Source organism: Colobus angolensis, unplaced genomic scaffold (assembly GCF_000951035.1).
Source record: "Colobus angolensis palliatus isolate OR3802 unplaced genomic scaffold, Cang.pa_1.0 Scaffold130, whole genome shotgun sequence".
Lineage (NCBI taxonomy): Eukaryota > Metazoa > Chordata > Mammalia > Primates > Cercopithecidae > Colobus > Colobus angolensis.
In genome coordinates this window covers 1,998,795-2,107,519 of record NW_012114253.1, presented here as the reverse complement: position 1 = coordinate 2,107,519, position 108,725 = coordinate 1,998,795, and the positions used below count along the sequence as shown (strand labels likewise).

The 108,725-nt window shown below is 50.0% G+C and overlaps 1 protein-coding gene across 2 annotated transcripts; it reads left to right on the top strand.

The window, feature by feature from the left end:
- The first annotated feature begins 17,105 nt into the window (after positions 1-17,105).
- On the top strand, positions 17,106-80,278 carry VWA5B1 (von Willebrand factor A domain containing 5B1). 2 transcript variants are annotated; one of them, XM_011933992.1, is made up of 22 exons: positions 17,106-17,286; positions 36,669-36,833; positions 38,925-39,077; positions 40,465-40,679; positions 43,290-43,435; positions 44,350-44,481; positions 45,116-45,240; positions 49,044-49,220; positions 53,581-53,691; positions 55,875-56,077; positions 56,565-56,679; positions 58,386-58,571; positions 61,882-62,065; positions 63,217-63,407; positions 67,802-67,979; positions 68,449-68,763; positions 70,832-70,969; positions 73,610-73,723; positions 75,535-75,609; positions 76,238-76,307; positions 77,451-77,568; positions 79,157-80,272. In XM_011933992.1, exons 3-22 carry the CDS (start codon positions 39,045-39,047, stop codon positions 79,661-79,663), a joined length of 3,333 nt encoding a protein of 1,110 aa, XP_011789382.1. In that variant the 5' UTR covers positions 17,106-17,286; positions 36,669-36,833; positions 38,925-39,044; the 3' UTR covers positions 79,664-80,272. The 2 variants fall into 2 exon arrangements, with proteins under 2 accessions (XP_011789382.1, XP_011789381.1); XM_011933991.1 differs by having other exon boundaries at positions 17,118-17,286; positions 40,409-40,679; positions 79,157-80,278.
- The last annotated feature ends 28,447 nt before the right edge of the window (positions 80,279-108,725 follow it).

The window sequence follows — 108,725 nt, the reverse complement described above, 5'->3', positions numbered from 1 at the left end:
GGATGAATGGATGGGTAGGCTGATGAATGGATGAATGGATGGGTGGGCCGATGAATGGATGGATGGATGGGTGGATTGGATGGATAGGTGGATGAGTGCACGGGTGGGTGGGTGGATGGATGGATAGATAGATGGATGAATGGATGGGTAGATGAGTGACGTACAATGACTGAAGTAAAAATTGCCTCCTTTCCATAGGGAAATCCAAAAGCATGGGAAGACAGTGGGCTGAGGGAGCAGGTGCTGGAACTCTGGGAAAAGCTCTGAGGATCACAAAAGTGGTTGGGCCCCTATTGGCCTGAAGACCCAGGACAAGTCATTTCTTGTACCCATACAAGATATATTTCATAGAGATGGGGATGGTGGGCTTGGGTCCCAGTGCAGCCTTTTGCATTGTAGATGAGGGCTTGAGCCTCCATTTCCTCTCCATGGCAGGGGCATAATTATGACAACTCCCTTGTGAGGTTCTTGTAAAGTTTTTAGTGAGATAATGCTAGCTGAGCAGTTCACAGAGTCTGACATTTATGCATACTCATGATATAGTCAGAATATATTCATGTTATTTATAACATACAAACATTTATAACATATAAACTATTAATATCATTGTCCAAGGCAGAGGAATCTCTAGAGGGGGCAGCTACAGAGAGAGGGAGAAGTTTGCCTTTATTTAGTTACATTGTTTTCTGATATTTTCCCTCCCTGGATACAACAAACCCTGTAGGAGGCCTAGTGATACCCCTTGCCTTAGCTCAGGAAGAGGCAGCTGCCATGGTTTAAAGGATATGGGTTTTTAGGGTAGATAGACCCCACATCTGCCGCATACTTTGCTGCATGAGTTATTTCTCTTCTCTGAGCCTCAGTTTCCTCATTACAAAAATGTAAATAACAATATCTTCTTTACATGATAATTGTTACTAGGATGAGATGAATTTATGTATTTTTAAGAACCTGGGCCAGGCGCAGTGGCTCACACCTGTAATCCCAGCACTTTGGGAGGCCAAGGCGGGCGAATCATGAGAGCACAAGAGTTCAAGACCAGCCTGGCCAAAATGAAAAAACCCCGTCTCTACTAAAAATACAAAAAAATTACCCGGGTGTGGTGGTGGGTGCCTGTAGTCCCAGCTACTCGGGAAGCTGAGGCAGGAGAATGGTGTGAACCCGGGAGGCGGAGGTTGCAGTGAGCCGAGATCGCGCCACTGCACTCCAATCTGGACAACAGAGTGAGATTCAGTCTCAAAAAAAAAAAAAAAAAAAACTTGATCTGGGTATATATTCCCATCAATTCTCTCCCTCCTCTAAAGAGGCAGGGTGGATATAAATCAGGATTTGGTCCAAGTACAGAAGAGAGATGGTCAACCAGGGGCGGAGCCATCAGGAAAATCTCTGCTCCCAGTCAGCTCTGAAAGGATGAGGCAGAGCATTCCGGGCAGAGAGCAGCACCTGGAAATAAACCCAATGTTCCAGAAGCTGAGGGGAGGAGGGGAAGAGGGGTAGAGGGAAGGAGAGGCAGGCGGGGAAGTTGCAACCTCAATGACAGAGCTCTGCCTTTCAGGCGGAGGGAAGGAAGACACAGAACAGCTTGTAATCGTGGAGGACATGATCAGAGCTGGAGTTTTGAATGGGAAACGGCTGGCCACATGTGAGGCGGCTAACAGATGGAAAACAACAGAGGCCATGCATCCAGTGTGGAGGAGATGAGGGGGCCTGAGCCAAGGCATTGGCAGTGAGGAAGGCAGATTGGGGAATGGACTTCTAAAAATGGATTTGAAAATATCCATTGAGCACTTTCCCCCCACCTCTGACCACTCCATATCCACTCCGATCCCTCCCTCCAAAGCTTCACTCTGCAACCAAGTGATCATTTCAAAGCATATCTCATCACATCTCCCCTGCTTACCAGCTCTCTGAAGGCTTCTGAATTCCTTTGAGATAAAAGTCCACATTCCTTAGCATGGTCTGAAGGCCCCACGGGGTCTGGTCATTGGCCTGTCCCGTGCTGCTCCTTGCTCTTGCTGCTCCAGCCCATGTGTTCCCCCAGCACAGGGCCTTTGCACATGCTGTTCCCTCTCCTGGGAGGCTCTTCCTTCTCCTCCTCCTCCTCTGGTTAACACTCACTCATTGAGATCTCAATTCAAGTAGATGTCCTGACCTCCCTGATTAGCTCAAATTCCCCTAGGGCAGGCAAGCACCCTGTAGCTCTCTTGATGTCATTTGTCATCCCAGTTGTTGTAGTTGTTGTACTAACTGATGGCTCCCTCCTTCACTAAAATGTAAGCTCCATGAGGGTCAGCACTGTGAGTTTCTTGTCTCATTGTATCCCCAGGGCTTGGCATATAGATGTGCTCAATAAACATGGGTTGAATGCTTGAGTGAAAGCATGAGCACGCACTGCATGCCAGGCACTGTGCTAGGCACGGTGGGAGGCATTTATAGGCAGGGACTCGTTCAGGAGCAGAGGACCAGCCCCTAGGAGAGAGCTGTCCTTCTGACCCCCCATTCCCATTTCCCACTGGCTCCTCTCCAGTGTTCACAGGGCCAGAGCATCTCATAGGGCCAGCATCCCCTTGGCAACGTTGCCACCAGTCAGGCATGATTTGATGCTTATCTGGACCATGCTGACTGGGCCCAGCCTTGGAAGAGCTAAGGCGGATGCCATGGCAACGACCTAGCTCCTCAGAGGCCCTGGCTTGCTCCTAGGGATATCAAATCAGACTTCTCCATTCTCTGGGGACTGCACCCAGCATCCAAGTTCACAGCGACAAACATCTGAGGGAGAAAAATCACCTTCAAGCTTACTGGGATACATCACTGCAATCAATTTCCTCTGAGAGCCCAAGGGAACCACAGATCAATTAGCCCAGCCCATAAGTCTGTTGTCCACATGTCCATAGTGACTGTCACCATGGGGACCTGAGGCTCCTCGGTGGAGAGAGAGAAGTCACATCTTAGAGCAGATACTGGAAAGCTCCATGCAGCAAGAGGCAGTATTACGGTACTGAGGAGAGAGGCAGGCATCCCGGGCTCGAATCTTAGCTCTGCCTCCTACTTCCTTTCACCTCTCTGTATCCAGTATCCTCATTTACAAAACAAGGATCATCATGAAGACTTATTTTCCGAGGCTCTTGTAAGGACCAGATCTGCTAATAAGTGTAAATTTCCTGGGGCACCGAGACTGTACAACAAATCACAGCTGCCTTCATTGGTATCACTATTGAGAATCCACAAACAGGGCCCTGTAGAGAGGTGTTGCTAGTTCTTCTGTGTAGATGCTTAAATTGGATCAGCCACCTTTGGAAAGTGATGTGCCAATGTCCTGCTTCTTTTGGTAGGGCTGAGACGAAGGGTTACCTATTTGGATGTTGAAAAGTATGGCTTTCCTGGCCTGAGAGAGGATGGTTTATCTGAAACGAATTAAATTTTTAAAGTCTTGTGCAATGCAGATGGAGGAAGATTTCTGTGTCAACTCTGCGTGGGGTGAGGGAAGAGGCAGTTTGGCCTGTGCCAAGCCCTGTGCTGAGCCGTTGACCTACCTGATCTCTTCTGTCTTCATAACAGCCCCACAAGGCAGGTATCACCATCCCTACTTTATAGAGGAGGATATCGAGTTCCAGTAACTTGCCCATTGTCCCTTAGGTAATGAGTTCATATATTCTCATAAATACAACTGAGAAGACACAGGGTTAGCTGCTAGCTCACATGCCATGAAAATCACCATGGGCCATCTTTGGCCAGGAAGCCACCAGTCCCAGTCTCTCCCTGGACTCTTCCCCACCCCAAATACAAATGCTTTTTGATAAGGAGGAGGATTGCATGATTGCATTTGCTTGGATGATGGTCCTGGCTGGACCCTGGGCTCTTCTGCCAGCATGTACTGGTTTCCTCCAATGCCATAGCCGGGACTAAGGACCCAGAGCAGACAGGTGCTCCCCTGGAGTATGTCTGTGAGTTAAATAGGTGAACAGACATCCCTCAGCTCCTAAGCACTATCAACTCCTTTTTCTCTTTGAAAAAGACTCGGCACAGGCCAGAAGCCACTTTCGTTTTTTTTTTTTTTTTTTTTTTTTTTTAGACCGAGTCTTGCTCTGTCGCCCGGCCTGGAGTGCAGTGGCCGGATCTCAGCTCACTGCAAGCTCCGCCTCCCGGGTTTACGCCATTCTCCTGCCTCAGCCTCCCAAGTAGCTGGGACTACAGGCGCCCACCTCGCCCGGCTAGTTTTTTGTATTTTTTAGTAGAGACGGGGTTTCACCGTGTTAGCCAGGATGGTCTCGATCTCCTGACCTCGTGATCCGCCCGTCTCGGCCTCCCAAAGTGCTGGGATTACAGGCTTGAGCCACCGCGCCCGGCCCAGAAGCCACTTTCATTTATGCTTTTTGCCCATGTTACACAGGCCATGGAATGTCTGCAAAAGGAAGGAGCAAAGAAGCAGTTGTGAGAGATGATTTTATTCACACGTTCTCTCCAGAAACCCTTGTGAGAGATGATTCTGTTCATGTGTTTTATTTGCTTATTCTCCTTTTTTCCTTTTCTTTTTTTTTTTTTTTTTTTGAGATGGAGTTTCACTCTGTCACCCAGGCTGGAGTGCAGTGGCGTGATCTCAGCTCGCTGCAACCTCCGCCTCCCAGGTTCAAGCAATTCTCTGCCTCATGCGTTTTCTCCAGAACTAAGTCATATTGTTGCAGTAAGGCCTTCTGTCTCTATCAGAGCCAACTTTAGAAGCGTGTGCTGATCCTGACTTCCCGTGTGAGGATGCAAGACTGGCAGGAACACAGACGCACTTACTAAATCAAAACTCGACTTTGATTTACTACTGAGAGCAAAGGGCCATAATGAAGGTGTCTTAGTCCATTTTGTGTTGCTATAAAGGAATACCTGAGACTGGGTAACTTAAAAAGAAAAAAGATTTATTTGGCTCATGATTCCGATGGTTGGAAACTTCATGATTGGGCATCTGCCTCTGGTGGGGGCCTCGGGCTGCTTCCACTCATGGCAGAAGGTGAAGGAGTGCTGGTGTGTGCAGAGATCACATCTCAAAAGAGGAAGCATGAGAGAGATGGGGGAGGTCAGCAACCAGCTCTCTTGGGAACTTATAGAACAAGAACTCACTCACCCCTGAGGGAAGGCGTTAATCTATTCATGAGGGATCCACCCCCATGACCCAAACACCTCCCATTAGGCCCCCCCTCCAACACTGGGGATCAAATTTCAACATGAGATTTGAAGGGGACAAATACCCAAACCACAGCAGAAGCTGAGCAACCATTAGCAAGTGTCAGTAACATGAACGCACAAAACCCACAGGCCTGGGGCTGCCGCCAGCTGGGTAGGACCTCAGATGCCTATAAAATCCCTTCCTCTGAGTATTTCTGGAGGTCAGAGAGTGGGGAAGGGGTGGTCCTGCATACACCCTCAAACAAGTCCATGTTAGCTGGACAGCACCGTGCCATTGGGGTTGTCTGTGCAGGGCTGGGTCTAGTTCTTGTGGATGCTCAAACTGCTGTCTAGGATAGGATGCTATAGTTTAGCGTTCTCCAAGATGAAGCCTCAAGATGTCAAAGTGGCCTCTCTTCCCATTCTATCCTCCCCATGTGGGAGCCATACTGGGGTCCATGCAGGTTGGGAAGAATTTGTTCATGCAAATTCTATTTATTGAGCATCCTCTATGTACCAGGCACTGGGATAAAGTGGTCAGGGAGGACCTCTCTGAGGAGGTGACATTTAGTCATTCATGCACAAAGTAATGGGCATAACACCTCTGTCAGAAAGCACAGAGTAGGGGGAGGACCTGAGGGTTGGGCTTGAGGCACTGAGAAGAGGTTGAGTGGCTGGAACACAGGTTAGGGACAGGGAAGTAGGAAGTAAAGTTTATGGGGGAGTCTGGGCCCGGTCATTCAAGACCGTGGTAAGGAGTCAGTTTTATTTTGAGTGTGATGTCATCCCCAAAGTATTTTAAGCAGAGCAGGGATGTCATTTAATTTATAGCTACCAAGCAACAAGTGCACAGTGGGGTGAGGAATGAAGGGCTGCTGAGAGCAGGGAGGAACCGCCATGGGGGCCAGGAAAGGGGCTGGGGCTCGGTCCTGCAGGGAGACAGGTTGGATGATGAGGGGTGTTCGGACCCAAGAGATATTCTGTAGGGAGAATCAACCATGCTTGCTTATGGACTATCCATGGATAACTTTTTTTTTTTTAATTATAAGAATAATATGTGCTCATCATATCAATGCCTTTCTCAGTAGAGCCCAGACTTGGCCCATGTGTCTATGTCAGGACAAGGCACTCCACAAATTTCTCTCTCTCTGGCCCTGGGCATTGGCACCCAAAGCTTCCTCTACACAGTCTTCCTTCCCCAGGCAGAGGTTGTGACTACCTCTGTGGCCTGTACTGGCTTCAGTTCAGTCAGGAGCACCACGCCCCCGACAAATGAGCACGTACAAATGGGTACATGCTATAGACAGCAGGAAACCAAGCTTTGCAGACATTTCTAGGCAATGCCTAGAAGAAATCAAGGCCCAGAGAGCTCAAGAGACTTATTCCACATTCCACAGCTACCATGTAGTGAGTTTTAAAACCACAAATGTAGTTTTTTTGTCACCAGATCATATATAGTAATTCCAAGAAGCATTACCTAAGAGATATTCTTGGAGAATCTGTTTCAATAGCTAGGAATTCACTTATGCAATAAACCCATCAAGTTTCTATTATCTATTATGGGCATGAGTTATCTATTAGCTGCTTGATATCTGGCACCCAGCCAACCCCTGGAGTTATAAAGATAAATCAGATAAGGCCTCCTACCCTTGCAAAGCTCCAAGTTTGGTGGATGAGTGGATACAGGGTGGGTGGGGAGAGGAGGAGTAAGAATGCCTCCAAACCAAAGGGCTACAATACAACCAGACAAGTGCTGTGACAAAGTCATGCTTAATATGCTACAAGAAAGCAAATTAATTGTGCATAAGCCCATCAAACGTTTCTGATATAGAACCTGTAATAGGTACTTCTAATGGCTTGAAAAGAGTTGTTCTCAAGCTCTTTATAAACATTTTCCTCACCAGTGTACTTAACCTATTAATTTGGACCACCCACCACAGCAGGTTCTGTGAGGCTGAGGAAAATGTCAATCATGTTGCATACAAATGGTCCCTGATAGCAAATTGCTCATGTGACTATTTGAGGCTGTGTTTGTTTCTGGGTGGCCTCACCTAGTATAACTTCCTTGGAGGAAGGGATCATGTCTGTGGCTTCCTTTTATGTTCTGCCTTCTGACTTCAATAATGACTCAAGTGCCTACTACGTGCTAGATTGTAGGTGCCAGGCAGAGAGCAATGAACAAGGCAGGCATGGTCCCTGCTATCATGGAACCTGTGTTTGATGCTCACAGAGGATCCTGTTGCTGGGTATTAATTTCCATGTATAGCTTTATGACTCCTGAATTTCATCTCCAGCTCAGTGTCATCTGAACTCCAAACTAATACATTCAACTACAGTCTGTACCTGGATACATGATCTGCTATAAACTCATTGCATCCTAAACAAATTTCTACATTCCCACCAATGCCACCACCCAACTGGTCCTCCTCCTACCTTGTCTATTTCTACAAATGGCACCACCACCCGTGTCATTACACAAACCCATAACTGGGGAGGCACCCTTGATTCTTTCCTTTTCCTTTCACCCACACCCAATCCATCCACTGCTCTCTGTCCCCTACCCCACCCTCGCCACCACCACCATCTTTTATCTATTACCACAGTAGTGTCTCCATGGACCTTCTCCCAGCTTCCCCTACTCTAACCCATTCTCCACCCAGTGGCCAGGATGAGCTCATAAAATGCAACAAAAGCACATTTGCCCTCTTTATATATCCCCCGAGTGACTGTCAATGGTTCTCAGAGTAATATTTCAACTCTTACAGGGACCCATCTCTCCCTCCAACCTCTTACTTGCCCCTCTCCTTGGTGGGGGTCACTCTCACTTTGCTCTGACCCATTTCATCCCCTTACTCTTCCTTGGGTTTACAGAGCCCCTTCCTACCCTTTGCAATCACTGCTCCCACTGTCTCTGAATGCTCCTTCTCTGCCCCACCCTTTGAACAGCTGGGAGCTGGGTTCCTCCTCATCTTGCATTTTTCAGCTTGGCTGGCCACTTTTCAGAGAAGCACCCCCTGACTTCCCAATACGACATAGTAATCTCAGTCCCCCGCCCTAATGACTCTGTAGCAAATGACCCAAGTTATTCCCTTTGCAGCACTTATCAAGACTTTAATGGCCTCATTGCTGTGGAGTGTAGGATCCAGATGGTGAAGATGATGTCTATCAGGTTGACCAATCATGGCCAGTGTCTACACAGAGGAGATGCTCAAATACTGGTTGAATTAAAACAAAACAAACAACACTCAAACCTGTTTCTCAGGGCTGTTTTGAGGATGGCATGAATCAGCATGTGTAAAAACACAGCCCCAGGTACCTGGTAGGTCCTCAATGTACTCACACAATGTCCCAGGGGGCCTGAAGATTTCAGGCACTAGAAATGCACTATTCTTTTCTCCTTGGGGAGGTGGGGGGAACATGAGAGACCAGAAGGCAGGAAACATATGGAAGTGCTCCTCACCACACTTGAAAGAATCTATTCACCTTTGTTTGCCTCCTTTTTCAAAATTGGTTTTTGCCATGTGTCTATTTTTAAAGAGCTGGAAGAGCATAGTACAAGATTGATAGCTTCAGAGATTCAGCCCTTTTTTGTCCCCCTAGCAGCCCTCCCTTGCCTTGATCAGCCACCTGTTCTGAGACGCCTGCATCTGTCCAGCCCCTGGTTCTCCCTGCCATCAGTGAGCTGCCTGGGGCCCCTGGCCAGGCCAGGCTATGTTCTTGCCCCCAGGACAGCTTTGAAACCAGGAGCTGTCGCTGCTTGTTTGTTTGTACCAAGGCACTATGAATGGCAACAGATCATGAATAAGAAACAGGCACCTGATGACAGAGCAGTCATCTCCAGCCAGCACCGACCCCTGCCAGCAGCCATCTGTACACTCCAGGCAGCCTGCCTCCAGGAGAGACAGCAGGGTGCAGGGTACAGGGTGCTGAAGTTGGAGGCAGAACACACATCGACTCAGTAAGCAGGGATCAAGCCCCTCTGTGTGCCAGGAACTATGTCTGGGTTCCAGCCCTGGCTTTGCCACTAAGCCAGGAGACAGGTAATTTCCTTAACTTTTCGGATCTTCAGTATTCTCACCTATTAAGTGGGTATAATAATAATTCCAAATGGGTACCTTTTATTCTTGATAAAGGTCTTTTCCATCAGTGATTTCATTTCATTTTGCTTACTTTAACTATTTTCAAATATTCTCGCTTACTTACAAATATTTTCTGAGTGCCTACCTGGTGCAGGCACCAAGCGAGGCATAGCAGAGGAAGTAACCAAAAGAGCTAAGGTATTGGCCTTCACTGAGCTTGCATTGTAGTAGAAGAGAAAGACATTCATCAAGTTGTTCCATAACAAAAATGCTAAATTGTGGTTGTGATAAGTGCTACGCAATCTACAGAGGGACTGGTACTCAGGGCATGAGAACTGGAGATTGGGGGATTTGACCTTGAAGATCTCCTGGGGAAGTGATGCTTGAGCTGACACCTGAAGAACTAATGGCTTTAAATTGAAGGGAGGAGGGAAGAATGTTCTGGGTAAAAGGAACAGCTTAGACAAAACCCAGATAGCCCAGAGCCGATGAGGGCCTGAAAGGGATCCAGTGTTTCTGGAGGGTGCAGAGTGGATGGAAATGAAATGGGAGCCATCTGCAGGGACCAGACCTGCAGGCTCTTGTCAGCAGAGGTGAAGAGGAATTGTGTTTTCATCCAAGAGCAATGGGAAGACATTGACCACTTTAATCAGGGTGTCTTCAGATTGAATTTGATGCTTTGCAAGGTCCATTCTGGCTGCTGCGTAGAGAGCATTTGCAGGGTGTCTGAGGGGAAGCAGGACACAAGAGGCTGTTGCAGTTGTCCCAGAGGGAAATGAGGGCAGAGCTGGAGAAAGCATCCCGGTGGCCAGGGCTGCCATTCACCAGGGGAGACAGGAACTCCCATCCCCATCCTAAAGATAAGAGAATCAAGCCTCAGAAAGGACAAATGGTCCCCACAAATAGCCAGTGATGAAACAAGGACTGATGTTTGACCCCCAGGGATCCAGGGGTGAGGGTCATTATTTAGGTGAGTGTTGGTTGGCTCTCAGTAAAGACTGATCCCTGCAGCCAGGGAGGACCTCTTTCCTAAGGCTCTTGCCACCAAAGGTGATGAGGGCAGGCTCCAACCTGACTCCTCCCTTCTCAACAAATGCTGAGCCTTCAGCCAAAGCCCAAAGGGGCCGGCAGTGGCCAGAAGGAGACCAAACTCGAGGACCAGCTACAGACAGGACCTGAAAGGTGCATTGTGTGAGCTTTGGTAGCACAGAAACCTGGGCACAAACCCTGCCTCTGCCACCTTCTGGCTCTGTGCCCTGTGAGCTTGCCTGTGGCTGCCTGGCATCCAACCCAAGCTATATAGCATTACACCAAGGGCATAAGCCTTTGTAACCTAGGCTGGATACACTGAGGTTGCTAGGACCCCTTTGACGGATTCTCAGCTGTTCTGTCTCTCCAAGGCTGTCCTCTGGTGAGACAGACTCAACATCAGGGCTAGAAGAGGGTGTATCCTCCCTGTACTGGGGCATTAAGGCATAGGCACTGGCATGGTCAGTAAGGAGGATTATTTTCTCAGTGCTTCATTTTAACATAACACCACAAGGTGATAATAAAATGAAAACTGACTTTTAGTTGAATTATTTTTAAATTCCCTACAGAAAATGCAAGTCTTATTGCCTGGACCCAGAGCAGATGGCTCCCACCAACCAGACCCCTGGCATGCCACGATCTCTCTCCTACCTTCTTCCCACCTATGTCAGGTGCCAAGGCTTCCCCACCCCCTGCCACTGCCACCTTCTCTGGGGAGGAGAGGAGTAGCTTGCCATGACTCTTTGGGGGTACTGAGGTAATAGGGTCATATGTTCTTTCATTTGCTGATTCAACAAATAATTATGAAGCCCCTCTATGTGTCAAGACCAGCAATAGAGATCGTGAATACAAGTGTACATGAGACATGATGCTGCCTCTGAGGTCTCATTCACTTCTTCATCCAGTAGTATATTAATTGAGCACTTTCTGTGTGCGGGGCCCTGTCCTGGGCGTGGGACTCTGTGGTCCCCTAAGTCAGGTAATCTAATAGGATGGTCCTGCTTCCTGGAGGAGATGCTTCAGCTCTCCTTTGCAGGACAGGTAGAAGAGAGCCAGACGGGGAAGGGGCAGGGTGTCTTCTAGAGGGAGGGATTGACATGGGTAAAATCCCAGAGGTATGAGACTCCAAGTCCAGGGAACCACAAGTAGTTCTATGTGGCTGGAGTGAAGAGTCCATAGGAGCAGGGCCAGATGTCAAGACAGATCAAAAAGGGCCTTGAATGTTGTGCTAAAAAGTGGAACTTTTTATGGAAGGTCATGGGAGAGTCAATGAAGGGCTTCGGGCAGGGGGGGTGGCGTTGAGAAAAGGGATTAACAGATACTACAAAGATCTGGCTACAGTGTGGGGAATGGACTGAAATTTATGAGACTAGAGACAGGGAGACCAGGTAAGAAGCTGTTAGTACGCTTGAACTGATGCCAAGGGAATGGAGAGGAGAACCTACCCAAAAGACGTCAGGAAGGTGAAATCTATAAGAGGTGGTTGACATGGTTTGGCTGTGTACCCACCAAAATTTCATTTCAAATTCCCACATGTTGTGGGAGGCACCCAGTGGGAGGTAATTGAATCATGGAGGCAGGTCTTTCCCATGTTGTTCTCATGGAGAGTAAGTCTCATGAGATCTGATGGTTCCTATAAGGGAGAGTTTTCCTGCACACACTCTTTTATGCTTGCCGCCATTCATGTAAGACATGACTTGCTCCTCCTTGCCTTCCTTCATGATCATGAGGCTTTCCTAGCCACGTGGAAGTGTAAGTCCAATTAAACCTCTTTCTTTTGTAAATTTCCCAGTATTGGGTATGTCTTTATCAACAGCATGAAAGCAGATTAATAACCCTAGCTATAGCCAGAAAATGCTGCATACCAAACCACTCCAAACTCAGTGACTTAAAGAAGAAATAAATGATGGTTACATATCTCTAGATTAGCTAAGAATTGGCTGATCTTGGCTGGGCTCTGCTGGATAGCTCTGCTAGGCTGTGCAGGACTTGCTTATGAATCTACAGTTGGCTGATTTCAGTTGGGCTTGATTGGGGTGGTTTAGTCCTGCTCTGTGTATGTCTTATTCTCCTCCCGGAACCAGTGGGCCAATTTTGGCATGTTTTTCTTATGGCAACAGGGGCAGAGTCCCAAGAAACAAACCCAATCAGGCAAGCCCTTTATCAGCCTTTAATTATGCAATTCCCACCAATATTAAATTGGCTACGTCATATGGCTGAGCCCAAGGTGAAGGGATGGGAGCAACGTTCCACCTTTTTAGAGGAAGAACTGCCAAATCACATAGCAAAGGGCATGGACACAGGGACGGATAAAGAACTAGGGCAGTTCATGCAATTTCCTGGACCAGGTAAGAGATTGGAACAGGAAAGTAGAGAGAAAGGGAGTTCATGAGGGTTTGTTTGTTTGCCAAGAATGTGACATCAGCCCAACTGTCCCCAAAACTTGAGCTTGGTCCCTTTCATACCCCAGAGCCATACTTGGCTGGGTCCAGCCCCTTCAGGAATTAAGCCTGAGGCAGGGGTCCTCTCAGATGCAATGCCTATGAAGCCTGGCAACCCTACTTAGGATGTTCTAGGGAAAGGGCCACCCCTAGGCCCCTGTCCCCCATCTAGACTCTCCCTAGTCTCTCTGACAGCCCTGCTCTGGCCCCCCAGCCTGCATCACTGAAGGACTAGCTTTCCTTTCTTATCCAGACTGTGTTGATTACACATTCCAGAGATTTGTTTCCCTCCATGTGGGCAGAAACAGCCACACAATTACTTTCAATCCTGTAAACAGAGGGCTGGGTGGGAAAAGAGGTGTGTGTCTACAGGCAGGAGAAATCTACTGCTTCTGTCCTCTGAATTCCCTCTTCACCTCTGCACCCACCTCTCTTCTCTTGCTGCCGTTCCAGACCATCCACCTTGCATTCTCCAACTGCAGAACAAATAGGAAGGAGATTTAGCCTCTCCAGAGGGCAATCCTGAAGGAAGGAGGCAGAAGTGGCCTGTACTGTGGCTAGCTTGACCAGGTGACCTGGGGGAAGTCATCTCCCCTTTATGGATCTCAGTTTCACCCCTATAACATAGTAATGTTCATCTAGGGAACATTGCATGTTTATTAACATTGCATGTTATTTTAACAGACGCTTGTATGGTGCTTACTAAGCCCTTTGCAAATATTAACTCACTTAATGATCATAACAACACTTCAAGGTACCATCATTTTACAGAGAGGAGACTGAAGCACAGAGAGGTTAAGTAATTTTCCCAAGTGCACACAGCTGGGAAATGATCAAGCCAGGGTTTGAACCCAAGCTATTTGGTGCCAGAGTCCACATTTAATCACCGTATTATGCTGCTGCTTCCTTTCCTGGCCTCTCCAAATTTCTAGAAGTTCAGCAGCCTGGCCTCTTGGAATTATGCTTATCTTGTGTCCTTTATTTCCTCTGAATGGGTATTATGGATTACATTGTGTCCCCCTAGAAGATATGTTCAAGTGTTTTTTTTTTTTCCTCTAAGTTCTGGGATACCTGTGCAACACATCCAGGCTTGTTTCATACTATACACATGCCATGGTGGTTTGCCATACCTATCAACCCCTCATCTAAGTTTTAAGCCCTGCATGCATTAACTGTTTGTCCTGATGCTCTCCCTCCCCTCGTCCACACCTACAGGCCCTGGTGTGTGTTGTTTCCCTCCCTGTGTCCATGTGTTCTCATTGTTCAACTCCCACTTACGAGTGAGAACATGTGGTGTTTGGTTTTCTGTTCCTGTGTTAGTTTGCTGAGGATGATGGCTTCCAGCTTCATCCACGTCCCTGCAAAGGACATGATCTCATTCCTTTTTATGGCTGCATAGTATTCCACGGTGGAAGATATGTTCAAGTCTTAACCCCCAGTACCTGTGAATGTGACCTTACTTGAAAGTAGAGTCTTTGCAGATGTGATCAAGCTGAGATGCAGTCATACTGGGTTAGGGTGGGCCCTAATCCAGTGTCTTTATATGAGAAAGGAAAGGGAGATTTGGAGACAGACATGGAGACACACACAGGGAGGACAGGCATGTGAAAATGTAGGCAGAAGTTGGAGGGACGCAGCTACAATCCACAGGATGACAAGGATTGCCAGCAACTGCCAGAAACTATGAGGAATCAAGGAACAGTTCTTCTGTGAAGACTTCAGAGGGGGTGCGGCCCCACTGGCACCTTGATTCCAAACTTCTAGCCCCCAGAAATATGAGAGAATAAATGCCTGTTGTTTTGATCCACCCAGTTTGTGGTCATTTGTCCTGGGAGCCCCAGGAAACTATACAATGGGGTAAGAAAATCTTGAACCCTTCAAGAAGAGGCAGCTCGCAGCTTTCTCCACTCACACCTTTCACATCTCAGGTCCTCTGTCTCCTGCCACCTCTCATGTCCTCTTCATGCCTTGTATCCACTCAACCAGGCTGATGTTGTTCCCCCAGAGAGTTTTGGCCCTAAAATGTAAACTCCAGGCTTGGGATGGATGAGTCAAAAGGATAACAAGTGGATACAGACTTCTGGTCCCATATTCATTGGGAGACAGGGATCTTGAACTTCGTGGGGGACTGAGAATTGGACTTTGGGAGCCTGGGGGTGTTTGGGGGTGGAGGGGGTTAGAATTCTAAGTGGCTATGTCCCCAAGCCCCTGTCCCCTATCTTCAAGGAACCAGGACTCTCTGAGCCGAAAAGCGACTCATAGCCACTGTAAGAGGCATGAGGTCATGTAGCATTGTTACAAGGGTGCTAGACTTGGGCGTCACGGAGAACTGAGTTTGAATCCCAGCTCTGCCATTTCTTGGCTATAACTACAGGCCAGTCACTGTATACTACACCTCTCAGGTTCAGTCCCCACCCTATATGGAGCAGGGCTGATGATACCTGCTGCACTGGGTGATTATGAGGGTTAAATAAAATAATGCACACAGAAAGACTTCAGGGAACTGTTGAGTGGAACAAAATCTGGTTAGAAAACTCTGTGCCAGGTTCCTGGAAATCTTACTCATCATTACTTTCCCCAAGCACTGGCTCCAAGGCCTGCCTCAAGGTGAACAAGTGTAAGTATCGAACTAAAGGTAAACTTTGTCTCATCCTTGGTTAGTCCTTGTATGACAAAGGCACCTTTCCATTACCCAACCAGTCATTTTCTCCTCAGCCCATGACAGCGATTTTGCTTCTCTCTAGAGGCTGATCCAACACCTCAGCAGGGGTTCAGAGGTAATCCAGGCAAAACAGCCAAGCCTGAGAAGTTCATTTGCCCTTGTCTAGTTCACCTTCCTCTCACCCCCTTCACTCCCTCTGCCCAGCAGTCCCCCCAAATTCCTCCTCCAGAATGTTCTCTAAGGTTCTTTTGCTGGGGCTTCCCTTTCAGCTGTCCAGCACCTTCATAGATGGGGAAGTCCTGGGACTTCAGGTAGCATGTTTCATGAAGTTCTGGGGGGGGACTCGAAACTCTTTTGGAACCCTAAGTTGTCACTCCATAATGGGGAATCAGTGGTTTGTGGACTTCTGGCTAAGGTCACACTTCATCTGTTACCCCAGCAGGGAGTTCTTGCACCCCACATGACATCTGTGCTCCCTTTTCCCATTGCGTCCACCCACTGCCCCTATCCCATCCTCAGGCTCCACTCTCCTTAGGCAGAGAGTCCAGAAGAGGGGCTGACCATCGGTCCCAGATGAAGCCTTATGTGTGGAGAAGGAGGTAGGGTGGAGAGGTAGCATCAGACAGACCTGGGTTCCAACTTTGGCTCTTCCACGTCCTGTGTGGCGTTAGGAAAGTCATGTCACCTCTCTGAGCTCATATTTGAAATGAACATAGCATATCATCCACCTCCCAGGGTTTGGAACAGAACGAGTGAGATGCACTTCTTCCAGGCTGTGTGTGCAGTGCCCAGCACACGGTGACACCTGTAAAAGGCCAATAAGATGCAGTGGAGTTTCCAGTGTTAGGATCACTGTGAATTTGAATCCCTGCTCTGTCATTTCCTGGCTGTGTACCTTCAGCAAGTCACCCTGCCCCTCCGAATCACAATTTCCCTATAAACCTGAAAGAAAGGCCCTCTTCTTGAGGATTTTTATAAGGCTTAAATGAGATGTGTGATCATTTGCTCCATCCTGTACCTCTGAAGCATCTCTCAACTTTGAACTCTGTAACTCTAGGCTCTGAATTTAGATTTTGCAGTCCTAACCCAGCCAGCCACTTGGCTTCCTTGATTATGACAAGCCCCTGGCTCTCTGGGCTACCCAACTTTGTATCTCCAGAGGGCAGAACTCCAGTCTGATGCCTCCAGGAGCTGCACCTAGAATCCTAGCAATTTCCCGTGTGGCTTTGGCATGGCCAGGGGCAGCAAAGGATAGCTTGGGACTCTAAGGGTGAACAGGCATGGCCAAAGGTCCCGGCAGAGGACCTGCCCATGACCACGGTCACCAATGCTGTCTGTTCACTGCACTGTGGCCTTATGGGGGAAAATGGATTGGCAGCCTGTAACACTTGGCTAAAAAACAAACTTGCTGAGGGGCCAGGGAGACATAGAGGGGCCAGCTCCTGCAGAGGCAGAAGGTATCCCTGGCCCATGCAGGCTCTGCACAGTGCTGAAATACCCTGGAGGCAGCCCCACTCCCCAGGAAGGAGCTGCCCGCAGGACTGTTATCACTGGCCAGGCCCTTTCCTTCAGCCCCAGCAGGAATTAGCTGAGGCTGCTAAGTGGCCTCCAGCTTTCTCCTGTGCTCTGGAGAAGGGGGAGGGAAGGGCGAGGGGTGGGGAAACAGCACCAGCGGTGTGTGCGTATGGGGTGATTGTCATGGTTACGCTCTGACAAAACAAATGGCTCAGCTTCCTGCAGGCCACCTAAACAGCTATCGCAATGTGGGCATTGATCAAGCCAGCTGCCAGGGCAGCGGGCGCAGGGCTTGGGCACTGGAGCCCAGCCCCGGGCCGCACCTCCAGCAGCGCTGGGTGCAGAAGGCAACCACTGTGGCCGTGGAGAGAGGGAGTGTGTACCTAGATACGTGTGCTTCCGGGGTAAGGTAAGAGCTGGCCCCACTTGTGTGAGGAGGAGAGGCTAGACAAGGGGGCTGCTCTGGGTGGGCAAGGGCATGCATGAGTGTGTGCGTGTGTGTCTGTGGTAAGCGTGTGTGTCTATGTGCATGTGTGTCAGGGTGGGTACACCATGCAGGCACCATGGGGAGGAGCCCAGGATGCTTCAGCATAAGAAGTGAGGGAGCGTGGCCACATGTTGCTGCTCAGGTCCGGCTCTCTCTCTCTCTCTCTCTTTCTCTCTCTCTCTCTCTCTCTCTCTCTTTCTGTCTGTCTCCTCTCTTTCTCTCCCTCACCACCCCTTCTCCTGCTCCCTCTTCTCTTTCTTGTTTGCTTTCTGTGTCTGTTTCTCTTTTTTCGGTGTGAGTCTCTGCATCTCCTTCTCTCTGTGTCTCTGTCTCTCTCCTCTGTCTCTGCCTCCTTCCTCCCTCTCTCAACCTTCCATCCCTGCCACCTGTTTCCACCACCTCCTGGTCAGTCCCCCATCATCCCTCGTCTGTACTCCAGAGCTCTGGGGCAGTCAGGAGCCCTGCAGGGTGCCCACCCCGGCACCCGGGCTCATGCCTGCTGCCCTTCGGATGCCCGGAAGCTTGTGACCGTCCCCAGAGCCACCGGCCAAACGCACACCCTTTTCTGAGCCCCGCGTCCCTGGGCTCCTGCAAGGTAAGAGGGGAAGGAGAAAAGGTCCTCGGGCAGAGGGAAGTGACTAGGGGAGAGGAACTCAGCAGCGGGTGCAGCGTGGCGTCTGCTAACACATCAAGCCTCCGCTGGAAGTTCCACCATAACATCTGCGGCAGCCCCAACAGTTCCACCCCGTGCTCCTGCCCGCCCGCCCGCCCGCACCGCAGCAGCAGAAGGAGGCCTGCAGGGCGGGAGCCAGAACCATTCCCTCCTCCCTTCTGAAGAGCAACAGGCATCACACACCATCCTGCCTCTCCCACTAACCCTGTTCCTTCTTTTGCCTTTTCTTTCTTTTTCTCTCTTTTTTTTCTTTTTCTTTCCCTCTCTCTCTCTTTCTCTTTTATTCCTTCTCTCTCTCTCTCTCTCTCTCTCTTTCTTTCCTCCCTCCCTCCTGTCCTTCCTTACCTCCTCCTTCCATTTTTTTTTAAGACTTAGGAAGTAAGTCTTCTCTGCTGGGGTGCAGCCCCTTCCCTGGGCTCACCTGTCTAAACCCAGCCAGCTCATGGGGACTGGACAAGGCTCAAAGGGGTCTAGATGAGCTCTGGTCCTTCTGCTCCTGCCAAGAGGCCATAAGGCCACGAGACTCTGTGGTCAGCTGGGTTGGCCAGTGGGGCTGAGTACATGTGCGTGTGTGTGCGTGTGATGCATGCAGGCATATGCTCTTGAAAGGCATATTAGGGCATGTGTGTGTAAGGGGATTCCCTGGAGGGTAGTGACGTGTATCAGGTGAACTACATGAGTTGGTAAGCGGGTCTGTGGTGTGTGTATATAAATGTGTTTACATGTTTGTGGGTGCATGTGTGTTTGCTGCTGCGCAGGGATTTAAGAGTGCAGGGGCATGCGTGTGTGTGTGCACACGTGTGCACATGCAGAGGATTGTGACTTGAACTTGACCCAAAGGTTGCTGGGCAGGGTCCCCAAGGTCTGATGTGTGGCTGCGGGGCCCTCATCACCTCACCCAGCCTTGGCTGGCATCTGTCTTCAGGGATAGTGCTTCGGTTGTCTCCAATCCAGCCCCATCCAGGTGATGGTGCAGGGCTGGTGGTCACCGTGCCTGGGTGGGTGGCCTATAGACCCCACTGCCTTGCTGGTCTGAGATGAGCCAAGGCTCCTGACCTGGAAATGGCTCAGGCTCTGAGCAGCCTCCTTGGCCCTAGCTTCAGGATTAGGAAACTCAGAATCTGTGACCTCACAGAAAAGGAGCTAAAGACCACCCCCAGATCTGGGCCAGACACAGCTCTCAGAAGGTGCTCTAGACATTGGCCATTAGGCTGTTAGTAAAGTTGTCCTGGCTAGAGGGAGGAGGTAGAAGACAGGGAGCCCTACCCAGGGTGATGACACCGGTGTTCTGTTCCAAGGGGCTAGGACACCCACTCAGACATCCCAGCGGCCCCCACTCACCCATCCCCGTGGCCCCCACTCACCTGACAGCCCCTGGGCCCAGAGGGAAGAAGCACCTTCGTGCTTGCTCTATCTCATTCTCTGCGACTTTGCTCCAGACTCTGCTCCCAGCCAGCACCTTCACTGACTGGCTGGCCTCTCGTTACCAGACAATGATGCAAATGCTGGTTATGGCTCTGTGAGAGGCCAGCTCCATGAGGGCAAGGGACAGCCCTGAGGAAGGGAAGGCAGTGGAAGAGGCACCCAGAGGCTCAGGGGCAGCACTCCTCCAGGCCGCTGGCCTGGGTTCCTTTTCAGGTCCTCTCTGCTGAACACCTACCTGGGTTTCTCTCGGTACCCTTGGTGGTTCCCTGTACAACACAACTTCGAGTGACCAATGACCAGGCAATGCAGACATAGGTTTCTCGTAGTCTCACAGGCGTCCTTACTCCAGTCAACCTAGGAAGGGGCTTGAGCAAGGCCAAGAAGAGGGTCACCTAAACAGGAAACTGACAGACATCCCTGGGGGAACTGGCCAACAGCCCAGTGGGGTCACTGGAGTGAGTATGAGTCCAGGTCACCAGGGGTACAAAAGTCCTCTATCCTATGAAACCCTCTGGGTTCCTGGATTCCTTAGGGAGAGGGGATTGGGATCAGGAGTGTTCTGTGTGGGGCTAGGCAGGCTTCCTGAAGGAGGTGATGCTAGAGTGCGGATTTGGAGGAAGCCATGGGTGGATGTGGCTATGTGAGTGGACAGAGAGGAGCAGGGAAGTGTTTCCCGCATGACCAGAGCGTGAGTGCAGGCAGGGCTGGGAGGGCCAGGAGGTCTTGGTCGATCAGTGTCAGTTTGAACCAACAGACAAGAAAGGGTGGAAATAGGGAAAGGAATGAAAACCATTGGATCACTGGGTGCCCACTTCATGCTGGGCTCTGGGCGGCATGTTGAGTCTCTGTCCTCAAGAGGCTTGTAGTCTCGTGGGAAAACCAATGGTCATCAATTACCCAAGCTTATGCAAAATAGCACTCAGGAGAAGAGCTCCTGGATTTGAGACACAGAGGCAAGGGCTGAGTCAGAGGCACATCTTTGTTGAGTCAACTGCCTATGCATTGAAGCAGGGCAGGGCAAGCTCAAACCTGGAGGAATTTTTGTCTTCAGCATCTGGTCACTTGCCTCCCTGTAGTCCTGGCCCCAAGGATGAGCCTGCAAAAATAGCAGAGAAGGAACAGTTAGACATGGGGGTGGGGAAAAGAGGGACAAAGAGTAGTACCTAGTTTCTTCCTTGTCTTGTGTCATTCCCTTATCTGGTGCCTTCCTCATGCGGTTTTATTTATTTTTTATTTATTTTTTATTTTTTTTGAGACGGAGTCTCACTCTTGTTACCCAGGCTGGAGTGCAATGGTGCATTCTCAGCTCACTGCAACCTCTGCCTCCTGGGTTCAAGCAATTAACCTGCCTCAGCCTCCCAAGCAGCTGGGATTACAGGCATGCGCCACCACGCCTGGCTAATTTTGTATTTTTAGTAGAGATGGGGTTTCTCCATGTTGGTCAGGTTGGTCTCCAACTCCCAGCCTCAGATGATCCACCCACCTCAGCCTCCCAAAGTGCTGGGGATTATGGGCATGAGCCACCATGCCCAGCCTCCCATGAGGTTTTACTAATCTCTACTTTACAGATGATAAAACTAAGTCTTGGAGAGCTCAAAGAGCTAGCAATAGCAAACCGCAGCGCCACCCTCTAGAAGAGAACTTAAGACCATTCCATGCATGGAGATTGTTACAGCAGGATTCAGCTGAGCAAAGCTGCATCCTAGGGACCCAGAGGAAGGAGCAGTCACTCCTAGATAAAAGTGTGGGGAAAGGCTTCATGGAGGATGTGGATTTGAAAGGACCCAGCAGGATGAGTAGGTTTCAAAACACAGAGATGGGATCACAGGGCTCTGGGTTGAGGGAGAAACATAAACAAGGGTGCAAAGTTGAGGCTTACAGATGTCTGGGGAAGAGCACATATTCTAGTTTGGAACACAGAGTCAGAGTGCAAGAGAAATATGGAATCAGGCTGCAAAGGGGGATTGTGGGGAGAAGCTGAATTTGACACGAACAAGTCAGGCTTAGTTAACACAATGGACAGTCACAGAGCAGGGAAGCACCGTGGTGAGATCAAGATCTCAGGAAGAGACATTAGCAAAGGCAGACAAATTAACAAACCTGAGAAATTGAAATCTCACCTCTTGAATCCTCACTGGGGTCTGGAGGGATCCTAGTCCCCAGTCTGAAAACCATTTGCTAGATCATGCATTGTGAATCTTCCTAAGGCAAGGGTCCCGGGGTGTCTCAGCACAAAACTCTTCTCCCTATTCCCATGACCCACTGAGGATCAAACTGCTAGGCACAGGACTCTCTGCCAAGAGGTTCCTTCCATGGGTGCCACTGTGGAGACAGAGTCAGGACCCAGGGCTAGGGCAGGAAGCTGGAGTGATGGTCCCAACCCAGCCTAGAATGTGGCCATTGGGGGAGTGGCTGGAGGGCAGGAGATGGATCTACCTGGCTCGCCGTAGTATCCCCACTTCCTTATTCAGGCCCCATGGAGGGGTCTGCTTAATCATTATCTGCAGTCCCATAGATGTAAGGTTGTAGGTTTCTTTGTTTTTGTTTGTTTGTTTGTTTGATGGAGTTTCGCTCTGGTTGCCCAAGTTGGAGTGCAATGGTGCGATCTAGGCTCACGGCAACCTCTGCCTCCTGGGTTCAAGTGATTCTCCTACCTCAGCTTCCTGAGTAGCTGGGATTACAGGTGCACGCCGCCAAGCCTGGCTGATTTTTTGTATTTTTAGTAGAAACAGAGTTTCCCCATGTTAGCCAGGCTGGTCTCGAACTCCTGACCTCAGGTGATCCGCCCACCTCAGCCTCCCAAAGTGTTAGGATTACAGGCGTGAACCACCTTGCCCGGCCAAGGTTGTGGGTTTTTTAAAATGTCATCCTAGTAGAGAACATGAATAGACCGTCCACTTACAAAAGTAGTCCCTGAATAAATGTCTGTTCTTGCTCAGAACCAGCGTTGATCCCTGCCCTTCACACAATATCCGTGTCCATCAGTTTCTCCGTCAGGTGGGGTAAGCCGCTGATCATACAAAGCCGAAGGATTGCATGGTGAAACTGACATCACATGAAAGTTGTGGGAGTTAGTACGGCCAATCAAAGAGGACACTGGAGGACTCCTAGTCCTACACAAGGCCATAGATAAATGAGAATCTGGCAGTTAGGCCAGAGAATGACAGAACAGAATATGGACAACAATGAGTTCATGATAAGAAACTTTAATCATTATGCTGTGACAGTGAAATATGACCTTTTTAAAAATGTCGTATCATACTAGCATATAATTTTGTTCAGGAAAATCATGCCCTGCTAAACCAATCATTATTTGATTTGTCCTTTGAGGACTGAAAGTTTTGGCACATGGTTGTAACTATAATCTTATTTTGGTCCAATGTGAGATTCTATTTTCATATTTTTAGCCTCATTTTTCAAAATGAAATCTCAACTAAAATCTTTTCTTCATTCACCCTTTTGTATGACATGTTGGTCCCTGTTTTAAGTAGATTCACTTACAGTGGGCTTTTTCTGGTCAAATTATTGGGTTAACATGGGGATCTCTCATGATGAGTGTTTAATGCTTGTAGAGTTTATGAATGAATGACTATGGAGTCCTTTCCAGAACCATTCACTTTTGCCTTTCAGGCCTCTTGCCTCTGCATTGCCTGCCTCACCTCAGGTCATTCATTCGTTTATTCAGCATTTAATGAGCACCTGCTGATTGTCAGGTTCTCTTCTAAGGCACTGGGAATACAATTGTTGAGAAAATATACAAAGACCTCTGCCTTCCTAGAGCTTATATTCTAGTGGACCCACTGGCCCATCTCACCTCTTCCACCTCTTACTCCCTTCGGATACCATGGATTCTATTGCTGGGACCATCACCTTTCTCAAAGACCCAAACATTCGTGGCTGTACTAGCCAAGTTAGATTAGTCTACGCTGCAGTAAAAAAACAGCAACGTTTTAATTCCTGCTCCTGCTGCATGTCCAAAGTAGGCCATGCCTTTAACAGAGGCTCCTTGGGGGCACATTCCTCCATGAGCGCTGTGGCAGAGAACATGACACGGGCAAGCACATACTGGCTTTGAAAGCTTCCACCCGGTAGTGACACACGTCACTTCCACATATTTCATTGGCTGAAGCCAGAGGCACATCTAGGCCTTCAAGGAAGCTGGGAGCTGCAGCTTACCATGCACCCAGAGGAAGAGAGGGCAGAAGATCTGTACAACGGCATGAAGATTACATGCAGCCTTATTCAAGAGCGGGGCATTATAGCCTTGATCAGAATACTTACAGGAAATAGGGGAGAAAGGACAGGTCATCTTGGATTGAGTCCCTTCAAGGATCTTAGCCCCCTTCTCTGACCACTAGCACTCCGGGTTGACCAGCAGATCTGAATGCCTGGTGGCCAGCAGGATTGGCCTCTGCCACTCTCAAGCCTCAGCACAGCAAAGCAGCAGGTCCTCTATTCACGGAGGAAGCTCTGCCCTGGGAGCTCCAATCCTCCTGTGTTATTTTCCCTCTGAGCCTCAGTCTCCTGATCCTTAAAATGGGATAATAATCCTTATTTTTGCTCCTATTCATAAATTCCTAATTAATTGATGATGTGAAAGTGCTTTGATTATAAATCACTTTCTATGAGGCATGGAGGCTCATTATGATTACTTTCATGACTCGGTGGTGGATTTTTTTGGGTGCCCAGGGGACAGAACAGGGTCCTGCTCTGTCACCCAGGCTGGAGCACAGTGGTATGATCATATCTCACTGCAGCTTGGAAATCCTGGGCTCAGGCAATTCTTCCACCTCAGCCTCCCAAGAAGCTGGGATTACAGGTGTGCCACCACACCTAGCTAACTTTTGTATATGTGTGTAGAGATGGTCCCCCTATGTTGCCCAGGCTGGTCTCGAACTCCTGGCCTCAAGCAATCCTTCCACTTCAGCTTCCCAAAGTTGTAGGATTACAGGCATAAGCCACCCTGCCCAGTCTCGGTGGTGAATTTGAAAGGGTAAGCTGGTCAGGGGCTACATTCTCTTCACTGCTTACAATACCATCATTTTTAATCCTTTCCTTTGAATTCTTGAAGACTTTTCTAAGGTACCCAATTTCTAAAAGATTCCTTACAAGCCTGTCAGGAAGTCTGGCCTTGATTAGCTTTACCCCCACATCCCACCTTCCCCTACACAGGGCAAAGCCGCCAGCTCACCTTCACAGTCAGCCAGGCACTGTGTCTGGCGCTTTACGCACAGTCTTCTTTCTCATCATCATGAGGCAGTGAGGTGAGCTCTACTTCTGTGCCCTTTTATAGATCAGAAAACTGAGGTCAGGGAGGTGAAGTAGCTTGCCTGTGTCACCCAGTGCTACAAGTCAAAGCCTGACTTTGAGCCTAATTCCTGGAGCCTGATTTGCTCCTGATGCCCAGGCTGGCTGATGAGGGCGATTCTGCAGCTGGCCTCCTCTCTCTGCTTCCTTGTCCCCAGTTGGTTTAGTCTATGTTGCTGACAACCCCATGTTGTCCCTCGTACTCTCAAAGAGAGGGTTTTTCTCTTGCTTCTGTGGATGTGGGATACTGTTACCATGGATTTTGCTATGGCACAGTGGTAAATGCAGAGGCACTGGAATGGAACCAGCCAGGGTTCAGTTCCCAGAGTCAACACTTCCTAGCTTTATGACCATGGGCAGGTTTACTGACCTCTCTTATGTTCACTCAGATCACCTGTAAAAAGAAAGAAAAATTGCACTTAGAGGATTATGCAGGATCCGTGTGATCATCCACATAACTTTCTTAGCACAGTGTCTACGACCCAATGGAGGAGTTTGTGCAAAGTGTGGGGAATCTCTAAACCCTAAAACCCTGCCTCCTTAAACCTGACTGCAGTGGGGAACTTGGTATTCTAAATGCAACCTCTCCAATTGTCTCCCCTTGTCTCTTAACCTTCGGCTGGTTCTACACCAGCTGAAGCCCAAGAAGAGGGTCAATACCAACCTTGCCCGAGGTTTTCCTGCAGTAAGGTGCGCCATGACATCCATTTTGAGGCCTCTGTGTGTGTCCCGTGTGTTCCAGTTTTGGTTTTTTGTTTTGTTTTTGTATGAGACAGGGTCTCACACTGTTGCCCAGCCTGGAGTGCCGATAGTGCAATCTCAGCTCACTGCAAGCTCCTCCTCCCAGGTTCAAGTGATTCTCATGCCTCAGCTTCCCAAGTAGCTGGGACTACAGGCGCCCGACGCCCCACCTGGCTAATTTTTGTATTTTTAGTAAAGACAGGATTTCACCATGCTGGCCAGGCTGGTCTCAAACTCCTGACCTTAAGCGATCCACGCACCTCGGCCTCCCAAAGTGCTGGGATTACAGGCGTGAGCCACCGCGCTCGGCCTCCAGTGGCATCTTGTTGAAATGACTTCAAAGTGGGAGTCGTCTCTAGTGTGTTGACTTGGTAGGAGAGAGAGCCAGGGTACTGATCTACTATCCCCACTCAAAACGTGGGGAGGATGCTGTCTTCTCTCCCTACTCCTACCGCCACCTCCCCACTCCTAGAAAGCACAACAGAAGGGCAGGAGCCAGTGAGAGGTGGAGCCCTGGGGGTTTACGGCAGTCGGTGTGGAGGGGTCAAAGGCCCTGTGTAAGAGCAGCTGGCTGGCAGGTGCACTAACTCAGCCTGGGCACCTGGACCTGGCTGGAAAGGAGCAGGCAGCAAGGAAGGTGCCATTAACAACCCAGGATCTGGGGCCAGATGCTTGGATTCAAATCCTGGCTCTACCACCCACGCACTGTGTAACCCTGAGGTTTTCTTCACCTCTTTAGGTCTTGGTTTCCTCTGCTGCAAAGTGAGGATGAGCTGCCTCACAGGGTCTTTCTGGGGTTTCAGTGTGAAAATCCCCCTGGCACTCAGGAAACAGTGCCACCTCTGAGAAGAGACTAAGTAGTCAGACACCTAGATACCTTCAACTGGGCGGGGCACAGGAGCAACGGGTATACATCCTCAGTTCTGATGTGGATTGTCTCTCAGAGCAGCTGAGACCCTGGACTGTCAATCTGAAGAGATGGGTGAGATGAATTCTCCAGGTGCACGTCCGCTTGTTGTTAGATAAAGATGCCGGGACCCAGAGGCCAGAGGGACCTCGTGGGAAGGACCTTCTCCAGGTCATTCATGTATTCATTCAGCAAATAAGTATTGAGGGGTGATGAAGCTTTGGGGTTAGGAGTTTGATCTCTAAAGGTGGAATCCAAATCCCAGCTCCACCACTTACGAGTGTATTACATTGACCAAGAAATGTAACCACGCTGGGCCTCAGCTTCCTCTTCCGCAAAATGGGAGTAATAGCCACGCCTTCTTGATAGGATTGTCCCAAGGGTTACCAGAACGAATTCATGAAAAGCACTTAGAACACCACCTGGCATCTACTCATTGCTCAATATGTGTTAGCTGGGATTTTTCAGAAAGTGTTTTAGGCACTCTTCCATGTGCTAAGAACCATAACAAGGAAGAAGTATAGCTTGGACCCCTACCCCAGGGTCTTAAGATCCCACCAGTCTTTATGTCTCACCAGCTGTGCTCCTTGCAGGCCCAAGAGGTGTGGCCAGGACATACGTGTGACGGCAGGGTCCCAGTCTAGGGTTCACATGCAGTTGGTGGCAGAACTGGTCGTCAGGCCAGGGGGAGGCGCTTTGACTCCCAATCCAGCACCCTCTGCCACCCCACAAAGCATCTCTGTGGGGGGAGGGGGGCAGTGTGTGCGGGGAAGCAGTCTCATAGATTGGCCCAAACTGCTCTGGGACCTCAGAGAGAAGGGAAGGCAATGAATGTATTCTTTAGCCAACACCTAGGCAGGGGGCCCTGGGATGGCTGGGTGGCAGGTCTGAGAGCTGTAGGGGGCCAGAGCCACCAGGGAAAATGCCAAAAGCTCAGGTGCCCAGATGCAGTCATAGTGGGTGGGAGAGTGAAACCAGGAGGACAACCCAAAAAGAAAAGGGAATTAAAACAATAGCCAACATTTACTGTGGACCAGAAACTGGGATAAGCATTTTATAGGGCAGTGTGTCCCTTGCAAGCCTCTCAATAACCCTAAGAAAGAGATGACATTTTTACCTGCCCACTACACAGAGGGTGAAACTGAATTTGAAAGAAGCATCCAATGAGAGAGCACTGGAGAAGGAAGAGGAAAGATAGATTCCAGGGGCAGGAATTCACTTCCTAGCCTGTCATTTTACTACAAGGTTGTGCGGGAAGGCACTGTACAAGGATTTAGTCTTCAACTCCCTAGGAGCCCCACTGCAACAGAGTAGCTCTAGAGGGGCAGTGGCTGGATTCGAAAACAGCTCTCCCTCTGTGCCAGCAGCCGGTGAGCCCCTCCGCACGCGGAGAGCGGCGTGCTGGAGATAGGAACAAGGCTTGAAGCCACACAGAGAATTTCCTTAGTGCTTTTCAGTGGAGCCACAGGGATGCTGGCAGCTGGGCTGGGTGAGCTCGCCTTGCAAATATGCCCCAGGAAAGGTGGGTGTAAACTGAATTTGTGTAATAAAGCCCAATTTTCCCAGCCATGTGTGGGTGCATTTCTGAGTGACCCTCAGAGAGCAGAGGCTCCAATGTAGGAGCCTTACTGGTCCCCCCGGGGGACAGGCATGGCACAATTTCCGTATATGTAAACGACTTCCTCCTTGATCTAATCCGACAAGCATCTTTTCAGATGCTTAGCCCAGATAAATGGCCCTCATTTATCTTTGCAAATGTGGATGCACTTATTTCTCCCTTCTTCAACCGGCCCAAACACAGTCTCCTAGCTGGAAGCCCCAGACATCGTGGGTGGCTTGGCCCCAGCCTTCTGTCCAGACTGACTGTCCAGGATGTCTCAACTGGCTGGACTCCAGGTCTCTCAGTCAGTGTGAGGACACAAAGCACTGAGAAGCCTGAGCATTCTGTGCCGTTACTACTCCCCCAACCCCCAATTCTCACCAAAGGAGACTATAACTATCTCCAGGATAGAATCTCATGGGCTCTGGGCTGAAATAAATTTCTTCCATTATATAGCCAAGGCCTATATCCACCCCATGACACATTTCATTCTATTTATTTGGCCACTGACTCATTCATTCAACCAATAGAGTACATGCCATCCATTCATTGTTGAGCACCAACTACTGACCAGACACTGGGGAGAGACAGAGTATCCTGCCTCAAGTTCTGGGGGCTAACTGCTCCTGGTTGGGGTGGGTGGGGGACAGGACATAAGGCCTGAGGGCAGGGGCCCTGTACTTCTTGGTCATTGCGGTAGCCCAGCCTAGCACAGTGTCTGGCACAGAGTAGGTCCTCCATATAGGTCTGTTAAATGAACACATGGCACACGGATGATGAGACAGATAACATGAGTGGTGCTGACTGTGCTGGTGGCAGGGGGCAATCTTAGGCAATGCAGGACCCTGAGAAGGCTCCATGGAGGTGATAACATTGAAGCTGACCTTGAAGGATGACTAAGGATGGAGAGGTGGAGACAGCATTCCCGGCAAAGCCCTCAGTGCCAGAAGAGATAGCGGTAGCAGAAGTCAGCCTTGTTTGGAGGCATAGCAAGAGTTCTTGACTGGCTGGAGCACGGGGTAAACGGGGTGAGGGTGGGCCTCACAATCATGAATTTGTTACCCACGTTGGCTGGATGTAGGCCTACGTGGGGAGGTTTAGAGGAAGGAGACCAGAATATGAGAAGCCCAGAATTCTAGAAGGTTAGAACAATCAGACCAGATCCAGAGAACCTACAGACTTGGCCCCACTTTGGTAAGAGTGTTGATGCTGTCTGTGATTGGGTGGCTTTGGAGCACAGGCTTCTAAAGGGATCGTGAAAGCAGGACTTCCTAGAGGGGCTGGAGATGAGAAAAGGAGCAAAGGCCTCTAACCCCAGGTAAAAGGGCAGGTGGCAAGCCCAGAATTGCTTCTGGGCTCACAGTCTTCGTCTAGCCCAGGCCTGGCTGAGCCCACACAGGTGGGGGACCCCAACTTTGAGGAGCAGGATCTGGGAGGGATCAGACCAGGGTGAGGGTGAGATGCTTCCAGAATGGCTTTGCAGGTGGCAGGAACATGTTGTTTCTGGGACAACAATGTGCTGTGGATACAAGGGGAAAGGGTAGATTTCAGCAATAAGATCAGAGTCAGGGTCAGGGGTTACTAGGGCAAGTGCTAGGCAGAGGCCCATGGGACCTTCCCAGCTTAGACCTGGAGGAAGCTAAGGCACAAGGAGGTTAAGTAACTTCCTCAAGACCACGCAGAATGTGAGTGGCAGAGCCCAGCAGTGTGACTGGGCCAATTACTCTGGAAGTGGCCATCACAGGGACTCTAACCTCAGGCAGTTCCCCAGAGACTGGGACCTAGGCACCCCTAACCACTACCCCACGGGCAAGTTTCTGCCTTCCCAATCTCTTTCTGAAAAGCAAATATCCCCCAGCAAGGTGGGCATGAGGGCCTTCTCCTTGACCCCAGGAGCCCTGACACAGCCCCCTCCCACCTCCACCTCCCTTGTGATGGCTGAAGCCAGCAGAGCCCCAACACTCTCTTCTCCCCTGTGCTCAACATGAACTGGGAAGCAGCCTGAGCAGGGGAAAGAGCAGACTTTGGAGTCCAGGCTGGTTTCCGTTCAGCTTGGCCACTCTAGCTGTGTGATGGCTTTTGGACCTCCCTCTGAACCTGGAAATTGGGAGTAGGTGTGAGTACTAGCGATGCCTGTGAAGTACTAGAACCTGGTAGGTGCCCCCATTCAGAGTTCCTCATCCAAACCAAGCACAGTCCAGGGAGCTGGAACAAGGCAAAGGAGGAGGTGCAGCCATTGCTGTTTCAGAACTCAGAGCCCCACGGAAAGATAAAGCCATTGCATGTGAATGGCTCTAGTGCCGCAGGATGTGGGGTGTTATAGGCAAGGGCTCAAAGGCTATGGAAGCCCCAAGAAAAGCGTGTCTGTTGGACTGGAGTGTCAGAGAAAGGGAAGGCTTCCTGGAGGAGGTGCATCTAAGCCTTGAATGATGAACAAGACTTTGAAGGCAGAGGAGGCAAAGGGTGGCAAAGAACCTGACGTGTTCAGGGCATGGTGAGAGGGTCAGTGTGTTTGGAGGAAGGCCAGCATGTAGAACATGGTGGGCGGTGGCACTGGAGAAAGACGGTGACCCACTGGGGAGAGTCTTGAATGCCACACTGGACATTTGACTTACTCTTTTGGACAAAATCAATGGGAAGCCATTATGCTCAAAAGGAAAAATAGAGGGGTGTGTGTGTGTGTGTGTGCGCGCACGTGCACACTTGTGTGCGTGTGAGGGAACCAGAAGGGAAACAGCCTGGAGGTTGAAGGACCAGGTAGGAGATGATAGAGACAGTCTAGGGAAGATCAATGAAGCAGCAGCAATGGGAAGAGAGAAGAGAGAATTGTAAGACTCGCTCAGGAAGAGGTGACAAGGCTTGGGAGAAACTCAGCGCAGGAAATAAAGTATCCTCATGTTTAAGCACATGGTCCTTCTGCTTGGGTTTACTCTTAACCTCATTGTTTACTGACTGTGTGGCCATGGGCAAGTTGCCTCACCTCTTTGAACCTTGGTATTTTCATTCATCAAATAGGGATACTAAGAGTACCTACCTCCGAGAGATGCTGAAAATTATATATGTAAAGCACTCAGAGTGGTATTTCATCCATTCAGCAAATACTTATTGAGCATCTACTAGGTGCCTGGCACTACTCTATGGGCAGCAGATACAGCAGTGAGCAAACTAAAACAAAATTCTGGCCCTCACAGGGATTACACCTTGGAGGGTTGGGATACACATTAAACAAGATAAATAAGCAAGATATACATTATATCAGATGGTGATAAGTGCTAAGGAAAAAAACAAAGAAAGGAACCTGGAAAGTATTGGGAGGTTGCAATTTTAGGAATGAGTGAGTGGTCTTGAAGATGGAGCCATCACAGATGGTGTGTGAAGTTCAAGGCACGGGAATGGAAATGCAGGCTGAGCTGGGAAGGAAACAAAGGTTGCTGACATGCGGGGTCAAGGGGTAAATGCCCAGGGTGTTGATGCACTGTCAAGTCACCTGATGCTCAAGTCACCTGAGATGATGGCAGGGCTTGGGAAACAGAGGAAGTCATGAGCCAAGCACCAAGTGTTGACTAAAGGAGTATGACTGAGACCTTAGAGAAGGCAAGTCACAAGGATGGGATAGCCAAAAGGCATCAGTCCCCCAAGGAGAAGGGTTTTGACTGGAGGACAGAAGAGTGACAGTCTTGACGCAGGCAGCAATTGGGACCCGGGACACAGAGAGTCTCAGGAGAGGCACAGGATCTGGGGTATTTTGCTGGCCATGCAGGGGCAGCTGCAGAGGACACAGGGGAAGGTTTGGAGAGGTGGGCGGTAGGCAGTGGTGAGGAACTGGCTCAGGGGCACAGAATTACAGAGCTTCCTCAGTGAGTTGATGGCCTGTTACAAGACGGGTGGCACCTATGGCGGGCAGGGAAGGTGGATTTGGACCATGGTACATAAAGACTGGAATGAGAACCTAACAGATTGAACGTCTGTAGCTTCTCCGTGGAGCTGCCCCTGACCCAGTGGCTAGAGGATATCTCTCCCTGAGCTGAACCCATGCAAAACCCAGAAACGACCAGCCTGACATTGTGATAACATATGGATCCATGCATTCATTGAACAAATATTTTTCATCCCTTTCTATGAGGGCAAGCAGAGCTCAAGGTACTTAGGATGCATCAATGAGAAAAACAGGTTCCAATCACCACCCTTGTGGAAGGAAGCAGATGAAAAGCAATAAATGCAATAAAAGTTTTCTACGTAACATGTTGGAGAGACATGCTATGGAAAATATCCAAACAGAGCAGGATGAGGGATCTGAAGGAAAGGAGGCGAGGGGTGCAAGTTTAAAGCAAGTTTTCAGGGCCCTTCCTGAGAAGGTGCCATCTGAGCAGACGTGAAGGGGTGAGGAAGTGAGCCACGAGCACGTGCGTGTCTAGAGGCTGGAGTGAATCCATTAAGGGGGTAGTCAGAAGGGAAAACAGCAGGGGCTTAGATCGATGGGGGCTTGAGGGACATGGGAGCCATCAGAAAGTTTGAGTCATGGAGTCACACAACTTTGTCTTCAAAGGACGACTGACTGCTCCACTGGGAATACACAGTAAGGGGATGATGTGGCTGCTGCAGTGGGGATGACAAGAACAGGCTGGATTGTGAACGTCCAGCTTTATTGACTATCTGTCTCTTCCATTAGTATCTCCACTCATGCCTGCCTGTTCCCACTGTATCCCCAGCACCTAGTGTCCTTCAGTGTCCTTGGGAGGCTGCTGGCACTCATTCATTCATTTCACTTTAGAAATATTTATTGAGCACCTATTATGTGCCAGGCATAAATATGAATAATATTCTGCCCAGAAGGACAGCAACTATTTGGGATTTATCATCTCTAGGCCATCACAAAAGTGTTGGCATTTAATGGGCACACCAAGAACCTCCTCTAAGCCATATAGAACTCTTAGTGTCCAGGTTCGGCCCAATGTTTCATCAGGAAAACACTGTCCAGAGCCTCAAATCATTCCAATCTTTCTATGTGCCTCTTAGAGAATATGAGAGGGGATCCAATTTATAACTCTGGGCACTCATTCTTAAAAATCCTTTTTTGCTGCCTTCCCCCGTCCTCCCTTCCTTGTTCTTTAAGCCCTCCCTCCCTCTTCTCCCTTGGCCCTTTCTGCCAGCTCCACTCAATCCCTTTCTGGTGTCTCTCACCTCACCAGCTCTCTTCCAGACGCAGCATCCCAAAAGTGAAGGAACTGGGCAAAGACATGTTGTGTGGCACACTGAGGAAGGAGGTGGGGAAGGTAAACACAGTGTTGATCCTCACACACTTGACAAGCCCCACTCACACCAGACACCATTCCTAAGGCTGAACCCTGGCTTCCCACACTCTGACCCGGAGATGCCATGGCCTTGTCCCTGTCCCTGGGTGCTTCCTGTGGCCCACGCCCATCTGAGGCCCGGGTTGGGACAGAGCTGGAAGCGAAGACACCCAACATAATCTATTCTGGTCCTTATGGTCCCCATCTCTCATGGGGGTGGCCCTGGGCCCCTCCCAGGAGACAGTCCTACACGTGTACCCATTTATGTGTGTGCCCTTGAGGTACCCCAAACCCACATCCAAAGCCAGCACACTCCCTTGAGGCCTCACCGTCCTCATCTGCAGAAGAATAATACCTTAGAAGGTTTTATGAGGATTAAATGAGATAATATATGTGCCTGGCACATTTTCAATGTTTAATAAATTCCAGCTGTCATTGCTATGACCTTTCCCCACTCCCACATTTCCTCTGCTGCCACATTATAAGCTCCTTGCCATTTGGGTTGGGTCTCATCCTTATATAGACAGTGGCTAATTCAGAGCCTGGAATACAGTAGGTGCTTATCAATGCTGGATGAATTGATAAAAAATATGCATTAACCAGGCCCCCACAGGATTTAAAGTTTATTCTTTCCAAGGGGTTCTGACATTCTTTTTTTCCATAATATAGATTTTGGTTTTTTATTTGCATGTGTGTGTGTGTGTGTGTGTATGGTTTTTAAAAATAATTTCAACTTTTATTTTAGATTTAGGGGCTACATAAACAGGTTTGTTACATGGATATATTGCATGATGGTGAGTTTTGGGATATGACTGATCCCATCACCCAGGTAGTTAGCACAGTACCCAACAGTTAGTTTTTCAACCCTTTCCCCACTCCTTCCCTCCCCTACCAGTAGTCCCGAGTGTCTATTATTGTCATCTTTATGTCCACGAGTATACAATGTTAAGCTCCCACTTTCAAGTGAGAACATGGGGTTTTTGGTTTCCTGTTCCTGCATTATTCGCTTAGGCTAATGGCCTCCAGCTGCATCGGTGTTGCTGCAAATGACATGGTTTTATTCTTTTTTATGGCTGCATGACATTCCTAAAGGGTCAATGCTGAGGGAGTCTGCCGTCTGTTATCAGATGTCCCTCATCTAAGCCCCGCTCCCTGGGCCAGGGACAGTGTGGGTAGACTGGGTTGGATAAGATGCCTTTGGCAGAACCTCACCCCAAGGTGGACTGGAGCTGAGGTCTGGGTTCAATGCATGTCTGGGTGCTGGCTCCCTAAGGCTGCATTCCCCAATCAGTATTCCAGACAGGAGCGAACCAGGATGCGGGCGGGGGCAGTGGGGGAGAGAGAACATTGGGAGGGGTAGACGTGGCTCTGTCAGGAAATGAAGGCTGCCTCCCCACCCCTTTGCCCCCTGCCTCCCCACCCCCTTGAAGCTGCCAGGCTTTGCCAGGCTTTGCTCTGGCCACCAGGAGAGAGATCTCCTGAGAGAAGGCCACTTGGGGAGACAGCAGCTCCCTCCCGGCTCTTTATCTGCCTGCTGCTGTCAGTCAGCCTGACAGGAGATAAGCCCAGAGCTGTCTGGGCCTGAGCCCAGAGGGAGAACATAATTAAAAAGCCACTGTTGGCCTGGCGGGGTGCTGGGGTGTGGGGGAGCACCTGAGGATCTCAGCTGGGGACATGGAGAGGACCCAGGAGAAACAGTCCCTTCTTTGAGAAAGAGCAGGGTACTCAGTATTCATTGAACAGCCTTGCAAATAACGGGCAGCAGGCCACCAGCCCAGGGAAGCTTTGCCTGGCACCTACCCCGCAGACAGGAAAACCCAGAGGGAATCTGACCTCAAACTTCTATTCCACACCCTTCATTTGACTTTGCTTCCCATTCCCACCCCACTTCTTCAAGGCATGTGATTACTTGGGCGGGGGTCTTGGGAGACCCTAGATCATTGAGACCCGGTCCTGAGAAATGCTATGGAGGTCTCCGTGCTGCAAGGATGAAAGCCATGCATTCTCTTCTTCATTCAATCAACACAAAGGGGGTTGTGAAGCCAAAGTCGATGTGGCCCATGCCCACGTATATAGCGCCTACGCTCAAAAGGGAAACAGAGAGTAACAGACGTCACTCAGAAACAGAACGCAGCACAACAAATAGTTAGAGATGCTCTTGGGGAGAGAAACTCAGCTCTGTGCAGGGATGACAGAGGATGCTGGGCACACTGGTCTGGCCTCCCTGCAGAGGGGACCCGAGTTGACCATGAAAGATGAGTAGGGGATTACTAGTTTAAAAATGGGTGTGGGGTGGGCCTTCCGGGAGGAGCAGCAAGCACAGGGATGGAAGGAGCAGGACATGTGTCCGGAGTGGAAACTGCTGAGACCCCCAGGGTGTGTTTGGGGACCGTGGGGATGCTGGGCTGGGAGGCCAGCAGGGGCCCGACCCCATAGAGCCCCAGGCCACCTTAAACTTTGGTTCTCTGTCCAAGGAGCAAGGGAACCCATTGGTGAGTAGAAGAGGGAAGTGCGGTAGCAGAGACCTGTCCTGTTTATGTATCCAGAATGTTTGTTCTGACCAGTGGGTGGAAAATGGATTCTTGGGCAAGAGTAGATTCAAGAGGTAGATCAGGAGCTGCAGTCCACGTGGAGGTGGTGGTGGCCTGGGACAAGGTGCTGGTGGCCGCAAAGGGAGGATGTGGATAGATACAAGGGTTTTTCCAGAGATGACACACGGGTCTTGGCAAAGGATTGGCTGTGTGTGTGTGTTGGGGCGAGGGGTAGGAAGGAGGTGCAGGAATGACTCCCAGGTTTTGGCCTCTACACCTGGAAGAATGTGGCTCCCCTTACTTTGGTGACTATTGGGGGTGGCCCTCACCTACCAAGTGTTCACTGCAGTGAGCAGGCTCGCTGAAGTCAGAGAAGGAAGGATGTGGTGAGCTATTCCAATGCCCTCATTCTGCAGAGGCAACATCTGAGGCTTAGGGATTACAGGACACACAGAGGATGGGGTCAGAGCCTGAGCCCCTCGACTCCCTTCCCCACATGGTCTGTTGGGAGAATTCTAGGCTGAACGTGAGGCTACCTGGACTCTAGCCCTGACTGTGCTCCAACCCTTTGAGTGAATCCCAACAGGTCACATGCTTTCAAGCCTCAGTTTCTCTACCTGTGAAATGAAAGGAAGAGAATGGCCACTTCTCTTCTCAGGGAAGAATGGTAGTTATCCTGCGGTCACTTCCTTCCCAGGAACTAGGAAGTTCTTGGGGAAAATGAAAACAATGCTGCTTTGATTGCTTGGGGTTGTCTGAAATGGGAAAACTAGGTTTGGGGGACCTGGAGGAGCCTCACCCCACTTCCTGCCCTTCCTGTGTCTTGCAGGTTCTGAAGGTTGAGTAGCCAGCGGGATGCCTGGCTTGCTTAATTGGATCACGGGGGCAGCCCTGCCCCTCACCGCGTCTGACATTACCTCCTGTGTCAGTGGTTATGCCCTGGGCCTAACTGCCTCCCTCACCTATGGCAACTTGGAAGCCCAGCCCTTCCAGGGTAAGGACACCTGCTGGGGCCTCCCCGGAACCACCCCCTCCTCCACGTTGAATCCCCGTCTTGACATTTACTCGCTGACTGACCTTAGGCGAGTCATGCCACCCCTCCGAATCTGTTTCCCCATCTGTAAAATGGTGAGACTATTTCTGCTTTGCAGGCCCCAAAGCCAATAGCAAGGAGGGTCAGGATTTGAGCTGAAGAGGTTTGGGTTCAGCCCCAGCCAACTATCCCCACACTTTTCTTTTTCTTTGTGACAGGGTCTCATTCTGTTGCCCAGGCTTGAATGCAGTGGTGCGATCACGGCTCACTGCAGACTCCACCTCCCGGGATCAAGAGATCCTCCCACCTCAGCCTCCCAAGTAGCTGAGACTACAGGCATGTGCCACCTCACCCAACTAATTTTTGTATTTTTTGTGGAGACTGGGTTTTGCCATGTTGCCCAGTCTGCTCTCGAACTTCTGAGCTCAAACAATCCACCCACCTCGGCCTCCCAAAGTGCTGGGATTACAGGCTTGAGCCACAGTGCCGGACTGTCCCTGCACTTTACAGCCCATAAGGCACACTGTCCACTGGTCAGTCCCACAGGGACTCCCACTGGGACTTTCTCCAGGGAGCCTCACAAGAGGAGAGGCATCAAGACTCAGTCAAAGCAAGGAGGCTCCACTCCTTGCCATGGTTCTTGCTCCTGTGACCCTGGGGAAGCTGCCACCCCCTCAAAATCAGGATGCTCCTCTCTGCTGTCCAGATGCCCTGGCTTGTGGTGGAGCCGATGAGATAAGAGAGCAGGCAGGACTTTGTGGACTGAGAAACCATCTGTGAATATGAACCACGGTCAAGGGTGTGGAGGCACACTGGCCTGCCAGAGTCATTTGTAAATCAAACTCCTTTCACTTCAGGAGGGGAGTTGTGGGAAGGCCAGGAGGGCACCAGCCAGGATTCCCTTCCCGTCTGCAGTGATGGGGCCTCCTAGCCACCAAACTTCATGTCTTTGGTCACCAACCTTTGGTGACAAAACCTCAACCCCACCTGAGATTCTGAAACCCCTGCAGGGCTGCCCTGGGGACCAACACTACCAAAGGGTGCCGCAGGGAAACTTTCTTCCCCTTAGAAATTTCCCGGGCAGGGCAAATGGCCCTGTTCCTGTGTTCAAGGAAACCTACAGAGGGCGACTTAAATTAGGATCCACCCGCAGACTCAGGGAGCTAAATACCCAAACTACTTCCAACAGCCCTTTGGCTTTCCACAGAAGGAACAAGTCCCCCACTTTACAGATGAGGAAACTGAGCCCCAGAGGGAGTGGAGGTCGGGGTTTGTGGGGGGCTTACCCTGGACCCAGCATTGTGCTGTCCCGATATTAAGAGGGTAGATAAAACAAGACCTTAACACTGTCAGTGTGATCCCCAGCCGCCAGCATTACTCAGAAGCTGCTTCAGAATGGCAGGATTTCTGGCCCCACCCCAGAGCGACTGAATCCAAATCTGGATTTTAACAAGACCCCCAGATCACTCGTGAGCTTCTAAAGTTCGAGAAGCACTAAGATATAATAACGTGTGGCACGTGGCTTCATAAATGATGCCTATTTTTTTCAATTCTCACTACGACCCTGGGAATAGGCTTCATCATCGCCATCTTACAGGTGGTGCTAGGAGGCCTAGAGAAGCTAAGTGTCTTATCCAGGGTTGCCTGGCTGGGAAACATGACGGGGCCTGGATTAGAACCCTAGTCTTCCTCCAAAGCCCCAATCTTCCATGCCACAGGTGGCAAACTTGTGGTCCATGGACAAAACTGACCATACAGATGTGCTTTATGAGGCGCACACAATAAGTCCCATAAAAACCCATGTTTTCGCTCTCTTGGAAAATCAGAAGTTCTGGCCACATCAGGCTCACATACCTGCAAAATAAGAGCTGGCCCTGCTGCTGCACTTACCCACCTGGTCCCAGAGCTGGCTCGCTGCCGAGGCCTCTGGGCATCCGCTGAGTGGCAGTGGGCACCACCCAACTGGCAGGCCAAGGATTCAGGTTCCTTCCAGGCAAGGGGTGTGCAGGGTGGGCCTGGGGCACCTCGCGATGCTGGGCCCTGCTCTGACAGGTCTCTTCGTGTACCCCCTGGATGAGTGCACCACGGTGATCGGCTTTGAGGCAGTCATTGCCGACCGTGTCGTGACGGTACAGATCAAGGACAAAGCCAAGCTGGAGAGCGGCCACTTTGATGCCTCCCGTGTTCGATCCCCAACAGTCACAGGTAAGGAGACTAGAAGGGTTGCAGTGGGACCTGGGTTTGGCCAGCCGGAGGCTGCCTGGGTTGGAGCCTCAGGCCGACTGCAAGGATAGCAGTGGGATTTGAGGGAGAAAGAGCGCTGAACTAGTCAGGAATCCTGGACGGAATCTTGTGCCACTTTGGGCCAATAATTAACTTCTCTGAACCTCAGCTTCACTGTCTGTAAGACAGAGGTAACTGACTTTCTGTTGTCACTCGAAAGTGTGAGGATCAAAGGAAGGGAGGCAACAAAAGGATTTTAAAGGTCTCTCTAGAGAACAGAATTACATATCTTTTAAGTTCAGAGGCTGTGGGACAAGTCACACCAGGATTTGACTCTCTTTCCTGTGGCTTACAAATGGTGTGAGCTCAGAGAAAAAATCAACCCCCTCTGTAAAACGGAATAAATAGCTGTCCTCACCTGATGCTCAACCAGGATAATGCGGGCAGAGGACTCACATCACAGTAAATACTCAAAGCATGGCTACTAATGCCTGCTATTGAGGAAACTGAGGCTCAGAGAGGGAGAGCAACTGGCTCAAGGTCAGTAAAAGGCAGCTGTTAGTGCCTTTTAGGCAGCACGTCACACAGCATGTTAGTGGAAGAGCCAGGGCTAGAACGTAGACTAGGTAAAATACAATGTAAGAGATTCTTACTGTTGGATCTACGATCAAGGTGAAGTTTGTTCAAGTGGTTATTAAAATGTTCAATGAACACTCATCCTGTGTAAGGTGCAAAGTTGTCCCTGAGTTGTTACGATTTATCACAGTCCAAAAGATTAGTTAGGATCTGTCTAGGAGTAACCATGATGGGAGCAGGGGGTGGAAAGTGACTGTGTCAAAAGAGGTTGTGATGATGTTAGAGGAAAAGACCAGCCCAGATCAGGGACCAGGGAGGTGTTCATGGAGGGGTTGGGTGGGTGGGTAGACTGGGTAAGCAGGGATGAAGAAATGGGTGTTTTGACAAAAAGAAAGAGCATGAGCAAAAGTATGGATCCCTGAGGGTGGGGGGGTGCTTTTATTTGGTTCTCGGGGTGGGAAGTAGAATTTGGGGGATGAAGATGTGTCCCTCTGTTGGGGTTTTGAGTCCAGGTTTTCCACCCCCAGCAAGGTAGAGTGGAAAGTTCACAGGCCTAGAGTCAGACACATGGGGGTTCAGATCCTGGTTCAACGGGTTACTTATTCACAAGACACACACTCAAGCTGAGCCTTGATTTTCCCATCAGCAAAATGGGGCCACTCACTTACCACAAGAGCAATCTTAGAGGGGATCAGAGATAATCTATGTACAGCCCCTGACGCCAGCCTGGCACTTAGGGAGCATTCTGCAAGAGGGGGTTTCCATTGCCCCTCATTCCTGCACACCGGGAAAGCTGACCTTGGATGAGGATTTGGAGCGGATCCTGTTTGTGGCCAACCTGGGGACCATTGCCCCCATGGAGAACGTCGCCATCTTCATCAGCACCTCCTCGGAGCTCCCAACGCTGCCCAGCGGGGCTGTGAGGGTCCTTCTGCCTGCTGTCTGTGCCCCAACCGTGCCCCAGTTCTGCACCAAGAGCACTGGCACCTCCAACCAACAGGCCCAGGGGTAAGGAAGCCCTGCTCAGACCAATCAGAGTCCCAGGTGGGCAGCAGAGAGCGCATCAGGTGACATTAGTAGGGGATGGAGTGGGGGAGACAGGGAGGAGATGGGGAGGCTCTGCTGTACCGTTGCCACCCTCTGAGCCATTTGCTTCTCCCCTGCTCACTTTTAGAGCACTTAAAAGCATCCCTGAAATGCCCTGTAATGGTACTGGCCAGAAGTTGTGAAATTTGGAGAGCTTGGAATCAGCATTTCCAAGCTGTCCAAATTTCATAACTTTCCTCAAGAGGTACTTTCTGAGCACCTATGATGTGCCAGACGCTGGGCTGGTTGTTAGGCATAGAGAAGGAGAAAAACCAACATGTTTCCTGACATTTTGGAACTCATTGTGTACTGGAATGCATTATTGACTGAAAAGTACAAGGAAGGAGAAGTTCATTGGGCTAAGAGTACAAAAGAGGGACCCAACCTGGGGGGCCAGGGGCCAGGCCAGGTTTCTCCGAGGAGTGATGTTTCAGCTGAGAACTGAACGATAAGGAGGATGTAGGCGCAGAGAGGAGCATTCCCGTAGGTGAGAGCAGCAGGGACAAAGACCCTGGGGTAGCAAGGACAGGGCCCTGGAGAAGAACAGAAGCACAGGTGGCACACAATGAGGCTGCGGAGGCATCGGACGCCCTTTGGCCCTGGCTAAGACTGTTTCTCCAAAAGCAACAAGGAGCCATTAAGAGGGTTTTCAACAGGATGGGGAGAGGAACATGACAAGCCTGGTACCTGGACAGTTTCAGTTTCTCTGTCCTCCCCTCGTGGTATGGAGGGAAAATGAGGTGGGTCACAGTCTAAGGCACTTACAGCTGAGATCATTTTCTATGAAAATAAGTGCTGTAGGGGACAGAAGGGGACAGAGTGGGACAAGTGCTATTTTAGCTCCAACGAACAAGAACTAGGCATCATTTGTGGCCTGACCTGAATGAAGGGGACAAGCCATGGACATATACTAGAGGGAATATTTTGCGCAGGGAGAGTCACAAGTGCAGAGGCCCAGAGGCAGCAACAGGTGCCATGTGTCATGGCAGCAGCAGAAATGCTAGTGTGGCTATCACAGAGTGAGACAGGAAAGGAGAGAGGTCAGATCAGTGGTGATGAGTGGGATCGTGCATGGTCTTGAAGGACAACACTTGGCACAACAGAGAAGCTGGTGGCATGAGCCAGTCTTAGACCAAAGAGCACCAGCCTGTGTGTTGTCTTTGTAAGTGTTGCCAGTGACGATGAGCCTTGTGCATCTGAGAGGCAGGGCCTAGCTGGGACATTCGGGACCTCAGTGGATCAGGGAACAAGAGGCCAGGAGGCCCTGATGCCACTGAGCGGGTGCTAATATGCTTATTTCTGCCCATTCTAGCAGGCAGAGTTAAGAGTGACACTCTTGGAAAAAGACTGCCTCAAACCCCTGTGATCTCAAAGGAGCTCAGATAGAGTGACACAAGACAAAATCCAAAAACCAGGTGACACCAAGTGTTAGTGAGGAGAAGGGGAAGGCTTGTTCACTGCTAATGGAATTAGGAACGGGGACAGCCACCCTGGAAAGCAATCTGGCAATCCTTGGTGTGCCCTTTCCCCCGGGGGTCATGAAGAAATTATTTCACAAGTCCAAAGGGAACACAGACAGGGATATTCATGGTGGCATTATTTGTGGATGCCGGGAGGCCGAGCTGGGAACAGCAAGTACAATGTAACGGATGCCCCCAAGTGATGTCAAGTTAGCAGCAAGGACTTGGGTTTGCAGCCTCCTGGGCAGAGTTTTAAAACATAACATTGTGCCAAAAAAAAAAAAAAGTAAGAGATCGAATGAGATTCATAATATAAGGCAATCTTGTCAGCTTAAAGCACAATCACACCCAAATGCTGCCCCGTATTTTACAAGGATGTGCGCATGTGGAAGGACATAGATTAAAAGCCTTAAGGGGTGTGCCTGTGGAGACAGTGCAGGATGGGAGATGGGGTGGAGATCACAAAGAAAGAGGGCCCCGAAACGTGAGCATTCAGCAGGTGACAGACACTTGGCTAAGCAGTTGCTCCTGAAGTCCTCAAAGCAACTGCAAAGTATTGTCCCCATTTAAAGGATGGGAAAACAAACACTTAGAGGAGAAATGACTCGCAAGGCTTGCAGCTCACAGAGACAGAGATTCAAGACAGGGTGTGACACAGCACACACCGTTTCACCATGGAGCCAGACAGACCTAGGCTAGGAGGTCTGGGCCAGGACTCTGCCAGTTCTTAATAGTGGGAACTTGGGCCAGTCACCTCATCACACTGAGCTTCAGTTTCCCTGCAGAGACTCTGACATCTTCTTCCCAGAGCTGCGGTGAGAGCGATGTGAGCTACCCCTTGGGAGCACTGTGCCTGATGCCTGGTCCAGCATGGGTGCTCCTTGGAGGTGGCTGTGCCTTATGTCAGAATCCAGGCTTTCCCTGGGGTCAGGTTGAGTGGGAGAGTACGGGTCTGAGGGCCCCCTTGGTGGTCTGGGCTGCCTGGAACTCATCGTCCTCTCCTTGTCTTCTCACGCTGGTCCACTGCTTCCACCCTGGCTGGTCTCCTTTCCTTCTCCTGGCGCTTCTCCAGCAAAGACAGGCACTGCTTCGGTGCCTGGGCCTCGGGCTCCTGGAATAAGTTGTGTCTGGCCACTCTCCTGAACACCGATGTGTCCAACCCCATGGAGTATGAGTTCAACTTCCAGCTGGAGATCCGTGGGCCATGTCTGCTCGCAGGTGAGAGGGAGATGTCCAGACGGGATTGGAGGGCTTCAGGCCAAAAGTCAAAGGCTGCCAGGGATGGGACAGGGGTGGACAGGGAAGCCAACTGGCCCAGATGGCAGATCAACTAAAGTACACAAAGCCTGTGGACCCCCATTTCCCATGGCCCCAACAAGCAGCCCAAAGATAAGTCCCTTCCCAGGACGGATTTCAAGGTCACCGACTTCCACCCCAATAGCTTCCTCGGGAGAATGTCCATGGGGAATGGTGGACCTTGGTCCTCTCCTAGAGGCCGCAGCTGTAAAGCTGCTTCCTGCTTCTCACCTTGTCTGCATGTCAGAAGCACCCAGAGATACCCAAACACCCTGCAGCCTAGATCCCACCTCCCAGAGATTCTGGGGTATGTTCTGGGCAGGGAAACGTTTAAAAGCTCCCCAGAAGGTTCTAACATGCAACCAGGATTAAGAACTATTGCTCTGAAGGTTCTCCCCACAACCACTCAGAGCCTTAAAAGGACACTAGGATATGGTTTCTTGTCAGTGCATGCTCTCCTAGAGCAACATTGCATTCCAGTGTGAGGTGCGTTTATGGAGCACCCATCAAAAAAGCGCCCTTCGATGGAGCGCTGAGAGTCATCTGCTTGGCAGCATGCTGGGGGCTGTGCGTGCCCTATAAGAATGTGACTCCTCCGACCCCCACTAGATCCTGAGTTCAGAGCAGGAAAAGCCATCAGACACCATCTATCTAAGCCTGCATTTTATAGGTGGGGAAATTGAGGCAGCCTGGCCATGGTCACACTGCAGGTCAGGAGCCACTAATGGGGCTGGCATGTCACTCATCTCTGGCCTGGGTCTTGGTGTGCCCCAGCGAACTCCTCTCTCTCCTGACCTCATGAGCCTATATCCCCTTTGTCTTTCTGTGCCACTCAGGGGTGGAGAGTCCCACGCACGAGATTCGTGCCGATGCCGCCCCATCTGCCTGCTCGGCCAAGAGCATCATCATCACCTTGGCCAACAAGCACACCTTTGACCGGCCCGTGGAGATCCTCATCCACCCCAGCGGTACGGTGCCCCACAACGGGCCCCTGGGTTGCCTGTGGGAGGGAGGAGGTGCTGATCCTGTGGGGACAGAACACGTGGCCCCCTGCCCAGCAGCTAGCTAGCCAGGGAAAGGGTCGGGGGTGTGTGGCCAAGGAGAGGAGACCCACTACTTTCCTCCCAGGAAAGTTGGCTCTAGCTGGTGGAATAAAAGTCTCCTGCCCTGATTCAAGCTTCAGAGGCCTAGGGTCTCATCCACCCATCAGGGCACTTTACCCCAGGCCAGCTGAGCAGAGGGTCTTTGAAAACCAAAGCTCAGTGAGACCCTGGAAATTCTGTAGCCTCAAGGAGAAATTCTTGTCTGTTCAAGAATTCACAGAATGTCAGGACCTGAAAACATCAGAGAGGCATTTAACCCCATCCCACTACCATTTTACAGATGGCTCAGCTGAGGCCCAGAGAGGGGCAGTGAGTCACCCATGGCCACTAGGCTCCCCTACCTCCCAGCTAAGGAGTCTTCCCAAGCCCTGCAGGGCTTCCACCCCACTTCCAACTGGGAGTCCCACCCCTGTGAGAATCTTGCACCTAAACCAAAGCCCCAAGCATCCTTCTCCTATGATACCTGGCCAAGTGCTGAGAGTCGATCTCATCTCTGCAGAGCCCCATATGCCCCATGTCCTGATAGAGAAAGGGGACATGACGCTGGGAGAGTTTGACCAGCACTTGAAGGGAAGAACAGATTTCATTAAAGGGATGAAGAAGAACAGCAGTGCAGAGCGGAAGGTGAGGGCAACTGAGGCGGGGAGCGGCTGGTGGCAGAGTTGGGGTGGCGCTGAGGCCTGGTCTCCACTGAACCGGTGAGGTGGGGAGGTAACCTGCCCGAGGTCATGCAGCAAGCTGGAGGCAGACACCAGGCAAGAAGTGCTTCCTTCCGTGGGCCCTGGGGCACTGCAGGGCACTTTCAGATGCCCCGTTATCCCGGCTCTGTTCCCGCCTCCTGCTAGGTCACCTTTCTCCAGGACCTCGCAGGTGCCTAAGCCAGGAAAATTCACATATGGTGGCAGAAATTGCCTTGGCCTCCTCTGGGCCTCTGCATCCCCAGGGGTGCCCAGGGCCCTTCAGCTCCTTACCTCCTGGACCTCCCCTACCCACCAGCTGAGTAGCCTCTTGCTCTTCCTCCCTCTGGGGCCCTTGCTTGCTATGACATAAAGGACAAAAGCAGAGTGGGGAAAGTTGTCCCCCACCCCATGAAGCTGCAGGACAAGGAGGCCTGGCCAGGGGGCGGGGATGGGAAGGGAAGGTTGGAGGCTGAGCATCAGCCACAGGTCACACCCCGTGCTCTGCCTCCCACTCATGGTCCTGCACACTGAGCCGGGTCCTGAATGCCAAGATAGGTTTCGGAATGATGGCTCATCTCTTTCCATTAGCCCCTTTTTTAGATGAGAAAACTGAGATCTAGCACCCAAAGATCACCAGTGAGCTGGAGGAAGGGAAAGACTGTTATCTCAGAAGTTAGATTTGGTGACCAGGAGGCTAAGGGATGAGAATGGATTCTGTGGGGGCAGTTGAGCTGGATTTCACAACACCACCCATGCTTTACCCGCCTAGCTAGCACAGGGCAGTGGCAAGGTGGGGAAGTGGACAGAGACCCCACTGGGAGCACCTGCTCTCCCAGAGGTGCTCCTCAGTCAGATGAGTCAGTTGGGAGAAGAAGCTGGAGCCAGGTTCTCAGAGTAGGGGGTGGCAATGCCAGAGCTCTGAGAACTGCTGCCTGTATGCCAGAGGGTCCCAGTGGGCCTCCCAGGCCTGGGGCTGCCTGCCCTGCCTGCCAAGCCTTAAATCAATTAGCTCGGGGATGGTGGAAGCAAATGAGAATTAACTTGCCACCTTGGGTTCGTTATGCAAATAGCCTGTATTCTCACAAACTCCAGGGATGACAGCGATCAACCCAGAGCTGCTAAGAAATGATGAGTTTATTGTAATTGGATAATGGCAGCTTGAGGAGACATTAGAGAATCCTGAGCCAGGGTACCCACCCCATCCCTCTGAGAGGAGGATAAGGTTTCTGGAGGTGGCTTCTCTCACTGGCAGATGTGGTTGCTGCTGCCTTGGGCTCTGTCATCAAAAGAGCCAGTCTGGGCTGTGGCCTCTGGTGGCAGGGCTTCACGTGGGAGACAGCGAGCAAGATCCCGTGGCAGGGAGAAGAGTGGGTTGCGGGTATCCACAGGGTGAACATCAATCAGGAAGAGTGGGTGGGACAAGCTGTCAGAAACCCCGGTTTAGCAAGGAGAGGACAAATCACATAGAAGGGCACACCATGCGCAAGAGACAGAGATGCCAAGAGAAACAGAGGCTGAAGGAAAAAAAAAAAAAAAGAAAAGATGCACACCCAGGTCAGTGGCAGACAAAAAGGCCCACACAGATTAATTCCCTCACTTACTCATTCAACAGATAAATCTTAGGGGGCAATACTGAGAATGACACAGTCTTTATCTTCATGGAGCTTATATTCTGGGATGGAAAGACCGAGGAAAAAAAACAAATCAGTCCAGGCACGGTGGCTTATCCCTATAATCGCCGCATTCTGGGAGGCCGAGGCAGGCGGGCCACGAGGTCAGGAGATCAAGACCATCCTGACCAACATGGTGAAACCCCGTCTCTATAAAAATTAACTAGGCGTGGTGGTGCATGCCTGTCATCCCAGCTACTCGGGAGGCTGAGGCAGGAGAATTGCTTGAACCAGGGAGTCGGAGGTTGCAGTGAGCCGAGATAGCACCACTGCACTCCAGCCGGGTGGCAGAAAGAGACTCTGTCTCAAAAAATAAAAATGAAAAATCAAATCAATGAGCCAGATCTGTTTGGAGAGGGATGATATGACCACAAGTCGTAGGTGCTGGGTGTTCTTTAGCTGGGTATCAGCAAAAGCCTGTCTGAGGATGAGACCTGGCAGATGACCAAGAGCCCACCGTGGGAGGAATGGATGGAGAGAGCACAAGGGATGAAACGGCAGGAAGCAGAACAATGGTGACCTGTTTGGAAAACAGGAAGAAGGTCAGTGCGGCTGAAATGTAGGGAGCAGAGTGGGTAGAGAGGAGGTGGATAGCTAGGCAGGGGTCAGGCCACAGGGTGCTTCTTAAACCATGGTTCAGAGTATTCAGGGAGGGCACTGCTTGAGCAAGAGAATGACAAGAACAGTCGCTCTGGCTGCTCTCTGCAGAATGGACCACAGGGAGATAAAAGCTGGACAAAGAGAGCAGGAGACTATTGCAAAGGTCCAGAGACAGAGACAGTCCTCTCCTGAACATGGGCAGTAGCAGTGGAGACAGAGAGACATGGACGCTTTCAGGCTGCATCTTAGCAGCAGGACTGGCAATGCTTTGCTGCAGGATGGAATGTGTGGAGTGAGGAAAAGAGGGGAACCGAGGACAACTGTTAGGCGTTTGGTTTGAACAACTGGGTGGGTGGTGATGTCATCTATTGAGATGGGGAAGGAACCCAAATAGACAGAAACTGAGAAACAGACACAGAGACACGTGTACACACAGAGACAGCCAGATAAGGAGACAGAGAGAGAAAGTCGGGGTGGAGAGTGAAAGCAGTGTGAGAACAAAGGAAATGAGATTCTGTGGGAAGGGGAGGGGGAGAAGCAAGGGGAAGGGTCCTGGCCTCAGGGCCAGCTAGGAGGCCACATAAAAGGATAAACACCAAGGCGCTGTCCTTCCCTTAATCTTTACTGATCCATCTCTGGACCAAGCCCTATGTTAAATTTTGGAGATGTAAAAGAAGCTAAGAGATGACCTGCCTTCAAGTATAATAGCAAACAAGTTGGCGGGAGGCAGAGATCGGAGCAAAAAGTTGTATTCAACATGAGAAGTGCCTGGGCCTCCAGGACCAACAACAGCAGCACCAGCAGTGGCAATGATGGCTGCTGTTTAGAGACCATTGCTCTCTGCCAGGCAGCCAGCTTCCCAAGTGCACTGAACCCATGCAACAACTCAGTGAGGTATGTCTTCTTGTCCTCATTTCATGGATGAGGAAACTAAGTAATTAGTCCACCTGGAAATTGGGGAAGACTTTCCAAATGGGTACAATTTGAGAGTGAGTAGGAATTTAACAATGGGAGAGAATCGGTAAACCAGGGAAACCCAGTTCACAACCAAGAGGAGCCAGAGAGCAGTTTACACACTGAGTGTAAAAGCGAGAGACCATTACTCAACCAAGGGGCTTCTCGCGTCTGTGCTGACTCAGTTCATCCTCACAATCACCCTGAGAAGCGGACATTATCCGCCCCATTTGACAAATGGGTAAATAGACCCAGAGGAGGGACTCGCCCCGATGTCACACAGTTGGATGGTGACAGAGCAGGGATTCAAACCCAAGTCTTTCTGTCTGCAAAGTCCATGCTTGCTGTTGCAACCCGTGAAGCTCTAGCAAACAGAGAAGCTGAGCACAGTCAGCCCAGAAGTCTTCCGTGCAGAGCCTGAGCAGGATGTGGGTGCACGGTGAGTGATGGGGACCAGGATGAGTCCCCAGGAGTACCTCTTGACCCCCTGATTGCCCAATCAGAGTGTTCCTTTCTTCTCCAGACAGAAATCATTCGAAAACGCCTCCACAAAGACATTCCCCACCACTCCGTCATCATGCTCAACTTCTGTCCCGACCTCCAGTCAGTCCAGCCATGCCTAAGAAAGGCCCACGGGGAGTTCATCTTCCTCATTGACAGGAGCAGCAGCATGAGCGGGATCAGCATGCATCGAGTCAAGGTACCTGCTGAGAGGACCCCTCCTCAGGGCCCAGGGCTCCAGGGGAAATCAACTGTGCGCCCCCAACCCAGCTTCCTCAGCACTTTCTGTTCCAAGAAACAACTTTCAAAAATCAGTTTAAACGGAGACACCCAAACTCCATTTGCATCCCCATAAAAACGTGAAGTAGTGTGAGCAAAGGCAGAGCTGGCATTCATTTACAAGGAATGAAGTCATCCATAGCTGTCCTTTACATTCTACAAACTTTAGCTAAAACACCCTGGCAGGTACTGAGTGGAGCAGGATACAGAGAAGAGAGGAAGGGAAGTAACATTGGCTGAGGGTCTGCTATGTGTTGCATACGGTGCTAGCCACTTAATGCGAAGCTTAATATCTAATCCAGACAATAACCCTATTTTTGCCATTTTCCATATAGGAAAGCTGATCTTGAGAGTTTCAGTCACCTGCCCAAGGTCACACGGCCAGTGTTGTCTAAAATTAAACCCCCGTCCACCTGACTGTTCCCACCACCTGACTGTTCCCACCACCTGACATCAGAGCTTCAGTGGACATGGCCCCTGCCATCAAGGAATGTATAGAATTTGGTAGAAAAGACTTGGTTTCTCTTTTTTTCAAATGCCTAATAGGTGCCAAGCCTTGCCCTTGGCCATCTGGAAAAACAGCAGAATGTAAACACATTTGCTGTCCTCAAGGAGCTGACAGTCAAGAGAGAGGCACAGGCCTGCTAGCCAATCAGAATACATGGGAACTTTGTCTCCCTGCTAAGGAGAGCTCCTCAGGAGAGTGGAAGCAATGGTGATAGAACCCTCCCCCCGACAATCCAGACGCATTTCACCTGCCCCCTGCCCTACCCCCAGGAGATTACTGGTCTAGACTGTGGCATTTTCCAACACTCCCTTGTATTTTTGATTGTGCAGATGTCTGTCTCTCTGAAGTTGTGAACTCATTTAGAAAAGGGTCATCTACCCTCTCACCTCTCTTTTTCCTTGGCGCCTAGCTCTGTGTTTATGCATGAAAAGCCTTCCATCTCTTCATTGATCCGGGTAAAGGATAACAGAGGTCAGGAAAACAAGGAAGGAGGGGGCAAGAACAGAATGGGGTTCTGCTGTCACCTGAAATTTCATCTTTCCCCCTAGTTTGTTCCCAGAGCAAGCTCTTGTTTCCAGGACAGCAAGCTCAGCAAGGAGAGGAGGGTTGGGTAGGATCTGGGATGCCAGGTATCCCCGCGGGTTTGCTACAGTTGTCTTGAAGTATGACAGAGGAGTCATACACAGGACCCAAGTTCCTGTTTGAGGTCTCATGACACAGGGGTGTAGGGCTGATTGGCACCTTCTTCCCCAACCTGCCCACCATCAAAGGCAAACATTGGAATGAGAAGCTGTCCTCGGTGCTGGAGTGCTGAAGCACGCTCCAGGCCTTTGTGGCCATCTGTAGCCCCTTCTGCATCTACATCAATTCATAAGATGTCTCAGTTACCCTAGAGCATCACAGAAGCATAAACCTAAAACATGCCTTAGGGAGCATTTAATCCACTTTCCCTCCACTTTCCAGGTAAAGAAACTGAGTCAAGAGGCTAAGTGCTTTTCCCAGCATCACAGGGCTAATGAGAGAGGCTGGGCCTTCTATATCTTGCTTCAGAGCTCATTTTCCTTACATTGCTTATGGAGAATTATGCATACTCTTCCACTAAAAAATTCTCTTCTCTGATGATGTCATCTCTGTTGCATGGCATTCATGGCATTGTGCCAAAAGCAACACCTGGGTTCCAGGGTCAATTCTGCCACTGATTTGCTCCATGGCTGTGGACAAGTTGATTCTCAACTCTGGGCTTCATTCGTCCTTTCTGTAGAGTGAGAAGGATCAATTCAGGCAGAGTGAACGTATGTCACATGTCCCTTGGCTCCCCTCTCCCCATCAATTCAATAATTGGTCATGACAATTTTTTCCTGCTGAGCCTGGACTCAGTCTATATCCTTGTCATCCCAGTGTTCCAGGCAGTTACTACCAGTTAAATGGAATTAGTTCATAAATGGAAATCCACTTCCTGGACTGAAAGCCTGTCCAATCTTTGCATTCCGGAATTCTCTGACAATAACTTTCTCTGGCCCTCCTTTCAGTCCTCTTTCTCCTTGGAATCTCTCCTGCCCTTCTCCAGTTCAGCTCACTGAGCTCAAGGTCATGCCTTCACAAATGGCTTTGCATTGGTGCCATCCATTCTGCTAAACAAGACCCTTTTAGAGAAAGTCACAGAAATTACTCAGGCTACTCACCCCTTTCCCCACTGACAATAAGGCCACTGGAAGGTTGCTTGGGTCCTTAATTGTGACCCATCGGGTTGAAGTTTTAGGAAAATCTAGGCTCAGGGGGGAGGGAGAAAACAGAAATCCAAACAGCCTATGCCAAAGGGGAAAGTCCAGCCAATTTAATTTCCTGCAGCTGGTCTCATTCTTCAACTGCCGCTTGCTGCCAAAAACATGGCTTTAAAAATTCTAATAGGTGTGAGCAGAGACAATCTGTATGGATCAGCAGAATCTCCTCCTAGCAGGAATATGCATTAGTGACTAATGAAAAAATAAGCAGACATTGACTTCTTTTGTAGAGAAACCAAATGTATTGAGGCAAGCAATGAAGAGAGATCGAGAGAATGTTAATGTTAATGTTTAATGTTAATGTTTACAGGGTGGGGGATGGGACTGGGGTGCGAGTATGTGGAGCCTGGAAAACTACGTGGTGTAAAATTTGCCAGAATCCACTTGCAGCTGTTTTCTTCTAGGTCCTGAAGGATGATGGCTTCCCTGAAGCCATGCTGAGATCCCTGGGGTACTGTCAATAAACAAGATGGGGGACATGGGGGTGAGGGGGAGACAGACCTTCATTCCTCTGCCAAGGCAGAGCTGACATGAATAAAAATCTCAAAGCTGTGTGTTTTTTTTGTTTTTGTTTTTGTTTTTTTGAGACGAGTCTCGCTCTATTGCCCAGGCTGGAGCACAGTGGCATGATCTCGGCTCACTGCAGCCTCCGCCTCCCGGGTTCAAGCGATTCTCCTGTTTTAGCCTCCTGAGTAGCTGGGATTACACGTGCGTACCACCACACCTGGCTAATTTTTGTGTTTTTAGTAGAGACAGCGTTTCACCATATTGGTCAGGCTGGTCTCAAACTCCTGACCTCATGATCTGCCTGCCTCCACCTCCCAAAGTGCTGGGATTACAGGCGTCAGCCACTGTGCCCAGCCAGAGCTGTGTTTTTAAAGTCTCAGTCATTAGTCTTAGGTTTTGCAACCCAGTGCAATTCTTTAGTTCTCCTGAGCCTCAGTTTCCTCATCTGTAAAATAGGGTTATTAATATTAATATAGATCTCATTGGGTTGATAATGATAACCATTTACTGAATGTTTACTATGCACCAGGCTGAGGCTGAGGGGGGTGACATAACTTAGAATGTTTAGCACGTAGTAATTGCTTGATATTTGTGATTGCATTGTATCATAACCATCATCACCATCATGATCATCATCATCATCATCATCATCAATTTTGCTTCTACCATCACCTCCACCTCCTTCATTGTCACTATTTTTTTCAATCTACCTTTATCAAGGTCTCCTGATGGGGCATAGTTACATGGGTTATGTTTAGTGTCCATAGACTTTGGAGGCAACGTGACATAGCTTTGAGTCCTGACTCCATTATTTACCCACTGGATGCTCACTAACATGTTATTTCACCTCTCTGTGCCTCAATCTTCTCTTCTATAAAATGGGGATAATAGCGTACCTGCCTCGAAGGGTTATGGTGAAGATCAGTGAGGTGATGCATGTAAAGTACATCCTGTGTACCTGACAAATATGAGCTGAAGAGACTGCCCCTGAGGATTTGTCCTTAGTTAGTGATGGTTAGGTTGAGTCTGATGCAGAAGGTCCCACAGGAGGGCCAGAAGCCATTCCATCAACAGTGTGACCTGGACCAGGCCACTTTCCTCCCTTAGACATCAATTCTGCTTTGGCAGCAGGGAGAGGGTGCTCCCTGCTCTCCCCACCTCTCAGGATCACCAAGAGTTTAAATGGAACTGGAAAGCCATAATAGAAAGGCTTTAAGAAGTCAGACCTGCTACATGGATAAATTTGATGATGATGATGATGATGACGATGATGATGATGGTGGTGGTAGTGGCTTTGGTCCAGCCTCTGGTCAGTGTCAGCAAATTTCTTGATGTGAGGGAAAAAGAGTTGCTGGGTGCAGACAGAGGAGGGTAAATGCCTGTTTGGAGGCCGCTCCTGTGCTGGGAGAGAGAATATTGGAGTTTGGTGGTTGAATGACAAGAACTCCTTCCTGAATCCTGAAAACCACTTTCTCTCCTACCAGGATGCCATGTTGGTGGCCCTTAAGAGCCTCATGCCAGCCTGCCTCTTCAATATCATTGGGTTTGGATCTACATTTAAGAGCCTTTTTCCTTCCAGCCAGACCTACAGTGAGGTAATGAGGGGGCAAGGCTGGGACCAGGAGGGTGGTGCATGGTGGGGACCAGAGGAAAGGAATGAAAGGGGAAAAAAATCGTTAAAATCCTAGTGCTGGCCTCAGAAGCTGCCTACCCACAGAGAACCCAGATCATAGCCGGGGGCAGAGAACTAAAGAGAAGCTATCTCTGTTTGGACATTTTTCTGACATCTCAGACTTCTGACATCCCCCCTTCTTTAGAATCAAACAATATTTTGGGCAAAGTGTGTGTGTGTGCAGAGATGAGGTACAGAAAGTGGGTAGAGAGAGGACATAGCCCAGGCCTGCCACTCACTGAAGCCTCCGTTTCACAAGGATGATGGACGCATGCAAGGTTGAGCTAAGGAAGCAGATGATAAGGAGTAGGGGAGTGAATAGGTGGATGAGTGGGCGTGGCAGTGGGCTAAGAATGGAACTCACAAGGCTCAAGATACTGTGTGAAACAGGAAGGCTGTGGCCCCAGCAGCATGTTCAAAATTGGAGCATCCTACCCAGATCTAAGAAGAGGAAGAGAGGGAGGGAGGAAGGAAGGAAAGGAGGGAGGAAGGACAGACAAATGGGACACTTTTCAACTAAAAATAATGTTATGAGTTTTAAAAATACAAGAATAATATATGTTGCATGCGCTTGTAATCTCAGCTACTTGGGAGGTTGAGGTGGGAAGGTCGCTTGAACCTAAGAGCTTTGAGTCCAGCCTGGGCAGCACAGTGAGACCCCATTTCTACAATGATAACAACAAAAGAATAATATGTATTGATCACTCCACACTTTTTAAATGTAGACATCAAAAACAAAATGTGTTTAAAAATCTCCTGTGATTATGTCAGTCAGGAAAAAAGGAAGAAAAGACACTGCTAAGAGCTTAGTATAAATCCTTCCAGCCCTTGTTCTATGCATTTACACACATTTTCAATAAAGATAGGATTAGGCCTTCCATACTGCTCTGTAACCTACTTTTCTAATGCAGCAGTCTATCATGAATGTATTTCCATGCCAGTAAGTATTAATCTGTAATGTAACTGTAATGGCTTCCTAGTATTTCACTACACAGATAGATTGGGACTTATTTAACAAAACCCCTGTAGTCAAACATTAAAGTTCTTCCCATTTTATTTAGTCATCTTTGTATCACAGATTTTGCATGCATCTTTAATTATTCCCTTTGAATTAATTCCTAGCCTTGCGGGCTCAAAAGCTACACATACGTCTTAAGACTTTTGATACATGCCGTTACTGCTTTTCTTTTTTCTTCTCTCTCTCTCTTTTTTTTTTTTTTTTTGAAATGGAGTCTCTCATCTCTCTTACTCTGTCACCCAGGCTGGAGTGCAGTGGTAAGATCTAGATCTTGGCTCACTGCAACCTCTGCCTCTCAGGTTCAAGCAATTCTCCTGCCTCAGCCTCCCAAGTAGCTAAGATTACAGGCATGCACCCCCACACCTAGCTAATTTTTGTATTTTTAATAGAGATGGGGTTTCACCATTTGGGGTAGGCTGGTCTTGAATTCCTGACCTCAAGTGATCCACCCGCCTTGGCTTCCCAAACATGCTGTTATTTCTAAGGCCCGTCCAAGAGTGGATGTTGAAACGGCATTCCCCTGAGCCAGGAGGAGGAGGTCACTGTATCCAGTGGGAATCTACTCTTGTTGCAAATGACATCCATCTTTGGCCAGTTGGGACCCACACAGTTGGTCCAGAGCAAGGAAATTTGAAGCCTGGATTAGAGAAATGATTTTCTCCAAATGTCACTGGGGGCTGGTGCTGGTGCCAGAGTCAGTCTCTGGACTCAGATCTTAAGATTCCTAGTCCAGTGTTCTTTCCATCACACAACCTGCCTCCCTCATCAGAAAAAGAAACCTCATGTATGACAAGGAATCAAGGGTTTAATGTGCTACCTCTTCCAGGAGTGCTTCTACTTTTAAAGGAGAACCCAGAAAGGACAACTGGTTGGTGTTTCAGGCATTGGTAGGGGGTGCTGTTGAGCACAATGACACCAAATGAGGGGTCACCCATTCTTCCTGTGAGTGTGGGCAGGGATGAAATTGGGAGCATGGGTCAACTCTGGTGAGCCTAAAAGAAGATCTAGGGAAACAAAGGCCTCTTCCTTAGGTGGTCTAGAGTCTCTGTGCCATATGGTGACCCTGGGGACTGCCTGCTTCTCTGCAGGAGAGCTTGGCCATGGCCTGTGATGACATCCAGAGAATGAGGGCCGACATGGGTGGGACAAACGTCCTTTCCCCTCTCAAGTGGATCATCAGGCAGCCAGTGCACCGAGGCCACCCGCGACTCCTCTTCCTGATCACAGATGGTGCTGTCAACAACACGGGGAAGGTGCTGGAGCTGCTGCGAAATCATGCCTTCTCCACCAGGTCGGCCTTGGCTGAGGGTCTAGGCTCAGTGACTCCAAGCTGCCAGGGCTGGGGCACCACAGCCCAAGGGCAATGTGGAAAATGCCACAGAGAGAGGACAGGACCCACAATTTCCACAGGGCTTTGCTTCCAAGATAGTGTGGGCTGATTTCAAAGTTCATCTTTTTCCCTCTCAAGTTCAGAATGGGTGAGCTACCCATGCTTCTGCACATAACTCATAAAAGCAGCCCAGGGAGAGATCCCACAGCCAAGGGAGAGGCTGCTCCCGCTCTGTGCTGGGTGGAAATTGATGGACTGTCTGTGGGTGAATTGATGGATGTGTATGTGGGTACTCCCTGATGGGCCCTCTTCTTTCTCCCTCTCCCTCTACCTGAAGATAGGGCCAGCTCCGAGATCCTGCTGGGCCATGCTCTGTCCCTTTCCACATCAGGAGGCAAAGATGTAGAGAGGATAGGACATAGCAGCCTCTCTTCTCCCCTTCCCCCAGGTGCTATAGCTTTGGAATTGGACCCAATGTCTGCCACAGACTGGTGAAAGGGCTGGCATCTGTGTCCAAGGGCAGTGCCGAGTTCCTGATGGAGGGGGAGCGGCTGCAACCCAAGGTAGGCAGCAGAACCCACGCAGTCCCTTCTGGTGCTGGAACCTCAGAGGCCCAGACCAGTCACATGGCAACTCAGTGGTGGAGCTAGAATGTCACCCCAAATCTGAGCTCTTCACTAGGCCACACTGCACCCCAATGAGAACCAGAGACTTGCAAGTCACAGAGCAGGCAACTCTTGAAGCAATGCTGGGACGCTAGATCCTCTGGTCTCCAGCCACTGAACACACACTCCATCCACTGCTAGACAGGATGAGGCTCCTGAAAAAGCTACCTATATGGGTTGGAGTTGTGTTTGAGGTCCATATCTGGACACATTCCTGATGATGACAAATGGTGGCTCAGAAGAATCTAAAGAACCCAGAAATAAAGGAGGCTATAGTCTTCTTTCCATGTCCTGCACATTTGACACAAATAAACTAACCCTTAGAAAATCCCCTTATCAGTCCAGTAAACAAAGACAGGGCTGGGATTAAGAGTGAAGACATTTATTGGGGATAGTGTCTACGAAAGGTAGAAGAGAAGGAAACTGGAAGAAAAACTCTTCAGTCCAAGAGTCCAATCCAACAGCTGTGAAAGGAAAGTGGGAGCAGAATTGGGCAAGAAAGCCTCAGACTCTGATGCCCTGGCAAGGTCTCAGCCATCCAGCAGGGAGCTCTGGAGCAAAGGCTGCCCATCAAACTCTGTGATGTGCTGAAATGACCAGGCTCTACTATCCCTGCCATACTGAATCATTGACTTGGGGCTTCCAGGGAGAGATATGGTCTTGGCTCAAAAGCTGGGGTGCTGCATCTGGAAGCTGTCACCTAACTGCACTTCTTGCAGCAAGAAGGCATGGTCTTTCTTGAAGGGAGATTTGAAAGCTCACCTCTATACTTGCCACAACCCCCAAGTCATTTTCTCCAGGTTTGCAGTACAGAACATCCAAGGAAATCAGTCTAGGTGATGACCACAGCCGTCATTTACTGAACACCTACCACATGGTAGACACTTCAAATTCAATATTGCAAATAATCCTTCAACTACACCCTCCTACTTTAACAGAAGGGAAAACTGAGGCCCAGAGAAGTAAATGAACTTGCTCAAGATCATTATCCAGTCTATGGTTTGATACAAACCTGTGTGCCCTTGGGCTACTCACAGCCCTACTTTGAGCCTCGGATTTTCTCATTTATAAAATGCTAAACTGGCCAGGTGTGCAGTGGCTCACACCTGTAATCCGAGTACTTTGGGAGGCATAAGCAAGTGGATCACTTGAGCCCAGGAGTTTGAGACCAGCCTGGCCAATTTGATGAAACCTCATCTCTACTAAAAATACAAAAATTAGCCAGGCATAGTGGCAGGTGCCTGTAATCCCAGCTACTCAGGAGGCTGAGGCAGGAGAATCACTTGAACCCAAGAGGTGGAGGTTGCAGTAAGCCAAATCATGCCACTGCATTCCAGCCTGGGCGACAGAGTCAGACTCTGTTTCAAAATAAAATAAAATAAAAATGCTAAGCTTAGAAAAGATGACTGCAAAGATGCTCTCCAACTCTGACATTCTAGGAATCTAAGAAGCTCAGAGGTGTGCTCACTGCTGGGCAAGTCACCCCAAGGCCTGCTGTCCCCTCTTCCCTGCTTCCACTCCCCACTAAGCTCATACTTACATGATCTTCTGTACACATCTCTTCTCACACATCCCTCAATCTTCATTCTGACCCTGCCCTACAGATGGTTAAATCCTTGAAGAAGGCCATGGCCCCAGTCCTGAGTGATGTGACTGTGGAGTGGATCTTCCCTGAGACCACTGAGGTCCTGGTCTCACCCATCAACGCCAGCTCCCTCTTCCCTGGAGAACGGCTGGTGGGGTATGGCATTGTCTGTGATGCTTCCTTGCACATCTCCAATCCCAGATCTGTAAGTATCCTAGAAACTCCAGGGGTCCATGGGGGCCCAGAACCCATGCCTACAAATCATCCTTAGCTTGTGGGTTTACAGTTTTCCCAGTTGTGGGTTTACAGTTGCCAGGCCACAGGCATTCAATCACAGTGGCATGGCTAAGGTAGATGCCACCATCTCAAAAATGTAGTTCTTAAAAGCCCCTGCAGTAGAACCACTTAAAGAACTTGTTTAAAATGCAGAGCTTTGGGAGGCTGAGGCAGGAAGGTCACTTGAGGTCAGGAACTTGAGACCAGCCTGGCCAACAGGGTGAAATCCCGTTCTCTGCTAAAAATATAACAAAATTGGCCAGGCATGGTGGCAGGCACCTGTAATCCCAGCTACTCAAGAGGCTGAGGCATGAGAATCACTTGAACTCAGGAGGCAGAGTTTGCAGTGAGCCAAGATCGTGCCATTGCACTCCAGCCTGGACGACAGAGTGAGACTCCATCCTAAAACAAAACAAAACAAAATGCAGAGCCCTAACTTCCATCCAAGTCTGTTGAATAAGAATCCCCTAGGATAAAGCCCAGAAAATTGCATTTTACATCATCTCCCCTAAGTGATATGGTGCACACTTCAGTTCAAGAACAAAATGCACTCAGATTTCATTCTCCACACACTCCAGTAAGCTCATACCTCCTTAGATAAGTTTGTGTTTTATTTCTTTACATGGATGATTCCCTTGTCTGTGGTGGCAGAAGTGGGGTGAAAGCCAAGAACTTCTGAAAGGGAGGTGAAATTCATGCTAAAATGTGAGAGATTGCCAAAGAAGCTGTTTCCTCACCTATCTTTCCTCTTTCATGAGTCTGTCCACTCTCTCCAAAGGATTTCTCATCTTGTTTTGTTTTTCAAAAAAGAAGTCACAAACTCAATGCCTAGAGAAATTGGGCAAGTATGGAATGAATTAAATGGACTTGGTGTAAAAATAAAAGGGGCCAATGCTGTGATGGATAGCAGCTACCACTGAACTCACAGTTGGAAAGGCAATAAGGAGTGGTGAGGAATATGGCAAAGTGGATGGCACACACCCTATCTAAACTGGGCAGCCCCTATGCAGCCCTAACAAAGTGTCATCATGCAGAAATGTGAGTCCTATGTTAAATGTGTGTCTAATTTTTCAGGAGAAATTGGAACTTTATGTGAAAAGCTCCAGGTTTTTTAATGTTATGAAATGTTTTCAGAATTGTGATCAGGGTAATGGTTAATGTATTGTGGAGAATGGAGTGTTCAGCCACAGGGAGAAAATGCTAAACAAAATGCTGGCCAAGTCCTTGCATAGTCCAGACCTTCCTGGGAGGTCTAGAAGACACCAGTTCATCAACAGACCCTCCCACAAGAAGGGCCTGGACACAGTCATCAAATCCATTCTCCTTTGCTTACTCAATACTGGCAATATTTGCCCTGCTACTGGTAGGGATAAAGAGGACCTTCACATATTGTTGGTGTAAATATAACTCCACAGCCCTCCTGGAAAGCAACCTAGAAATAACTAATAAAATGAGAGAGAGGCCGGGCATGGTGGCTCGTGCCTGTAATTCCAGCACTTTGGGAAGCCAAAGCAGGTGGATCACCTGAGGTCAGGAGTTCGAAACCAGCCTGGCCAATATGGTGAAACCCTGTCTCTACTAAAAATACAAAAATTAGCCGGGTGCAGCACCAGGCACCTGTAACCCCAGCTACTCGGGAGGCTGAGGCATGAGAATCACTTGAACCCAGGAGGCGGAGGTTGCCGTGAGCCAAGATTGCGCCACTGCACTCCAGCCTGGGGGATAGGACGAGACACTGTCTCCAAGAAAAAAAAATTAGAGATATATAAACCTTTCAACACAGAAATCCTACTCCTAGGAGTCTATCCCATAAAAATAAAAGTGATGTAATAGATTTATTTCCAAGGATTTACTGTAGTATTTTTTATGGTGACAAAAATAAATGGCCACAAACTGAATGCTTAACAATAAGGCATGGTAAAATATTGTGCAGTCAAATGCTAAAAAGAATGGTTGAAGCCAGGCACAATGGCTCACGCCTGTAATCCCAGCACTTTGGGAGCTGGGATTACCAAGGAAGGAGCCTGGCTTGAGGCCAGGAGTTCAAGACTAGCCTGGGCAACCTAGTGAGACCACTTCTCTACAAAATATAAAAATTAAAAAATTAGCCAGACGTAGTGACATATGCTTGTAGTCCCAACTACTCTGGAAGCTGAGGCAGGAGGATTGCTCGAGCCCAAGAGTTGGAGGCTGCAGTGAGCTGATTGTGTCACTGCACTCCAGCCTACATGCAGTGTGGAGACCCTATCTCTAAACAAACAAACAAAATAATAGTTGAAATGCAAAATTTCCAAAATGTTTTAAGTGCAAAATTCAAGATATTGATAAGTGTGAGCAGTATGGCAAAGTTTTTATAATACAAAAAATGACCCCCAAAGGCTGATGTGTTATTTATATATAGAGGTGACCCTTGAACAATGTGGAGGTTAGGGATACCGGCCCCCCATGCAGTCAAAATTTCACATATGACATTTGACTCTCTAAAAACTTAAATACTAATAGCCTACTGTTGACTGGAGGCTTTACTGATAACATAAACGGTCAATTAACACATATTTTGTGGGTTATATGTATTATATTCTGTGTTCTTACAAAAAAAAGTATGCTAGAGAAAATAAAATGTCTTTGAGAAAATCAAAAGGAAGAGAAAATACATTTACTATTCATTAAGCGGAAGTAGATCGTCATAAAGGTCTTCATCATCATCGTCTTGACTTTGAGTGGCGGAGGTGGAGGGTTTGGTCTTGCTGTCTCAGAGGTGACAGAAGGGAAGAAGTGGAGGAGGTGGAAGGAGAGGCAAGAGAAGCCGATGCTCAGTGTAACTTTTATTGAAAAAAATCCACATATAAATGGACCCACGCCGTTAAAACTTGTGTTGATCAAGGGTGAACTGTATGTTTATATCAGGGAGAATGGAATGGAAGGAACAGATGGTTTATTTTGTTAATTTCGGTTACCTATTTGGAGACAGGAGTGGCATTTAGAATTACATTTAAAAAATTTAATGAAGTCAATGATTAAAAACATAAACAACCCAAGTGTTTTGAAAGATAATTCCATTCACCGTCTCTTGAACAGAAGTTTGTCTCAATTCCCTAAGCAAACACAAAGCTTTCTTATTGAGCTGTTTCTTCAGAAATGAAAACCCCACCACCGCTGCTCACACCCCTTGCTCCCCGCAGAAGTCCTTCCTGACACCTAGCCTCACTCCTAGCCCTCTTTTCTGTTCCTCCCTCCAGGACAAGAGGCGTCGGTACAGCATGCTGCACTCTCAGGAGTCTAGCAGCTCCGTCTTCTACCACTCTCAGGATGACGGACCCGGACAGGAAGGTGGAGACTGTGCCAAGAACTCGGGAGCACCCTTCCTCCTAGGGCAGGCCAAAGATGCCCGGCTAGGCAGCAGAAACTCCACCACCAAGCACGGTCGGTCTGCGGTTCTAATGATTGCTACCTTACGTTGAGCGTTTACTATGTGCTAAGCACTTGGTAAAAACCACCTCATTGAATAGTTAGCAGCTGCAGAGGTCGGTACTGTTATACCCAGTTTACAGATGAGGAAATTGAGACTTGGAGAATTTGAGCAACTTGGCTAAGCTCATAGAGCAATAGCTAGAGTACAGACAAAGAGTCTGGATCTCTCTGACTCCAAAGCCTCATTATGGTGTTAGTTTCCATTCAAAGGGTACTTACTGATTCCCTACTAAGGTTAGGGGCTGAGAGCAACGTGGGAAGCAAAGACGACTCAGACATGTCCCCTGCCCTTCCGGAGCTTTCCATGTAGTGAGAGATACATCTGGCACTAACTCTGAAAGAAAGCAGAGTGACAGGGTGCCAGGGACCCCTAGAAAATTTAGCAAGCTATAGGAATCCCAGGAGAAATGAGCACATCTGCTAGAGGATATCAACAAAGACTTCACAGGCGGACTGCTTCTTAGAGGTGGGAAGGGAGAGGACGTTCCAGGCAGAAACTGCCTGAGCAGCAATGTGGAGAGTGTGACACTTAGAAAGCACACACACAATTGGCTTCTGATGTAGTGTGCTTGACCCACTTTGTACCTTTTTTTTTTTTTTCTGAGGCAGCGTCTCGCTCTGTCACCCAGGCTGGAGTGCAGTGGCACGATCTTGGTTCACTACAACCTCCACCTTCTGGATTCAAGCAGTTCTCATGCCTCAGCCTCCCGAATAGCTGAGACTACAGGCACACACCATCACACCTGGCTAATTTTTGTATTTTTTGTAGAGACAGGCTTTTGCCATGTTGCCCAGGCTGGTCTGGAACTCCTGGCCTCAGGTGATCTGCCCACCTCGGCTTCCCACAGAGCTGGGATTACAGGTGTGAGCCACCACACCCAGCCACTTTGTACCTTTTAAAAGAAGCAGCAGGGAGAGCAGCTGGGAAGCTAGACTAGGGCCAGATCCGGAGAGGCTCTGGATGCCAGGGGAGGCACCTGCACATATTTCAGTAAGCAAGAGGTGGAGAACGTGAGATGCTTCCAAACAGGAAAAGGGGACGCAAGCCCCACTCTTTCCCTGCCGTCCCACTCTGATGGTTCCCCATCACTATCCCTGTCCAGATCCGAACGTCTCCCAGCGACGGAGGGCATATAGCACCAACCAGATCACCAATCACAAGCCCTACCCAAGGGCTACCATGGCGAGTGACCCCATGCCAGCTGCCAAGAGATACCCACTGCGGAAAGCCAGGCTGCAGGACCTCACCAACCAGACCAGCCTGGATGTCCAGTGGTGGCAGATTGATTTGCAGGTACCCAAGCAGGACAGGTTAGGGAGGAGCTGGGGAAGGCGACAGGCAGGGGAGAGCTGTGTCCCCTGCTTCAACCATGGGACAGGGCCATCCACAACTTACACTGTCAAGTGAGTCCCTCCCTCTTTACTTTCCTAGGCCTTTATCTGCCTTACCTCCGAGCACACATTTCAAATCAGGACACCTACCAGTCAATAAGCTCACTCATTCCCTGCACACACACACTGCCCAGTTGGCAAGGAACATTTGCATGTTGTCTTTCATTTGACTTTATAGCACCTCTAGGGAAGGAGAGAGTTTAGGGGCCCACCTTGGCCCAGTACAGATGTGGATATTGAGAGCCAGAGAGGTAGGGCATCTATCCAGGGTCACACAGTCAGTCAGAGGATTACAACCTGTCTGACCTTTGAAGGACCCCCTGCCTTCAAAGCCTTTTATTCCCCCTCTATTAGACTGCACCTTCTACAAATTCCAGGGCATATACATTTACCCAGGGCAGAGAGGATTTTTTGTTTATTTGTTTGATTGTTTGTCTGTTGAGACAGAGTCGCACTCTGTTGCCCAGGCTGGAGTGCAGTAGTGCCATGTCTACTCATTGCAACTTCCACCTCCTGGATTCAAGCAATTCTCATGCCTCAGCCTCCCAAGTAGCTGGGATTACAGGCATGTGCCACCACACCTGGCAATTTTTTTTTTTCTTTTGTGAAATGGAGTTTCGCTCTTGTTGCCCAGGCTGGAGTGCAATGGCACAATCTCGGCTCACTGCAACATCTGCCTCCAGGGTTCAAGCGATTCTCCTGCCTCAGCCTCCTGAGTAACTGAGATTACAGGCACGTACTGCCGTGCCCAGCTAATTTTTGTATTTTTAGTAGAGACGGGGTTTCACCATGTTGGCCAGGCTGATCTCGAACTCCTGGCCTCAGGTGATCCACCTGCCTCGGCCTCCCAAAGTTCTGGGATTACAGGTGTGGGCCACCTGTGCACTTTTGTGGCAATTCTGTGGCAATTCTGGGGGCAATTCTGTGCACTGTAGAATGTTTGGCAGCATCCCTTGGCCTCTGCTCATTAGAGGCCAGGAACAGCACCATCCCCAATTGTGACATCCAAAAATGTGTGCGGACACTGCCAAATGTTCCCTGGGGAGCTAAATCACCTGGTTGAGCACCATTGTCCTAAACCAAATTGTGGTTTAATCCATTTATTAAGAATGGGCTTGGCCGGGCGCAGTGCCTCATGCCTGTAACCTCAGCACTTTAGTGGGCCAAGGCAGGCAGATCGCTTGAGCCCAGGAGTTACAGACCAGCCTGGGCAACATGGCAAAATCCTGTCTCTACAAAAAATACAAATATTAGCCAGGCATGGTGGCACATGCCTATAATTCCAGCTACTCGGGAGGCTGAGGGAGGAGGATCACTTGAGCCCAGGAGGCAGAGGTTGCAGTGAGCTGGGATGATGCCATTGCACTCCAGCCTGGGAGACAGAGAGAGATCCCATCTCAAACAAAACAAAAAACAAACAAACAAAGAATGGGCTTTATGTAGATTTATCCTTGTAAGGCTGTGGTTCCATAAAAGCAGCCTTTTCACTTTCCCTATATGCCCCCTCCCACTTCCAACCACCATCCCCATCCCTCCCTACCTCCCCTTACACATAAGCCCACTCTCTAAGGGTAGGGACACTGCCATCTTATCCCTGGAGGCCCTTCTCCGTGCTTATTGAGGGACCACTTGATGCAATCAGAAGGCAACTGGCCTTGTAGTCTGTCTGACTCTGCTCCTCAAACATGTCACTCAACTCTCTGAGCCCCAGCTGCCTCATCTACAAAATGGGGAGAATAGCTTAGAATAGCTTAGGCACATGATTGAGCTGCCATCCATCAAAAGACATTTACTGAGAGCCAACTCTAAGTGGAGGACTCTTCCAGGCATTGGCTGATAAAAGATGCAGTGCCCAGTCCAGCACCTGGCACACAGCAGGCATCCTCTGCTGGCAGCTTTATTTGGTGAGAGCTCTGAACAGGCTGGTTCCCCTTTACTTCTTTCCTGCACGCTCCCTAGCTCTTCAGACCTATCTCAGCTCATCTCTCTCACTCCCTCCTGCCTGGCTTCTTCCCCAACCCGATTCTCCCTTATGCATGCACATACAACACACTTATATGTGCGCGCGCGCACACACACACACTCCATGCACCCTCTAGATGGATGTAGGGCTGGATCTTAGACTCATCTGTTGCCATGGAAATCTTACCAGCTTCAGTTGCTCTCTGTGACCCAGTGTGGTGTTGATGGCTGGGGAAATCCTAGTGTTTGATTGGGCAAGGAGTGGAGGGTAGGGATCCCCTGGGACTTAGCAGCCCTGGCTGGGGTCTTCCAGGGAGTTACCAGTCCCCTCCTTCTCCCACATCCTTGTACCATTCCTAGGACCTCTGGCTTAGAAAGACAGAAAGGCAGCCCCTATTTAATGGGGAGGCACAGTCCCCCTCCTAATAAATACTTGATAGGGATGGAAAACCCCCCATGGCTAACTGTTAGCCCAAAAAAGTGTTACACCTGATAAGTGCCTTTTCGTCCTCATCCCCTCCCCCCTACCAGGGGATGTATATGGTCCCAGAGGCTTGAAATCCATTTCTAATTAATTTCATATTCTTCAATTACAAAAGTAATACAGTGTTTGCAATAAAAACCCTCAATTACAAAAGTAATACATACTCAATGTTTGCAATAAAAACCCTCAAACAATTCAGTCAGGTATAAAGTACAAATAAAAGGCCCCCTGCCCTATTCCCAGACCCACTTGGTTTTGAGTGTTTCCTTCTAGAAATATTAATACTACACACACAAACACATACATACACAGTACATGCATGTATTTTAATAATCACATGTGCAAACTGCTCTCCAACTTACTTTTCTAATGTCTCTTCAATTCACTTTTTAAATAAATAACAGTGCACTGTATTTATTTAAAAGTGAATTTAATTACCCTTTTTGGTGAACAGTTCTATGAGATTTGACAAACGTATATGGTCACGTAATCATCGCCACAGTGAGGATACAGGACAATCACAATTTACTTTTTTAAAGTAAGTTTTGTCTTGGACATCTTTTCACTTTGGCATGAAGAAAGCTACTTCTTTATTTTCAATGTTGTGTGGCATTCCATTGCATGGAATATACCAGAACTTATTTGCCAACCCCGACTGACGCCAACCCCGACTGATTTTGGTAGTTTCCAGATTTTTATATTTACAAGCAATACTGCAACAAATATACAGTACTCGCACATCGATATTTGTACTCTGGTGTATTTCCACAAGATTGAGTTCCTGAAAGAGGAATTGCCAGATCAAAGGGGCTTATGCATTTTAATTGATAGCACATTGCTAGATTGTTCTCCCACAACTGTGCACCCATTTACATCAGCACTGACAGTCCATGAGAGACCCTGTCTTTCCATTGACCGCAGGGGTGCCATCAAACATTTGAATATTTGCCAAACTGCAAGATGGAAAAAAATTATAAACTTTTGTTATAAATGGCCTGCAAATGCCTTTAACACATTATTCTATTAAGTTTGTATTTTACCCCCAGTGATTTATAAAAGCTTCTTGAAAATGATCTTTGTCAAGACTATTGCAAATGTATTCCTCCATTTATCCCTTGCCTTTTGATGTCTGTTTGTACCAGCACAAGAATAGATAGATTAAATCAACAAAACAGAACAGAAAGTCCATAAATAAAACCAAATGTGCATGAAAGCTTTGTTGCGATAGAGGTGGGAAACGGATTAAGCTGCAGGGATTCAAATGGAAAAACTGCATGCAATAAATTGTGAGATTCTTACCATTTGGAAAATCAAGAAAAATCTGATTCCTTTCTCCTTACTCCAAAATAAATTTCATGTAAATCAAAGATTTAAACACACAAACAAACAAAAATGAAATCCCAAAAATTCTAGAATATTTTTTGAGTGAGAAAGACCTTTTAAGTATGACATATGGGAAGACATAAGGAAAAAAGGTTGATAATTTTAGCCATACACACAAAAAAGTTTAAACTTCGTGGCAAAAAAAAAAAAAAAAGTGGGTTTAGAATTATCCATGGTGTATTATTTTCCATGGCTTTCCATGGTTTGGAGTTTCTCCATGGTTTCGGATTATTATTGTTGATGTTTCTCATGGATAATGGAGACTGGGTCATGCATCCCTGAGTACTGGAGGGGCAATGCCCAGGAGGAGCTGCTGTGCCCCAGGAAAGAGCTGGTGGGGTGGGGGTGGGGAGCAGAAGGAAGGAGAGTCCAGCCACCAGGAGCTCTTCCTCCTCCTCCTCCGCCTCCTCCTCCTCCTCTTCCTCCTCCTCCTCCTCCTCTTTCTCTTTCTTCTCTTCCATCCCTAGCCCTTGCTGAACAGTGGTCAGGACCTGGACCAGGGCCCCAAACTCCGTGGCCCAGGGGCCCGAAGGCCCTCTCTGCTGCCCCAAGGCTGCCAGCCCTTCCTGCCCTGGGGCCAGGAGACCCAGGCCTGGAGCCCCGTGAGAGAGCGGACTTCTGACAGCCAAAGTCCCGGAGATCTAGGTAAGTGACCACAGGATCCAGGACCTGACTGGGGACAGGGAGGAATCCTTGACTGTGGTTCAACTTCAGATGACAGGCCCAGAGGGCAGATGCCTGGGTCTGTCCCCTTGGGGTCTGCTGCGGCTCACCTTTTTCTGAGGACCTCACCAATCCCACGCTTCCCAGTCACCCTGGTTCTTGGGTGACCTGTGAGGCTGCAGCTCCATTCTCTGTGCCCCTGTCCCACCCCATCCTATCTGGCCCCCTTAGGCACTAGCTTCCTGGGAGGCGGATCTGTCCTCCCTTGGGGACAAGCCCATGCCCCCGCAGCTGTCCTAGGAAAGCAGTTGGAGTTGTCTGTTCCCTGGGGAGATGGAGGGAGTTGTACTTGCTTAGAAGTGTCTGCTCCCTGGGGAGGGACGTTGCCCCCTGGGAGTTAGCCGTCTGTCCCCCATGTCAGCGCTTGGCCCACTTGTCCCTTTGCCCGCAGAGCCGTCCCACCACTCCCCTGCCTTCGAGACAGAGGCATCCTCGGACTGGGAGGCCCCAGCCGAGTCCCAGGAGCGAGCCAGTCCCAGCAGGCCCGCCACCCCTGGCCGGGTGCTGGGCAAGGCCCTGGTCAAAGGCCTGCGCGACAGCCAACGCCTGCAGTGGGAGGTGAGCTTCGAGCTGCAGCCCCCAGGACCGGAGCGGCGCGGCGCGCGGGATGCCGACCTATGGAGCGAGACCTTCCACCACCTGGCGGCCCGCGCCATCATCCGCGACTTCGAGCAGCTGGCGGAGCGCGGGGGCGAGATCGAGCAGGGTGAGCGCCGCGGACCTGCGCCCCTCCGGCGGACGGCCTCCGGAGGACCGCCCCCCTCCACACCCGCGCCCCCTTTCCCACCTGCCCCCGGTGATCCAGCCCCGCGTGGTCCGCCCACCTCCTTCCCGGGTCCTGCCCCACCCCCTCCTCACAGCCCCGCCCAGTTCCCCGCCCACTCTCCCTATGACCCGCCCACCTCCTTCCCCGCTCCATGCCCCACTCTCGCCCCATCCCCTCATTACAGCCGTGCCTAGTGCCCCGCACAACCCCCCATGGCCCGCCCACGCCGCTACTCCCCGCCATAGCCAGTCCCCACCCCCACAGTCAGCACACCTCCTTCCCTGACCCGGCCCCCACCCTGTGCCTGTCCACTTCCCCCAGGACCCGCCCTGCTCTCTCCCGTCGGCCTCCAGGACCCGCCCCCTCCTCACAGCCCCGCCCACTGCCCGCCCACCCAGGCTCCGGCCTCCAGGCTCCGCCGCCTCCCCATTCTGCTCAGTGCCTGGGCTCATTCCCTACCCCCGCTCCAGGATCAGCCCTTCATCTCTGGCTTCAACCCCCTTCATCTGCCCACAGCCCCGCCACGGCTCACTGTTCCCCCACTCCACCTCACACCGCAGCCTGCAGGTGCCTCCCCTCACTCCCAATCGCCCGTCCCCTCATACCCGCTCACCCACCCACACACGCACAGCCCAGGGCCCCATTCCATTCCCTCCAAGATCCACCCTCTTCCCCCTGCCTCCGAGTAAGTTGCCTTCTCCCCCAGGACTGGGTTCTTCCACCCCATCCAGTGATCCGTCCTCTTCTCTCCCCGCCTCATTCCTCTCTCCTATGGGCGCCCCATTTCCCAGTGATCCCCTGCAGCAGCCCCAGTAGGGCTCCAGAGACAGAACGATGGCGACAGCTCACAACTTCCTCCAAGTCCCGCAGTCCAGTCCGGGGGCTCCACGCACTCATTCATCATGCCTTTATTTACTGTGCATCGGCTGGGGGCCAGGCTCCCATTGGGCCGGGTAAACGCAGTTGAACAGCCCAGTGAAAAAGCAATCTCCATCCCTTCCTTATCCATGAGTGCTTGACAAACTAGCAGGGAAGCCAGCATTAATCACATCATTACACAAATAATTAATTGAGTGCATTTGTCCTAAGTGCTATTAAGAAAAAAGACAGGGATCCAAGAGATTGTATAACAGGGACGGTGGGGGAGCTAATTTAGTCCAGGAATTGGGGCAGACTTTACTGAGAAAGGGACTGGTGGGATCTTGATGGAACACACTTGGAGAATAGAAATATAAATAGAGAATGGTTATATCATTTCTTTGTTATGAGTTTATGCTTTATTTCTATAATAATATTATTTTGTTTATATTTTACTTGTATTTTTGTATTGTACATGTTACTTTTTTTCTTCCCATGAGTTCCTCACCTTACAGTTTACGGAGAAGCACTTCTCTACCCTTCCTCTCTTTGGCTCCTCACACAGCCTTCTGGAGGCTGCAAGTCACGGAGACTGCTCACCTCTTCAAAGGAAAACGACTGGGCTTTGGGGTCAGGCCATCCTGATCTCAGATCCATTCCTAACTTGCTGTGTGACCTGAAACTCACCACTCTCCTCTGATTTGCAATGTCCTCAGCAGTTAAATGGGTCAGATCAGTGGTCCCCACCCACCAGCCAGGGGACCTGTTAAGTTTTACGGCAACGTTCCCATTAGACATCTGCAAAATTAAAGTACAAAATGCAGACAACATAGCGGGTTGGGTGTTTTTAAAAATAAAACTACAGTTATTTAAAGGAAGTAGCTGTCTTTTATTCTGAGACAATGTCTTACATTTTTACATTAAAATATCCTTTATTTTATGAAATGATGACGTGAAATGATGGTGTTTTTTTTAAAAAATGTCCTTAGTTAGCAAGTTGGCAAGTCCTTGATTTTAAAGGCTTATTTAATCCCAAAGATGGGGACCACTGGTAGAGCCCCCCCTTTAGTTTCCAGCTAAAGGTATGTGAGGGAAGTGTGAGGGAAGACTTTCTGAGTCTGAACAGTGACCCCAGTTTCTCCCTCCACAGGGTCCAACCGCCGCTACCAGGCAAGCGCCTTGCACACCAGCAAGGCCTGCAATGTCATTAGCAAATACACAGCCTTCGTGCCTGTGGACGTGAGCAAGAGCCGGTACCTGCCCACCGTGGTGGAGTACCCCAACTGTGGTAAGGCAGGCAAGTGGCGGGGGCCCTCCTGGGGGCCAAGCAGCCCCTGTGGACTGGGGAAGGGAGCTGAGATACAAAGGACCACAGACCAGCAGTGAGGGGTGTGAGACAGGGCCTAGAAGCAGAAAGGCCCCCAGTGGATGATTTGGCTACCAGGGGGGTGGGAGCCCCTGGGGCCTCATCCCACTGCTCTGCAGAGGCTGTGAAATCACCCTAGTCCTTTTTCTCCACCAAATGAAAATGATTTTATTGTGTTTCTTCAAATGGGACAATATGTGCTCATTATAGAAAATTCTAAACTATAGAAAGATATAAAATATAAAAAATAACTGAGACCAACAGTCATCCAGGAGTGTATATTAGTCACCTGCTTGGTGTGACCATCCTTCCAGACTTCTCTCTGTGGATATCAACATGTAGAGAAATCAAAAGACAGATCATTTTACATGAATTGGATTATCCTAATATGTGCTATATATTTTACAAAATATGGGCGTGGAAAGTGTCACTCCATGAAATGAATCTATATCATTTTAATAGCATATTCCCCTGCAGGTAGATGTCATCCTCAGAATAGCCAATTAGTGTTCCAAAGCACTTTGTATATATTTTCAATCCTTTAATCCTCAAAACAGTTCCACAAAGTAGACACTATTATTATCCCCATTTTATAGATGGAAAACAGAGGCAGAAGGAGCTAAGTTACTTTCCTGAGGTCACACAGCCATGATGGGCTGGAGCCAGGCTTTACATTTATTGTACTGGCTCTGGATTATGCATTTTCTTCCACTCCTTTCTACTGCCTCTGAAAATTTATTGCAACCTTTTAAAACCTGTTTAGACCTTTCATTTATTCCCCATTTGGTTATTGTAAATTATACTGCAAAGAACATCTTTGTGCATCTGTCTGGTTATTGCCTCATTGTTAATTAATTCTTAGAAGTAGGACTGCAATGTCAAGGGGATGCCTGTTTAAAACTGTGATGTATGTTACCAAACTGCCCCCTTACCGTCCCACAGGTTATTCAAATGTCCATCCTCTCCAACACTGAATATTGTTTATCTTTCTAAACTCTGCCAGTCTGATAGGTGAGAAGAGAATCTCTCTTTTGTCATTTTTTTAATTGTGAGATGCTTTTCATGTTTATGAACTATTGGTGCTTTTTTTGTTTCAAATTACATTTTCCTGTCCTTTATGGTCACCCCTCCCCTGCTTTGTATTAGCAGACTTCCAGAAAAAATTGTGTTTGGAAATAAAATATGCCCTTCCTAATTCCACCTGTCCCCCTTTTCTTATCTGTGGTATCAAAATGATCAACCCTCCTCAACTGCTGTCATTTCAGGCAGTGGAGTGGCCATTCAATCAGGCTGTTGCCTTATTCATGTTGCGAGGATGACCATCCCTCCCACCCATCTCTGACCAACCTGCTAGCATCTGTAGCCACAGCCTGGGAAGTTATGGACCTGGCCCATATCTTAACCAAAGTCCCAAAGCCCCCTAAGATCTGGATCAGCACTTCCCCAAGTGTGTTTCAAGAAACTAGACCTAGGTAATTTCATGTCCTATGAATAGCCATCCAGCATAAAAATAGAAAATACCAGATTAGGAAATACATTTAAGAACCGCTGGATTAGCTAAAGTTCAAACGCTTTCTTTACTGCAGAACTTCTCAGAGCCTTTAGTATGTTAATATACATCAAGAGGCTCAGAGATGGGCTATGGAATGCAGCTTCTCCAAAACTTGTTTCCCAACACAACTCCAATTTTTAAGGAAAAACTTACAGACTAGTGTTCTCGGAGAGTGGGGTTCCCTAAAGCATACTTCAGGATGCTGTAATGTCTTTCTTCTTCTTCTTCTTCTTTTTTTTCTTTGAGAGAGTCTTGCTCTGTTGCTCAGGTTAGAGTGCAGTGGCACAATCACAGCTCACTGCAATCTCTAACTTTTGGGCTCAAGTGATCCTCCCACCTCAGCCTTCCAAGTAGCTGGGACTACAGGCAGGCACTACCACATTCAGCTAATTTTTTTGTTTTGTTTTGTTTTGTAGAGATAGGGTCTCGCTATGTTACCCAGGCTAGTCTCGAAGTCCTGAGCTCAAGTGATCCTCCCATCTCAGCCTCCTGAAGTGCTAACATTACAGACATGAACCACCCTCCCCAGCCCAGGGTGCTGTAACTTCATCTCTTTTCCATCCACCCCCTCTTAGTAACGCCCTGGGATTTCAGGGGCCTGCGCTGTGGGAGGAGTACTTGGGACATGGATCTCTGAGACAGTAAACAGAGAGAAGAACAGAGTGTTCCTGAGAAAACTGGCCTTTTAACTTCCTGGAAAGCATTGTGGCTTCTTGAACATTCTCTCAGCAATAGTATCTAGCCAGCAAGCTAGATATTATCCCTGTTTTCCAGATAAGGAGACCATGGCTTAGTGGGGTCTGCACCCATCCAACTGGAAAGAGATGGGGCTGGGCCTCAAACCCGGGTCTTTCTGACTCTAAAGCTTATGGTCTTACCTTGTACTTCGCCTTCCTGCCTTTGGATAATTGAAAGATTGAAGCCAGAATCATTCCTGCCAGCCCTGGGGGAGAGGCAAAGGATTGGCACATTTGCACTCAACCACCCGCTTCCCCTTGTCTTCCGTGAAGGAGCTGCCCTGCGTATGCTCAGTTCTCGAGCTCTGGCCCAGCAGTGGAGGGGCACCTCTTCTGGCTTCGGACGGCCGCAGACCATGCTTGGAGAAGACTCGGCAGCAGGAGATGGTAAATTTCAGGCCCTAAGTAAGAGCCACCTTGGGCACTTTCGGAAGCCTGGGCCCCTGAGGTTACTGTGTTCTCATGTCTGAGGCCCTAGGACCTCTCTCTGAGTCTGCACTGTGGGCTTAGGCAGGCCCAAGGCAAAGCCAGGCATCCCAGGCTCTCTGAGGCCTAAGAGGTACAGAGAGGCTCGGTATGGCCTGAGCACACCACCACTGACACAGCTCTCTTTTTACCAGGGAGCGGCACCACCTCCCCTTCTGAGCTCTGCTGACCCTGGTGCTGTTCCCTGCCTCCAGCCTCTGAGTCCTCCCAGGCACCAACTGCCAGGAAACCTAATAAACAAGGGAAAAAGCAAAGAGCGAAGAGGCAGTCCCATCTGTTTGGGTCCCACCATCTGTTTCTTTCAGGATTCCCAACAGCCTCCTTTGAGCCTTCACCTGGTTTCACTGTGCCTGAAGCTTGGCTCCTTGAAGAGCCAGGTTTTGACCTTTTTGTGACCTTGCACTAGTTCCCAGGATGGCTTTAACCCTCTGTGTCCTGCATGGATGTGTGTCTTTCTGTCTTTCTAAAGACAGCCTAACTGCTGCACTCGTCCTAACCCCTTTCTGGGTACCCTCACATGCACAGTGAGGATCTCCTGCCTTTTGCTGTGCAGGAGGAAGACATCAGAGGTCTTCCTCCTGCACATAAGCCACTAGCCCAGCCACCCAGCCCATAAGGATTTTTTATTCCAGGTCCTAGAAAGTGCTCACAGACACTGATGGGTTTTAAAACAAAAACAAAAACAGAACCCAGTGTGAGGGGGTGGAAGCACAGAGGAGCTCTTCAGAATCAAAGTGTTCTTTCAATTTTTGGTCCCGTTGGCCTCTAAAACCCAGGAGAACCAGCTCCACCCCTGAGCCAAGCTGAGCATCCAGGCTTCAGGAAATTGCTGGTCTATACCTTCCTTTCTCCGAAGCTTAGCTTTTTTGGGTGGCCCATGGCTTCTGTCAAAATCACGAATCCTTTATTGATTGATTGATTGATTGATTGATGGAGTCTCACTCTGTCTCCCAGGCTGGAGTACACTGGCGCGATCTCGGCTCACTGCAACCTCCACCTCCTGGGTTCAAGTGATTCTCCTGCCTCAGCCTCCCGAGTAGCTGAGACTACAGGCACCCACCACCATGCCTGGCTAATTTTATATTTTTAGTAGAGTTGGGGTTTCACCATGTTGGCCAGGCTGGTCGCAAACTCCTGACCTCAAATAGTTCACCACCTCGGCCTCCCAAAATGCTGGGATCACAAGCATAAGCCACTATGCCTGGTTACAAATCCCTTCCTTGAAATTGTTCTCTGATTCATACCCACATTCCTGACTTCTTTTTTCCTTTTTTTTCCCTTTGGTTTTTTGTTTGTTTTTTGTTTTTTGGTTTTTTTTTTTTTTTGGAGGCAGGGTCTGTCGTCCAGGGCTTTACTAAGCACTTAGCAATGGACTAGGCACTATCTGTGTGTTATCTTTACCACACTGGGAGATAGATAATACTATCCCCAATTTGCAATCAGAATTTATAAAGTAATTTTACCAAGTCCCCACAGCTGGTCGGTGGTGGTGGTGGCGGGGGTCAGGATTTGAACCTAGGCCTTTCTAACCTTATGGTGGGGCAACGGTTATATCTGTGAAAGATGAAGGCCCATGCGAGCAGAGTTGGAAACCCTAGCCTTACTCGCCAACCCACCTGCAGACACCATGAATTAGACCATCACTCTCCTGGGGGGATGGGAGGCGAGGAAGGGAGGGGAGAAGTCCAGCCTCACTGGTTCCTCTGTCCTAGACATGGAGGCAAGTCCCACTGCTCCCTTCAGCGAGGCCATGTCCCCCGGCCGCGAGAAGCACGGTGCTTCTGAAGGTGAGTGGGCAGGTGGCCCTGCCTCTCCATCAAGGTGGTGACAGGGATTAGTCCTGGGGTCAGGAGAGTGTCTTAGCACCAACAAAGTCCTCAGGGCTTCATGGAGTCCTCAAAGCAGCCCTCTGCACTGGGAATAGGATTATCCCCAATTGAAAGATAAGGAACAGGTGCAAAGAGGTGAAGTGACTTGCCCAAGGTCACAGAGCACACTGGTGACAGAGCTGGGCTTGGATCAGGCCTCCCAGTTCCCTGCTGAGGGACCATTTTGCCACTCCGCTCTGCCTAGAGTCCTCTAGCAACGTGCCAAGGAGGTCAACTCAGTGTCCCCATTTGGGAATGAGCAGAGCTGAGTGAAGCTGTCACTGCCCCCACAAGTAACTTTCCAGAAGATCCCAGGGGCTGCCGGCCAAGGAATCTTGGAGGCCAGCTTTTTACATGCGAACGTAATCTCATCCCACCTCACACCAACTGGAGCAGAAGGAGCTCCGCAGCCTAATGGTTAGCTCCAGTCCCTGGGAGCGTAGCTAAGCCCCTGCCCCTCTCTGGGCCTCTGTCCCCCGAGTTGGTCAGTAAACAGTTGGACAGGGTCATCTTCAGGTCTCAACTAGGTCATTTCATGGCTTTCTAGGTCCCCTGCGCAGCCTGGCCACAAATACTCTTTCTTCCATGAAGGCCTCAGAGACTCTCTTTGGATCCAGGTAGGTGGGATTTCCAATAAAGGTACACTCTCCTGCCACCCATTTTCCTGGGGTGGTCCCTGGGGTTTTCCCTGACTTGGAAGGCCAAAGACAGGTTCAGCCTGACATTTAGGCAGGTGTCATAAAGAAGGCACTCCTGCCCAGAGCAATCACTGTCTCCCAGGCCTCACCCTACCTCAAATCCCCCACTTTACTTTATCTCCCACACTTCCAAGATATCTTTCCAAATGCAAGTACACATGGGAGCGCTGACAGAAAACTCTTCTGACCACTGGGCTAGACAAGAATATGATAGTAAAAGAGGGTCATGATCCAGGTGTAGTAGCTCACTCCTGTAATCCCAGCACTTTGGGAGGCTGAGGCAGGAGGATCACTTCAGGCCGGGATTTCGAGACCAGCCTGGGCAACACAGTGTGACCCTGTCTCTACAAAAAATTTAAAAATAGGCCAGTCGCGGTGCTCACCCCTGTAATCCCAACACTTTGGGAGGCCGAGATGGGCGGATCATAAGGTCAGGAGTTTGAGACTAGCCTGACCAACATGGTGAAACCCTGTCTCTACCAAAAATACAAAAATTAGCCAGGTGTGGTCACGCATGCCTGTAATCCCAACTGCTCGAGAGGCTGAGGCAGGAGAATTGCTTGAACCTGGGAGGCAGAGGTTGCAGTGAAATGAGATCATGCCACTGTACTCCAGCCTGGGCAACAGAGCAAGACTCCATCTCAACAACAACAACAAAAAAAATTAAAAAATGAGCCAGACATGGGTGCGTGCCCATAGTCCAGGAGACTGAGATTGAGAGGATTGCTTGAGCCCAGGAGGTTGAGGCTGCAGTGAGCTACGATCGTGTCACTCCAGCCTAGGTGACAGAGTGAGATCCTGTCTTAGAAGCAAAACAGAACCAAAAAAGAGGGTCCTCAGGAGAACATTAACCTCCTCCTAGTCGCAGGTGCTGCTGACTCATTGAGTGACTTGGAGCAGTTGCTTCAAGCCCCATCTTTCCAGGCTTCTGCTTCCTTAGCTGTCAGATAAGGAGGTTGGAGGGAACCATCTGTTGCATCCCTTCTGACCCTGACTTTCAGGGGCTTCTGGGTGGGCACTGGAGGTTGGGATGCCCAGGGCCACCTGACTTCACCTGCACAGGCTAAATCTCAACAAGTCCAGGCTACTGACGCGAGCAGCCAAGGGCTTCCTGAGCAAGCCACTGATCAAAGCTATGGAGTCGACCTCCGGGAACCAGAGTTTCGACTACGTACCGCTGGTGAGTGCCCTGACCCCAGGTGTTAGTCTCCCTTGGCTCCACTCAGCAGCAGGGCCTTCCTGTGATCCCTCTGCCCACCTCTCCACTTCCTCAAAGAGAAGAAGGCTTTGGTCTTAGAGCTCAGATCCCCCTGAGTTTTGAAGCTTCCTAGAGCTTCCCACCCAAGGAGTTAGCAGGGCAGAAGGAGTTTGCATGGATCTCCCCTGCCCAGAGGCCTAGGGATATTGCTAGAAGCCAGCACCAGCATCACGAAAATTCTTTGCAATCTGCTATCTTTGCCTTAAAAATTCGTGGGAATTTTGCATTCTACTCCACGCATCTATGTGTATCTGTTTTTCAATACATAAAAATAAGCTTTGAAATGACTCACAAGTGAGTAAAATTAACATCCCAGGAACATGGACCGTGTTTAGCAACTGGGTCTGCAGACACCCCGGCATGCTGCGGCAGGGTGAGAGGCCCAGGTCTGGAGTGGGCTTCTCTGAATTAAGGAGCAAGGGAAACTGGCCCTGCCACATCTGGGGCCCCTCAGGACTTTGGAAACAGAAGATGCTCGAAGGAGGGCCACAGTTTGAGCATCACTGCATACCTCTTCTGTCCTTGCATACCCAAGTGCATAATATTCTGAATTTCCAAATATCCAGGGCGCCTGGGCACTAGGCATGTTTTCACTCAACAAGTGTTTATTGAGTCAGGTCCAGTGCTAGACCCAGGAGAGACAACATTGAACTAGACAAACGTAGTTTCTGCACTCATGGTGCTAAGTGTCTAATAGGATTCAGACAAGGAACCAGGCAATTTTAACCATTGGGAGTGGCAATGGGAGAGGTCTCGTTTGGTTGGGGAGTACAGGACATCTAGCCCATGTTTGAGGTGGGGGCAGCAGAACCAGGCATGACTTCTTGGAGAAGGTCAAGGCTAAGCCAAGACTTGCAGGATGAAGAGTTTGGCCAAAGGCCTCCAGAGGAGAGACACAGCTTGACAGCTGGGGAATGGAGTTGGAGAGGGTAAGAGTCAAACTAGGGTTAGGTGGTGTAGAGCTTTATTGATCGTATTTTGGACTTAGTCTATGAGACACTGAAGTCATTGAACTGAGCCTCCAAAAAGTGTGTGATCTATGCCTCATAGAGATCCCTGTGTATGTAGGACAGATGGATTGGGGGTGGGGAGAGGGGAGGAAAGAGGAGGCAGGAATAACTTAAGGAAGCACGTGATGGATTGCAGAACGATTTAGAAAGTAGACCTGTTGGGACTCGGAAACTGGTGGTTACATAGGGAGAAAGAGGAAGGAGAGCTGCCAGAGTTCACTGCATGGCAGGGGACATTTCCAGTGGTCGAGCTGGGCCCACCCACCTAGGACAAGAGGCAAATATGCAGTGAAGATGTTGACTTGGGCTTGGAGAATGACCTCTTTGAAGTGTCCGCAGGATAAAGGATAGAGATGCTCAATTGACCTGGGTATCCTGAAAATCCCCCAGGCAGGCAGGGTGGGACAGGCAACATGGATCCAGGCTTTCGCATGGCCTGGAGCTCCCTGGGCTAAAATATTTGAGGCCCACTGAAGGGCTTCCCCCCGGCCCACCAACAGGTGTCTCTCCAGCGGGCCTCCGGAGCCTTCCTGCTCAACCAAGCCTTCTGTGAGGCCACGCACATCCCCATGGAGAAGCTCAAGTGGACATCCCCTTTCACCTGCCACCGAGTGTCCCTCACTACCCGCCCGTCTGAGTCCAAGACCCTGAGTCCCCAGCTGTGCACCAGCTCCCCATCTCGGCACCTGTCCTGTGACAGCTTCTCCCTGGAGCCTCTGACCAAGGGCAAGCTGGACCTGGAGCCAAAGGCAGTGGTGGAGCACACTGGGAAGCTGTGGGCCACGGTGGTGGGGCTGGCATGGCTGGAGCACAGCTCGGCCTCCTACTTCACTGAGTGGGAGCTGGTGGCCGCCAAGGCCAACTCATGGCTGGAGCAGCAGGAAGTACCCGAGGGCCGCACGCAGGGCACACTCAAGGCCGCTGCCCGCCAGCTTTTTGTGCTTCTGCGGCACTGGGATGAGAATCTCAAGTTCAATATGCTCTGCTATAATCCGAATTATGTGTAGTTGGGTGAGGGGGAGGCTGGGTGGAGGGAAGGGTGGGGAGGAGAGGGATGGGTAGGGTCATGTCGGCCTGGTTTGGGGAGCTTTTGGAGCTGTAGCCAATACATCAGTTACTAGAAAGAGCCCTGGACTGGCAGCCAGGAGACCTGAGTTCAATCCCAACTTTGCTACCATCCAGCCATGCAACTTTAGGCCAGTCCCTGCCCCCCGTCTGGGCCACAGTTTTCTCATCTATAAAATAAGAGGGTGAGATGAGGGAAGTGGAGTGGATCTCAAATGGTTCAGTGTTCCTTTCTGCCCATTCAGGCAGTCCCAGGCCGACTGCTGCTGGGGCTGGGGAAGGAAGTCGCAGTGGAAGCCTGAGACCTCTCTGGAGGTAGACCACGTGGGCACAACAATGCCCACTCAAATAAAAGGGCAGATGAGAGGACCCAATGTCCGCAAGTAACCAGGCCTACAGGCTTGCATAGGCACATAGAGACTAGCAAGTCTGGTGCTTGTAGGACAGGCTCTTGTCTCCAAGGTAACAGCCTAGGACCCCCTAAATCCCACTTAAAAGCCAATTGGAGAACCATCCTTCTCAACGCTTTTCAAGAGTCGCTCGGGGGCCTTTTGTTTCGGCTAGGAAGCTTCCTTAGTACATGCTAGTATTGACTTACAGATCATTAGTGGCTCCCTCACTAAGAAGAGGTGGTGGCAGGACCAGGGAGACACCCTGTGAGTTGACGTGTTGGATTTAAGTGGCAGTCTGTGCGAAAATAGTCCTAAAAGAACAGACATGGTCACAGAAGTCAGTGAAGACACCAGACAACACCTTCATTTACATACTTTTAGTAATTGGGTAAAGCAAACTGCATCACTTGTACTGAGGCACTAGGGAGGCACCTCCAAGTAGGTCACGCCATGGGATCAGGGTGGCCTGTCGAGCCATGCCACACAGTGGGAGAGAGGCACCTTTTTGCAACAGAGAGCCACGCTTGGCTGCGGTGTCTTTGGAGATGGCAACTCTGGCCAGGGGAGACCTGATTTGTTGGGTGAAATGAATGAATTGACACTTCAGGCAGGATCCCCTAGGCGCTTCCTGCCCTCAAGCCCACTGCGCGATGCCCCACTGTGTGAGGACTGGAGTGCTGTGGCCTCAGATACCCTAATGGCTGGCACTGAGCTGCCCAGTCTCCTCTGCCCCACTGACTCCCCTGGAGGTGGGTCTAGACCTCACCAAGGAACCCCACAACTTGGGACTTCAGGCTGAATCTATCCACCCTGGAAGCCTCCTCCTTCAAGGCCTTAATCTCTCCTCATTAAATTCCTGTCCCAACCTTGGAGTGAAGCTCCACAGACTTCCCTCTTGGGAAGGCGAGAGCTTAGCTTATCAAACCAACCATGGGGTCCTGTGGGCTCTGGCACAAGCCCCAGTCTCAGGAAGACTCGAGGGGTGTGCAGCCTACAGCACAGGCTGCAGTCAGGGAGGAGGCTCCAGCAGAACGCCCACCGGGCACAAGGGTAGAAAAGGCAGCCCCAACAGGATACAGTGCCCTGCCCCCCACTCCCCACCCCTCCATCTCACCTTCCTGCTATGCCACAAGTCTCCCAGGAGGGATTCTCAGAGCCTTTTTGAATACTTAAGATAAAATCCCATTGCTGCCTCGTGAACTGGCCCTGCTTCAGACTTACCCTCTGGGGAGGAACCCAGGCAGGCAAGCCTGGACACTGTGGCCATCATGGCTCCAGGTGGGGCGGGATGCCAATCAGGGTGTTGGCTCGAAGTCAGTGCCACCAAGGCGGGTAAGGGCTTTGGGCTGTCTTGCTCCAGGCTTCCAGGAGATGGGAGCAGAGCTTTGTCATCTCCCTGCACACCCCCCATCCCTTGCCAAAAACACTTATTTAGCTATGCAGGCAGCAGCCTCAGCTTCAGGGTAAGGGTGGCCGGGGGTGGCATCTACTTCCTGGACCACAAGTAATGGAAAAAATGCCAGGTTTTGAGTCGGAACACCCAGACTCAGGTCTCAGCCTAGTACTAGTTTGGGCAAGTGGTTTCTCCTCCTAGGTGCCCTGGAGCTGGGGCTTTCTCCTGCTCTGACAGTCCCAGACTCTCTGCCTCTGAGATGTTTCCCTCTTCATAACTGTGAATTTGCTTGAGCTCTCTGTATGACCTTGAGCAAGTGGCGTATGTGTTCTGGGCCTCTTTCCTTCTCTACGTAACCAGACAGAAGTGGGCTGTCCGGCACCTCCCCGCCTCACCAGATGAGTCTGATTCTGGGTCTCCAGGCCTCAGCATGGACAGTGGCCAGGGCTGGAAGTGAATCGGTCTCTGCCAGGATAGAACTAGTGCTACAAGATGCCTAGCAGGAGCACAAGAAATCCAGCAAGGTGGCGGGCACGCCACCCACTTCTCTAGGAAAGTTCCTCAGACTCTGCTCCCACACCAGCCACTGGAGCTCTGTAACATGTTTGAGGCCCAAGAAAACTGCTGATGTCTGCAACCCTGGTTCCCCTGCCCAGCCCCAAAGGTGCAGAAGAACAAATCTTCATTGGTTGCGAATAACCCAAGAGCTGTGGGGGCAGGTCTGAACAAGAGACATTTTTAAAGACCTTCAGGGGTATTGAGATGACATGCGGTCTCAAAAATGTGCTACCAGGATTGCTAGGCAGAGGACCTAAGGGACACGTTTTAAGGAAAAGATAAGAACCTTTGGTAATTAGTGCATGCACTGAAGCTAACAGAGTTCTAAAGGTTCTGAAGCAGGGAACACATTGCCCCTGCAATCTCATTTACTTTGGGTTAATCTGGTTTAACTTGTTCAACCAGCCCTTGCTTTCTAGGCCATACAAAGGAATATTTATGCCCTGTACTGTCTGAAGAAAGAGCTAATGCCACCGTATGACAAAGCCCAGCCTCCAAGCTGCCCTCAGTGGGAAAAATCACTGAGCTGAGAGCTGAGGAACCCAAGCATTGGTCCCAACTCCACCACCAGTGTGCTGTGTGACTTCTGGAAAATTACTTGCTTTCTCTGAACCCCTGTTTCATCTTTTTTGGAATGACGGGGGTTCACAAGATCAGCATTTCCAACACTCAGATGAGACATGAATAAGCTACCTATTAGAAGCCGTGCTATGGGCAAATATGTTGGGGAAGCAGTAGGAAGACAAACTTCTTTAGGTTAGGACAACCCGACCCGTTAATATGTTACTATGTGTTGTCAGGCTTCGAGCAGGTGGCCCAGCAGCAGCTCTTCTCAGCCTATTCGGTTGGAAAATGCTAGTCTAGATCTCCCTTAGGGCTCCTGGGGCACTGGCATTCAGGAAGCCTTTACTGGGTGCCTACTGTATGCCAGGCATGGCATACTGGGGTACCACGGTGAACACATGAGGTGCTGTCCCTGTCCTTTTTAGAGCTGGGAGCATTTGAAGAATCTCTGTTCCACGAATCATTTTCCCATTCCCTGGTTCTGTAAGTGGGTTTCTCTTTACTGGCCCTTGAATGGTCCTGCTATCTGTGGGTGTGGCCTCGTATTAGCACTAACTACCTAGGCACTTGTGCTAATGGCCAGCCCCCTGAGCTTTCAGACACTCTTTTATGGTGTGGTATGGTACAGATGACCACAGTAGCTCATGGTATTGCACAGCCAGAGGGGAGTTCGTGCTGGGGGCCTCCTTGTTCAGGTGGAGCAGGGATGTCCCTGCAACAGAGTGCCCCGAGGGCCCAACCTCCCGCCACACGCAGATGCAGAACCCTGTCTCAGGCCCCTCAGCTCGACACCAACTCCAGATGCCAGGAAAATTGGGCCCCATCCTTTGGCAGACTCACACTGAACTTGTCCATAAGCAGCCTCGGTTTCCAGCCAGCACCCATGTTTCCCCAGCCAGTCCTCGCTCTCTGAGCAAAATGAATGGCATCCCCTGGCCTTCACTGACCTAGCTGCTACTCACTGCCACTTGCTGTGGTTGATGAACGGACTAGCTGCTTCCAAGATCAGATTCTGGTGGGCTTTCACCTGCTCTTCAGAGACATGAAAAGCAAGGGTTCCTCCTTCTCCCTTCCAGTTGGTTCGCCAGGAACAGCTGTCAAAAAAGGTTTCTGGGAGTTTCCTTTAGATCCTGACTTGCCCTCTGTTAATCCCTACCCTTATTTGAGGGCCATGCTACTGTTCCCCTTCTCTCTTCCTTGGCAGGGACTCCCCATGAAAGGGAAGGAGGAAAGGGGTCTCCCCTGTCTGTGTACAGCCTGCCCCCCATCCTGCGATTGGCTGCCCCATTGACCTGCCTGGCTGGATCCTGCGTGACACCCCAGTACCTGTCATTCAGGGGTTCAAATGCCCAAATGCACGTCTATTTGCATATTATAACATCTCCAAGTGGTCCCTAGATTCAAATGCGTTCCGTACTTTTAGTGCCCTGGGAAAGGAGAGGGAAGGGTACTGCCACTCCAGGAATGGGGCACGTGCTCATTGCCTTGGCACTTGGAAGATTTTTTTCTCACCAATCTAGCAGAGACTAGAGAAGTCAACAGAAAAAAGATGGACACATTCTTCAGCACTAACATAGCATGCTCTGCAATGCCAGTGTAAAAATAACCGGGGCAGGGGTGTGTGTGGCATTTTGCAGCTGGGTAATCTGATCCACAGAGATCTGCCCAAGGTCAGAGGCTTGGCAGCAGCTCCTGGCCGCGCCTACAGCTCCCAACTGTGGACCTCTCTGCCCTGCGTGTCCAGCCCTGCTCCCAGCCCGTTGACTTTAGCCTCTCAACAGCACTGCCTCCCCGGGTTACCCAACGAGGTGGGATTTTTCTCCTGTTCATGCTGCAAATCTCCTTGGCTCAGGGCCAGCTGTCTTGAGCTTACAGCCACGTCCCAACGCAAAGCGCCTCATCTCAATGCCGCTGACTGTGGTGACACGTGATATAGTTTCACTATCTGCCCAGGTGGCTTTGGCTCAAGTGGCATGGCTGGTGCTTGTCCCCGTCAGAGCCTCAAGTGCCTACAACATGCTACCCGCGCCCTCGCCTGCTCACCTGTAATGTCCCCACAGTGCCTGTGACACTTTCTTCTTGGGATACGCATCACCTGCTTGCCTGGTAGCCAATTACATAGATGTCATGGAAGTCCTGGATGTCAGCCGTCTAATGTCCACTAATACTCAGCAAATCCTGCCCTAGGGCTGTGTATGTGTCTGTTCTCAAAAGAAATGGCTTCTTTGTACATGGTGGCTACTGTTCTCTTCTAGGCTTTGAGCTGATAAAAATTGTTGAACCTGGTAATATGACAAAGTTATACCTGTGTCTGATATTTTGTTCTCAAAGCCAAGGATTCTTGGTTTTCAAACTAGCACTTCAGTGATCTGTTTGCCTCACTTCACGTGTCACATCTGCCTTTGCTTGGGTTCCCCATAAGGTGACCAATTGTTGCAGTGTGCCAGGGACTGAGGAAGGTTGCCAGGATGTGAGACTTTTGGTTTTAAAACTGGCACAGTTCCAGTCAACCTGGAACAAGTTGGTCACAGCAGTTCCTCCAAAAGCAGAGCCCGAGACAAGGATTCAGTGCAAATAGTTTATTTGGGTGATTCCAGAAAACACCCTTCAGGAAATATGGAAGTGAAATAGGAATGCAAAGAACACCAATAAAGGGAAGGTTATCAAGCAGGTTACTGCTACAGGTGTGGAACCTCACCCCACTGGTAACTCTGCAAGTCAGAGTAGATGCACACCCCAAAGCTCACAGTGAAGGAACGGGGTGCATGTACACCAGCTCCACTCAGCCCTTGGGGAGGGCCACTCTGGAGGATTCATTCCTTGGTGCTTCTGGTCTAGCACAGGTGCACCAGCTGAGAAGGCTCCTGCAGCCCGCGGGAAAGCCGCCAGGCAAAGAAAGGTAGGCGCTGGCGCTAATAAAAGGAGAACATGATGCAATGTCCACCATGCATTTCCTTCAGCCCTGGCACCTCCCCTGCACAAATGATTGAGACATGCATACAGTATCTTTGCAGATTTTAAAGTTCCAGATATGTTATCTACTATTCCAAGACCTCTGTAATAATAAATGACCAGGACATATCATTATTGAATAGAGACAGTCTAAATTACAAAGGGTAATCCATATTTTTTTAAGTACATTTGGTTTGAAATTAGGAAGATGAACCATGAAACTGATTTTTTTGGTTTTTCTTTAAAGAAAGAGATGCAGGTGCTGGCAGATGGGACTCAGGCCCAAGTGCACTGACCTGAAACACGCCAAGGGGCTGCAGCAAGGCACTGACGGCACCTGCAGCAGTGTCTCTCCTGAGCTGCTTGCCACATTTCAGATTTCTCCCAGAAGCAATTTGTGATCACAAAATATATTTATTTGAAAATCATTACCAGCCACCATCTTGTCTTGGAACCCACACAGACTGACCCCAAAATCAAGCATAAGGCTCATTTAGAAATCCTTTAGCAACTTGCCTTGTTTCCTCAAAATCAATCATTCTTCTTTAGATTTGGGGGAGAACAATGGACTATAATAGGAATTCCCAATAGGCCAGAAGCATTGAGTGGTGTGCTAAGGGCTCCCAACGGGAAAAATTGGAGGAGCCCCCAGGCTGAAGCTGACATGGTGAACAGAGACCCTGTTCACATGCATGGCCCTCCTAGGTGACGTTCAGCTGGATAATGGGCTGTCACTGTGATAGTCAAGCCCTCTCCTTGGCCCTCACCACGGCTCTAGGCTGCTGGGGGGACCTGACGTCCCCTTTGTACCTCACTGACCTCTATGAGCCTGGCACTGCCTCTCCCTCTGTAAGACACATGCTTCTTTGTTCTTTTCCTCCACTGTGCATCCTGTAAAGGCCAGGGGTGTGTGTGTGTGTGTGTGTCCTGCTGGGATGGCAATTAGGGTCTCCTGGTCCCTCACGGGTGTAGAACACATTGAGGAAAGCAGGCTCTGAGGGCTCCTGGGTTCAAGAACTCTGTAGTAGACAATGAAGTCAGCCTGACAGTTCAGGATTCCAGGTCTCCTGGGTCCTCCGTTCCACAGCACCCGACTCCCTCCAAGGCACTGCTTGTTCCCCGCCCCAGGAAACCTGAGCTCCCCAGGGCTCAATTAATCCGTATCCTGGTCTGAAACGGAGAGAAAATGCCAAGTCGAGTCCAGCCTAGCTCTGCCAAGCTCTTTTGTTCTGCCATCAAGCAGCAGTTCTCATTTTCATCTGAGCCTCACCTAGAATCTCCCAATTATGAATTCATCCTAGAAGCTTCCAGACCACCCATGCACCAAGTCCAGCAACCCCAGATCCAGGGCCTGGGAGGAGGAAGGGGCACATGTCCTCTATGATAAGTGAGACAAGGGTAGTCCGGGATGGCATCTGCTGAGAGGGGTTCCTCTCCTAGTCTGGGGGAAGAAGGGGCCCTGGATACCCAGGACGGTGGCCATCCCCAGCTCCGGAGCCCTCAGTAAGATCGCGGAGAAAGTTGTTTAAAACGTCTTCCTCAGCCATCCCGAACAGAACTAACCACCCCCTGCGCTACTCCCAAGCTCCAAGATCCTCCAGGTTGCACATACGGGCCCTCCTGGGTGCTGACCCAGTCTCCATCTACACTTCATTCCTGGCTTCAGAATCCAGGGCTCCCCACTGGTTAGGAAACCAGGGATCCTTTGTAGGAATTGCCTTCGCCCTCCAAGCCTGCTGTTCTGATACCGTTCAGCAGAGGGCGCTGTGGGCGTGCACTGCCTTCCAGGCCCGGGCCAGCTCCTACCAAAGACATCTGTGGAAGGAGGAACCGCAGGGATGAAGGGAGGCTTCAGAAGCTATTCCTGTCCCTTGTCAACAGTCTTTCTTCTCTGCTAAAAATGTGACACTGGCTCACCTGGGGCTGGAAAGGAGAAGGTGACCTCTTGGTCCTTCCCTGCTTGGCCCACTCCTCCTCTCCACCTATTGGTACCCCCTCCTCCTCCAAACTCCACGGGAAGCCACTCTCAGGAACACTTCCCAGAGTTCCTCTCAGCAGCAGCCTCACAGGGCACACCTTATTGCACGTATATGTGTCCTGTCTCCCCCATCGGACTGGGAGCTCCAATCATGCTTGGAAGTCTCCTCCAGCGCAGGATGCTGTTAGGTGAAAGGCACTTAGAAGAGACCTCCTGACAAAGCAAAACAGGATAGAGACCAGATTCTCAGGCTTCCCCAGACAAGCCATCCAAGTCCTTGCACGTTCACTCTGCCTATGAGGGACATTTCCCAGGGGCACACTCCACTCCTGTCATCCTTCAAAGTTCAATGCAGAGCTCACCTCCTCCAGGAAGCCTTCCCTGACTGGCACCCCCAGGGCAGACTGGACCTCTCCAACCTCTGCTCCCACAACCCTTTGTGCATACTCTAGGTAATGCCTGCTACGAGCACTTCCCAGTGGCATTTCAGGGCTGTGTGGCCATGTGTCTCCCTCATCAAACTATGAGCAACTTGAAAGAAGACCTGGCCTCAGTCATCTCTAGGCCCTCTGCAAGGTCTGGAACATCCTAGCTGCTCAGTAAATGTATGCTCAAGTGCAAGGTTAAACTCTGACCCAATCATTCCATCTTTAGTGAAAATCATCCAAAGTTATAACTGGGGAGTCTTAAATGTCAGACAGGATTCCGAGGTCTTTCCATTGATTCATCTCATTTGCTCCTCACAACTCTACAGATTACCATGTTGGTGTTATGAATTAAGGATGCTGAAGTTCAGATACATCAGCTGATTTACCCACAGTCATCCAGCTAGAAACCAATGGGGCAGGATTCAAACCCAGGTCTGACCCTCTCTGGAGTCAAGTCTTTTAAAAGCATTCATGCGTTCATTCGTTCATTTCACCTGTGAATTCACTCCATATCTACTGAGTATCGGGTATTGCCAGGCTAGGCTAACACAGCCAAGTAAAGGGAAGACAGGAGAGAATTTGTTACTGAGCTTTTCATTTTCTCCCAAGTTAATGGAAGAACTGCTTTTCCCTGCTCAACTGCTGGGACTGCAAGTTCCCTCTCATCTTGCCCACCAAGTCCCTCTGCCTATACCATCTCCAGAAGGCAAATGAAGCCCAACTCTTCCTGTCCCTCCCTGAGGAGGAAGCTGGGAATCAGGAGACTCAAGACACAGGAGGAAAATCAATGACACATCTTCCTGCCTTTCCCCAGCTCATCACACACTGCTCACTAGGCCAGCAGGAAAAGCAGCAGACAGGCTCTGGCCTGGGGGACCCAGGTCCCAGCTGTTCCTACTGTCGGTATTCCCAAGATGTCAGACCTAAAAAGGGTGCTTAGAAACCTCCAAACACTCACCCCACCCCCATTTTATGGATGAAGATACCAAGGCCCTGGGAGGGATAGGCCCTGGGACAGAATCACTCAGGTCCCCAAACACCTGCCTTCACTGGGCCGAAAGCCCTCACATTAGAGCTACTCTAGGGTAATACTATGGTTTGAATATCTGTCCCCTTTGAAACACATGTTGAAATTTAATCCCCAATGTGGTAGTATTGAGGGGTGAGGCCTTGAGGAGGTGATTGGATCATGAGCGCTCTGTCTTCATGAATGGATTAATTCATTAAGGGGTTATCATGGGATGGGAACTAGTGACTTTATAAGAAGAGGAACAGGGCCAGGTGTGGTGGCTCATGCCTGTAATCCCAATACTTTGGGAGGTCAAGGCAGGTGGATCACCTGAGGTCAGGAGTTTGAGACCAGCCTGGTTATCACGGTGAAACCCCACCTCTACTAAAAACACAAGAAATTATCCAGGCGTGGTGACAGACGCCTGTAATCCCAGCTACGAGGCTGAGGCAGGAGCATCACTTAAACCCCGGAGGCGGAGGTTGCAGTGAGCTGAGATCATGCCACTATAGTCCATCCTGGGCAACAAGAGCAAAACTCTAACTCAAAAAAAAAAAAAAAAAAGGACAAGACCGGAGCTAGCACATTTGCCATCTGCACACTCAGCCTCCTCACCATGTGATGCCCTGCACCACCTCAGGACACCAGAGTCCCCACCAGCAAGAAGGCTCTCTGCAGATATACCCCCTTAACTTTGGATTTCCCAGCCTCCATAACTGTAAGAAATAAATTCCTTTTCTTTATAAATTACCTAGCTTCAGTTTTTCTGTTATAAGCAACAGAAAATGGACTAATACAGGTAATGTCTTCAAAAGAGCCACCGTGAAAAGGTATGTGTTAGACGTAGAGGTGAGGGCTAGAGATAAGTGACGGCAGAGGGGCCATGCACACAAGTTAGATACTTAGGATGGTGGAGGTGGGGCCCTAGGGCAGCAGGGAATCCTAGATGGGAGGGGAGCAAGATCTGGAAACAGGCTGGAAGAACACGTGGGGCCTGCAGAAGACAAATCCTGCTGCCCTCCCCAGTTGGTAGTAAAACCCAGATCCCTGGATGCTGCAATAAGATGAGGGGACGGGCTGTCCACGGCTCCCAGTAATCATTCAGCGAAGGCACAGCTCACTACAGGTGCACAGATTATGTGCCCCTAGGCAAGTCCCTTCGCCTCTCTGGGCCTCAGTTTCCCTGTTTGTTAAAAGAGGGAGGTGAACTGGATAACTCCTAAGGTTCCCTCCAGCTCTGAGGCTGTACGTTAAATATCTTGCTTCCAGACCTGAGAGCATTCAAGGATGAGAGGGTGAAGGAGACTGCCTCCACCCCGCCCTTGCTTGCTGTGAGGTTGTGTCTGCTTTCCTGGAGACACGGACTCTTCCTCAGGACCAAAAGCTCAGCTTTCAGGTGGCAGAGTCTAGCATGGGTGCACCTGGTCCAGGGATGGAGAAACAAGCTCCAGGAGCCCAAACAGCCATCTTGAGCCTCCAGTAACCACCAACCAGGCAGAGCACCCAGATTCAGTGCCAGAAGGTCCCACAGCCACCAGGACAACATCCCTCCAGGCTTTGGGACAGGAAGACATTACAACCACCATCAATCAGAAGTTTGGCCTTGGGTAGCAAATCATGCATGAGCTTCTGGGCTGACCTCTCTGGCCAGCCAGCATCTGCCTCTCACTAGCTGGGTAAGTGACTTTACCTCTCAGGGCCTTCATTTGTCCATACGGAAAATCACCATACCTACCTCACTCGTGTTCACACCAAGAAATGTGCTTGGCCCAGTGTGGCTCAGCAGAGGGTCCCAGGAGGCCCCTGCACAGCTGGCTTTGAATCCATCTTTATGGAGTGGGGTGGGAGGGGCAGGGCACAGTTCCCTGGATTTTATTAAGCTGCGATTCCCAGCCCAGAGAACTTTCAGGGTGACACCAGCAAGGCCTAGGAGTTGGCAGACACTACCCACAGTACCAATAATAAAATTAAATTAATCAGTGTTCTCAAGTTAGCGCCTCTCCTAACCACAAGGACTGCCTAGAGTGGGGCAGTACGAATGCCTGGGGCGTGGGTGGCCCCGGCAACAGGGGTGAGGGGTAAGGGCCTCCACCAGGCAGGAGGCAGAAGCCAGCGTGGCAGGCTCCCGCTCCCTTCTGGGTCTTTCCAGCCTCCAGCTGGCTTCTGGCTTTGCTGGACTATATCTTATGTCCCTCTTCATCTGCTTCTCTGTCTCAATAGGTCGCCCACCCCTGGCTTTGTCCCGTCTCTCCACCCTCCTCCAGGGTCTCTCAGTCTGTTTTGCCCGTGCCCTCACCCCTCCTTCCTCCAACGAGCACCCTCCCCAACCTCCTCCTACAAACCCCGCAAAGCCACAGCTGTCCTTAACCCAAAATCCCGCCAATTAAACTGCTCCCTCCGGCTCTGGCTGCGGCTGCTGACGTCGGGAGATCCGGGCGAGGCGAGGCCCCCGCCTACGCGGGTGGGGTTGGGAGAGGCGACGGCCCCCTCCCCGGGCCCTGCGGCCGTCGGTCAGTCAGCGGGCGGCCACACGAGCCCGCACCAGACCCAAGCGCCACCCGTCGGTCCTCGCTCCCGCCGGGCCTCGCATTCCTGGTCCCCCACCTTCTGCCCAGACCCTGCCCACGCTTCCCGCACCAGCCCTAGGTCCCAAGGTCCCCAGCTTGGGCGAAGATCCCGCCTGGGCTCCCCGCATCTTCCCTTGGTCCCACGGTCCCCAACTTGGCGCCAAGACCCCGCCTGGGCTCCCAGCATTGCCCCTCGTGCTCGAGGTCGCCCGCCCCACGCCCAGTCAGCAAATGTAGCCCAGGTTCTGCCTCTAGCGCTGCAGTTCCGCAACCCCACCCCCAGTTCGCCGCGTCCCAGCGTCCCCAGTGCGCTCCCAGCACCCTCCGCGCCCCGACAGCGCACGCCCCGCGGACGCCGCGCCGCGACCCCGCTGGGTCCCGCGCCCTCCCGGCAGCCTCCGCGTCCCCGGTCCTCGGTTTCCCCGTTCCGAGCGTCGCTGGCTCTGCCTCCACGAAGGCGTCGCCGTGGGAACCGGGAGGGGGCACATTAAGAGCAATTAGCCTGCGCACACTTGGCAGCGATACCTTGATAAATAATAGTCTGAAAGTCATGTAAATAAATATTAGAGCGCATTACGAGGGCAGGAGGCGCGGCACGGGGCCCGCGAGCTGGGGGCGAGACACCGCCGTCGCTGGGGATTGACACGTGCAGGCGGGGGCCCGAGATCCCCGCGCCCTGGTGGCCTGCGACCCGCTGCCAGGGGCCCGGCAGTCAGGGGTGGAGGGAGAGGCCCGGGGAAGTTGCCCCAGGGATACAGAGAAAGCCACAGAAGGAAATAGGGAGAGGGGAGGGGGGAGAGAGAGAAGGAGGGAGTTGGGGAAGGGGGGTTTGTGAGGACTAAGGGTGTGAGGACGCAGCGGGGAAGTGGAAGAAGCAAAATTTGGTCCCCTAGGGCTTTAGGAGATTCCTCCCTTCTCCTGGCCAGGTTTCTTTTCCTTGGCCCGGGCTCTCCTTCTCCTCTGCCTTTCTGAATGCCCCTTCCCAGTCTCCTTTGCTGGTCCCCCCTACATCTCCCCATTCTCACCGCTGGAGGCGCCGGGCTCAGACCTTGAATCTCGTGGCTCCTAGCCTCATTCATTCACTAGATGAGCACAGCCCCCCTAGATGCTTTTCAGTCATCCAGGTGTCAAGGGCTCCCACCTGCAGACCTCCAGCCAGACCCGTCTCCTCTGACCCACAGGCTGACAGGTCCCTTGGACGTGGGACCTCAACTGGCCGGACACTGAACCCCTGCCCTCCCCTCTAGAACCTGTTTCACCCACGCTGTGCCCCAGCTCAGGAAACGGCTCTAGTTTTCCACCTGTGGAGGAAAAACCTTCGTGCCATTCTCGACACTTCTCTCTGACACCTCCTTTGTAGCCCCTCAGAGAGTCCTGCCATGTCCACCTTGAACGTGTTTCCAGATTCCTCCCACTGCCACCTGCTCCGCGTTGCCGCTTAGCCCAAGCCCCACCCTCTCTCACTAGGACTGCAGCTACAGCTCCTCCTCCCTGGGCTCCTGCCCCCATTAACCTCCACCATCGCTGTGGACAGAGTGGAGGCTGTAAAAGTACAAGTCACCCAAGCAGCTGGGACTACAAGTGCGTGCCACAACGCCCGGCTAATTTTCTGTATTTTTAGTAGAGACGGGGTTTCACCATGTTAACCAGGATGGTCTCCATCTCCTGACCTCGTGATCTGACCGCCTCAGCCTCCCAAAGTCCTGGGATTACAGGCGTGAGCCACTGTGTCCAGCCAAGGCAGAAGAATCGCTTGAACCCAGGAGGTGGAGGTTGCAGTGAGCTGAGATCCCACCACTGTGCTCCAGCCTGGGCGACAGAGCGACACTCCGATTCAAAGAACAAAAGAAAGAAAGTGTTCACCTCTCTGCTCAGAAGTTTGCTTCAGAGGAAAAGCCAAAGTTTTTAAACTCCCCCACCAGGCTCTACCATCTGCCCTCCACCCCTTCCTGGCAGCTCCGACCTCCTCACCCACCTCTCTCCCCCTCGCTTCTCTGCTCCAGCCACCAGGACACCGTCCCTGCTCCTCAAATGCACCAGACCTGCTTGCACCTTTGGGTTTTGGCACCGACTGGCCCCTCTTCCTGGAACATTCCCCAGATGTCATCCTAGTTTAGCCTATCTCCTTCCAAGTCTTTGTTCAAATGCCCCATTCTCCATCTGGCCATCCTATTAAAACTGAATTTCTCCTCCAGCCCAAGACAACCTCCTCCTTGACATTCCGCTTTCTATTCCTTCATAGAACTCAACCCTTTCTAATACCCTGCATCATTTACTGATTTGGTTCATTCTCTGTCTCTCCCAAGTAGACAGTAAGCTCCATGAAAGCACGGATTTTTGCCATTTTTTCACTTCACTGTTGTATCCCCAGTACTAGAAATAGTGCCAGGAACATAAAAGAGATTCAGTAAATATTTGAAGGAAGAAAAGAAAGTGGATAGGAGGCTGGAGGGAAGGAAGGGGGAAAGGAGGAGAGAAAGAGAGCCCGGAAGGAGGGAATGGCTTGGGCAAAGGCAGGGCAGCCTGGGCAACCATCACTGGGAAGGGAGTACTTGGAAGGACCCTGCCTGCTTGGAGCTTGGGGTAGCCCCACGGCTGGCATTTGTGAGCGATTCCTGCACCAGCCAGTACCCAGGCTGAAGGGGCACCAGGTTGGGGACCTCAGATACAGCAGCCCCACCCCAGCCAACACCTCCACCCCCAAACCCATGGAAGGGAGCACCAGCTCCACCTCAGGCCCCAGCTGGGTGTTGGATGCCAGTGCTGAGGGCGGCACTGCATGGGTAGGCCCCTGGTAACAGCCACAGTAATTACTGGTTGTATGCGATTAGGGGATAATTAGGCTTAATAAGTCCAAAAGTAATTACCACGCAGGCTGCTTGCTGCTTTGGAAAACAGGGGCCCCCAGTGAGCGGGAGCCAGATAATTGAGAAGGGGGAGAGTGGGCATTATGGGCATCGGGGTGCTGGGCCATTTCTCTGGCAGATGCCCGAGTGCTCCCTGCCTCATCCCCACCAGGGCTTGCTCACCTCCAGTGATGAGGAGCTCACTGTTGCGCAGACAGCTCCTTGCATCACTGGAAGTCTGCGTATACAATTTTGCATACAATTTAGGCTATTGCTATTCCTGACAATAGTGTAGCCCCTTCACTTTCTTACTCAACATCTTAGCATGTGAATAAACACAGACCTAAAGTATCATTCATAAAAGAAGCAAAGTGTATCCTCCTAGGTATTACCACAGATAGTCCTATTAGTCCTATTGACTCACCACAACACTGACATAGTGCTTCTTGTTAGTGCCACTGAGTTCCTAACTCTTTAGCTGTACTGCTACTCCTTGGGGGCCCCACAGAACCAATCCAATCCACTTTTCCAGAAATGAATCCATGTCTCCTTGAATCTTTCTTTCTTTAGACAGAAGCCAGTGGCTGGACACATTGCACCCTGCCAAGGAAGTCTTGTGATGCAGTGAAAAGGGTGCCCTGATCCTGCTGCCAACTAACCTTATGGCCTTGGGCAAAGTCGCTTGACCCCTTTGGGCCTCCATCTTCTTGTCTGTGCAAAGGGGGTAGGGGCACCCCAGCTTTGCTCTTTCAGGCCAACCTTAAGACCCAAGCAGCCCCAGGTCCATACTGGCCAAGGGCTTCCATGCTAGAGGCTGGGGAAAAACTCAGTGACCTTTTCCAACCTTGGAATGGTTTCCTTTCTTTCTCACTGGACTGCCCTTTAGAGTTACCTCGGGAAGAGGCCTGAAAGAGCAGCGATCAATGCTCTGATCTGGACATACATCCCTGTCCTTCCATGACCTCAGACATCTGCCTTCATCTTCATTCTTAGAACTCAATTTCTACTCCATCAGGGGAGTGGAAGTTTGCAGGGCTCCAAGAATATCACAATAAGATGTAAATGCTTTCTAAAGTTTGCCATCATCACTTGGGTAGAGATCCATTTGTATGACTGTAATAAACTACAATGGTTTATAGGATGATACTTTATATCCATTTTCTTACTTGATCTCTACCTCAACCCTGTTGAGGCATGTGTAGTGCTATCTGTATTTTACACATTAGGCAACTGAGGCCCAGTAACTAGGAAAGAAAAAAAAAAAAAAACTTGTCCAAAGTCAGATGGCTAGCAAAAAGCAGAGCCAGGATTTGAACCCAGGTCCGGTTCTAAATCTTGTGCTTGTAACCACGACTGTATACTTCCTTGTGGCCTCAGAGCTACCTGTTCTAGCATCTGGGACATCAGGTAAGAGGATGAGACAGGATGCAACGGTAGAATCCACCCTCCTCCCCGGTATTAGAGCCCAAGGGCCTCGTCACAGGCTAATGAAGGTCTCTGGCCCCATCTCGCTGGCATCTTTCTTGGCAGGACGCCCAACGTAACTGTTTCTCCATCAAGGAGGATTTTCCTGAGGATCCCAGGGGGAAAGAGAAGTGCCTCAAAGAACAAATACCACAACAGAAGCTTCTCATCTCTGCCTGGAGCAGTGCAACATGGAGACAGAACATGCGAACATAATTAAGACCATTCTAGCCCTGTAAACCACAAGGCCTGCAGACCAAAAGAAGGAATGGAGTGGCAATAGCCTCACTTAGCTCCTGTGGACTCCAGAGGACCACAAATATGGATTCACTAGGAATATGCATCCTAAAGTCCCCAGAGTAGAAAAAAATTGCTACTGCCATAAAAATAATAGAACTGTCAACAGGCCACAAAATCTGCTCCATTAATAGGAAAAATATATCATGGAGTTTTCTTTCCTGCAAGAGTATCAACATTACAATTTTTTTCAGAAAATCAGAAAATAATATCACTGACAGACAATGATCCATGAGAGAGGTGGACCAGGGTTGGGTTACATAAATGCTCCGCAAGGTAGTGGGGTCCCAAAGCACTGCCCCCAAGGAGATTTTCAAACACATGGAAGGCAGGTGCCCACTCCAGGGGATTCTGATCCAACGGGTGAGATGCAAGACCTTGAAATCACAGAATTAAGTGGACCCCCCCACACCCACTCCCACAGGAGATTCTGCAGCAGCCCTTCTAGCCCGTGCCGGGGTTGGAGACCACTGCCCAGGTGCCCATCCATGTTTCAGCACCAGGGACAGGGCACACAAGTCGTCTCTCAAAAGTATTATGCTCGGTCACTCTGCTTATGTGGGGAGCTGTATTTAAAAAAATGCCTTAGCTCTCTTACTTTTTTTTTTTTTTTTTTGGTGGGTGGGAAACTGAAGATATCTCGCCTCCTCCCTCTCTCTAATTGGGAGAAAAGCATGTGCTCTGGGGTGAGCACTGCAGCCCAGGTCCTGAAAGGCATGAAAAGTCAACCAAGGAGGGAGCAGATGAGGAGGCACCGTCCCCCAGCAGCAACAACACAAAGACCTCCTGCCTTTATTTGATAATGAGGAAGAGGAGGGAGATGGAAAGGTCTAGGCTTGGAAATCCAGTGTAATAATCTTGAGTCTCACCCTAACTGGCTGTGTGGCCTTGGGCAAGCCTTTTCTCGGGGCCTACCCATACACTTCCTGGGCCCTGTGGCTGGGGAGGGTAAAGCTGGCATTTGACCCTACGTCTTCCTGATGACTCAGATAATGCTTTCTCGCTCTACCTCACGCAACATGGTCTCCAGTGAATAATCCCAAATCAGCAGTTCTCAAACTGTGATCCACTCAAAAAGTGAGAGTGTCCTCAGAGACAGATTTTGTGCATAAAAGAAGAGATTGGGAGTACTATAGTAAAAAAAAAAAAGTTTAAGGATTACTAAGGTAAACAGAGTCTTACAGGTCTTTTTGCTGTAGGACTTCCCGACCCTCTAATGTGCTATCATGTTATTTCCAAGATGGCAGCCAAGAAGTATTCAGCGTTTTCCAAACTTCCTTTCATGCAATACTTCTAGGAATCACTAACACTTACAGAGCACTTATTAAGTGCCAGGCACTGTCCTAAGATCTTTCCATTTTAAGGCATTTAATCTTCACAACAACTTATGAAGCAGGTAGTAGTAGTAGTATTATTACCATTTGCAGAGAGGGAAACTGAGGTACAGAAGGACTTAAGCCCTTGCCCAATGTCACATAACTGTCGTGCTGCAGAGCAAGGATTTAAACCCAGGCAGATGGGCTTTTAACTGTATCACGGAACCACCTCTCCCAACTTAAAGGCCTAGAGTTTATTAAGTCACAGTTTGGGAAATGCTATTGTACATGCATGTCTACTTAATTTTGGAAATTTTCAACAATAGATTTTTAAAACTTTTTCTTTGATTTTGGCTGATGTTTAGATACCCTGAGCAAATAGTGGCAGGCCCAGATGATGGCAGGGAGGCGGAGGGGGGGAGGCAGTGTGGTTTGTTTTATTTGCTTGTTTATTTATACTTGAGACTGGCTTTTCTCTACGTGAGGCAAAGAAGCTACATTTCTTTTTATTGATATGCAGTACTTTACATATTTCTGGGGTACATGTGATATTTTGATTCATGTATACAATATGCAGTGATCAGATCAGGGTGACTGGGATGCATTTCTAATGCCCTGGTTGGGGACAGGAAAAAGGAGTGAAGAGGGCATAGCTGCAGGAAGGAGGGAAGAAGAGAGGAAGTAAAAGAGAAGACAAGAGGGACAGAGAAGGAAGAATCATGGCAAGAGAGGAAGAAGAAAAGGCCCAGAGGATGAAGAGAGGTGAGAGACTGGGCTAGAGAGAAGGGAAGTAGAGAAAGAGAGAAAAGACGAGAACAGGAAAAAGGCCGAGGAAAGAGGCAAGTGAAGACCGCCCCAGCCTCAGCTTCAGTACTCTGGGGCCTTCTCTCCTGCCCCTGTTCTCTGCTCTCCCAGCCAAGAGCAGCTGCAAGGAGAGGAGGTGAGGTATCCCCTGTCAGGGCAGAGGCTCTGCAGGCTCCTGGGGGGACAGGTTTGGGGGCTGGTCCTGCCTGCGAGCCCAGGACTGTGTCTTGAGAGTCCTTTCCATTGCCTGCATCCCATTCTGGCCCAGCCGCCTCTCCAGTCACTTTTCTGTGCTGTTTCCCCAGAACAAATCAGCACCTGTCACCAGCCACCAGGAGCCTCCACTCTCTTGTTCTCCCCCTGGAACTTCAAAAAGGCTTGACACGGTTTCTCTGCAGTGGTTCCTCCCCTCTTAGGTGGCTCAGTCTGCTCCGGGACTCAGCTGCGCCTCTCATCTTCCAGTCTTAAAAAAAAAAAAAGTGAAACATGGATCCTGCTTCTCTTTGCACAGGGAACATCAGCACCAAATTGGAGCACTGTTGGTGACAGTCCATGCTCTGGGCTCAGCCCTGAGGCTTCCTTGAGGGGATCAGGGTGATGTCACTGCACTGGCATGAGCTTAGTGGACTCCAGCCCCATTCCAGTCAGCACCCCCATCCCAGCCTCAGGACCCTCATAGTCCAAGCCCTCACTCTCAGCACCTCTAGCAGGAAATTTGGAGCCAGTGTTGCCATGGCAACCATGATACCAGCAATTGTTCTTCATTATGCTTGGGGATAGAATTATATGATCTGGAATCAAAAAAATGCAAGGCAGCTAACATAGTGGAGGGAGCCATGGAGTCAGGAAGCCTCCATCTGCTCTCAGCAGAGTTACTCTCAGGCAGATTAAACAAGTTACCTGTCCTTACTGGGACTCAGTCACTGCACCTGTCAAATGGTACACCTGTGTGCATATGAGGAGGGTTGAATAAGATTATCCCCAAGTTCTCTGAATCCGCGGCTGCCTCCAGGAACCCAGTAGCAAGGTGAATGTATGAAGGGCCCCTCAACACACACCCACAGTGCTTATAAGAGGGTAAAGAAACAGTCAGAAGGTCAAAAAGGTATCATCAAAAGTTTTGATGTTGGTCTAACTTAGGCCAGTTAGTCCAAAGGAAGGCAGGCTTCCTCAATGAGCTGGTCTCTCTTAGAAAAAAAAAAGCACCCTTCTTGTGGGTGACTGCCAGGATTCCTTGATCCTCTTCCAATCCACCCATTCCCCAAAGCAGCCCTGCCTTTGACCCAATCATTCCCCTTCCAGAAATCTCCTGAATGCTCAGGCTTGAAACATAGAAAAAGCCTGAACACAAAGAAACACATAGCAGTCTTGTTTATAACAGTGAAACTTTGGAGTCCATCCAAATGTCCAGGTATAGGGGAATGGCTAAGGAAATTAGGGCACATATCCCCAACCAGAATACTATTATAGCCAATAAAAATTATACTTGCCAAAAGTTGTATTCTCCTAGGACAATGCTTCTGCTCTAATGTTAAGTAGGAATAATAAGAAGCCACATGGTGCCTGCTGTAGTTTTTTTTTTAAGGGCATAGAGGAAACAATGCTGGGTTTGGGGCAAAGTATATTTTCTTTTTTGAACTCTACTTCTCTACATTTCTACAGCTAGCATGTATTATTATATTCTAGAAAAGTTAGTAAGCCGTTTCTAAAGGGTAGGTAGACAGGAAGGCAACAGGGCTTGGCTCTTCTTGGTTCAGATTGGGACTCTGACATTCTACAGCTATGGGCTTAAGGATTTCCAACCTCTCCAAGCTGTAGTTTCCTCACGTGGAGATGACAATGACACCTATGCCAGAGGCTGGTGTGAGGATGGAATGAAACAAGGTCCCTGGAGCCCCAAGTACATGGTAGAGACCTGGCACATAGTAGGTGCACACAAAAAGCAGCTATTGGCTGGGTTCTCAGTGGCTGTCATCTCAGACTGGAGCTGGCTGGGCTCTGGCAGCCTTTCTGAATCTTGGCCTCTGACTCTGAGCCTGCAGAGTGTTGACTCCCCCATGCTCTCTCAGCCCTGTCTCCAGTCCCATCTGGAAAGCCTACCCGCTCCCCTACCAGCCCAAGTCCATCCCCAGATACAAGCCTTCCTGGATCATGCTCAAGGAATTGCCCACGAGGTTGTTCCAGAATGCCAAGTGGAACTGGGGCTCCCCTAGCTCCAGCACAGGCTGAACCACCTCCCAGCCCCTTCCAGCATCCTTCGAGTCTGCCCCACCACATTCAAGCCAAGGGTTCTCTGATCCCAATTGCTCAAAAAGAAATTCTCTAGCTCCAGAGGCTGTGCCCTTTTCAAAGCCTGTGCTACATTTGCTGGACACTCTGGGGAAGACATAGCTGTGACCTTAGGAGAGAAGCAGCCAGGGCTGACTCAGCCTCTGCAGCAGAGCCTGGGGGAGACGAACATCTTTCGATGAATCAGCCCCACCATGCCTAGTGACAGACGTGCTTTACCTCTGATCATTCCACCATTTTGGCACCTAACAAGCAGGGAGAGGCGGAGTGGAGCAGGCAAGAGAACAATGAATATTTTGTGGGAGCCGGAGGCAACTGAGGACCTCTGTGGAGTGACAGGCAGACAGAAGCAGGCAGGACAGGGGGGTAAGTAAGTTGCATAGCTGGGACTTGAGACATCAGCATGGCGAGAGGGACCCTAGGAGGGCCCACTTCCTTCTCTGCCTTTTCTCTCTCATTTCTTTTCTTTTTACCTTCTGTTTTCTCCCCCTCCCTTGCTTTCTTCTCCTTTTCCTTCATTTTGTCTTTTTCCTTCCTCCATGTTTTCTTCATTCCTTTCTCTACTCATTAATTCATTTCTATTTTCGAGTGCTTCTTTCATGTATTCAACTGATATTCTTCCTGCTGAGTCCTGTGCTGGGGACATTGGGACAAAAACGACACAACCCTGGTCCACGCACACTGACCATTACAGACCTCACCACTCTAACAGTATGGAGGCTCAGAGAACCCAGGATAGACCAACGCTCTGAGGGTGTCTGGGAAGGCTTCCTGGAGGAGGTGCCTGCCATGTAGAAGGAAGAGACCTTGGTCCAGCAGGCAAGGCAGGGTGAGCATCTAGGCAGAGAACAGTGTGCGCAAAGCATGGCAGAGGAACTGGGCAGGAGTGGCCAGAGGTGAAACTGTGGCCAGATGGCAAGGGGCTGATATGCCAGATGGCAGATATGCCGCTTGTTGACTTAATTCTGCACCAAGCACTTTAATAAGTATCTCCCTTTTACAGACAGGGAAACTGAGGCTTGAAGAGTTATGTGACAGGCCTAGCATCACTCAGCCAGTAAGTTGCATAGCTGGGACTTGAATCCAGATCAAGGTGGCTCTAATAGCCATGATCTTGTCCCTTGACCACAATAAACCTCAGCTCAGGGGTTTGAAGAGGTGTAGACCACTGCCGACAGACAGGTGGCCAATGAAGCAGACTTCTGCAGTCTTCGGACACATGAGGCACTTTTCTGCTACCCACAGAGGCAAGGGGCACCTGTCCTATGGGTAGGAGGCTTCGCAGCACACTATGCCACTGGGGAAATCTGTGGCATTGTGCTGGGCCTGTCTGGGAAATGAGCCTGAGTGATTCGAAGGACAGCACTCTCTCCAGAAATCCCTGTGTGTTGTTCTGACTGGGCACCTCTACGAGCCAGCTGCTTGAGGTGATGTGTGAACCACACAGCCGCCACTTTCTCCCAGCCCTGCCCTGGGTCTCTTGAGAATCACAGTTCCAGGCAGTGTGCCCCACGAACGAGCCTAGAGGCATTACCACCACAGGCCTGAGGGTGGCAGTGCTGAGCAACTTCACCCACAGCCATCACCTCCTCATCTCTGAAGCACAAAGATTATCCCCAGCTCCTGGTGGCTAGTGTCTCCTCTTTGCTCGACAAAAGGTGGGGCACCCTGGGGGAGAAGGCTTTGGAGGCAGAGCTTGAGTCCAGGTCCCAGCTGTGTGACCTCACCTCTGGGAACCTCAGTTTCCTCTTGTGTAGGACCCTGATGATAACGTCTCCCTCAATACCTAATAAAAGCAAATATTTATGACACCTACTTGAAATAACACAAATGAAGCACCAACTTATCAAGTTGCACTGATTCATTTATTCAGCAAGCAGGTATCAAGTGTCTATACGTGCCAGGCACTCACATGGGGGTAGGGGTGGGACACCACAGAGACCAGAAGGAACAAGGTTCCTGATTTAACAGAGCACCCATGCTGGAAGGGGAATGGAGTGGCAAAGAACATAACTGGGGGCCGGGCGAGGTGGCTCAAGCCTGTAATCCCAGCACTTTGGGAGGCCGAGACGGGCGGATCACGAGATCAGGAGATCGAGACCATCCTGGCTAACACGGTGAAATCCCGTCTCTATTAAAAAATACAAAGAACTAGCTGGGCGAGGTGGCGGGAGCCTGTAGTCCCAGCTACTCGGGAGGCTGAGGCAGGAGAATGGCGTGAACCCGGGAGGCAGAGCTTGCAGTGAGCTGAGATCCGGCCACTGCACTCCAGCCTGGGCAACAGAGCGAGACTCCGTCTCAAAAAAAAAAAAAAAGAACATAACTGGGTAATGTAAAGGCAAGTGACTGGGAAGCTACTTGAGGCAGGGTGATGATGGAGGGCTTCTCTAAAGAGGTGGATAGCAAGGAGCCAGTTAGGCAAAGACCACAGGAAGACATTCTGCAGAGGGAACAGCACGTACAAAGGCCCTGAGGCAGGAACAGGCTTGGTGTACTTGAGCCTGGTGAGGTTGAAAGATGGGGTGTGGGGAGAGTAGCAGGGGCTGAGGTTGGAATGGTGAGTCCAGCCAGCTCAGGACGGATTTCCAGAAGGCCCAAGAAAGGAGTGTGACACATAGCAGGAAGTTAACGTTAGTAGCTGTGGGTATGATCTTCTGGTCCCATGCCCTCATTTTCTAGCTGAAGAAACTGAGGTTGGCCCATCAGACTTATCTTTTTCCTACAGGTGGGCTCCTTTCTGGCCTGTGCAACTGCCAGTCCCTTTGCTAATGACCCAGATGCTGAGGGCCCCTGCGCCGTCACAGCTCAGGTCTTCAGTTCTGAATGAGATAAGTGGAGCCCCAGCCTCCACTAGGCCTGGCACAGCCGCCTTTCCCAGCCACCTCCAGCTCTGCCAGTTTCACCTGCTTTAAAACTGTAAGATGGCTGGGTGTGGTGGCTCACACCTGTCATCTCAACAGTTTAGGAGGCTGAGGCAGGAGGATCGCTTGAGGCCAGGAGTTTGAGAGCAGCCTGGGCAACACGGCAGAAGCCTGTCTCCACAAAACAATACAAAAGTTAGCCAGGTGTGGTTGTTGTTCACCTGTAGTCCCAGCTACTTGGGAGATGGAGGTGGGAGAATCACTTGAGCCTGGGTGTTCAAGGCTGCAATGAGCTATGTTGGCACCACTGCACTCCAGCCCGGGCAACATATTGAGACCCCAACTTAAACAACAAACTGTAAGATTATGGCTATCAGGGGAATGGCCACCTCTCTCAACACTTGTACCACCTGTAAGCTGTGCTCATGTGTGACCCCTCAGGCCCTCTCCAAGAATAGCCGGGACAACTAGGCCCTTTCTGTCAAATGCCTACAATGCTGTTGCTCAGGGCTGTCCCCCGAGAACCACCCCATCCCCACGTTCAGCATTCTCTCCCCTCTCTGTCTCTCACTGTCTGTCCTCGCCCCCTTTCTCTTCTTACTCCTCGTCTCCGTTCTCATCCTCTCCTCCATCTCTTCTATTTTACCTTCTTCCCTTGTCTCCACCCCACTCCTCTTCCCCTTCTCTTCTCTAGATTGACTAATTAGTTTGTTGGATGATTGACTGAATAACTGATTTTTCTCTCTCTCGGTTCCCAACAGATTTCTAGGTTGTTTACAGAATGCCTAAAACTCAAGGTCAACTATTATATTAGTCCGTTTTCACGCTGCTGATAAAGACTACCCAAGACTGGGTGATCTATAAAGAAAAAGAGGTTTAATGGACTCATAGTTCCACGTGACTTGGGAGGCCTCACAATCACTGCGGAAGGCAAAAGGCACGTCTTACATGGTGGCAGGCAGGAGAGAAACGAGAGATAAGCAAAAGGGGCTTCCCCTTAGAAGACCATCAGCTCTCTTAAGACTTATTCACTACCACGAGAACGGTATACAGGAAACTGCCCCCATAATTCAATTATCTCCCATCGGGTCCCTCCCACAACATGTGAGAATTATGGGAGCTACAATTCAAGATGAGATTTGAGTGGGGACACAGCCATAGCCGCCATATCAACAATGATCCAGTCCAGGTTTTCAGGTGGCCAGGGTCAGCCCGGGACCTGATGACCACAACCCCAGAAGAGGAGAGGGCTGCCAGGAAACCAGCACTGGAAAGCCCACCAAGAGTGTTTCTTTCCACAGTGCTGTAGATAAACATTGAGATGAGGGACTGTGAGCTCAAGGTGTGTCCCCCAGCAAGTGTCTGCAGGGCAGCATCCCACCCCCATGCTGCCCCTTACAAGCAGAACCACCAGCTTCCAGGAGTGTCCAGGGGCAACCAGGCAAAATCAGAATCATCTTGGGAGCTTACTGAAAATACAGATCCCCAGGCCCACCAAGCATTACTAAACTGCATTTTCCAGGGCTGGAGCCCCAGCAATTAGAATTTTAATAGACAGTCAGAACTGGAGAAGCCAGAGCTGGGTGAGGGCTGGAGAGAAGGGAGTTGGCTCCTTCCTTTGTCATTCACTATTGGGCATCTCCTGTGTGCCAGGCAGTGTGCTCAGAACTGGGTATACATGAATGAAGAAAAGAGGCACAGTGCCCACTCCTGTGGAGCTCACTGTGCTGGGATCCTGGCCAGAACCGTAATGCTCCCAGGCTCCACGTAATCCTGCTCTGTCCATTTCCCCTCACCTTGGCTCCTAATGCCAGCTGCACCAGCCTCACCTGCTTCCTTGAGTGTCCTGCAACTGTAACGCTCCCAGGTTCCATGTAATCCTGCTCTGTCCATTTCCCCTCCTTGCCACCTGCCCTCTTTCTCCATGCCCCAGCCCCTTGGCCCCTAATGCCAGCTGCACCAGCCTCACCTGCTTCCTTGAGTGTCCTGTGCGCTTCCTACTACCAGGCATTTTCCATACAGTTCTGGGCTTGAAACCCACCCCAACCCCACACCTGCCCCATCTTTACCTCGTTAAACTCACTCATCCACCAGAAGCATTAGGAGTGGAATGGAGAAAGGCTGGATTCTGAAGCCAGAGAGCCTGCGTTCAAACCCTCACCCTGCTACTTATTAGCTGTATATTATTGGAAAATGTACTCAATCTTTCGGTGCCTCGGTTTCCCAATCTGTAAAATAACAAGAGTTCTTATCTCATAGGGGTAAGGATGAAATGAGTAAATATATATGAGTGAAGCGCTGGGAACAGCACGTGGCCCTGCGGATGATAGAATATTGAAGAACTGATACAACACAGGTTACAGCCGGCTAACCAAGTTAACAACCAGTGCTGCAGCTGCAGCCCAGCCCACCCAGCGCCATTAGCACTCCTTAAGTGTTATCATCGTGATGCCCAAAGCCCACTGGCCAGTCCCTGTTCCACATTCTCTCAGCAGCCCTTGCTTCTTTGGGGGTAGAGCTTAAAACTGCGTGTAATTGTTTCTATTCGTGTAATTACTGGAGTCACATCTGTCTTCCCTTCTTCCCCATTAGGGCAGAAACCACATCTACGCTGTCCTCACCCCTGCCACCCCCCTTCCCAGCCCAATGCCTGACACTTCGTGGGAGGCCAAAAACTATTTGTTGAAAGAGCAAATAAATGAAGGAATCAAATGTAACCCTCTTAGCGCCAGGCCATTTCGCCTCCTCCTTGAAGTCAACCTCAGTGTGAGTCACATTCACAGAAACATTCGTCCCATACCCAGAGATCATCAAAAGACCAGCTGAAGGCTTTTCTGCAGTCTCTTGAGAGAATGCCAGAAGGTGGGGTTGCATTCATCGCTCAGGAAACATCTCAAAATCCTTCCACTCTCGCTCTTGCCTGCTCCAGCCTCTCAGGAAAAGGGCCAGTCTGCTACTCCAAGAGAACACGCAGACTGAAGTGGTGTCCATGCGGTGTTCAGATGAGGCTCTGGAGGCCACGCCGGGGGGTCACTCAGGGAGGAAAGGATTCCCTGGCCAGCCATGGGGAATATGAACCCCTGAAGATGAACAAGAGCTCTCAGCCCATTTGCGCAGGCCCACCCAGCTGTCCTAAGGTCCCCTTGGAAGAGACCAAAAAAGAAGAAGCAACAGGGGCCCAGAAACCCCCAGGCCCCCCACCGCCGTATACCACATAAACCAGCTGGTGAGGAAAGAAAGCCCCAATATGGGCACTTCCCCTTTCATTCTTGATAAACTCAGGGTCCAAACGGCCCTCACAGAATGACTGCACTGTCAGGGAACTGAAAAAGAAGAGTTTACTCTCTCCTTTCAATAAATTTCTTCCCTTCTCTGAGCCTCAGTTTTCTCCATCTGTAAAAGGGCTGCTAAACTTCCTTCCAGCTGGAAACCAAGATGGCAGTCTCGGCAAACCTGGCACAGCAAGAAAACTTGGCCTAGGGCGTAGGCAGGAGGAGTTAGAGTGACAGCCAAGTCTTCCTTTGAGTTGTTCAGAAAGACAAGCAGGCTTTTTTTTCTTTCTTTTTTTTGAGATGGAGTCTTGCTCTGTTGCCCAGGCTGGAGTGCAGTGGCACAATCTCGGCTCACTGCAACCTCCACCTCCTGGGTTCAAGTGATTCTCCTGCCTCAGCCTCCCGAGTAGCTAGGATTGCAGGTGTGCACCACCTCATCTGGCTAATTTTTGTATTTTTAGTAGAGACGGGGTTTCACTATGTTGGCCAGGCTGGTCTCGAACTCCTGACCTCTGGTGATCCACCCACCTCTCCCTCCCAAAGCGCTGGGATTACAGGCATGAGCCACCATGCCTGGCCAAGAAGGCTCTTACATGACCAAAAAGCTTAGGACAGATTTTATCAAAATGTTCATGTTATAGGAATGCCTCTAGGTCTAGGTCTTAACCAAAAATGATCTTCCCTCATACCCTCAGGGTAGTTTATCTTACCTATTGAAGACACACCTCTAGGCTGTGTTGTATTAATTATATGTCTGATCTCCTTGAGAAAGCTGTAAAGATCCCTGTAGTCAGGAAATACACTCATTTTTGTGTCCCTGGTAATGGGAGGTACCGTATCCTATGTGCTAATGAACACTCATTAAATGTCTGCTGACTTGAGCCACCAAAAAAAAAAAGAAAGAAACACTTGCTGACTGTGTGACATTGCGCAAGTTTCTTAACCTCTCTGAGTTTCAGTTTTCTCATCTGTAAAACAAGAATTTAAAATGTACCTGCCTCTAAGGTCATTTGGAGGATTAGTAAAGTCACACACATAAGGGGCTTAGTTCTACATCTATCATAGATAAAGCTCTCAATAAATGTTAGTAATTAATAGTATTAATTGTGATATGAATGAATGTGATGATGGTGAAAATGATGGTTATGATGATGTGGCAATGTTGATAATGGAGGTAATGATGGTGGCTGTGCAGATGGCAGTGGTAATCATGGCAGCGAAGTTGGTAGTAATGGTGGTGGTGGTGGTGATGGTGGTGGTGATGGTGGTGACAATGATGGTGATGGTGGTGGTGGGGGTAGTGATGGTAATGATTGTGGTGATGGTGGTGATGGTGGTGGTGGTGGTGATGTTGCTGATGCTGGTGGTAGGGGTGGTGATGGTGGTAATGATTGTGGTGATGGTGGTGGTGGTGGGGGTAGTGATGGTGGTAATAATTGTGGTGATGGTGGTTGTAGAGATGATGTTGGTGATGGTGGTGGTGGGGGTAGCGATGGTGGTAATGATTGTGGTGATGGTGGTGGTGGTGGTGATGTTGGTAATGATAGTGGGGTAGTGATGGTGGTAATGATTGTGGTGATGGTAGTGATGGTGGTAATGATTGCGGTGATGGTGGTGGTGGTGGGGGTAGTGATGGTGGTAATGATTGTGGTGATGGTGGTGGTGATGGTGGTGGTGGTGATGGTCGTGGTGGTGAGGGTAGTGATGGTGGTAATGATTGTGGTGATGGTGGTGGTGGTGATGGTGGTGGTGGTGGGGGTAGTGATGGTGGTAATGACTGTGGTGGTGGTGGTGGTGATGGTGGTGGTGGAGATAGTGATGGTAGTAATGATTGTGGTGATGGTGATGATGGTAGTGGTGATGTTGGTAATGATAGTGGGGTAGTGATGGTGGTAATGATTGTGGTGATGGTGGTAATGGTAGTGGTGATGTTGGTGATGGTGGTGGTGGTAGTGGTGGTGGTGGGGGTAGTGATGTGATAATGATTGTGGTGATGGTGGTCATGGAGATGATG

What these genes read in the sequence shown, in the direction of transcription:
- VWA5B1 (XM_011933991.1), top strand. Translation starts at nt 36,695, where the DNA reads ATGCCTGGCTTGCTTAATTGGATCACGGGGGCAGCCCTGCCCCTCACC. An exon ending in AGACTCGGCAGCAGGAGATG is followed by an intron (nt 73,724 to 75,534) that starts GTAAATTTCAGG and finishes CCTCTGTCCTAG; the next exon opens with ACATGGAGGCAAGTCCCACT. An exon ending in GAAGCACGGTGCTTCTGAAG is followed by an intron (nt 75,610 to 76,237) that starts GTGAGTGGGCAG and finishes ATGGCTTTCTAG; the next exon opens with GTCCCCTGCGCAGCCTGGCC.